The 144,179-nt window shown below is 38.2% G+C and overlaps 2 protein-coding genes across 3 annotated transcripts; both read left to right on the top strand.

Annotated features, from left to right (window-relative positions):
- The first annotated feature begins 47,698 nt into the window (after nt 1-47,698).
- On the top strand, nt 47,699-109,940 carry LOC127649351 (guanine nucleotide-binding protein G(q) subunit alpha-like). Its single transcript, XM_052134406.1, has 7 exons — nt 47,699-48,520; nt 90,541-90,725; nt 93,434-93,588; nt 96,458-96,586; nt 106,622-106,751; nt 107,217-107,370; nt 108,404-109,940. The coding sequence occupies exons 1-7, from the start codon at nt 48,385-48,387 to the stop codon at nt 108,592-108,594; spliced, it is 1,080 nt and encodes a 359-aa protein (XP_051990366.1). The 5' UTR covers nt 47,699-48,384; the 3' UTR covers nt 108,595-109,940.
- Nucleotides 109,941-116,821: 6,881 nt separating this feature from the next.
- On the top strand, nt 116,822-140,700 carry chico. Of its 2 annotated transcripts, none has more exons than XM_052134408.1 (9): nt 116,822-117,002; nt 117,119-117,338; nt 130,390-130,487; nt 131,953-132,016; nt 132,696-132,740; nt 133,879-133,941; nt 134,172-134,246; nt 137,794-138,056; nt 138,617-140,700. In XM_052134408.1, exons 2-8 carry the CDS (start codon nt 117,312-117,314, stop codon nt 138,016-138,018), a joined length of 597 nt encoding a protein of 198 aa, XP_051990368.1. In that variant the 5' UTR covers nt 116,822-117,002; nt 117,119-117,311; the 3' UTR covers nt 138,019-138,056; nt 138,617-140,700. The 2 variants fall into 2 exon arrangements, with proteins under 2 accessions (XP_051990368.1, XP_051990367.1); XM_052134407.1 differs by having other exon boundaries at nt 137,791-138,056.
- Nucleotides 140,701-144,179: the final 3,479 nt, after the last annotated feature.

Raw genomic sequence — 144,179 nt, 5'->3', positions numbered from 1 at the left:
AAAACAGAATTTAAGATTTTTAAGGTTTCAGAAGAACTTTATTTGTTGACTGGAGTCGTGTGGATTATTTTGATGCACCCTAAATATGCATTTTGGACCGTCAAAAAATGGAGTACATTCACTTGCATTGTTTAAAGGAGGAGGCCTGAAAAGAAATCCTAAAAATCTTAAATTCTGTTTTGATGAAGAACATCTTGGATGGCCTGAGGGTGAGTAATTATCAGAAAATTAGCATTTTTGGGTGAACTATTCCTTTAAGCTGTACATCTTGCATGCATCTTTGATTTCATGATTCATTGATGTCTCAGACAGGCAGCATGGGACTGAGAACTTTGGAAATTATGCAAAACTAATCCAGTCATAAAGGAGTTATATCGGGAAGACACGCAGGCTTGAGTGAAGTTTAAGATGCCATTTATTTGATAAATGTAAAACGGGAAGTAATGTCTCTCTCTCTTTGGCGTAGGCCCTGTCCGGCGGTCCGAGGGAGTTGTACCCGGAACCGTCATGTCCTGCCGGAGATAGGAGGCAGGGGCGAGGAGCCTACCCCCGTGTGGGACAGAGCTCAACTGGTGGTGGTGGGGTGGTGGAGTTTGCCGTGTTAGCACACTGAAACAGCAATGTGAATAGATTGTGAGCAGACTTATAAAGCAACGGCTTACATGCGATTGGCTAGGAATTACCCAGCTAATGATGTGATGATGTACAGCTGCTAGAATTCCCGCTAGAACTACGCTGCACATCCATTTCCCGAACGTTCTAATGCTTCTGATTTTAATATTTCAACATTAGGAAAATTAAGTTCCAGTTTGAACCAAAAAAGGAAATCTGATGTTAGAAAAACCTTTTTCAACAAACAAATGTTTTTGTTGTGTTTTGGGAGAACCCCAGAAGGGCTTTAGCTCCGATGTACCCTACAGGTTTGGAACAACACGATGGTGAGTAAATTATAACATGTTTTCCTTTTCAGGTGAAGTGCTCTTTAAAGTGAAGCCAGAATCTTTAAATTCCTGGTCTCCATCATCCCTCTTTAAAAGCAGTAGAAGAACGAGCTGTCCTCCAAATAAACCGTCATGTGGATTATGAATAATGAAGTGTTTATGTATGTGTGTGTTGTTTATGTACTTTAAAATCTTCTGCTCGAAGTGTTGACAGCATACCGCATGTAAAAATAACTGCTCTGTGACACTAACAGACGTGTCTTGCACAGACAAATAGATCTCATATGAAGTGACTTACTGTCTGTTATGTTTGCTGGGTTTGTTAGTGAGATAGAGAGAGGCTAATGAGAATGCGTTTACCTGTGGCACTGCGCCTAATGAGTCAAGCCGAGATGTGCCACCGCGAGGGAAATGTGAGCATTAGGATGCTGGCCAGTCAAGACGATTTTTCCTGCCTCGGCATAAATAGCTGAAACATTAAAATTACATTAGTGCTCTATAGTTGTGCAATCAACGTTATCGAATTGTTTTTGTTATCTAGTTTTTTTTTTTTTTTTATGCTTTTTTTGTTTAAAATATTTACTTTTTACTTTTTGGTGCATATTGCATGCAAAAAATAGTTAGAACTTGCCCAAATCTCAGGCTCCGGTCTGATTGGCTTGCTTAATGTAACTTCTTGGAGTCAGACTGCTCAGAAACATTGTACAAGAAAGTGCATCGTAAATATAGCAGTCATCTTGGTAAATCTGAGTACAGTTCGAGACATTATTGAGATTTCTTCTGAAATTCTACAAGAGACACATGTGATTTTACTGGGGTCTTTTTCTCAGGAGAAACGTCTGAGGAGCAGGACACCTCTTGCTCTAAGAAATTACCTCCATACAAAGATAAAGGATGGGAAAATTGCATGCCCTTTTTCCTCCCATGATTTTCTGCTCTGTTGTCAATAATGGAATCGTTTTACCAAATGGAGGACCATACATTTTCCAATTTACATTTGCAGATTGGCTTTCCACCGATCCTTTTCAAGAGTTTTGCTTTTGCAGTATTTGCCATTTCAATGGATCTAATGGCTATCTTGGGAAATATTTTCATTTGGTGACTGAGCTGAGAAGTTAAAAAATGAGTTAGTGATTTAGTTACCATCTGATGCAGCAGTGTTTCAAAGCAAGAGTGAATAACCTAAAGTGACCAGACATGTGCAAATGGAATAGTTCACCCAAAAATTATAATTCCCTCATGATTTACTCATGCTTATGCCGTCTCAAACTCGTATTACTTTCTTCCTTCTGCAGAACGTAAATGAAGATATTTGAAGGATATTGTGATGTCTGTTTGTCCATACAATGCAAGTCAATGGGGCCCAACACTTTTAAGCTCATTAAAAGAAACACAAAGGAAATCCGTATGACTCTAGTGGTTTAATCCAAGTCTTTTGAAGAGATATGGTCATTTTTTGTGGGGAAGAAACAGACCAAAATGTAAGTGCTTTTTCACTATAAATCTCGACATCTGCAGTGTCCTTGGCACAAACATGAGACAAGCTCGATTACACTTTCTCGCTCTTGACATATGCGCAGAGGTTGCTGAGGTTGTTTCTCACACAAAGCGATCGTATCGCTTCAGAAGACATGGATTAAACCACTATAGTTCTGTGGATTACCTTTATGCTGCCTTTATGTCTTTTATTGGACTTAAAAGAGTTGGACGATATTGACTTGCATTGTATGGACAAACAGATATCATAATATTTACATTTATTCATTTGGCAGACACTTTTGTCCAAGCAACTTACAAAAGAGGAATAATACAACATAAGTTGCATCTTAAAGAGACAGTAGTACGAAAGGGCTGCATCACAACGTTTCAATTGCATCAGAAAATTACTATCAAAGACAGATTAGAGTGCAACAAAAATAATATATGTATATATATATATATATATATATATATATATATATATATATATATATATATATATATATACTGTATATGCCAGCATCAGAGACTTGAACTTGATAAGTGGAGCAACCGGCAGCTTGTGAAGGGAGGTAAGGAGTGGTGTAACATGCGCTCTCTTGGGTTCATTGAAGACCAGATGTGCTGCTGGATTCTGGATCATTTGCAGGGGTCTAATTGCACATGCAGGGAGACTGGCAATGAGAGCATTACAGTAATCCAATTTAGATATGACAAGTGATTGAACAAGGAGTTGTTTGGCATGTTGAGGAAAAGGGTCTGATTTTCCTGATGTTATAGAGTTTAAATCTACATCTTCGTGCTGTTTTTGAGATGTGGTCTGTGAAATTGAGTGGGTTGTCAATGGTTACCACTAGATTTCTGACCATTTTGGAAGGTGTTATTGTAAATGAACCCAGCTGAATGGTGACGTTGTGCTCAACAGCAGGGTTGGCTGGAAAGACGAGGAGTTCTGTTTTCGCTAGGTTGAGTTGCAGGTGGTGTTCCTTCATGCAGGCCGAGACGTCTGCCAAATAGGCAGAGATTCGAGCCGTTACCTGGGAGTCGTTGGGCTGGAAAGACAAGTAGAGCTGTGTTTCATCGGCATAGCAGTGGTAAGAGAACCCATGTGCCAAAATGATATAGAGAAGAGAAGTGGTCCAAACACTGAGCCCTGCGGTACTAAGTAGCTGATGTGACTTGAACACCTCACCTCACCTCTCCAGGCTACCTTGAAAGACCTAACTGAGAGATAGGACTTAATCCCATTGACCTAAACTGTATAGGCAAAAATACCTCACATCTCCATTAAAATATCTTTGTATTCTACAGAAGAAAGAATGTCATACAAGTTTGAGATGGCATAAGGATGAGTTAAATGATAATACAATTATCATAATAAAGTATTCCTTTAACATTGAGCAACTGTGCTAAAAACATATTTTTTATAAACCAACTATTTAGTAACATTTTGAAACCCAAATACTGAAGTCTACAGTCAAATAACAAATAAATAAATAAATGAGGCTGTTCTCGCTTTATTGCGATTTTGACAGATAAGCTTGTACCTTGATTGGACTCCTGTTAAAAACTTTCCATTGTTATGGAAGATACCATTTGAACAGGACAACTCGAGAGAACTTAAACGCTGAGAGTAAATGCAGTTATCAATCCCAAACACAAACTCTGAATGTAGCCAGCGTGCATGTGGCCTAAAATGGCAGGTATGCCTCTTTGCTCCTACAGTAATTGAATTCAGAACAAGGAGAAGACTCTCAATTATGCTCAGTTTCAGCTTGACCAAGTTCAGCATGTCTTGGAAAAGAAGAAGAGACCATGAAACATCTGCTCATTAGACAAGAGGGCAGGTGGACGAAAAGATCTGAGGAGGACTGAGGGAATGATATGCAGATTGGAGTTTAAAACAAAAGAAAGGAAAATCGGAAGGCAAGCTTTTTGATTGTTTGGATGCAAGCTTTAATGTTTGTTCATTTGCGTGCAATTAAGAAACCTCAGCGATCCCTTACCAGCAAAATGGCGCACAAAGCAGTAAGTTCTTTCCAACTCAGAGAAATTCCCCAATTAGAGGTCTCAGCAGCAGGTCAACTCAACCATTAACGGAGTGTCACCATTGGCTCATATCACACACTGAGCTGGTGATTAATGTCAGAGGTCTAGAAGTAAGCAATACTCGCACCCTTCCGTTCACCTCTGTAGAGTAATTGGACCAAAAATTTGACTTATTATATTTTTTCTTGCTCACATTCCATAGCTAACTGTTATGAGTGGAAATGATGCTGTTATGGAACGCTGTGGCATCCTGATGTGGGCTGTTCATGATGTTTGTCATGACATTATTTGATACTGACACTCGTGCATAACTGATTTGGAATAATTATAGAATAAATGAAAACAGCTGGATTCATTTGAATACTTTAGCATTGATGCATCTTAAAGAAAGCACAAGTAATGCATCAAGAATTTGGTTTCTTAAAGAAACAGTTCATCCAAAAATGCTAATTCTGTCATCGTTTTTGTCTTGTTTCTTCTTTTATGGATGTTTAGATTTTCTTTTCTTTCTTTTTTTTTTTACTGGAAAGCAAGACAAAAGCACTCGTAAAGAAAAACACATTTTGCAGTGAAACCTGTAGGAAAACCATCATAAAATCTATTTATTTCAAATCATAGTAGCAAAGTATTTTTGTCTTGTTTACCAGGAAAAATATCAAAACATTCATAAAACAAGATGCATTTACTTGAGAGGCACATTGTGAAAACAAATGTAGTTTTCTTACCCAATTGAGAAAAAAAGTATTTTGTTTTAAGCATAAAACACAAACATTTTTGTTAGATTTCTCTTGTTTAACCCTTTCATGGTCTTAACTAACAAGTCCCACTTTTGATCTCACGGGGTCAAATTGACCCGGCTCGTTAAATTACAGTTCAGCAGTCACAATTAGCTAATTTTTTCCCCCCAACAACTGTTTTATCATTAATAACTAACCTTTCACTAATTTACAAATGTAAAATTTACAAATGTAATATACAGTAAATGCTCTAAATATACATTCGAAAATATGTATGTGTGCGTGTGTCTGTTTGTCTGTCTGTGCATGTGTGTTTTTGGATGGCTGTTGGTTTGTGTGAGTCAAATTTCACTTGAAACACACACACATACACACACACACACACACACACACGTGTTAGTGCGGCTATCTTAATGAGGACTCTGCATAGACATAATGATTTTTATACTGTACGAACTATCAATTCTGTCCCCTACCCCTGAGCCTAACCCTCACAAAAAACGTTCTGCATTTTTACATTTAAAAAAACATCATTTTGTATGTTTTTTAAGCAAATTAAATTATGGAGACACTAGAAATGTCCTCATAAAGCACATTTATAGCATAATATCTTTGTAATTACCAGTTTGTAACCTAACAACAATGTCCTCGTAAACCACCCAAACACACACACACGTGCACGCATGCGCTTGTGTGTGTGTGTGTGTGTGTGTGTGTCTGTGTGTGTGTGTATCTGTGTCTGTGTGTGTGTGTGTCTGTGTGTGTGTGTGTCTGTGTGTCTGTGTGTGTGTGTCTGTGTTTGTGTGTGTGTGTGTGTGTGTGTTTGTGTGTGTCTGTGTGTGTGTGTGTCTATGTGTGTGTGTGTGTGTGTCTGTGTCTGTGTGTGTGTGTGTCTGTGTGTGTGTGTCTGTGTGTGTGTGTGTCTCTGTGTGTGTGTGTGTGTGTGTGTGTGTGTGTGTGTGTGTGTGTGTGTTTGTGTGTGTGTGTGTGTGTGTCTGTGTGTGTGTTTGTCTGTGTGTGTGTGTGTCTGTGTCTGTGTGTGTGTGTGTGTCTGTGTGTGTGTGTGTCTGTGTGTGTGTCTGTGTGTGTGTGTGTGTGTCTGTGTCTGTGTTTGTGTGTGTCTGTCTGTGTGTGTGTGTGTGTGTGTGTGTGTGTGTCTGTGTGTCTGTGTGTGTGTGTGTGTGTGTGTGTGTGTGTGTGTCTGTGTGTGTGTGTGTGTGTCTGTGTGTGTGTGTGTGTGTGTGTGTGTGTGTGTGTGTGTGTGTGTGTGTGTGTGTGTGTGTGTGTGTGTGTGTGTGCTGGTTTGGGTGGTTTACGAGGACATTTTTTTTAGGTTACAAACTGGTAATTACAAGGGTGTTATCATTTCTAATAATTGTCCTCATTCCATTAATCCTAAAGTAGAAAACCTTTTCATATTTATTTGCTAAATTGAGTAAATTTCATGTAGTGCATGACTAAATGTATGTTTGTAAAGAGATGTAAAATGTGACATGTTCAGATAAGATGTTTATTTAAATTTGACTAAGTTTAAGTACCATGTATATCATAAATGTACGTAAAAGTGACCTAATTTACTAAAATGTTTAAGTTAAATTGACTCACTTTAATCAATATTATGTAATAAAGTGAATTAGATAAGTAGGTACAGTTTTGTACCATTAAAATGTTCTGTGTGTAAAAGTTTTTTTTCAGTGTGATAGACAGAAAGAAGGTTTGGAACAACCTGCGTAAATGACTCCTTCAATGCATACGAATGATTCTGAAAATGCCATTTCAATTCATACCATCTCATTCAGGATTAAACTGAATCCATGAGTTATCAGAAAACCACTGAAGCTTGAAAGTGTGAGTGGAATTTCTGAGTTTGGACCGCTGCCACACTCTGTCGCCACATGATTCTGGTTCACAAACACATGCCCAGAGATCTTGCTGTTTTTGCAGAAGAGAAGATGGCATGATCAGCGTGAAAAACAGTCCTATTATCAGCGTGATTAAGGAGCTACTCCACAAGTGACTGCCTACTGAGGTGGAGAAATTCAGAGATCATCTCATAATTCGCTGCTCTGGGAATTGTTCCTCTTGTCATCTTGGTGACAGCGTGAATGCTGTAAAGACCACATCAGCTTACCAGAGCATTTTGCTGTCTTCAAGATTTTCTGTTTTCACAGAAATGAGCGTAATAAATGGAAGCAACTGTGTGTCATTTGAAGTTGACCTCTGTAAGATCTATTACTCCAATACATACCATCAGCTGAGGATTATTTATCCACTTGAAGAGACACATTACCTGGGCTTCTCTGAATTCTCAAACATTTTCAAGCTGCATTCTGACATTACAAGTATCATCACCTATTATTATTGCTCAGACTTGGGGATGTTTCAAAAGTGTGCCCAACACCTGCACTCCTCGTGAAGGAGATCCTAGTTTGCTATGGTTTGGCAGTAGTATCTATGGTACTTTGGCAGAAACTGTGGTTACCATGGTAACTTTTGGTATCATAAAAGACCAAGTTTTACATTAAACAGAATGGAGAATGAGAGAATGAGTGAGAGAAACAGAAAGGGAGAAAGAACAACAACATGTAAAATCTGCTATATGTGTGGGTGAGCACGATTCATCATCCATAATGCCTACAAGATCTATTTTTTCACACTGATTACAGCAAATGTGTTTGGGAGGCGGGACTAAAAGACCCCATCTGTCTTTATCATAATAAGACAACAATGTATAAAACCGGTGATCAAAAACTTCATTCCATAAATTCCAATTAGAACAAAAAAGGATTCTAGAACCTGAAAAGAACCTTTTTAAATTCCACAAAGAACTTATTTCTTTAGAAAATCTTGTACTGATGCTTTAAAGAACCCTGAGAAATGATACGCTGATCTGAAGAACCTTGTCTGATACTTTCTTCTAAATTATTATCATCCCAACCAGGTTAAGGAACCCCAGAGATAACGTGGAGAGATTGTTTTTCTAATGACAGTTTAAAGGGATAGTTCACCAACAATGAAAATTCTCTCATCATTTGCTCACCCTCATGCCGTCCCAGATGTGTATGAAACTTTCTTCTGCTGATCACAAACAAATACAATGCAAGTGAATGGTGACCAGAATTTTGAAGGTCCAAAAAACACATAAAGACAGCATAAAAGTAACCCATACGACTCCAGTGTTTTAATTAATGTCTTATGACAAGTGTGCGTGAGAAATATTTACATTTTAATTTATGCATTTGGCAGACGCGTTTATCCAATGCGACTTACAGTGCACTTATTACAGGGACAATCCCCCCGGAGCAACCTGGAGTTAAGTGCCTTGCTCAAGGACACAATGGTGGTGGCTGTGGGGATTGAACCAGCAACCTTCTGATTAACAGTTCAGTGCTTTAGCCCACTACGCCACCACCACTCCCCGATCTGAGAAACAGATCAATATTTAAGTCCTTTTTACTATACATTTTCCTCACTGCCCAGTAGGTGGCGATATGCACAAAGAATGCCAGTCGTCAAAAACAAAAGAAGTGAAAGTGAAAGTGGAGATTTATAGTACAAAATTACTTAAATATTGATCTGTTTCTTACCCAAACCTATCACATTGCTTATGAACCACTGGAGTCATATGTATCTTCTTTGTGTTCAGCAGAAGAAAGAAAATCATACACTATCTGGGATGGCATGAGGTTGAGTAAATGATGAGAGATTTAAACATTTTTGGGAAAGCTTTCTCTTTTTTTAAAACGTATACGTTGTGAAAAAGTAATCAATGAGTTTAATCAACCATCTCAACACTTGACCTTAACATAAAGTCTCTCTTCCCAGCTGTGCAAGAAGGACAATCAAGTTTAATGAGATATGAAGGTGAGAAACTTTTTCATATTTCCCAAGGATAAAAATCTTAATAGACTTAATAGCTAGTTTCCTCTCAGCCATTCGAGTTTGAACAGAAATAAATAGTGTGTGAGAAATCTAAATGTGTAACTTGTGAACTGGTCAATTACCATTGGGCAAAACCTGTCGCCAGCCCTGCAATTAGTAAGATAAAGCAAAAAACAATTTGAATTAATATTATTATTTGGTCAAAAGATATGAAATATATAATATATGCAATAACATAGCAATTATCAATTAAAAAGAAAAGCTAATAGCTCTATACTAAATACTTTTGCTAGTTTGTGGGGGTTTACTTTTCTTTAAACACTATAAAACAATGGTGGTGTGTGTGTGTGTGTGTGTGTGTGTGTGTGTGTGTGTGTGTGTGTGTGTGTGTGTGTGTGTGTGTGTGTGTGTGTGTGTGCTTGTTTTAATTGCTCAGACAGGTGTGAAACAGACACCAATTTGTAATGTGGAGGTGAAACAGGGCGAGATGGTGGAGTGTAGGAATACGGAGCGCTATAACAGCAGTCAGACCCACCGAGACGATTACTCTCAACATCCACATGCTTCCCTCAATGAAATTAATGTTTTCTTAAGGCTAATTTGTGAAGTAATCATACAGTATAAAGAGACAAATACTGAGAGTAAGAAGTGGAATTATAAAATTGTTGATGCAAGTAATTAAAAAAGATAAAACTACCATTCTTTCAGTTATTTTCTTACTTTAAAATTCTTTGTCTGTCTCTTTTGGTACCAAAACATGGTAACCATAGTTTCTGCCAAAATACTATAGTTAGTAGAGTCATGGTTACTTCTACACTCACTTAGCACTTTATTAGGAGCACAATGGTTCTAATAAGGTGCCTGACATGGTCTTCTGATGTTGTAGCCTATCCTCCTCAATGTTCGATATGTTGTGCATTCTGAGATGCTATTGTGCAGAATGGTTATCTGAGTTATCGTAGCCTTTCTTTTGGCTCAAACCAAACCTTTCTCATCAACGAGGTGAATCTGTCCGCCAAACTGCCACTCACTGGATTGTTGGGGGCCTCATGTATTCAGATACAAGACAAAGGCAGGCCTAACACATTCGTAAAGCCCGACTGAGGCCTACAAAAACACAGTCATAAATTTTACTGTTAAAAACGTGCCAAAAAGGGAGTACAAAACAGACTACAAATCCCATGAAGCCTTGAACACTTTACACCTATGTGTGAAATTCCAAAGAATCGCGCTCTCAACTCCTATTGGATGATGCACTCAACAGAACGTCCCTCAACCATGATGTCATCAGAAGAAGCAATACCTCCGAGATCCTTCTGGGCATCGCTTCCAGCGACTTTGCTTGCCGTGCGTAGACGTAGCTCATCACTGCTCTCAGGTGTAGCCTCATTGTACAAGGAAGTAACGTATAAAGGTCACTCTGCGTTGGCCTTTACCCTCTTTAAAATTTTACAGTGTTTTTTGGGGGGTACTACACTGTTACAGGAAGTACCCCCCCATTTTAATTATTTCTGTTTCCCTCCCCTTATCCCCTCCCTCGTCCAGTTAGATGGGAATTACCTGCCAGCAGACGGGGCTTAGGGCATGCCCTCCCCCAGGGAAAGACGAGAGAATGTGGCAGGGCGGAGGGCGGGGCCGGGTCGTGATCCTACACACCCGGTCCCGTATTAGGCTAATTATGCCTATGTGAGGGATAAAGATCGACTGCAGAGGATCGTGCGGGAGAGAGCGATCGTTAACGTACATGTCCGTCATGTGTGTGTTTGTGTCTTTTAAGTTTTATATAAAAAATATTATTTATATTATCAAGCCGGTTCTCACCTCCTCCTTTCCATTGATCACGTTACAGTCACAAATAAGCACATTTCTGATTTTTAACATGTTATCTGCTTTGTACAAAAGGTCAGATTTTTCTTGCACAGTAATAATATAAATATTCATAATGCATTACAATATTGGGAACACTTTACAATAATAATCACATTTATTAATCTTGGTTACTGTTAATGAAAATACAATTGTTTCTTGTTAGTACATGTTAGTTTATGAATTTTTAATTATGTGTTAGTATATGTTGAAATTAATGTTAAACAATATTAATAAATGCTATAAATGAGTTTGTGTTAACCAATGTAGTTAACTAATGCTAGCAAGCACAACCTTATTGTAAAGTGTTAAAATGCAAAATATAAGCATTTTCACTAGTGACCTCAGACTTTTAGACACTGTTGTACATATTTCATTAGTTTAGAAAAGATATACATCATATAGTCTACTAAAATGCATTGATCATGGAAGCATTTTCAATTACAGATGGCTGAAATTCTCCATGCATTGCGCTAATGTAAAGGGCATGAGTCAGAGTCCTAGTTTAAATGGTTTCCCTAGTCTTTCTTATTCAGATGCATCATTAAACTTAAAGGAGTCGCAGTAAGTAAAGCTTATCCGTTGCTTTTAATACTCGCCTCTGCAGTTCAGATGTGTTGTTGCTACGTGTTCTTTTTGCTTTACTGCTGTCAGTGTGCGGTGTGAACGCTACATGCACACTAGGAGACTGTCCTCGGTGGGGTGCACGTCTCTCCAATCTGTACTCACTCTAATTGGCCACTATTTGCATGTAATATTTCTGCACACTAATATTGAAAACAGCTCTTAAATTAATTAAATAAAGTCAATAGCAAAGATGAAACAAATTATTCATGCTGTCAGAGAGAGATGCAATGTGCAATATTCCTGATAATTTAGAGAGAGAAAATACACAGACAACCCTGAACAGGGTTACTTAAGTAGAGAGAACATTCCTGTTTATTTTGTCATCCCAAAGGAAGATTTAATGGCTCAAATAGTTCTCAGTTGTTTTATTTAGATATTGATAGTTCACCCAATAATCACGATAATTCACATTTCAATTCTCTCATCATTTACTCACCCTCATGCCATACCAGATGTGTATGATTTTCTGTCTTCTGCTGAACACTAACTTTTATATTTTTAGAAGAATATCTCAGCTCTGTAGGTCCATACAATGCAAGTGAATGGTGGCCAGAACTTTAAAGGTCCAAAAAGCACATAAAGACAGCATAAATGTAACCCATAAGACTCCAGTGGCTAAATCCATGTCTTATGACAAGTGTGGGTGAGAAACAGATCAATTCTTAAGTCCTTTTTTACTACAAATCTCCACTTTCACATTATTTTTCTCTGTGCATATCGCCACCTACTGGGCAGGGAGGAGAATATATTAAACATATTAAAGGGCACCTATTATGCTAAATTAACTTTTGCATGGTGTTTCAACATTAATGTGTGTTGGCAGTGTGTGTACATAACCACCTTCTAATGATAAAAATCCACCCAGTCCTTTCTTTTAATCCCCATTAATCATAAGCACTGTCTCAGAACAAGCCGTTCGCAGATTCTGTACAAAGTGACATCACTTTGTACATGCCCCGCCCATGACTGTTGACGGACACTCCCGACGGACATGTTTGTTTGTGTGTGTTGTTTCGTTATAGCGCATAGCAAACGTTGTAACAGTATTTGTGTGTGTGTGTGTGTGTGTTTGTGTGTTGCTCATCCATCGTTGCAAAACTGCTGAAAAAACTCTACTAAAAATAAATTAATTTATCAAATAACCATTCGGAAACTTCCTGGTTCATTCTCAAAGTTGTTACTTCTGACGGAGTCTCTCCCTCATCAGTGTCTGAATCCGGTTCAAACATATCGGGCTGAACAACACTATTTTCGCTGTCAGTCATATTGCTTATGATGTCTATTTATCCCAAGCAGAGATGTCAGAACTCCACCCTATTCTGGATACGGGGTGGGGCGCAGCAGCTCATTTGCATTTGAAGACACACACACACACACACACACACACACACACACACACACACACACAAACAGCTCGTTTTTATTCCCACCACAAAATTGGCATTTTCAACATGGTTTAATAAATGATCCGTGGGGTATTTTAAGACTGAAACTTTGCAGACACATTCTGGGGACACCAAATATTTAAATGAGATCTTGTGAAAAGGTGCCCTTTCAAAAGGACTAAAATATTGATCTGTTTCTCACCTACAACTACCTATCATATTGCTTATGAAATCGTATGGACTACAACATGTACAATTAGTGTTTACCATTAAATATAGATATAAATGCGATTGGAAGTAAATTTGTATGACTTTATTTTCTTCATCGCATCAACTTTTTCTCTCGAAACTCTCCATGGCTCCTTTCTAACTAGCAAGAAATACTAAAAAGTACCACATTATTATAATTTTGTTTTGTTTTGAACATGGTACCATGATTATGCCATGGTCTTTTACAAAGGTATTCTTTGACGTACCTTGGAGTAACATGTGAAAAGCATTAGATGCAAGTGCAAATAGTGGCAGATACACTTACACCCCTGTTTAAATATGAAAATACAGTATAGTGGCATCACTTCTGCATTTTTATTGTGTTTATTTGGAGTCCGCAGACACCCTACACCAACCTCTACCCCTAACCCTACCTTACAAAAATGAACCATGGTTTTACTACAGTAACCATAGAATCACCATGGTATTTTTCTAGTAAAATCACCACAAAATTAAACATGGTTACTGTTAACTACTATTAACAACATGTTACTGTAATAACACAATGGTTTTTACATCAGAACTATATAGTAGTTATAAAACACATGGTTACTATAACATTACTACAGTAAAACCATGGTTAATTTTATCCAGATTAAATCCCTCTCTCAACTCCACGACCTTCACTGTGACCAAATCACTTCGAGGAATCCAATATTATTCTAATATGTATTTTTATTACCCATAAACATGAAGAGAGATCCACCAATCAGACAGCCATGACCAACAAAGCATGCGAAATAGCCCTGGAGCGACAAATATGCACTGTGAATGACTCTTCACCCATGAACTACTTATATTTTGCAATTAACATAAAATAACAAACTAAAATCAATAGATTTATACACTCACTGAGCACCTGTACACCTGCTTATTCATGCGATTATTTAATGAGCTAATTGTGTTGCAGCAGTGCTACGCATAAAATCATGCAGATACTGGTTAGGAGCATCAGTTAATGTTCATATCAACCATCAGAATGGGTAAAAAATGTGATCTCAGTGATTTGGACTGTGGCATGATTGTTGGTGCCAGATGGGCTGGTTTGAGTATTTCCGTAACTGCTGATCTCCTGGGATTTTCATGCGCTACAGTCTGTAGTGTTTACCAAAAAAGTGGATACCAAGAGGACCATTGTGTCCCTAATAAAGTTTTCAATGAGTGTATATTATTGTTTTTTTATATTCAATTCCATCATTCACAATGCTTCATTAGATTGCAGTTTGTGCCCTAGTAGTAGCCAGTCAGTAATGTCAGGATGTCATTTTCCTGTGGACATTTTGAAGTGATCATTTGGGCCAGCTGAGCAACCACCACTGAGATGAATGGGGATTGGAACAGATAACCTTCTCCAGATATTATAGACCTCCTTAGCTCAAACTGAATGGGCAACGTTTTCAAGGAAAATAAACCTAAGACTGGTTTACTTGTTGAGAAGATTCTGCACATTAATTGGGCTAGTAATTGTTTTTTTTTTTTAACAAAAAACATAGATACAACACCTTTAAAAAAAATTTTGCACCCTCTGCCTGCTTTTAAGTATTGGAGAAAACAAATAATCCTTCACACGGTTTCTGCATGACTTTTTGTGCCATCTGGTCCTCAGCACCCTTAATAAAGCCAAGAACTCTCTAACATGAATGTTTTAACAAGAGAATATTTGAAGGAGGTGTGAAAGGTCTTTAGAGCAAGTTAATTCAACGTCCAGTTGATTCAGACAGTCTCTCATTTCTTTTAAATCCACCTCTCTCTCTCTTTTCGCAATGAGAATTTCATGATCAAAGGATGCCTCACAGTTAAAGCCAAGCACATAAGACTGAAGTTTGTGTCCTTTGATGTTTTAAGTCTTTGACAGAAAGCCATAATTCATGACAGAATGCAGCCAGCTCACGTCAAGTGCATGTTGCCGATGCTTTTCTAGTGCGTCGGCAACATGCACTTGATACTGATACTGCAGATATTGTTGAATAAAATTGTTTATGTTCCTCGTTTGTAAGTCGCTTTGGATAAAAGTGTCTGATAAATGATGAAATGTAAAAGCAGAGAGAATATAAATCAGAAAAACTGTATGCTTGCTCTTGAGTCACGTTAATAATAATAATAATAATATAAATAAATCTTCTTAGTTTTACTTTAAATCTAGTGGAGGTCAGTGAGAAAGAGAAGCCGGTAGATACTGTTTCGGATGCGAGTAGTACAGAGAGCAACATACACACTTTGGTTCTGGCTGTAGAGCCCCTGCAGCAGGGCATTTGGGTGACGTCTCGGCGGCATACTCGCTCAGCAAAGAGACACCACTCTCCCATTTCTGTTAGGGTTTCCAATAGATTCTCCCGCTCAGTGATACACTTACTGAGAATCATGTTGAAAGAGCCCTTGTTATTGGCGATTCTATTGTAAGGAACATGGAAATAGAGACTCCAGCCACTATTGTGAATTGCATTTCGGGGGCCAGAGCATCTGACATCAAATCAAATTTACAAGTGCTGGCTAATGCTAAATGTAGATTTTCTAAAATTGTTATCCATGTCGGCACTAACAATGTCCGGCATCGCCAGTCGGAGATCACTAAAGATAATGTTAAAGAGGTGTGCGAATTTGCAAAAACTATGTCAGACACTGTAATACACTCTTGTCCCCTTCCTACTCATCGGGGTGACAAAGTTTATAGTAGATTAGTGTCACCGAATGGCTGGATGTCTGAGTGGTGTCTGAAGAATAAAATAGGATTTATAGACAATTGGAAGAGTTTTTGGGGTAGACCTGACCTGCTAAAGAGAGACAGACTCCATCCTTCCAGGGAACGTGCCGCTCTCCTCTCTAGTAATTTGGCTCATAGTCTTAATAATGATAGTATTTGACTAACTGGGGCCCAGGTCAGGAAGCAGACTGGTTAATCCAAACATCTGCTAGCTGCCTTGAGACGTCACACAGGTCACATAAACTGCAACACATAGAGATTGTATCACCTAGATATCTCATAGAGCCTGTGTCTGTTCCCCGAACTAGCAAACACAATACCATCACTAAATAATTTAGAAAAAATTTGATTAAGGTCAAACTAATTAAAAATACACATCATATAAAAATAGGGCTACTAAACATTAGATCTCTTGCTACCAAAGCACTAATTGTTAATTAAATTATTACAGATCATAGATTGGATGCGCTCTGTTTGACTGAAACCTGGCTTAAACCGGATGAATATATTAGTTTAAATGAATCTACTCCCCCAGACTATTGTTATAAACATGAGCCTTGTCTGAAGGGTCGTGGAGGAGGTGTTGCTACAATTTACAGTGAAGTTTTTGGTGTTACTCAGAAGATATAGTATATTTTTCAATATTCTAGTATGTTTCTTATATATCAAAATACTTATATGAGTTTCCTGGCCTTTGTGTGACCCAGGAGAGAGCATATGAGGTTACTAAAATTGTTGTTGCTGCAGAGGCCACAAAGAGCACCCAGCTGTAACAAAATAATGAGACTAAGGACCTTGAAGATAGACTAAAGCCAAGTTTCTACCAGTAAAAAGATATCAAAAGGCTCTGTGAGATAATGGTGGCAAATAGTATCCATTGGTTACAAAAATAACAAAGGGGCACAGAAATGAGGTAATGCCAGATAACAAACTGTATAGAAGAGGAGGTTTTGGACTAAGACAGTCAGAACGGACAGCTGGCCGGTCTCATGTTTGTTGGTGTTCAATAAACTACAATTTTGGCATCTGGAACTCAAGACTCCGAGAGTTTTCTTACAACTTAGAGAGATTCATCGCGATATTCCACGACATATCTTTGGCGCCCAACGTGGGGCTGGCATTGAGGTCAAGGGGGCAGAGGTCGCTGGTGGGACGGCTTGCACGAATCGTACAGAAACACCGGCACCAGAAACTGAGGTAAGCATCTTTGCTTAAGGTGATTTTGTGTGTGGTAGCGAGTCCCGGTAAGTGGCTTCCCTAAGACTTTTGCCAGTCCGGACATAGAATAATTTGAACTAATTGGCTAAAATAGAGGCGAGTTCCAGATTTCAAAAATAGGGGGTGGGATTGTTTAAAGAGAGTTTAAGAAAGTTTATTTGAAGAAGGTAGAAAAAGCCTGGGGTGAGTCGAGAAGTGACGCCGTGAAAATTCCGGTTAGGTGCATTTATTCAAGGTTTTGCCAGAAGAGTGGCTGAAAATCCTGTACAGGTGAAAATCCTAACACGGGTGGAGAAGTGAAAATTCGCGCAAAATTCCTCCAGGTGTTAGATTAAGTTATTTATTGCAGTGTTTGACGGAACCCGGACTGTTCAGAAAACGGGGAATTGTTGAACTATGTGTGCATGTTTGAGATAATGAATAATGTACATGACTAACTATGTTGTTGGTGCATGTGTGCTTTAATTGCGCTGTTCTTGTGTTTATTCAAATGCATGATTGCAATGTTGATGATGTATTGTGTGCAAAGGCAGAATAATACAGAGAATCAGGTGCACTAAGCAGGAAATACTAAATGAGAGTAAAAGTGGAAAACTAATTGAAACAGTGAATTGAATAAAACAATTGTTGAAAAAGTATAAAGACGCAAAATGGCACCTGCTTCTCTGATAACTCCCTGCCTTGCTCTCACTCACTGGTCAGCTGAACGGACAGCTCTGTGAGTGAGGGGAAGGGGAGATTCAGAAGAGAAAAAAGAAATAGAATAATTGGGAAAAAGATAACGAAAAGGCAAAATGTTTTCCATTACAGTGAACAAGACTAGAGAAAAATGCAGAGACAAGCAAGTTTTGTAAAGTTGGAGATCAATGCAGATCTGAAGAGTGGGAGAGAGAATTGGAGAATAAACTGATAGTGTCAAAGGGAAGCGATCATTTTTGGAAAGAATCAGAGTACATAGATTACGTAGGGCAGAAGAGAAAATTAACTGTAAAAAAGGAGTTAATGAGAACCTTAACTGAAGTGGTGAATTTAGGAGAAATAGAACAAGAATGGCCGTTTGTTGACTGGAAAGAAATTGCAGCAGGTAACATTTCTCTCTCATACAGTACGCTAGAGACTGAGTGCTGTGAAGAGCTGTAGGGGAGGGGCTGAGCAGAGACTGAGTGCTGTGAAGAGCTGTAGGGGAGGGGCTGAGCAGAGACTGAGTGCTGTGAAGAGCTGTAGGGGAGGGGCTGAGCAGAGACTGAGTGCTGTGAAGATCTGTAGGGGAGGGGCTGCTAGAGTGAGAATAGGGAGCTGTAAAGGGAGGGCTGTGAGCATGCACAGAAACAGAGAGACTTTTTTTTTCCTTGTCTCAGTTTTCCTCATGAAACAGAAATCATAATGTGGAAATAAGTTGTTACTGAATTTGAGAGGAGACTAACTGAGAGAAGAAAAGATACAGAATTAAAAAGATGAATAATAGAAACACAGGGAATGAGTGATCATTTCTGGAGTTATGAACAAATTAAACAAACAGTCAAGAATGTTAAGGTGATATTTAAAAGGGAGAGTAAAGGAGAATTAGCACCAGTGTAGAAATTGTCTTGAACAGAGACCCAAAATGGATGTGACAGCTGTGGGTGGAAGTACATGAGTTTTAATATAAAAATAATTAACAGATATAGCGATCAACCACTGTAAATAATGAGTGTTTTTTTATGGAAATAAAGGAGAGAGAGGGATAAAAAGAGGAGAGCAAAAGGAGGGGCAGAAGTAATAGGTTTGTTTTAGTATAGTATTGTTTGAGAGCTCTGTATGTATAAAGGCCTTGTGTTTGTAAAAAGTGTGAAAGTTTCTGTGTTTGTGAGAGTATCTGTGTTTGAAAGTATGGGAAGTATGACTGAAGTGTGATTGCGTATGGAAGTGTATGTTATATGAGCCCTATAAATATCCATCCAGATAGAGAGGTTGATCCTTTGCTGCATAACTAATGAGGAGTATGTATGAAATTTACATAAAAGAAAACCTATTTAGACTATTTTCATCAATATAAGAGGCAGAAGAGATCTGATGATTAAAAACAAAGAGGGCACTTAATAAATATTATGATTGTAGAATGAAAACCAATGATAAAAAATATATGTGTATGTCTGTGTAAGTGTGTGTGTGTGTGTGTGTGTGTGTGTGTGTGTGTGTGTGTGTGTGTGTGTGTGTGTGTATAAGGATAAATATAATACAGTATAATACAAACAAATAGCTTTAAAACAAAAATGTGCATGAAATCAAAAAGTTAACCCTTAGCGGACTGGACAATGTTTATTATTGGGCTGTTCTTTTCATGCCATGAATGAAGCCTGATATAAGATTAACTAAACTGAAAGGGAGCAGCTGTTGAATGGACATGTGTCAGATCATAACTCCTTTTATATCAAAGTGATGAGTAAGAATATTTAGATGATAAAAAAGTGATAACTTTAAAGTGATTGAATTGCATTTGGGAAATCACATTATCTGGACAAACCATAAAGCTTTGAGTGTAGTGTATTGCGTTAAACTAAAGTCAAATAAGTAATTGTATTTTAAACCAAGGTTGTATTTAAGATAAGTGTTGTTATATTAAAGCAAATGGCAAAAGAGGACCAAAGATATGATAAAATAAGAAAATTATATTTTGTATCTTATGCAGTTAAACCTTAAATGTGAAAACTTCACATTCATGTGTCCATTTTATGTTCTGTCTGGTCCAGTTTATGAGAGAATACTATTTTAACATTATTAAATTAAACACAAGAAAGTTGTTTTTGAATTTTCTATGATTTTAAAAATGTCTGGAGAACAATTTAAATGTGAGTGCAGCGTTGTCGGTGTAAACTTGATCAACCAACAAAAGATAGGCAGAGATTTGTTATTTTTGTTAGGGACTGTCTGATGAGGGCATTGAGGATGGCTTTGAGGGGAAACAGGCCTCTCTTGATGTCTTCAAACAGACAGAAAGGGGCCCCGACTTTAGAAAAAGATAGAAAGCAGATAGATAGCTATTTTATTTTTATTTTATTTATTTTTTGTTTGGTATACACAGAATAGGTCTTGGTTGATCGTGGATACACTGAGAAGCTGCATTTGAGACTAAAATTAAAGGAACATAAATTTAAGAATGATTTGGATCATTTAAAAATTAGTCTTGGGGGCGGGTGAAGCCCATGGAGAAAGGTTAAGATTAAATTGAACAGCATAACTTCCTCATATATGAATGTTAATAACTTCATATTTATGTGTCTATTCTGTGTTTCATTTGTTATTATTATGTGTGTTGTTTCACTAACTCATTCTGGAATTAGTTTCTCACCATTGCAGACGGCTGAGAAAGATGATTTTATAGAAGTTACTAATGCTGCAGGAGGAAATCAGGACACAAAGAAGACAGAAAATGATGTGACTGATCTGATATATCCTCCTGCGCTCATTGCTGCTGGTAATCATTATTGATTTGCCATTTATAATGTGGATTAAAATTTCTCTGGAAAAGTTTATTTCAGTCCTATACGATCACTTTATGATTTTCCAGAATGCCATCAATGGGGTTTAATGCCCGTGTCTAAATTGTTCTGAGGGTCTAAATTTAAATCCAGCAGCTAACCACTGATTTATTGATTTGAAGAGTAAATATTACAAACATGTGGCAAAGTTATAGAGTTACCTATTGGATTGGTTACTCCCCCAAATTTTCCAGAGAGTACCCTCATAATAAAGAAAAGAAAAAAAAAAGGAGCTTAGTGTGTGCTATAAAGTGCTGACTGAGTGTCTATTTTAGTTTGCCATAGTTAAAGTGTATTTTTAGAGGTATAATAGTGATAACTGTTAAAAGATGATGAAACATTTGGATAAAAAATAAATAAATAAATAAATAATGTAAGAGTCATGAGAAATTAAAAGTACGTAGTGTATCTTACTGAGCAATTATTTCAAAACACAAGAAAAGAGATATGTTTTTAGATATGTTTGTCTTTAAGACTTTATTATGTTTAATCTTTTACTTTTCTGTTAGTTTAAAAACTTGATTTATATTATTTTATTAGATAGAATGGAAGTTCCTTCACCTGAGAAAGTGTAAGAAATGGAGAAAGTAGTAATAACAAATTATTACTTAACAATAAAAAGGGATTATAATATATTAATAATAAGATAGGTGTTGTAAATGTAAAGCTCTGCATGAACAGAAGGCTAAACTTAAGTTGAATTGATTATATAGAGAATGTCAAAAAATACATTGTGTTCTGTTTTATTAAAGATTAGAAGGTTATTTGTATGTTGTTTGAATGGACAGAAGTAAGATGAGAGTAGTTTTTTGTTGGTGGGCAATGAGAAAGTTTGAAAGCAGTTACTATAATCAGTTATTATAAATATCACTTTGTACTGTTGAAGAATAAATTAAATATATTATTGTGAGATTGTAAAATGAAAAAATAAGAAATAACTGTAATGAGATTAGAAACAGTGTTAGGGAGAGGAATGTTAGATAGAGTGATATGAAGGAGTTCAAACAGCTCTCCTCATCAATGATTAAAGATTTTATATATTAAGAGGGCAATCTAAAGTTAAGGGTTTATACTAAAGAAAAGAGATTAAGTTGAAAATTCATCTAAAAGAATAAATGTAGGTTCAAAAACTATCTAGAGACTATTATTGAATTGAGGTGATGTTTTTAATTAAGCTTCCTAGAAGCTTGAGAGGCTTTGTTCTGATGTTAGTCCCCACATACTTTTTGTGTAACATTTGCTGAAGTAGCAGAAATAAAACCTGAATGGAAATTAATTATCTATAAATGAGTTCAATTTTAGCATATTTTACTTTTACTTTGGACAATTTTAATAGATTGATGAATTTTTAATAATGCTTTTTTGAATTTAACCATGTTTTGAATTGTCTCCATATTTAAGCATTTGTAGATGTTCCATTGGCTGTGTCGGTTCTCTGGTGATACTCCCTGAAAAAGAAAATATCTGTTTACTGATACCAAATTATTAAAGATTGAGGACTGAGCAGCATCAAGACCAGTGGCAAGAGGTGACGACCCAATGACCGGTAAGACTTGACAATGGCGTCACCGCCCAAGAAGATTTGAAAGGGTTTTAAGGAAGTGGATGAATGCTCTTAGATTAGAAGCATCAAAAAGGGAGGTCTAGAAGAGACCTGCCCAAAAAAAAAAATTGAAAGTTCCACTGAACCCGACTGCATTTTAAGCATTCTGTCACTGTGTTATCAGGGGATCATACCCTGTGTAGAGGATTATTTATAGATTGATTTTGGTGGTAAAGTTTTGAGAACCGTTGCAGACAAAGGAGTGCTTGACTTTTTATAGAAGTATTAAACAAACATGGGGAATGTTTGTATGATAATGAATTTAGACTGGAAGATGATTTATTACTTTTACTTATGCTTATGAACTCATATACATTGTAAAAGTAATGAAGAATGGAAAAGATACATGGTGGTGACTAAAGATTACGATTGCTTGTCTTGTTTGTTTGTAACAATATAAATGGAATTAATTAAGAAATAGGGTGCAGGGTTGGCTACAATTGGTATAATAATTGAAACAACAATTTGTGAGAGGGGAATAATATAATATTGTGTGTTACCATTGATTAAATAAAAAACCAGATGAAGTACTGATCAATGTAAATGGCCCAATGCAACAGAAAGACCAAACTGGGAGGAAATTGATTCCTCCAATAATATGTTATATATTTGATAATTCTTTTATTGATTTAATATTCTGAATTACTCTGATATAGTCTGAAACTATGAAAAACAGCTTAGCTTGCAGGGAAAATTAATTAATGTGATACAGACATTGAGAGTCCTTGGGAAACAGGAGGAAATGAAATGTATGTGATAAGTGAATGAGTAGGGAGTTTTAAGATAAGGAACACCTGTGGTAGTTTACCTCCTCTGTGGAGAATTATAGCCTTTTGTGAATGACCCTTTCTGTGAATGACCATGAAAAATGTTGTGTATAGATACTAAAGGGATGATCTAATGTTTTTAATTGGAACAAAGTCAGGCTATGCCTGGCTCCTGCCTGGAGGAGGCAGAGGACCCATGTGTTATTTAGTGCTAGAAATGAGATGCAACAAATGTGTGTGTAGCAAATGACTCTAATAAGGGAAATCATTTAATATATTAATCAAATGAATGCAGAAAGTAATGATTGTTAGTTAATATAAAACATGTAACCATATGAGGTGATTACAGTGTTCTTTATGCATATAAAATGAAACAGTCATGCTGTTGCCATCATTGAAGCAAGTTAGGACAGGATGACCCGCTGAAGGAGAGAAGGTGGAAAACAATTGCGGCCTACAATACCAATGAATAAGAAAGACATATTAATATGGATGTTATTACTGACATACTTGGGACAAGTGTTGCCCCCAATGACGGGGCCTACCAGAGAAACGTCCCAAGAAGGACCAGGATCCCCAGATGAACAATTCTATGAAAGCATACTGCAGAATGGGTTCCCTACAATCAGCCTTGGAGATCTTGGTTGGCCTTTCCAATGAAGCTGACCTGAAACTAAATAATCCAGAAAGTGAATTCAGAAAGTACAGAGCACTTGACGGACTGTATTGAAGAAACTATGAATATGGACTTCCCAACGATGAATACGAGGCAAGATTCAGACAAAGAAGAGCAGCAAGCACAAAAACAAGAACCCGAGGAAGAAGAAGATCAGCAGGAAACGGCTACAGAATCTGAAGAAAGTGCAGAGGAGATAGAACAACAACAAACGAACATAGGGGAAGAGCACACTGAGGAAGCGGCAGAAGGACTTGCCGCAGTAGAGCAGGAAAGCATAGAAAGTCAGACGGAAGGACATGTCACAGAGGAACGGAACCAAGAAGGTGAAGAAGGAGAAAGACAAGAAGAAAGTGATCATCCTGCTGAAACAGATACAGAAACAACTGAAGGACATGAAGCAGGCCAACAAGCGCAGTCATTCAATGAAGAGTTGTGGCACATGGAGAAAGAATGGAAGCTCAAGGAGGTATTAGTGTGGATGATGCTGTTACTAACATATTTGGGACAGGTATTGCCTCCTATATAGGGCCTACCGGACAGGCGTCAAGGAAGGCCCAGACTCTCCAGGTGAAGGACTGTCACAACGACTATGGTATGATGAATTTCCTACAATTGACATCTCAGACCTTCAATATTATTCCCCCGAATGAGCAGAGACTAGATAACATAGCACGAGAAATCAGAAAGTAGCGAACGCCTGGATCACTAAACAAAGGTGAACCCGAAAAGCAAAGAATCTAAGCAATTTGGCTAAGCAGAACAAACCGAAGTGTACGCAAACAAGTGTAGCAACCAGACAATATACCATTGGGCCAGGATTGGATGAACTTGATGAGATTTACTGAGAAGCAATCAAGAAAATAACAATGTAAGGGGAATTTTATTTCTGAACACTTTTCTCATGTTTTTGATAGTAAGGGAGATAGCATGACTATTGTACTTTCATTTTACATAACAAAATAGGTAGCATCTCAAGAAAGGAGTAAGAGGGTGTTTTGTTTGTTATTTTTGACTTATTTTATTCCCCTATTATCAATGTAACCAATTACTTATTACATGATTGGTGAAGTATATCTTTAGTACACTGTATCTAACCAAATAGAAGTAGTATTACTGATGATTATGATCAAGCATAATATACCTATGAAGTAATTGCCAAGAGAAGACATGTGAGGGAGACATTTGAAGAAAGGAGCGACGAGCACCTCAGTGCTTGGCTGCAAGAGCAAATAGACTCAACTGGTGGTTTAAAAACCCGCTGTCTGCTCCAACACACCACCAGATAGCGCTCCAGGCTACCGGAATTGTCTGTGTTCCTCTGGCAACGAAGGATAAATATTACTATGTTACTTTTAATAGTGTTTTGTTAAAGCATATATATATATATATATCTTCTACTCAATGGATAATCAATTGTACTCTACATCACGCAAGGCTTCACATTTGCATGCACATGCTTATTACAAATGAGTTGATTTTTGTCACCCACCCCCAGGAACAGTGCTAGCTAGAGGACTGGGATCTTTTACTCCTTCCTAGCCAAGTGTGGATGGAGAGGTTTGGTCCCAAGTTCTGCAGAGTGCAGCCCCATAAAAATGGCATTGGTTAGTGGACTGAGTGGCCTACTTTGGCTACATGATGGAATGGGACAGGCTGGCTTGTGTGACTGCACTCTGGTTTGAGGGAAATAGAGTGTGAGACTTTTTTAAGTCTCAGAGGTGGGAATATATAGTATATTTTTCAATATTCTAGTATGTTTCTTATATATCAAAATACTTATATGAGTTTCCTGGCCTTTGTGTGACCCAGGAGAGAGCATATGAGGTTACTAAAATTGTTGTTGCTGCAGAGGCCACAAAGAGCACCCAGCTGTAACAAAATAATGAGACTAAGGACCTTGAAGATAGACTAAAGCCAAGTTTCTACCAGTAAAAAGATATCAAAAGGCTCTGTGAGATAATGGTGGCAAATAGTATCCATTGGTTGCAAAAATAACAAAGGGGCACAGAAATGAGGTAATGCCAGATAACAAACTGTATAGAAGAGGAGGTTTTGGACTAAGACAGTCAGAACGGACAGCTGGCCGGTCTCATGTTTGTTGGTGTTCAATAAACTACAATTTTGGCATCTGGAACTCAAGACTCCGAGAGTTTTCTTACAACTTAGAGAGATTCATCGCGATATTCCACGACAAAGACAGGATATAACTGTAAGTCTTTTGAACTAATAACGCTTAATGTGACACCGTCAGATATAAATATAAAATCTCTGTCGTCTTTTGTCCTTGCTACAATGTATAGATCACCCGGGCCTTATTCTGATTTCTGATCTTGTAGTTACTGTAGATAGAGATTTAATCTTGGTGGTGTAGTGGTCTAGAGCACATAACTGGTAATCTGGTAATCAGAAAGTTGCTGGTTCAATCCCCACAGCCACCACCATTGTGTCCTTGAGCAATGCACTTAACTCCAGGTTGCTCCGGTGGGATTGTCCCTGTAATAAGTGCACTGTAAGTCACTTTGGATAAAAGCGTCTGCCGAATGCATGAATGTAAATGTAACAGGACCAACTCATTGCCATAATCATACGCTAGATTTAATTCTGTCATATGGAGTTCATATTGATAATTACGGATCATTACCTCGTCTCTTGTATGCTGCAATCAGCTAATGTTACTCAATCTACACCACGCTATCATACAGGTAGAACTATTCTTTTGACCACTAAAGATAGCTTCACCAATAATCTTCCAGATCTATCTCATACATTCAACACAATAAACAATCGTATTTTATCTAACTACACAATGATGATTCATCGACATAATATACATTATAGTTTTACCTTCTGTTAATGCCTGATCTTCTGTAAAGCTGCTTTGAAACGATGTGTGTTGTGAAAGGCGCTATACAAATAAAATTGTCTTGACTAGATAGATGGATGGATGGATGGATGGATGGATGGATGGATGGATGGATGGATGCATGCAGACTCAACTACAACGTATACAACAACTTCAAAAAAGACCCTTGAACTATAGAGAACAAAATGCTGTCGCTAGCATCCGAAGGCGGGAATGCAATGCTGTGGCTGCAAAGGAGAGTAATGTGTACGTATATCGCTACAAAGAGGTTTGCACATTCGTGAAGGAGGCTGTTGATTTTAGCATACGTAACGGAATCACTTACTAAAATTTCTTCATGCGTTCGGATGAAATTAATTGTTCTAGTTTAACTATCTGACCAACTTGTTGACAATTTATTTTTTTTTCTTCAGATTCAATGGTGTTACAGCGCAGAGTAATTGCGTCATCTCCATCAGAACGTTCTTACATCAGCGTGTCCTGACCTCGTATGAATCTTATGGCTCTATTCATACCATCAATATGAATATTTATAGGGAAAGATACAACAAGCCAGGGCAAAATTTACCAGTATTTTCAAAAGGGTTGTGTTCAAACATGACCTCTAACCTGAAAATTGAGGACATTATCTGGAAAAGGCTGTATGTGTGAAAGGGGCTATTGACTCCTATGTACAACACAGTTACCTGTGTTGTACATATATACCTGTACTTTACTGGTACCTGTACTTGAACTGCCCACGCATAAACATAAAACAAGATAACACAGGATTTAGTTTACCCAGGGTTAATGGTGACCCTGGGTTAAATATTTCAATTGGTTTATAGACTTACACTGTACATTCGTAAACCCCCAGGCTAACATTCTTTTTTGTGGTGTCAATAACAACAATTAAACAAATACTGCTTGCGACAGACAAGTAGCCTGTCAATGAAGATGCTCTTCTGTGTGGTGCTAACCCTATTCTGGAGCAGGGTTTCATAACCCTGGGTTAAAAGCGGTGCTAAACAATTGTGAAATGTTGCTTATTCCGGGGTTAAAATCAGTGTTTAAAAAGTCTATGACCGTGATTCAAATCCAAAAGCAATTCAGATTAGATTAATTTGAAAATGTAATCCAAGAGATTACGTTACTAAATTTTGTGACTAAAATTTGTGTCATGTAATTTATAATCAGTAGCTCATTACAATTCAGAAGTAAAGTATTCAGCACTGCATGTAACCAATTGTAAAAAGCTCTGAAAGACAACTTGATTTTTTGTAAATAAATTTGATAGTAAATTTGATGCATGTATATTTTACAGTTCATTACTGTTTATATTATTAAATTATATAAATTTGATACATTTTGGAACTACAAAAATCTTCTTTTCACTTTATAATGTATTGTTAATCACTGTAGTAAACCACTGTAGTAAACATATGCCATAAACCTTAACTTAACTACATCAAATATAACACGGAAAACCCCAAAGTGTCACGGTCCAGTCACCTTGTCAGGTTGGTGTTCTGCCTGATGGGACCGTGGCAATCTCAGCCTGCCTCAGTGTTTTGTGTGCCGCCTTGTGTGCGCTCTCCCGTGATGTCATGGTCATCATCGCCACTGTCTATCTTGTGTTTCGTGTATGTGTTTGGTGTCGTAAACAAGCTTAGACAAAAACAGACAGGAAATATTGATGCCACTGCCCTGATTGTTTCCATGGGAGCGCTGATCATGACAACCTTCAGCTGCGAGAGGCACCTTCACCTTGTTTGTTTAAATCCCCTCGTGTGTCATGTCCGTGGTCAGATCATTGTTGTTGTGATTGTCAATGTGAATGTATTGTTTACTGTCAAGTGTTAATCGTGCTCTCATTACTAGTTGGAGATTGCTTGTGTGTCTGTTGGTTGCCTGTTTCTAGAGGTGTGGCTACCTTCTAGTGCACCTTCGCCTTTGCCTTTGATCGTTGCCCAGTTCCCTTGGAGGAGGATTCCTAATTTCCAGCCACGTGTTGGGGGAAACCGCCACCTGGGCTTGACTTTGTTTTGGTTGAGAAGAACTTTTGTGTTGATTAATAAACTCATTGAATGTTTTCCTCTGCGTTTGGGTCCTGTCTCTCGTGCCCCCTGACACAAAGTACATAACTGATGTTAAAAATAAGAACAAACATAACTATTTACTAAAATATAATGAAATATAAAAAGTGCCACACTGTAAAAAGAATTGCCCTTAATTTTAATGATAGAAGACTGCAAAAATGCTACAGTAAAAAAACGTAATTTGGTTAACAGGTAGACCCTAAAATATACGATAAAAAACAAGACAATACATGTAATTTTACTGTAAAATGTTATTTAAAAAGTACAAGCGGCCGAAATGGGCTTCCTCAGAAGGGTGGCGGGCTTCTCCCTTAGAGATAGGGTGAGGAGCTCAGTCATCCGTGAGGAGCTCGGAGTAGAGCCGCTGCTCCTTTGCGTCGAAAGGTGTTGCATTGAGGTGGTTTGGGCATCTGGTAAGGATGCCCCCTGGCCGCCTCCCTAGGGAGATGTTTCAGGCACGTCCAACTGGGAGGAGGCCTCGGGGAAGACTCTGGATTAGGTGGAGAGATTACATCTCCACACTGGCCTTGGAACGCCTCGGGGTCCCCCAGTCAGAGTTGGTTAATGTGGCTCGGGATAGGGAAGTTTGGGGCCCCCTGCTGGAGCAGCTGCCCCCGCGACCCGACTTCAGATAAGCGGTTGAAGATGGATGGATGGATGTTATTTAAAAATGTTGATGTGAAAAGCAGAATTTCACCATAGAATTAAAAGTAAAAATGTATATTATGTTTAACAAGAGAGTATACATGTACTTTCTATGGTGAATTATTTCTAAAATTACGGTAAAAAGCAATAATCAGCGTTCCCAGAATTCCCTGCGTTGCCCAACACTAGACACAATTGAATTTTTTATATCTATAATTCAAATCCTACACGTGATTAAATGTCAAAAGTGATAGCAATACCGAACCAGCGGTGATGCCTGAACATGTGACGCTTGTGTACTGGCGCAGGAGTCTCTAGGTGGGTATCAAAGCATATGTTGCACATGATTAAAAACCTTTGCATTGGATTTCTCAAGCTCATGGGACTCTCTTTTGTAATACCATCTCAATAATGTGGTCCTTTCTTGAGCGGTAGACTTACGGAGAGATCAATCCTTCTAAATACCACCTCACAAAGGAAAAGCACTGGTTAAAACCAATGAACTTGGCTCTGTAAACTACAAGCATGTAATCAATATACCCTCTCCTTTGATAAGTTGTTTGGTCAATGCCGCATTGAAAATCTTAGACTGACCCCGGGTACCGGAGCCGGCAGGTGATGCCGCTCTCCAGCATTGAAGTCAATTATGGAAACAAAAGCTGCTTGGAAATACCACTTTGGCCACAAATGATTCATTCACACAGTGCAGCTCTTGAGTTCCATTTACAGACGTATAATAAAAAAAACTAGTCAACACCAGCAGTATGATCTTAAAATCCAACATTGTGGCAATTTTTAATATCTGTGCTCAGTGTGCGATCCTGAGCGACACAAGCGAAGGGGAAAATAACAAAAAATATCACATTTCACAAACTCACACCTCCCACTGCGGGCTGGGTACAATTTGCTCAGAGTAATTTGCAGTAATGATTATTTACGATGGTAGATGGCTGTAAAGTTTCTTTAGAGTCTCTCAAATCAGTGCAGAATGTTTTTGGGTTATTACAAACCATAATGTTCAAATGCTGCAAACATAATAGCTTGAGTTCCAGACGTTGGAGGTTTCATTGCGAGATGTTGAAATGAAAATATGGAGGAGGACAGAAAACAGCAAGGTATTTGAATGCACAGGGCACGAAAGGGCTTATTTCAAATCTCACATCACTTCAACATCTCATACAGTAGGAAAACATCTATCCAGTCAAAAGTACCTAAAAGAAAAATACATCTCTTTGAGATCTCTTTTATATCTCAGTATTCCCAAATACACTCACCTAAAGGATTATTAGGAACACCATACTAATACTGTGTTTGACCCCCTTTCGCCTTCAGAACTGCCTTAATTCTACGTGGCATTGATTTAACAAGGTGCTGAAAGCATTCTTTAGAAATGTTGGCCCATATTGGTAGGATAGCATCTTGCAGTTGATGGAGATTTGTGGGATGCACATCCAGGGCACGAAGCTCCCGTTCCACCACATCCCAAAGATGCTCTATTGGTTTGAGATCTGGTGACTGTGGGGGCCATTTTAGTACAGTGAACTCATTGTCATGTTCAAGAAACCAATTTGAAATGATTCGAGCTTTGTGACATGGTGCATTATCCTGCTGGAAGTAGCCATCAGAGGATGGGTACATGGTGGCCATAAAGGGATGGACATGATCAGAAACAATGCTCAGGTAGGCCGTGGCATTTAAACGATGCCCAATTGGCACTAAGGGGCCTAAAGTGTGCCAAGAAAACATCCCCCACACCATTACACCACCACCACCAGCCTGCACAGTGGTAACAAGGCATGATGGATCCATGTTCTCATTCTGTTTACGCCAAATTCTGACTCTACCATCTGAATGTCTCAACAGAAATCGAGACTCATCAGACCAGGCAACATTTTTCCAGTCTTCAACTGTCCAATTTTGGTGAGCTCTTGCAAATTGTAGCCTCTTTTTCCTATTTGTAGTGGAGATGAGTGGTACCCGGTGGGGTCTTCTGCTGTTGTAGCCCATCCGCCTCAAGGTTGTGCGTGTTGTGGCTTCACAAATGCTTTGCTGCATACCTCGGTTGTAGCGAGTGGTTATTTCAGGCAAAGTTGCTCTTCTATCAGCTTGAATCAGTCGGCCCATTCTCCTCTGACCTCTAGCATCAACAAGGCATTTTCGCCCACAGGACTGCCGCATACTGGATGTTTTTCTCTTTTCACACCATTCTTTGTAAACCCTAGAAATGGTTGTGCGTGAAAATCCCAGTAACTGAGCAGATTGTGAAATACTCAGACCGGCCCGTCTGGCACCAACAACCATGCCACGCTCAAAATTGCTTAAATCACCTTTCTTTCCCATTCTGACATTCAGTTTGGAGTTCATGAGATTGTCTTGACCAGGACCACACCCCTAAATGCATTGAAGCAACTGCCATGTGATTGGTTGATTAGATAATTGCATTAATGAGAAATTGAACAGGTGTTCCTAATAATCCTTTAGGTGAGTGTATCTCAAGTTGCTGCATCTAGATCCCGCTCTCGTGACTTCCCTCAATCATGACACCTGAATGGAGAATTTTGCACAATGTTTTTCCCCTAAGAAAGAGACCCCAGTAATCTCTCACGAGTCTCCTCAAGAGTTTCAGAAGAGATAAGTCTCGAACTGTTCTCAGACTTCCCTAGACACCACAGTCTGCATTCAAAAGTCATAGATCTCTAAATGAACTACGATATTTTTCACATCAAATACATCCAAGACCTATTTATTTGAGCTACTCTGTGCTATCCACAGGACTGTAGAGTTTATGCATACATGCACAACACTTGCACACATTGGATAAACCAGTAAGAACGGCTGTAAACATCTCTTTAGTATCGCAATTCTTTCTTGGAGACAGAAATGATATTACACAGAGATTAAACCTCTATCCTGAACTCCTTTGGCTTTGCTTTTCTCCAGAGAAAAAGACCCCATTTATTTCACGTGACTACTCTAGATTTTCAGAAGATAATTCAATAATGTGTTGATACCAAGATACCAAAGTCTGCAATCAAATGTAAGAAATTTCAATATGAACTCATTTGAAACTTTTCTCATTAAATTATTCCAAGACAAAATCATATGAGCTATGCTTTCTGAGACACCAACCTCTGAGCAAGAACATTTCCTCTAAGCAAAAAACAATTTAAAGTGTGGGGGAAGTACAGTAAAGGATAACATTTGAAAGGAGGGAGCGGTATTAGGCAGTTTTTTAGGTAACTATTTTTGTTCTCTTTCCTTTGAGTATCTGCAAGTTTCTCCCTCTGTTTCATTCATACATACTTTTATTCGTATTGTTCCTGTGGCTTTGCCTCAATTGCTGTGAAATTATGCTGTTTCTAATTGCAGGTATGACTTATCAATGTGGATAATCAGCTCCATGATGATGACAAACTTTGACACAGTTGAAGTAACATAACAGATTATGCTTGCACTGCATGATAAGTGGTACCTGCTAAGCCTATTCTTAGGGTTAAAGATTTGAACGAAGTATAAAACGTTGTCACATAACTGGTCCCACTCCATTTGTACAGCAGACATGAATGATACTTAAAATCATGTGGTTTGTTGAGGAGCAATGTACTATTACTTATCTAAGTGAACAGACTTATGATTTTCACCTGGCAAATGATAAAATATGTGACAAAAAAATCCCACAAGCATTGAAGGAGAAGCCCAAGCCAAATATAGGGACCAGAATAGCATAGCAACTGCTTAGCAATGGGCTAATACCCACTCAAAACCCCTCAGCAACCACATATTTAAACTACACCAACATTCAAATATTCTTCCAAAATGTTTCCTTTGTTTTACAATTTCACCACAATTTGGAATGCCCAATTCCCAATGTGCTCTAAGTCCTCGTGGTGGGGTAGTGACTCAATCCGGGCGGCAGAGGATGAATCTCAGTTTCTTCTGCATCTGAGACCGTCAATCCATGCATCTTATCACGTGGCTTGTTGAGTGAGTTACCACGGCGACCTAGCGCGTGTGGAGGCTTCACGCTATTCTCTGCGGCATCCACTCACAACTCACCGCGCACCCCACCGAGAGCAAGAACCACAGTATAGTGACTACGAGGAGTTTACCCCATGTGACTCTAATCTCCCTAGCAACAGGGCCAATTTGGTTGCTTAGGAGACCTGGCTGGAGTCACTCAGCACACCCTGGATTCGAACTCGTGACTTCAGGGGTTGTAGTCAGCGTCAATACTTGCTGAGCTCCACCCCCCTCAATTTCCAATTCTTAAAGGTGCACTAAATGTAGAATAAAACAGCTTTTATAAGGATATTGTGCTCATGACTTCTACATTTATTGCAAAATTACAATTCATGTCTTTTATGAGGAAAATTTTACTGAGTACACCTTTAAAAATCTTGTTTACATCAGACTTGAAATCATCTTATTCTCTGCTTTTGACTTCAAAACATAAACAGTCATGTGCACAACACTTGCACGCATTGGATAAACCGGTAAGAACAGTTGTAAAGTTGTTTACATGCAAAGCAAAATTGGGGTAAAGGGCAAAAATCTACCTGTGTTAATCAGTTTTTGCTTAACCCGTGTTTACATAACCATATACGTTGTTGGCTTACTAAGCATAACCAATGTAAGATCACGCATGTAAATGCGCTTAGCAAAGAGTTTAACAAGAGCGATTTGTTCTCTTAAAACACCCCAATTATAATAGTTTGTCTTTAAAGACAAGAAAAGAAACAAAAGTAGTCACATGCTTAAAGGGTAACTACACCCTAAACCAACTTTTTTTAGTTAATGATCTGTAAGCATGGGGCTTTATTAGTACTGGTCATTGATTCAAGTAATTTTTTTGACATTTGTGTATAAAGTGTTTTAATTCAACAATATATGGTGTAAAAACGTCTGAGTGCTGCCCTCTTCAGGTTGAACGGTGGCTACTGCAGTTGAATTTTCCTATTGGCTGTTGTGGTACTTCGTGACGTAAGCGGTGACAGCTGACGTAAGCAGGTTCCAGCTCACCACGCCAGATTCATGTACATGTCGTCTTGCGACCGTGTGAGGAATAATAATAACATAGAGTCTGACAGCAGCTGTCAATTAATCCGTCACTTCGAGTCTCAGGTGCACCCCCCTGCTCAGCTCCGCACTCGGTTGGTTCCCTCTATCCCCGCCGGGGTCTGCCCACTTTTCCAGCATTTTCAAATATTTCTAGTGGGTGGAGTCAGACTCTGAGCAGGTGTTTAGTTACCCTTTAAAACTAAATCTCATTGGCTTTGAAAGGGAGAGAACAAATTTGTTGGGTTCCTGCTACTTAAAGTATTTTAGTGCAGTTTACATGGTAATTCTATGGTAAGAAAACTAATTTCAATTATGTTTAACATTTTTATATAATACCAAATTTTTTATTTTATTTTTAAGTGAAAATTTTTGGGACGGCAACCTTTCATTGTTCTGTTGCTAGACAATTATTTCTGTGATTTCTCATCCTCACCAATGGGAGACATGTTTCTAGACTGACTCCTGTGTCTTTGAAGTCATTCTTATTTAAAATCCCTCCCTGCCAATTAATCACTCTTTTAATTTAATCTGTGCAATTTAATTGCAAAGGGTCTCTTGGCTAGTTTCAATCTGTGACTCTGATGTAGAAGGAAGGAGATCTTAATTAATAACTCAGGTTTGAAAAAGGCAAGACGGCAAAATATATCCTACTGTGTTCCTTCACCACAAGACCTCGGCTACCTGCTCTCTCTGCAGAAGATAACTGTGAATTTGTCAAAACATGCAGTCAGGGATTTTTCCGAAATTATATTTCATAAGATAGTGTTTATGACTGTTTTTCTGCAAAACAACAGGGTTGAAAAGTTAACTGGCTAGTGATGTAAGTTAAGAATGTTAAACGGTTGTTAGGTCTTTGTTGTGGTGTTGGATCTGTCTCAGTTATCCTGATATCAACAATACAAGACATTGAGCACTTTGGGTATTTTTGTGGCCATTTCATGCTGCAACATTTGGGAATATTGCTAATCCTGATGAATGTTATGACCAAGCAAAACATTGAGTTGCTATACTAGCCCAGCAAAAGCAGTTCACTATAACTACATAACTATAATAGCAACTATTTCAAGTCACATTTGCCTTTTATGACACTATTGGTTAGGTTTAGGTTTTAGGTTTAGAGTAGGTAGGTAGAATTTGTTGATTTAAAACTTGATAGTATATTAACCTTAAAATCTTCATCTGTTTGGAAGAAAATGTAGCTCACTTTTAGCACCACACAGTGGACATTTCACCTTGGAACTGCTGCGATTCATGTAAGGAACCACGTAATATCATTTTGCAAAAAATGTCGCCAAAGTCACATAATTTGACATAACATGACATACATTGAGACTTTGGGGGAGTATACTGTATTTGTTACATTTACATTTATGTATTTAGCAGACGCTTTTATCCAAAGCGACTTACAGAGAACTTATTACAGGGACAATCTCCCTGGAGTAACCTGGAGTTAAGTGTCTTGCTCAAGGACACAATGGTGGTGGATGTGGGGATTGAACCAGCACCCTTCTGATTACCAGTTTACCAGTTATGTGGTTTAGACCACTACACCACCGCCACTCCTTCTTGTTCCAGTAAGCAACCACATAAAACCACCCAGAACACCCTAGCAACCACATAGCATTGCCCAGGCAACCACCCACAACACAAAAGCATCATTCTTATTCTTTTATTGACTGCATAACAGCAGAGATCATTTAGCAGAGACGGGCCACTTTTATTAAAACGAATGGGAGAAATTGGAACGATCAACCAAGTAGCTCACGCCCAACGGTTAATGGATGTAGAAAGGAAGTCCTGCCTTACAGTTAAAAGAGCCAAGCACTATTTAGATACAGACATCACCTGTCAATCAACCAGCTATTCTGTTTTTTAGCGTAATATGAGGAGGAATCACAATTAATGAGTGCAGTATTGTCAGATTTTACTGCTGATTTTAAATATGCTCTTTGAGATTTTGGTCTTTTTCCATTCAAGTAGATGAGCTTCACTGGCATGACTGGAAATAGCCTCCCGAGAGCGTTCCAAAGATGGCCGACAGTGGACTGACTTGTTAGAAATACTTTGATAACAGTCAGTGTAAAGCCATTTAAACATTCCATGCTGTACTCTAATGCTTTCAGATATCTACAGATCCACAGTTATCTAAGGTGAAAGTTGTACTCTTCATTTAGCAGGTATATTTGAGTCAAATCCACTACAGTAAACTAATTGTAGAGGAAGCCCCTGTGGAGGACCTGGGGTTAAATGCTCTAATCAAGGTGTACAATGGTTATAAAGCAGGATTGACATCTTAATAATACTTCAGTTACCTGGGTCAGCCCTTCTTACAAATGATCTTGTGACCTTTGCAGCAGCAGAGCAAATCCTGAATCATTACTGTAAGTGGCCACTGGAGTGGAGTGATGTTTTCCAATTCGTGAGCGACCGGCAAGGGAATGTGGGATTGACAGCAGAGCTGAAAGTGTTAAAAAGATGGTAAATGCTGAACTTTATACAAATGAGAGGCAAAAAATGGCAGCAGCCAATCGCTGAGAGGAAGGAATTGTTTAGCCCTATTGGAATATTTCATCTTAAAATGAATATTCTGTAATTTTTTACTCAACCTCATGTCGTCCAAGAAACATAAAAGGAGACATTTTGAAGATGCTTTACGCAACTCATATGACTACATTTGTCAAGCTCCAAAAAAGAACAAAAAGTCACCCTAAAATCATACACGAACCAGGCGCTTTATTTACTGTTTACTGACTAGGCAGTGTATTTAATCTTTTATGTCTTCTGAAGCTATACGATAGCCGTATTCTTATTCAGGAATTTAAAAATGCGCGTTGACATTTCAAGCCAGATTTGATGTCATTGACGCCATACGACATTCGTTCTTGTGTGTGTCACAGCCCAGAGGTTTTCTAACGTTTTAATGCCGAGGACCCCCAAATATTATGATACTCTTGTGAAGGACACGCTTCTAGAAATATAAAGGCAGCTTTATAAAAAAAAATATTTCACATGTATTTCTAGTCTTTATAAACTCTGTATATTATATATTTTTATTTATTTTGTCTTAATTGCCTCTGGCACCATCATGCGGCCCCCTGGTGGTCCTCAAAGCTTAGTTTGAAAACCCCTTTCATATCCAAATGTGCAATCTCCGTTTGGAAAATAATATCACTGAATATCTTAAATTTTTGTCTTTTCCTGACACAAAACTATCAAATGGCTTCATAAGACTTGGAATATAACACACAAGTTGTATGGATGCTTTTATGGTGCTTTTTGAAGTTTTCGAGCTTGACAGCCGTGGTCACTTAGAACAGTCATTTTATGGACTACTTATATGGTACTTTTTGTCCATTTTAGAACAGCCATAGTCACCCATCCTCTTCCATTGTGTGGAAAGAGCTACCTGGACACCAGTGGCGGCTGCTGGTCTTTCAAAGAGGGGAAGCTAATTTTCGGCCTACATTATAAACTTATTTACCCTATTTTTTGCACTAAATCAATCTTAGGTGTTGATCTGCCCTGCTGTTTAATTCTAATTTTTTCCTCGTAAGGAAGACTTTCAAATGGCTTTGCCAAAATCAGGTCGACAATATTAGCACCGTCTGCCATCGTGCGCAGTTTCACCCGTACGACGCTAGCCTAGCCTACTGTATGAATGAATGAACGAACGAACTAACGCTCTAAAACACAATATATTAAACTTGGTAAAACTGAAACAAGGAATGTGGTGTATAATTGTGTGAAATGTATTATGCAAATTGACTAGCAATTTCGCCAAACAAATATAAAGAAATAGGTTGCAGCAGTTTGTCTTTCGACTACACTTGAGAAATCCGCAATGGGACTGAGCGCGAAATAGCTTCAGTGACTTCTTATAGTACAGATGCGCTGTCAATCAAAAGGAGATGCAGTCTTTCGACAGATCCTCCAATCATCACGCGGAAGCCCGGAGTCCGGGCCAGCCCACTCCTCATTCACCCCCAGAGACGCTGAGCGTCCGTGGGCGGGACATAATCGCAGCATTTATCCAATGACCGTCTATTTTTGGAGCACTGAAAAAAACTGTTCAGAGCAGCCCCATTGAAGTCAATGGACGCTCGGCTTCAACAGGGAAATGCACTGACGCTACGGGAATGTATGAGAAGTAAATCGAGTCAGCCGACCTGATATATGTAATGTAGCTGATTCTGAACGAACTCATCTTCGAGATGAACGTGTTCTGACGCATTTTTAGTCAATAAATTGTTTACACAATAGTACATATTTGACCATTATTTTTTTGACATTATAGGGGAAGCTGAGCTTCCCTTGCAGTCTTAAAGAAATCCCCACTGCTGGACACAACTCCTTTTGTGCTCCATGGAAAAATAGCAACATGTGGGAGCAACATGAGTAGATGATGACACATTTGTGTGTGTTTTTGTGGTTTAAGAGGACAATTTTTTAGGTTACAAACTGGTAATTACAAGGGTAAATGTGGTTTATGAGGAAATTTCTAGTATCCCCATAATTTAAATAGCTTAAAAATCATATTAAACAATATCTTATTGAAAAGGTAAAAATGCAGAATGTTTTTTGTGAGGGTTAGGTTTAGGGGGGTGTGTTAGGTTTAGGGGATAGTATCTATAGTTTGTACTGTATAAAAATCATTATGTCTATGGAAAGTCCTCATAATGATAGGTAGACCAATTCCACTTCTGGTCTAGTGGTAAGATTGCAAACTTCCCACTGCCAAATCAGATGCCGAGAGAAACTTCTGCTTTCCCCATGGAACTCTCTAGTCGCTGCACATATATGGTTGCTATTGGAAACAGAGGCTTGGCAGAGCTCTGGCGAGTATAAAGTGATCTCGCCCGCTCCCAGCTCAGATCCAGTTTAAAGCACAAAAATCAAGGGCGAGACCTTCACTATCAAACATCAAAACAAAAATCAATACTGCTTTCTATTCTGTAAGGCCCCTCCATTTTCAGTATATATATAGTAGAGAATATTTCTTGATTATACTGTAAATAAATAGGCACCAATCACTAAAGAATTAGTTAATGATAGATTGGCCAACAGTGAAAATTCTGTCTTTGTTGCGCACCTCATTTTGTTCCAAACTTGATTTACAACAACATGATTTTTTTTTTCATCTGTACCATCCCTTTAATTGAATAATTCCTCAAAGATTGTTGCAAAGCGAGATCTTTTTCCTATTAAAACAATTTAGTTAATGGGGAGTGTAACATTTCCAAGTCTCATTAAGTGAACTGCAGTGCTACCATCAAAGGAATTAGGATGAGGCCAACACTTTTTACCGAAGGCAGAAAAATGCTTCTGAGGTCTCGCCGTTGTAGAACAGTGCTGCATGGGGACAGTTTGGCCAGTTTGCTAATGAGCTGCCAATGACTGCAACAGTGAAGCCGCTTCTCTTGTCGTGCCTGTTTTTCACGGCTTGTCTTTGCATGTTCACAACTGTTAAGATGCCCATATTGCATATAGTCTGAAAGGAGAAGAAAACAGAAAATGCAACTTCAAGATTTCATTAGATTCAACTTGACTTTCAATGTGCATGGCTAATGAAACACAAAATTAATCCTATTTAGAGCTTGACAGTCATAGTCACCATGCACTTTTATAATACTGCATGAAAGCTGGTATATGAAGCCATTTTCGGTTCCGATTGCATTGAAAATAAAGTTTAGCTTTGGACGAAATATCTAGTGATGTGCATGCGCAAGAAATTACATTTTTGTCCAGATGTCTTCATTAGAAGCAAATGTTTAGATTCATAAATGGTTGTATAATGGAGACCACAAAGAGCATTTGTAGTCAAGCAGTGCCCTCGTTTGTATGAAGAAACAACTTGTGCACAAGAACAGATCTAAAACACTTTGACAAACATTTGGTGCCCTCTGCTGTCAGAAACCCAGGTTAATGGTATCATATTGTACCAGCGGTATACCCTTCAATACATATTTACTGCCCACGGCGAGACAAAAAGGCATCAGTAAAAGTCATGATTTGGTTGAAAAATACTTTTTGAGGCTGTTGTTAAAATCAACATTTTACCACTTGGCTATAGATGCTGTCTGGACCAGGCACTCTTCAGCTTGGAGACCAGATGCCCTTTGAGCTAAACCATCTGAACCGCAGCTTAGCCAGGTTGAGAGACTAGCTAGACCAGCTTAAACCAACTAAAACCAGCCAACCAATTTAGGCTGGTTTAGCTCTTTTTTTTTTATAGCAGGAACTACACTGGCTTTTACGGTCATTCTTTTGAGAATGTCAGAATTAAGACTGATTAAATGTAAGGGACAGTGTGCTATTTTCACTGATCTGGAAACTGCTCTAATCCAACATTAAGAGAAAAACATTCAAATGAAAATTCTCTCATTATTTACTCACACTCGTGCAATCCCAGATATGTATGACTTTCTTTCATCTCCTGAACACAAACAAGGATTTTAGAAGAATTCTCATATTTGTAGATCCTCACAATGCACCCAATATTGGGAATCAACATTTTGAAAGTCTAAAAAACACATAAAGGCAGCAGAACATGTATCCATACAACTCCAGTGGTTAAATCCATGTCTTCAGAAGTGATATGATAACTGCGGTTGAAAAACAGATCAATATTTAAGTCCCTTTTTCACATTCTTCTTTTGTTTTTGCCTTTTAAATATGGTTCTCTTTCTCACCCACACCTATCATACCACTTATGAAGACATGAATGTAACCATGGAGATGTATGGATTACTTTTATGCTGTCTTTATGTGCTTTTTGGAACTTTTACCCATTCACTTACAATGTATGGACTTACAAAGTTGAGATATTCTTCTAAAAATCTTTGTTTGGATTCAGTAAATAAACACAATACATAATAAAGTTATACACATCTGGGACAGCATGAGGGTGAGTACTTAAATGATGAGAGAATTGTAATTTTTGGGTGAACTATCCCTTCAAGGTTAAATTCAATATAAAATCAGTATTGACCCTCTTTACTTTCTTATTCCACATTCATAGTAATCACTGCACAATTATTCCAAGTCAAAAAAATGTCTTTGAAATCTTTTATCAAAAATATCTTTTACATTTAATTTGTAACATATTCCGTTAGATTACTCGATTACAGTAATGTACTCTAAATACTTTGGATTACTTCTTCAGCACTGGTAAATTTGTTCACTTGTTTTGACTATAAAATCTCTGCCAGTACAGTAAGACAAAATACACATGTTAAAAATACATTCTCTCAAAAACCGAAATATCTTATACAGTGTTGTTTCTAAAACAAGATAAATCTAATTCTCTAATAAAGATTTTTAGATGTTTTTACAGGAAAACAATACAAAAATGATTATCAAGAATACAATTTTTGCCCTAATATTAAAGGTCTTACTAGAAAAAATTAATTATAATCTAACGTGAATTTTCTTGATAAAAAATATGATCGTGTCTGGTAACATGTGCATGTATAATGGCTAGAAATAGCATTTTAGCTTAGCGTAAAGCTAACAATTTACACAAGGTTTATTTCTATTTCTTCTGCTCCAAACTTACTTCAAACTTACTTCTCTGTCTGCTCGTATGAATGTAACACATCATAAGAAAGTGTTTCACCGCTGTTCAAATGCACTTTGGATCACATCATTTATATGTATAAATGTTTTCCATCTGAAAATGACTAAATTTTAAATGAAACAAATGACAATAAAATGCAAAGTAAAACTTTTTTGCTGAACAATGATACCTAATAAAGACTCACTTGAATGTTACTGTATTCTAATTACCCTTGATTTAAACTGTCGCTGTAGTGGAATACAGTTACTTGTATTTTAAATACATAATCCTGTTACATGTATTCCGTTACTGAGCGCTAGATGGCGCTAGGAAGTGTAATCGAGCTTGAAAACACGATTGCCAAGCAGACTGCTGATGTCAAGATTTTTTGCGAAAAAGGAGTAATATTTTGGTCTGTTCTCACAAAACCAATTGGGTTGCTTCAGAAGACATCAATTAAACCACTGGGGTCATATGGATTACTTTTATGCTGCCTTTATGTTATTTCTGGAGCTTCAACATTTCCATTCACTTGCATTGTATGGGCCTACAGAGATATTCTTCTAAAAATCTTGTTTTGTGTGTTCTGCAGAAGAAGGAAAGTCGTACACATCTGGGATGGCATGACGTTGAGTAAATGATGTGAGAATTTTCATTATTGGGTGAATTATATCTAAGTAGTAAGGGTTAAAAGTAAGTGTGTCAGTGTTTTGAGCTGTTAGCTTTGATCTACAAATGTCATCGCTGTTGATTTTAGGTTCATTTCTGTTTGTTTATGTAATCTTTCTATTGTTTTATTAACAATTAAGCAGATATGTTTTTTTAATGTATTATTTCACGTGAAATACTGTAAAATAAAATAGAATTAGTTTGAAGGTAATCCAAAAGTAATCATATAAGATTACCCCAAAAATGTAATCTATGATATTACGTTACTTATTGCGGGGGGGGGGGGGTTGTCATGTAATTTGTAATCAGTACTTAATTACAATTAATAAGTAATCTGCCAAACACCGGTGGCATAATATTGATTACAACAACAACAAAAATTCAGAAATCGTGATTACAGTAAGACATTTACAATGGAAGTGAATAGGGCCAGTTTAAACATTAAAATATACATTGTTTCAAAAGTATATCCACAAGATGTTAACAGTATTTTACTGTGATGAAATTGTGTACTAAATACATGTATCTGTGTAAAGTTATATACTGTAGATATCTAGAACATGGCGTTGCAATACCGGTAAACCCTGTAAGTGATTTTAACACAGTAAAATTTATAGAATAGTGAATTTATCCCACTTAAATCATGCTAATATGATTAATGTTTACGTCTTGTATATTCTACTTTTGAAACAGTGAACTAGCCCCATTCACTTCTATTGTAAGTGCCAGACAATGACCAACATTTTTGCTTTTTTTGGCATTTTTTATTTTATTTTAATAAATGAGGGACGAGTAATCAACTTTATGCTACAAATGCGGCCGATTGAGCCTAATTTAACAGCCTTCCTTTAAGTTTTCAACATATAATACATAAAATGTCCACTTGGTGTCGGCAAAGTTTAAATTATAAAAGAAATTCCGAACATTCCATTTGATCAATGTAATCTGACATTCATGTACATTATAAATTAGTATTTGTAATAGCTTTGAAGCCATCATAATAAATGGTGCTATGCTATCCTTTTTTCTTTTTTATTGACAAATAAAGTTGACACAACGTTTTTCGTTTTTTATTTTTTTTTATTTTTATAATTATTCTCCACAGCTTCAGTAGCCTATAGGTAAAATCTATGAATGTATCTAGACGAAACTATTATATTTTACTTTTAATGACACTGTTCCATGACGGGAAATTTCCGTGAAAGTAAAAACAATTCCAGTCCAACACTATTCCCTCCGATTAAAGCGACACACCCCGTCAGTGAGCACTTTTTGAATGCTTGACTGACTTTTACCGTCAACCAAACATGACAGTTTCTGTTAACCGCCTCCAGAGCACAGCGCAGTTCCCGCCTCTTTTCACCCGCTCGAGAGTCTGTTATGATCGGAGGTCAGCTCCAAGTGGGCGGTCTTTTGCGACAAATGGGCGGTCTTTAGCTCCCTGTGGGCGGGCTTTGTGGCAATATGGGCGGACTTAGGCTCCAAGTGGGCTGTACAAACATCCAAATGCCTTTGATTGGTTCATTCCAATTCACATACTTTTTTTTTATTATTTTATTTTTTTAATTCACATAAATCCGCTGTGGGTTTCAGCGGCGAGTGGCGTCATGATGGAGTTAAACGGGGAAAGCTACATTTATTTTTTATTTTTATAATTTGCGCACAAAAATGTATTTCAAGCACTGATCTATAATATGAATAAGTACATTTTGCTAGGAAGTATTGCACGACGTTTGAAGTGATTAATAATCTTTATTAAGTAACATTGTTCAGCAATGAGAGAAAATGTCAAAGAGTTTATTGAGCTGTTAGCGTGTTCTCTGCAACATATCCATCCAGTACAAATGTCAATTTGTAGTAAATAAATAATCTGTAGCCTTGGAGTGACAAACAGTGAAACGTCCCAAAGCTGTCATAAATAAATAAATAAATAAATAAATATAATATCAGCCCTCTTGGAACACTCCTTGCCCTATCAGACTGGAATGCCAGAAAAATATCTTCTATACTGCTGTGTAAGCTATGTCATCTTTTATATTTTAATTCTTGCATTTTTTGTTGTTGCTTTTATTGCATGACTGTCAAATTGGTTCCCAACCCTGTTCCTGGAGGCCCCACAACACTGCACATTTTGGCATTAATCAAATACACCTGTTTTAACTCATCAGCTCATTAGTGGTGACTCCAAGACCTGAACTGGGTTTGTCCAAAGGAAGATATACAAAAAGTGCAGTGCTGGGGGGCCTCCAGGAACAGGGTTAGGAACCACTGATGGGAGAAAGAGAAAAAGAGCTGACGTGACCGGTATTGTCAGCTTTTTCTATATTTTGCAGTTCTATTTGTCAAATTAACACCACATTTAGACATTAATAGATCATTTTACCATTTCCCCCCCCTTTCTAATCCACTTACAGTAGAACACTGCCCTGCAATCCTATCTCAACCATCTGGCAAAAGTGAAGCATAGCTTAATGGATCTGAAAGTAATGAAACATTATATCTATAATTTTTTTAAATGTATAATATGGGCAGCCAGTTTTCAATATTAATACATTCGTATTTCAATTCAGCAGACTGGTCACTGGTCCCCCCCACCCACATGCCTGTCCTTAATATTTTGCTATCGTAACAATTATCAGGTGCATTGCTAAGAGACACATTGTTCCACGTCATTCTTGAAGGAGATGCAGCCTACATGCCACTGTCATTGGTTTGCATCAGATTCGAGTAAATATTTACATAATTGTTATCTGTCTGTCTGTCTGTCTCACTATCTTGCTTTATCTATATCCATCTCTTTCCATCACTCTCTCTCTCTCTCTCTCTCTCTCTCTCATCTCTCTCTCTCTCTCTCTCTCTCTCTCTTTATTTGTGCAGTGCCCACGGTTAGGGGATCTTTTTTCCCTTTTAAGCATTTGGTTTTCATCTTTGGGTGAGGTTTTTTCCTTTCAGTTGTTTGTTTATGGTCCTAGGTATTCCTTTCAAAGGAAAAGGACTTTGGTTTGAATTAACTTTTTGTCAGGCACTGCAAAATTAGTAATCTGGAAAACCAGGAAAAATAAACTTCTAGGGCAGGATGCAATAAGTGTGGTTCCTATGTTTTTGGGGCTTGTAGCAGCTAGATTAAAAGTAGAGTTTGCGTAATATAAATTGGTGGACTGTTTACCAAAGTTTGTAGAAATCTGGTGTGTTAATGAGGTATTGTGCACTTTATGTGAGAGAAATGACTTGGTGTTGAGTTTTTAAATATATGTGTGAATGTGTGTGTGTATATATATATATATATATTTAAAAATGGAATTATACATGTCAAAAATGGAAAAAATGTGTTTTGGATGAAGTATGAATAACTTAACCAAACTGTTATAATAAAGGTCTCTCTATCTCTCTCTCAGTCAATCAAGCAATGGCCATTAAAAGACAATTATTCAGTTAAATATGTAAACATACAGAGAATACAACAACACCAATGTCTCTGTTTTGAGCATATACATGCATGCACATTTGATATTGTAACTGTGTTATCTGTGGTTTATTTTAGTTCAGAGGCTGTGGTCTCTGAGCCCGAGGCAGGCTGCTACATATTTAGCAGCTGTTAAAGACTCGAGTTGACTATTTATTTTGATTTGTTGTTCTCAAATTTTTTATAAGACAAATCTTATATTTTTAAAGTGGACGTATGCACTTATATAACACCTTTTTAACCTTAACGGTATTCATGTGACTCATTCACCCATTCACACACACATTCATACACACAATGGCGGCAGTGCTGCTAAGCAAGGTGCTAGTCTGCCATTGGGAGCAACTTGGGGTTCAGTGTCTTGCACAAGGACACTTCAGCATGTGGAGTCATGTGGGCCAGGATTCGAACCACCAACCCTGCGATTAGCAGCTGACCCGCTCTACCAACTGAGCCACAGCCGCCCCCAGTTAGTGGAAAAATACATCTGGAAAATGTACTCCATCTCCACTTGTTTGGAGTGCCACTAAGAGTACAAAAGCTGCAGGTTCGTTTTCTGTAAAGTGATTAATCTATTCTTTTCACAGAAATGGTGGCATTACAGGATTACAGTGCCACCTTAATTATCTGGACTGTTTACATATTTACATTTGTTTCAGTTTCTATGAGCCATAGGTTTTGTACCTGTAGTAAAGATTTGGCAACTGTGGTGTCTTCCCTTTTTAAATATTCTTTGTAATACATGTATGAAATATTTTACAGTGGTGTTATAATTTTTTGTTAATAGATGGGTAATGGAAGATTTGAATGATGTAAAGATTTCATTTTACTTAAAGAAATTGCTCACTAAAAATTTAAAATGTAATTTACCCTCAGATTTCAAATGTATGACTTGCCTTCATTTTTTGTTAAATGTTAGGTAGGCTCTAAATATATCAGCATGCATTATAGGTGAATTTTGACTGAGATTACATTTCTTAACATCTAATTTTGTGTCCCCAAGAAGAGAGGACGAGGGTGAGCAATTGGTAATAGAATGCATATGTTTTATGGTAAACTATCCACTCGACTTTTTAAATGCATGGGACAAAACTGTGACATAGGTTAAAACATTTTTTTTTTTTTTTAAACACATCTCAGTAAATCGTTGGCTTGTATGTCCCTTTCCATCTTGATACTAATTATTAATATTTAATAATCTCCAGGTATAATATTTTGTTTTCAGTTGTGTGATAATTACATTACAACCTAATTGTTTTAATGAAATACCATCAACGTGTGCACGTATGGCAAAATATGCGACTTCAGTGTTCAAACTGATTTGCATCAAGTTTTCATCTGTTTTTCATAGGGATTGAGGCATAAACCCCTCCCATTATGAAGCAACCGCCTACTTGCTCTATAAGCCCCACCTACTCTGAGGGGAGCCCCTCCCACTTGGAGGTCTCCGGTCTGCAGCTATACATACTTGCGCTCAAGCCTTTTCTCCCTGTCAATCAACCCGGCCGTGAAAATATTGACATCACGCTTGTGTGCGCTCGTGCTGCTCTGCTGATGTAGGAGGAGACGCTGCTGTCATCTGAGGGGGAAAGTGGCATAATCAAAATTTTAAAGGTAACGGGCCTTTTTTTTTTTTTTCGCCAGGAATTTTTCTACATGATTTTATCTTCAGGAATTGTGACTTGAGGACTTTCATGATATAAGAACAACAAACGGAAATTTTCTTTGGCATGAACACCAAGTATTTGTGAAGCGATTCGGAATCATTTGATCTCCGCTTGAAAGGGGTGGACAAGGCTTGAAAGAGGGGGAAGTGGATGTCGCGACTGAGTACTCTGTCCCGTTATCACCGGGACCCGTGTTGGTGGTGAACCGCGCGGTGCCGTTGTGGGAGTGTCGCACGTACGCGAGGATAGTTTGCCCTGGATTTTTCAATCATTTGCGAGATAAGGCTCCAGGACCTCCTCCGCCTCCTCCTCTTCCTCTTCGACGCGGCCCTCCCTTCCTCATCCTCACCTTCCCGGGTTTTCCTTCCTCTCTTACCTCCGTGATTTGCTGTGTCCGCACACGGGGTAGAGGCTCGCGCTCACCGCGAGAGTACTGAAACCAGACCGCGAAGCGCCCCTGCCCCCTTCAGATCATCTCCTCACCTCCCTCTAATTTCCCCTCCTTCTTAATATTTTTTTCCTCGGAGTTGGAGGATTGGGGGGATTTATTTCATTGTTACCCCTCATTTTCAACGAACAACCGGACTGAGTGATATTTTTGGAGTATTTTCTCGTTTTTTGAAGCCCCCGAAGAGGCCGGGCTGTGGACAGAGAAGCAGTGGGGATGACTTTAGAGTCGATGATGGCCTGCTGCCTGAGCGAAGAGGCCAAGGAGTCGAAACGAATCAACGCCGAGATCGATAAGCAGCTGCGCCGGGACAAGCGCGACGCGAGGCGGGAGTTGAAGCTGCTCCTGCTCGGTACGAGTCCCGCCGCAGTTAAACTCACTCATACACACACACACACACACACACACATACATACATACATAAACAGCCAGTCGACAGGTCTAACCGTGGTTTAAACGTTGACATGAGGTGCACCGAACACGCTGCCAATGCGTTATCCATTTGTGGATTTGTGTTGTGTGCATTATTTTTTTGTGGTTAGTCAATTTTTTATCTAATCAAATATGTTTGCGTGCTATCAGCGTTAGCCATCATGCTAATGCGTTAGCATCGTGGACAGGGCCTTGCATGCAACGCCACACAAATCTCAGCATGCTCTTATGTGTTTATACGTTTACATGTGCGTATACATGTTAGTGTATGTCAGAGGCATGCTTATGTATCTGATGGTGTGGGAGAAATGATCCTACACACCATTAGTGACTAGTTTGTTTATAAGATAACATGCTTTCCATGTTGTTTTTCAGCTGTCAATTCTGTGTTTGTGTTCTCATTGAGTCAACCTATAAGATTTGCATGCCACTAGACACAAGTTGCATAGCAATCTGGTTGCCTGCAAATAGACATGGATGCAAATGTGCAATCAAAAGTTGCTTTGAAGGATGTACAGTACTTGGTGTTGAGTGTCTATATGTTTAATTAAAATCTATACGTTTATTTAGTCTATTAAGTTCAAATGAAATGATGATGTGGTTTGTGTAAAGGCAGTGTTGGGTGAGTTACTCTTTAACTAAAGTAATTAATTACTATCTACTAATTACTGTCTGAAAAGTAATTAATTACTTATGACTAATTACGTTCTAAAAACCCAACCTCGACCAGATGAAAAATAAAAGGATAGACATGAAATTGTTCTTTTAATTCTTTCAAATAGATCATATAAATTCAAATAAATGATTCATGAACTGGCCAAAGAATTTAAGGGGGCTTAATTTATTTAGAAAACATACATTTTAACATAAGACATTACATTTCGATTTTAAAATCACTATCGTTTTATATAGTATTGTTCTATAGTCTATACAGCAGCACAATTATATTAAAGTAATTAAATTACTGAAAAATGTATAGCAATCCCATACTTTATTTTTTCACTGTAAAATGTAATTAATTACTTAGTAATGCATTTCACCCAACACTGGGTAATGGCGAGGTAAAAGTATGTAAGCGTTTATCTTTGCGGACAAAGTATTGAAAGCGTAGGAAAATCAGATTGAGGGTTGGGAAATGGTCAGCTGAATGTTTAGCTATTGCTGTGAGTGATGAAAGTTTAGATGAAAAGATTTGTAGTTTTGCTTCTCACTTTTCTGTAGGCGCAGTTCATGTTTTTCCCTTGATGATCCTCAAATTAATGAGAAAAGAAATCAATTAGCACCCAAGCATCAGCCGTGAGTGTAAAACATCAATCAGCTTGCACGTCTTGGGAGCATTGCCACCTGTCAAATTTGGGTCACCATAGCACTTTTTACATTTATTACTGGGTTGAATTATCTCAAAATGGTGGACAGTTATTGCCTTATGAGGGCGTGAGTGCTCTGCACGCTGGACTCTTGTTACTCCCAAGCAAGGAGATTTGGGTGCTTTATCAAGCAAGATGTGTTCGTTCTATGACTCAGTTAGTTGGTAAGCAGTGATATCTGACACGGACAGCCTTCATTCATTTCCTATTAGTCAGGACTGCTTTTCCGCTTGGAAACCATAAAACTACTCATAATAAAATGGATCATAACATTGAAAGAAAAAGAGGGCTGATGAAAAAGACAGATAGGGAGAGACGTACAGAAGTGTGAGTTTTAGTCGTCTGTGAAATTCTTTACTGTAATGTGGTCCAGTTGCTTGAACACTTGTAATGGGAGTTGAATAATGGATTATAGTCTTTCAAATGAAGTAGATCCTATAGTGTACTTGCCAGGTTATTAGGTCCATAACCAAACTGTGCCTCTAATATTTTCATATGGTTTTAAAAGGATAGATACATTTGTACATCGTTTGGATGTTTACACATTCGTGTGGTAGTAAAACATTGGTGATCGTAGCTATATGAATGATTATTGTTCAGTACCCTTCATTTAAAGGAATATTCCGGGATCAGTACAGTCGACAGCATGTGGCATAATGTTGGTTACATAGACTGTAAAAAAAAGATGGACGACGTACCTTCGCTCTTTTCCATTGGTGAGAACTGAAGCCGCCAGTGTCCCGATATGGCGCTGACATCTTGGGACTTGAGTCTGCGCAGTTGTGATTTCGGGACCAGACCTGCGCAGTAGTGAGCAGGAAGTAAAGCTGCGAAATCAAGGCCCCGCCCTCACTCTCGCTGAATCAATCGCAAGGACACGCCCCTGCACTTTTGACTTTTGACTTATGACGGTGTGAAATAATGAATTATAGAAATTTTGATATTAAATTTAAAGCTCCAATCTCCTCAGTCCTCCGATGATCCCGAAAAAAAAGTCAGTTGGTGCTTCAGTGACTACTTCGCTCAGAGAACCTGTCAATCACAGCTGCCAATCATGATGTCACAGCACCGTTTTTATAGCATCAAATAACTAAAAGCAAACTTATTTTGAAAACAAACACTTGAAATTACATCAACGTGATAGTTTCTGTCATTTACTGTAGTTTCTATCTTTGGAAAAAAGATATGTGAAGTGTAATTTAATTGTTTAGTAGGTCTCACGTCCCGTTGAATAACATGGGGAGGCGGGGTTTATGACCTATACTAGGACCAGTCACCGGGGGCGATCGAGACGTTTTGGCTTCACTTTTGAGGGCTTGTGCGGCACACTTGGTTGGTTACCACACAAATGTATTTCGATATGTCCCTCCTATCTGTTTTACAGTATAGCACTTACAATGTAAGTGAATAGGGACAATTAAGTTTTAAGATGTAAACAATATGCGTGTCAACATGATTTAATTGTTATAAAATACAGACGCTTACAGATTTTTTGGGGGTAAAGCTACAGTTGAAGTCAGAAGTTTACATAAACCTTAGCCATATACATTTAAACTAAATTTTTCACAATTCCTGACATTTAATTGTTGAAAACTTCACCTGTCTTAGGTCAGTTAGGATCACTACTTTATTTTAAGAGTGTGAAATGTCAGAATAATAGTAGAGAGAATGATTTATCTCAGCTTTTATTTCTTTCATCGCATTCCCAGTGGGTCAGAAGTTTACATGGACTTTGTTAGTATTTGGTAGCATTACCTTTTTAAATTGTTTAACTTGGGTCTAACGTTTTGGGTAGCTTTTCACAAGCTTCTCCCAATAAGTTGCTGGAATTTTGGCCAATTCCTCCAGACAGAACTTGTCTAACCGAGTCAGGTTTGTAGGCCTCTTTGCTCGCACACGCTTTTTCAGTTCTGCCCACATATTTTCTATCAGATTGAGGTCAGGGCTTTGTGATGACCTCTCCAATACCGTGACTTTGTTGTCCTTAAGCCATTTTGCCACAACTTTGGAGGTATGCTTGGTGTCATTGTCCATTTGGAAGACCCTTTTGCGACCAAGCTTTAACTTCCTGGCTGATGTCTTGAGATGTTGCTTTAATATAGCGACATCATTTTCCTTTCTCATGATGCCATCTATTTTGTGAAGTGCACCAGTTCCTCCTTAAGCAAAGCACCCCCACAACATGATTCTGCCACCATGCTTCATGATTTGGATGGTGCTCTTCAGCTTGCAAGCCTCACCCTTTTTCCTTCAAACATAATGATGGTCATTATGGCCAAACAGTTACATTTGTAAGATAAGTAAAAAGTAAGATCTTTGTCCCAATGCAAACCGTAGTCTGGCTTTTTTATGGCGGTTTTGGAGCAGTGGCTTCTTCCTTGCCGAGTAGCCTTTCAGGTTATGATCGATATAGGACTTGTTTTTCTGTGGATATAGATACTTGTCTACCTGTTTCCTCCAGCATCATCACAAGGTCCTTTGCTGTTGTTCTGGCATTGATTTGCACTTTTCGCTCCTCCAAACTACATTAATCACTAGGAGATAAAATGCGTCTCCTTCCTGATCGGTATGATGGCTGCGTGGTCCCATGGTGTTTATACTTGCGTACTATTGTTTGTACAGATAAACGTGGTACCTTCAGACATTTGGAAATTGCTCCCAAGGATGAACCAGATTTGTGGAGGTATGCAATTTATTTTCTGAGGTCTTGGCTGATTTTTTTAGATTTTCCCATGATGTCAAGCAAAGGGGCACTGAGTTTGAAGGTTGGCCTTTAAATACATCCATAGGTACACCTCCAATTTACTTCACACCCTTTGGATTTTCCCTGCAAAAGCAACCCGCTCCCTTCGCATGAAAATCAGTCTTCAGGCTTTAATAGGCAACCTTGGAAGTCCAGGAAGGGCTAATTTTTTTAATTGCATTACAAGCCGTTCACACATAGTTACACGAAAATAGTTACATATTGCACCTTTAACATTTCTGCCTTTTTAAACCCTCCAAAAATTGGCTCCCATTCACTTCTATTATAAATGCCTCGATTTTTGTGGTGTTTATTTTTTAAGAAAAAAGGGATGTTGAAATTTGTTTTGTGGTAATTAACATAATACCACTAATGTTGTTGATTGACCTCAAGTTGTATTGATGGAATAATTAGGGTTGCACGATAATGGTTTAAATGATAATCAATAATATATTTCTGTACTAATTTAGCATGTAGGATTGCTATATGGGCTCAAGCCTTTATTTTGGCGAAAAATGGGGGGAGACTGTTTCTGTTGACAACAGCTTTATGTTCCTCCTTCCATACATGGTGAAATGCTTTTAGATTTGTTTAGAAACTTGTAATGACCAAACATATTTATAATTACATAACTGTGCAATTGAAGTAACTCTAGAGTCTGCACATGCTAGTGACACACATGAACCGAGCTCAGAACACCGCATTATGATGTCATGTATGATACAGATCAGAGTGGTGCACATACAAGACATATTCAACTCTTAAACTTCTGCAGCTCCATATTTCAGAGCGTGCAGCTCGAACGTGAAACAATGAATGATCAGTGGCAAACTCTGAAGAGAGCGTGATGGGTCAGTTGAAATAACTTGTGATTTGGTCTGTCATCCATAGACACAGTCTGTAAATTAAAAGAACAACAATTTGTAACTTTACCTGGCTGTAATTGCTAGCTCACTAATTTCGCAGACGGTTATGAAACCCTGAGGTTATTAAGCGTGAGAGGCAGAAACCATGATCGTGGTTAAAATACAATTAATTGTGCAGCCCTGCCCAGAATATTCCATTTTAAGTCATCATCTCCCAAGTTGTCACTGCTTTATATGAGAATGTTCATGAACTCTAGAAAAGCTCTGAGGAACTGGAGCCATTCTGTAACAGTGAATGATTCTCAGGGCACAGTAGCTCCTATGTGGCTCTATGACCTCTGTGAAACTACAAGGGCTTGACCTTTACTGCTATTAAAGAATTAATAAGTACAAAGTTATGTTCTTTCCCTGTCTCGTTCCCACTATCCCTGGGCAACCAAAGGAAGTATTAAAAAGCAGCTTGTTGGTGCTCAGTCATCCTATTAATGGCCAATCCTAAATAAGTTAAAACTGTCAGCCTAACGGTGGATAAGTCTTGGCTAGTCTAGTTTAGCTAAGTCCTTAATAGGCTTTGTGAACACCTATTTGCTTCCAATGCTGTTACCATCACTGCCTTATAGGTTAACCCAGTGGTTCTCAAATTGATTTGGTCATGCCCCCCTTTGAAACAACAAAAACATTCATGCCTTATATATCAATTCTTCTGAAGCCGTGTGTTTACAGTGTTTACAGAATTTAGGGAAGCTGCAATTTCTTATTCAATCACTGTTTTATTCGAATAGAGAGGGGACGAGGGGTCGTAAATGTTTGCATAATCTAACTTGTTCGGCAAGACTCTCCTCAAATTGCTGCGCCGCCATGACAGTTGTTGACTGAAAACAGAAAATCCGCTAAAGCGCCCCGCGGCAAAGCAACAAATGCAACAATGCGTGGAATCGAGCTTGCGTAGCAAGGTGCGTCTGGTACATTGGTTCTTGCGTGTATTGTCACTATTTTTGCTGAATGCGTGAAAGTGATTTGAGAAGGGGTCAGTCTTCTGCGCCCCCCCTTGAATTACCTTTGTGATAAATTAGATTTGGTTTGCCAATCAATTCAAACTGTTTCAATTATTTGATTACTATATTACTGTTTATTACTAAAGCAATTCTTTGAGATATTCCTTGTGTTTATTTAGCAAAAGTGAGTGATTATTTTTAACTACTGTATTGTACTTCTTGCAGTCCACATTGTGAATCTTAAGTATTTACAATCAATGGCTGTTTGTTTGAAAAGGTTCATCTGAATCATTTCAGAGCAAATACACAAATAAATAGTTTTATATTGAAAATCTTCAAATTGGCTAAGGTTATTGAGGTTTTGAGCAATATTGCCCAGCCCTAGATATTAGTTAATCATTTGCATATGAAGGATGAGCTCTTATGGTCCAGTATTTAATATTTTGTATATGAAATCCAGCTGTTAGATGTGGTTTTTCAGGTTTTGTTCAAACAAAAAAATATTCTCATGGAAACCAGCCTTTGATATAATTTTATCATCCAGGATTTTTTTTATCTTAGTCCAGATAAAAAAAAATGATTCTTTCTCTTGATGATATTTATGTGGCTGTTTTGGCAACCATGTATTCAGACTTCATTGTTGCAAATTTAATCACATTGTAATGATGGTGCCTGGGCTAGGATAACCATTCCATTTGTCATGAGTCTCTAATTGATGTCAGGAAAGTAGGTGGACACAGAATGCAATGGAATTAATGTTTCTCAATCTGATTTATATTTAGATCTTCTCTGTAGGTGGGCTTCCATCCAACAATTTTTAGGCGCATTTAGAAGTCGCACTAAGAAACATGAATGGAAATGCTTGATATGCGAATAAACTTTCTAAATTTGCTTACACTTTAATGAGCTAGGAGGAGGTGGATTTTCTAGAGTTTTCATTAGTTAAAATGCTCATTACAGTAATGGAAATGGTTTATTCGCAAAACGATGATGTGTTTTGACCATTCGTGCATGTGTTATGAGTGTGCGATAGCTTGATGTGACTAGCCCACCGAAAGGTCCGACCTTGGCCCACAATTCTTTGACCATAGCGCTTGTCATTCGGGATTGTTTAACCCACAGTTGGTCGATAAAGTGGGTCCTCGCAAGCCGCCAGAACAGTTTTGAGAGCGGGCGCTCCCAGGTATGTGGAGACTGGCGGTGTGTGGGCATTGCAGCTATTTCAGCCCACCTTAAATCAGATATTACACTTATTCTGCAGTGTCTTGTGGATACATTTAATAAAATGAGATACTTGCTCCAATCTTGGAGTGGTGGTGGTGTAGTGGTACACATAACTGGTAATCTGGTAATCAGAAGGTCGCTGGTTCGATCCCCACAGCCACCACCATTGTCTCCTTAAGCAAGGCACTTAACTCCAGCTTGCTCCAGGGGGATTGTCCCTGTAATAAGGGCTCTGTAAGTCGCTTTGGATAAAAGCGTCTGCCAAATGCATAAATGTAAAATGTAAATCTTGCAAATAAAACTGTCCCCAAAGCAGGGAGAGGTCATTCAGCTGCTCCATCATGATAATGCGCATTACGTAGTGGATGGAAACGTGCAACAGTTTGTATTAAGCCAAATGTTTAGAAATGCGCTTAAAAAATGCTAAACATTTTGGATGGAAACCAGCATGTGGCTTCATAGCATCATACAATTAGACCGACAGGCAGCTAATACACTCAACACATTGTCAAGAAAGAGCACATTCACTCTTGACTTATTGAAATTCTGAGAAATTTAGAATTTGTCCTAACGTGGGCTGCTTCTGCCATTTTTTTTAGAATGTGAAAAAGAAGTCTAACCTAGTGACTTGTGCTTGCTGCTGAACCATACTGGGACAGTGTCCTAGTTTCACTGCTCTGCATACTGGAAAAGCAAGCGTACTGATGCATTGTAGGATTTCTGAGGTGACTGCATTACAATAGTGCTTATTTATTTGAAAATAAATTTGATAAATTACCTGCTAAGTATATGCTGTCTGTGCATAGCACCAAAGTAATGTGGTCAGTGTTGTCGTCCTTCAAGAAATTGATGTCTGACAGTTGTCATGTAGGCGCAACCTCTTGAACTGAAATCTGAATGGTCAGTTGTGTTAAATGTTATGCCATTTATTATGTGATAGATGGACCAGTTAATGCACAGAGAATTTTGGACTGTAAACATAATATTTTTGATTGACTTGAAAACGTTAGGAGAATTAATGTCATGTTTTTGTGGGCTCTAAAGGGCCAGAAATATTACAGTAGTATGTACTCCTGATCTATCTGATTGCAAAGGTTTTACTAGTTTAAACTTTTATAAGGTGCATTATTTTTGTGGCTTAACCCTGTGCGCAAGGGGATATTTTGAGCGCACCAAAAGGTATTTCGCACACACGTTATTGTAAAAGCAATGTATTATTTTTCAAAGAACTCGTTTTGAGCAAACATTTTTATTTGCGCTCAAATAAAATTTAAGGCACAAAAATAATTCCATCATTTCTCTTTAGCTTGAGAAATTACTTTCGACACCACAACAAATATGGGCAACAGGATATGATGTCAATCTAGGGCTTTTTTAAATAAATAATAAGAACTAAATGTAAAAATGCTATTTTCTCTACTTCCCAGAAACCATGCTGATTTGAAGATTGTATTCTTTGTTTTGAGCTAAGAGGTTATTCTGTGATGTTTGTTTAGATCCTCAATTAGTCAAGGGTCTTTTCGCTATACAAATTAACCAAACTTGAACCTTGTTACGCTGAAAGAAACTTCTATGCGTCTGATCGTGTCCCGGTTCTCCCGGAGTATGTCTGCTGTGACCGCTGCATAACATTACCACAACTAAACCTCACTTGGTTTTGAGCCCCTCTGCAGTACTGTGGCCAATACACACTACTGTTTGCATGATTGCTTTTTTGAGAAACCATTAATCAAAAACCATTCTCAATCTGCTTTCACATTATGACATCTTCAGAAGTTTAAATTTCATGCATGCTTTCCAATTAAAGTGATGCTCTCCTAATGACATACTCATGTGCTTAATGTTAGCTCTTGTTTTATGAACCATAGAGATGCTTTTACCAGTACTAATTTTAAAACAATTGACACTTGTGTTGTAATTATGTAATGGGCAGTTCAAACTGAGTGCAGTGGCCATTCAAGTTATTTTCTTAGAATTGAGTAGGTCTTTCTAGACTGTCAAATTATTGTTGTATTTGTGAATATCTGAATATTTTGCAATCAAATCAAACTATATTTTTTCTATACTTATAATCGACTTCAAATCAATAAATACGATTATGGCATTCATAATGCTTCAAGTGATTGTATTTCATTCCCTTATGAAAGACTTTAAGAACACTGTCTTGCACCATTGTTTATTTTTACCGATTTTCAAATACTTTCAAATCAAAGTTTATAATGTTGTGATTAAACTCAGAGCTGGTTGGTTTGACTTTTGCTTAGAACTCTTTTATGAAGTTCTTCATGAAATCCCGAATAAATCAATGGGAAAAATACTTACGGAACCAAGATGGCTGAAAAAAGTGGTCTGGTACTGTTATACTGCTGTATTTAAGCTTGAAGTACAATTTTGTCTCCTGTAGATTCATGTTTGATCACGTTCCAGTTTACACAACTTCCATTCAAAAGCCAACAATGAATTTGTTGTGTTACTCAGTGCTTTTTAACACACTTTCGTGTTAGTCGATATCCGCTTCTTCAGTATACCCTTTTAACCTTTGCTCGCCAGCAACTCGATGGCTTAGTTTGGCAGAGCGGGCCTTGACACCCTGCCAGTGCCATTCATTCTGCTGCTCGCTTCACTGAGCTGGGCACCCCACCCCTTCTCTCAGTCTCAACAGTCTGCGTTGCCCCTGTTCTGTCCTGAAGCCCTTATCAGACTATGGATGGGCCAGGCTTGATGGGCCTTGTCGTTGTCTCAACTTTGTCAAAACAGATTCAAGGCAGAATTTTTTTCCTTCCAATTGAAATATCTTCTGTTGGAATAGATGTTGTTGTGGAACTGATTTAAACTATTTAGAATTTGTTTTTTAGCAACCTGATCAGAGGATACTGGTCTTTAACGGGTGCAGATATTTTGTGGTGGTCATCTTCCAGTAAATGAGTGAGGTGAGTTGTAGTAAAAGGGTCTCTGGTGACAGGCTAGCACTATTCTGGGTTCAACTTTGAACATTTTACAAGGTTGAGTTAAATGACCACTGCAGCAGTTTTAGCTGTAAACCGCAATTATAGCTTGTACATTCGTTTCGGGACTCTTTGAATTGTCAATTTAGTTGACCACAGGGTTGCATTATGTTGCAACTTTTAATTTCAACCTGGATGGGCAAGAATCAAAATTGTGTAGACTGCAACAAAAGGGATGGGATTTGTAAATAATTGAACGATTCCAGTTTTTAACAGTAACAATTATTTTAGTACTTTTGGAGGAAAACCGTAAATTGGAAATAAGTAATGCAATTCTCATTGGATTGGACCCAGTTAGGATCACTACTTTATTTTAAGAATGTGAAATTCCAGAATAATAGTAGAGTGTTCTTTTTTTTTAGCTTTTATTTATTTCATCACATTCCCAGTGGGTCAGAAGTTTACAAACACTTTGTTAGTATTTGGTAGCATTGCCTTTTAAATTGTTTAACTTGGTGCAAACTTTTTGGGTAGCCTTCCACAAGCTTCTCAATAAAGGTTGCTGGAATTTTGGCACAATCTTCCAGACAGAGGGTTTGTAGGCCTCCTTGCTCACATGCTTTTTTCAGTTCTGGCCACACATTTTCTATCTAGGTCAGGGCTTTGTGTTGGCCACTCCAATACCTTGACTTTGTTGTCCTTAAGCCATTTTGCCACAACTTTGAAGGTACGCTTGGTGTCATTGTCCATTTGGAAGACCCATTTGCGACCAAGCTTTTAATTTCCTGGCTGATGTCTTGAGATGTTGCTTCAATTTTTCCTGGAGGACCACTAACTCTACACTTTTTGGATGTCTCCCTTATTTGAAACACCAAATTCAGATCACAGAGCACTCTACTAATTAGATAATCAGTAAAATCAGGTGTGTTCGATACAGGAGGCTGTGTTAGTGGTCCACCAGGAATGGATTGAGAAACACTGTTCTAATAAATGGAACAGTTTCTGATTAAAAATCAGTTCTTGTTTCCCAACAACAAGCAAATTTAAGCTGTGTATTTGCACGGAAAAATGGATTGGGGGTGTTGTGTGTGTGCATTAGCATAGTTGAAAATGTGTCAGCATTGGCAGTAGTTATGTTGGAGCGCTTTGTTCTAGGCTGTCCTGGTAAAGATTAAACACTGGTTTTGGATGGCCACATAATATGTTACTGGAAGGGCCTTGGCTTCTACACACACTTTCACTTTCAATTGTAGTGGTCCCGAGATACAGCTTTCTTGTTTTTTCACAAACAGTCTTGGGAAGTAGCCCTTAAGACTATTCCAACTTAAAATCAACTTATTTTTTTGGTAGCAACACTACAATAATTCTCTGATCAGTCACAATGGCTTCTCCCTTCTGCTTCCCAAGCAAAGCTTTGCTGCCATTTTCAGGGGTAGCGCAAACAAGAGATTTTGGACTTTAGACTTCAACCTGGCAGGTGTTGAAACTCTTGGACAGTGTGTGCATCAGGTGTCCGCACACTAACATAGGGCTTTGTTTGATTGTGAGCCATTGCATAGAATAATAGATCTATATGTGATGCTAGCCTCCGACATCCGTCATGGTCAAATAAGGCAATGTAGTCTTAACTATGCCTCTTTGACAAACCACTTTGCCTGCCTTGTCTAACGCTGGAGTGAAGCTTCCTGTCACTCCTGTCCATGCTAGGAGAGCTGATAGACGGAGTTTATCACAGACCCATCCGCCTTCTGTGCTTGGAGAGAAGTGGATATCTGCTTGACAATACTGATTATTACTGAGATGATTTTTCACCTCATCACTATGAGGAACTAGGAAACTCAATGAAAATTCCAAAGAATCCACAAGATTTCCCTAAGATTCTGCAATAAAATGTGATGTGTTATGCTATTCTTATCAGCCTATTAAGTCATAATGTTGACTGTTTTATTTTCTCAATTGCACCCTCACTGTGTTTTCATTTGAAAGCTCTGTATTCAGTTTCCTGACGGCATCGCTTTCCAAAGCGTTTTCTAAATACTTTCCTTCCAGTGAAGGAAAACGACATTCTAGTTTTTATGAGTGGCATAAACGTAGCCAAATTAATGCATTTTTAAATGAAAACTTATTAGGTGTGTGTGTGTGTGTGTTTACATATTCATTTGTTACTTAACTTTTGATTTGTGGGATTTTTCTGGATATTTGATTGTCATCTATGGGAAAACCGTAAGGAAAAGACATGGCAACCGGAGTCAGATCAGTCTGTAGGACGGTGCCAAGTTTGGTGGATGTACCTTGAAAGCTCTAGGACAAGTTACAGTCAGAAATTTTGGTTTTGAGTTAGGGATTTTGAAAAAACCCTAATCAAAGTCTGTCGAATTAGAGGACTTTGACTTGAACATGCCAACATCCTGTCAATTTTGTCTTTTTTTTTTTTTTTCAATTGTTCTTAACATGTATGCTGTTATTTTGTTTTTTTTTACTGTGGAACACAATGGAAAATCTTTACGCAGCACTTTCCAAGAAATGACAGTTCTTGGTGACCACATCTGCCAAGCTTCAAACATACAAACTAAAAAAACGGCATACAATTAGTCTATATGGCTCAAGATGTGCACTGAAAAAAATGACTAGTAAGAGTAATTGTTTTTTGGTCTGCAAGTTTTTGCACACAGTAAGTCAATTTTAATTATATAAAATGTATTAAAATCAAAGTCTTTGTAGCAAGTCGGTCCACTCGCGACCTTTTGAACGCTCTCAGGCAGCTATTTTTCTTTGTAAACAAGCGGCATACAAGTTCAGCTTCTGTCTACTTGAATTGGGAAAGACCAAAATCTCCAAAACGGTTTGTTTTTAGATTTTACTGCTGATTTGAAATGTCGTTTGATTGTACTCGTGTGATCAAAGAACATATTGGAAAGACTTAATGATAATCAGAAATTACATTTTCGGGTGAACTATTCCTTTAATATTCATTCAGCTTCGAAACCGTTCCTTCAAGGCCAGTATCAGGATTTTGCATAACAGCAAGCCAGTGGAATCCTGAAGTATTCCTAATGGGAGGTGATCATCTCCTTAATGAGGCTGGATTTTAATTAGCCGTGAGTCCCTACTGCTCTTACGTAAGCAACCCCCATCTCAGCCAACCTGTAGAGAGCGCTGTTGTCCTCATTGCACATGCTGCCTCACACAGCGCTCCGAGCCAAACGGGGCCAGGTGGCCTCGGAGGAGAGCTTAGTGAGAACGGAAGCGATGCGTGCCATGATGCCATGTCCTCACGACACTCTGAGAAATGAGTGAATATTCATCCCTTTTGACTGAGATTTTGGAAGATGGTCCCGCTCAGATATTTCAGTCTCTTTTTCTCTAGACATGTTCTGTGTTAACCTTGATTCATTTCTTCAAGGTGCTTGACTGACCTGAGTTTGCCCGCAGCTTGTGGCAGTATATATAACGTGCCATTCTCCTGCATCATCGTGATAGATGTCATGCTGTCTTATCTTCCTTTTATCATTCCATGATTTTCGGTTCTCTTTTTTTCTATAGTCTTACTAAGCCAGACTATACAATGAATGCTAATTGGTGACCAAAAAAATCAGTCCGTATGGAAGCATGTAGCTAATTATATACTGCGCACCTTGAATAGCCTTTCCTGTCAGCCATGTTGCACACGTACATTTTTTCTTTTCTTATCCTTGACACATTTAACGGATAAATTTCCTCAGAAAGTAGGCCATAGAAACAGCAGCCCACTAAAGGGAATGATCAGATAAGATAGGAAGAGAGCTTTTAGTGAGAAGATACTGGAAGATAGTTGGAACCACAGTCTCTTTGCCATCTCATCCATAGCAAGCATTTTATTTCAAGTTCACACCTGCTCACAGCGCTCTTAACAGATGCTCGACGATACATGTTCACACCCCAATCGTTTTATAAAATTGTATAATGGAGAGATTTAACTTAACATGACTTAACATTCGTTAAGCTCCACCCCCCTTGGTTACCATTGCCAGAGACGGGCCACTTCTATAAAAATTAACGGGAGATATTGGAACGCCCAATGGTCAACAGATGCAGAAAGGATTATTTTTAATTGTTAAATAAATTGTTAAATGTTTTGTGGTTGAAAACTGTGGAGAGTGTGAATTAAGGCAAAGGGTTATCACAGTAACCTAAAAAGAGAAAAGTGAAATTTGTTGCAAATAACACACCTGATAACATTAGTGTAAGTTATTACTGCTCATAATATCTCATAACACATTACTATGATGCTGTGAACTCTTTATTTACTATCGTCTATACTGAGACCTGAATTGATAGATAAATTCATTAATGTGAATTTATTAGCTTTGGAATGAAAAGTGTCCTTGCTGATGTTATACGTGTTCATTTGGGAATGTTTAATTCACAGCATGTGCTTCTCTAGATTTATTTAAAGACTTATTTTAAAAAGAAAGCATAAACCTCATGTAGGTACCTCGTGTGTATAATTTCTATAAAATTTGGCATTGAACTACTCAAACACGCATTAATCCCGTAGACTCTCCTTGGGGAAATAAGCAAGCACTTGTCAGAAAAACGTCAGACAGCAACAGTTGCTAAAACAGGATTAGTCAGAAATGCTTTTAAGGCAGGGATTAGCAACGGGTCAATTGGCTCATTGTTGTAATTTGGTGATATTTGGTGACCATCTATAGGTTTGATTGCAAGGACTAGCAAATCTGGTCAATAGCGTATGTTGTGTTGTGGATGCTGATCCCCCCCAGAAGGGATGTTGGTTTGCTGGTGGTCACTGTGTGCTGTGTAATCCTTAGTGACCAAAGCATTGATATTGAAGATGATGATGCATTTTCTTTTTTCCTCAAAGGTGTTTTTAGGAAGCAACCGTTGATAAAAGTCTTGATTTTTAAGCATATTTTAAGCAAACTGTTACGTTCAATATTCTATTTTTTCCCCCACCAAAACGGTTTGTGATGCAATTAGAGGTCGACCGATTAATCGGCCGATTTTTTGCATTTTTTACATAATCGGCATCGGCCAATATCCACGCATATCAGGCCGATTATTAGGCAGGCGCATCTGTGGGCAGCCTAGTGTTGTTGTGGAACACGTGTTCGACGCACGCTGCCCCTAGAGTCATTTTCCAGCAGAGTGAGCAGACCTCATCCAGTGCCTAAGGAAGGAGCTAAATTCCTTGGAGAAAACAGTAAGGATTAAATTTGTATAACTTCTTTAGATTTAATTAAAAACTTTTGATATGTTACTGCCAACTTCAAGAAAAAACGTGACAAACGCGATAGTTGACATGACGTTCGGCTACTTTGGATATTGATAGCGTAGTTGAAGTTGCATTATCACAGCAGAAGGGTTGCTATCATGTCACAATAAGCAAGCAAGAATTTTGCAATTACAGCCAGTGAATCTGAGACTTTTACTTGTTCTGTTTGTGTGTCTTATATTTGAGAGGGTTGTCACTCAATGCAGATAAATAAGTAATAAAAAAAGATACCAACGCAGTATAGGCTATTGAAGGACTGGCTTTGGTAAGCTCGGACGTTATCGGTTCTGCTGTCGGTACTGGAGAAATTAAGAAAATACATTCTTTATTGCTATAAAGAGAAAGTTATTTTATCTCGCCAGCCATTTCTATGTATAATAATATGAAACCATTTGTCTGTGATGCAATTTAGCTATTCGCAGTCAGAGAGAGAGAGAGATCTCGCGCACAGCGAGCACAAAACGAGCCCAACACGAGCCCAGCTTAATGAGTGACAGAACTAAACATTCAAACATAGCCTGGTTTAGATCTGTGATTATTAGTCTGATTTTATTTTAGATTTCGCCTTCCAAAGATTATAAAAAGAATATTTATACATAAGCCGCATTCTGTCTAGCACAACTTCCTTCCCTTCACAGCGGTGCACTGACATTTCTCCCTAAAACTCAAAATTAACGTCAGAATCAGCACGATCGGTGATTGTTGTAAAATACAGTCTAGCTACTGTTGCTAAATTGCGGGACGCGTTTAATAATGAAAAGAGCGCAAGAGATACCGGTCCCAAGGCGGCGCGCGCTCCGAAACACACCGCAAAGAGACAAGCAAAGTATAGGCTACTTTGGGTTTCATGCGTCTAAACGATCAACTATACACAAAAATATGTCAAAACGACCGGCTTGGAGATTCACTTAAACACAGTTTATGTCTTAAATGGACGTAGTTATGGAAATAGTTGGGGAGAAAATATGCTGCATCAGGAGCCTATTAGATCTGAACTCGGTCTTAAAGGGGAAGCTGTCTATTAAACGTGACGATTGAGCCATTACTGCGAATCAAACAACAAAAGGCAAAGAGAAAATCACTTACAGCTCTTGAATGAATAACTTCTGCATTAATAAGCATTAATCTATCTATGATAAACTATGCAGTGTTATTTTACAATTGATTACTTTATTAGATTTCTTTTTAGACCACACCTTCTCTCTCTCTCTCTCTCTCTGACTGCGAATAGCTAAATTGCATCACAGACAAATGGTTTCATATTATTATACATAGAAATGGCTGGCGAGATAAAATAACTTTCTCTTTATAGCAATAAAGAATGTATTTTCTTAATTTCTCCAGTACCGACAGCAGAACCGATAACGTCCGAGCTTACCAAAGCCAGTCCTTCAATAGCCTATACTGCGTTGGTATCTTTTTTATTACTTATTTATCTGCATTGAGTGACAACCCTCTCAAATATAAGACACACAAACAGAACAAATAAAAGTCTCAGATTCACTATCTGTAATTGCAAAATTCTTGCTTGCTTATTGTGACATGATAGCAACCCTTCTGCTGAGATAATGCAACTTCAACTACGCTATCAATATCCAAAGTAGCCGAACGTCATGTCAACTATCGCGTTTGTCACGTTTTTTCTTGAAGTTGGCAGTAACATATCAAAAGTTTTTAATTAAATCTAAAGAAGTTATACAAATTTAATCCTTACTGTTTTCTCCAAGGAATTTAGCTCCTTCCTTAGGCACTGGATGAGGTCCGCTCACTCTGCTGGAAAATGACTCTAGGGGCAGTGTGCGTCGAACACGTGTTCCACAACAACACTAGGCTGCCCACAGATGCGCCTGCCTAATAATCGGCTTGATATGCGTGGATATTGGCCGATGCCGATTGTGTAAAAAATGCAAAAAATCGGCCGATTAATCGGTCGACCTCTACTTCCGACTTCTCGCTTGATCGTGCCATTGCGATTTTCGTCATGCAACAGCAACGATTCATCGACTGCTGGCAGGAAACTATTTTTTTAATATCAGTTTTTTTAATTAACATATTTAAGTTAATAAAGTTTTAATTGTTTTTTATTTTTTACACAAACCTATCGATTTACTTCTGAAGACATTAATTGATCGACTGGAGTCACTTTTATGCTGCCTAAATATGCCGTTTGGACAGTCAAAGGACAGCAAACTGATGTTATCCATTCACTTGCATTGTATGGACAAACAGAGCTGATTATAAAAATCGTCATTTCAGTTCTGCTAAAGTAGGAAATTCATACACATCTGGGATGGCTTACCGTACGTTCACACCAGAGGCGGCGAGAGCGTCAAATCGACCGGAAGTCATTCATTTTCAATGACAGCCAGCGTCTCCGGCGGGCGAGAAGCGGCGCGGCGAGTCTTGGGCGGCGTGGGCGTCAGATGGAAGTTCAAGTGCAGTCAACATTATGGTAATGAGCTGTGACGCGGTTCGGGGCAACCTATTGGAATATAGAAGTGCTCCGCTCTAGCGAAGTCTAGAGAACATAACCGTGTAAACTTTGGTTCCCACCAAACATTCGTTCCGAAGATAAAATGGAGGAGAAACGAATTATTGCCGTGACGGGTTGCCCTGTAATATATGACCAAGACCACAGTTATTATTACAAATGTATTTTATTTTTTATAACAAACAACTATAATTTTAATTACTTACTGCCATCTATCGATTTCTTATTTTCACATTTTAAAGAGTTCATGAGGATATATGCTACTTGTGATAGGTCGGCAAAAAGTAAATGGTCGACATGTCTGGATGTTTAAATTGCGTCCCCTTTAAATATAGTTCACAAAACAAAGCATTCTGAACAAACGTTGCCGCCTATTTCAACTACGTCAGAGCGTCCACGAGCGTCCTCGAGCGTTGAAGGCAGGGCAGCCAGAGTGAATTTTGACGCTCTCGCCGCTTCTGGTGTGAACGTACAGTTAAAGGTAAGAAAATCATGAGAGGATTTTCATTTTTGGGTGAACCTTTTAAGCAAGAGTTCCTTGCTCAACCACCTAGGTCTGGGTGTTTTTTCAGATTAATTTGCGTTTTACCACTTATTTTTTAGAATTTTCCCAAAAAATATTGCAAATGCTAAAGGCAGATATGTTGTAAATCAACCAAAGGCTGAATAAGGAAGAGATAAAATAATTAATGTCTTAATGCTGCTCCCTATCTGTGTGTGGCGTGCTCCAAATGAGCTTTACAGGTTAACAACACAGAGACGGATATAAAAGACTGTGGTAATATTGCCAGAATGATTGCACACAGTGTGATTGTAGCTCAGCTTCGTCCATCATGCAGGTATATAACCGCTTAAGACCATAAGTGGACTCAGCGTGTGCATGTTGATGAATGGTCTCCTTTTCTTTTTACCCATAAAAAAGCACTAGCTACGTGACATTATAGGCACTTCATTTCAAATCATGGAGAGGCTATATATGGGAGAATCAAACATCTGCTGCCTTTTTTACCATGATAATTCAGATATATTGTTAATTGGAGCCAGACCGATACCCATTTAAATAAAGAATGAATAAAAATACAATAAATAGCTAAATAAACATAAGTACTGTATGTTTAGTATCAAACCAGCACTACTTGGCATAAACCCGTCTGGACAATAGGGCTGCAACTAACGATTATTTTGATAAGCGATTAATCTAACGATTATTAGAACAATTATTTGAGTATTCAGCAATTACTGCAACGATTAATCATCAGCTCTTAACCGATTATTCAGCTTGTGTCTCGACTTAAAAGGTTGTATTAAACGTGCTTACTAACAATAAAGAGGACAAAATCATCTTTTAAAAATACCTCTAAATGACATTCACTGAATTAAAGGGGGAAAAATACTTTTTCTAAGTTTCATTCAGTAAAGAAATTCACTGCAAAAAATCCTGTTATCAAGTGTTTTTGTCTTGTTTTCCATTTAAAAATGTCTAAAAATCCTTAAAACAAAATGTACTTGATAAGCAACATATAAGATATTTACACTTGGTTTAAAAGAACATATCTTAAATACACAGTAAGTGTATTTTGTATATAAATGTATTTTTTACTTTGTTATAATTCTGCGAGTGCATTAAAGACAAAATGTACTTATTTTCAAGATCTATTCTCTAAAATTAAGTCTAAATATCTTATATGCTGCTTCTCATCTGAATGCTTTTTTGTTTTTTAAGGATTTTTAGATATTTTCAAATATTTGTATTTTTAATATTATATTCAAAATTCTCAGATAACAATTTTTTCTTCTCGAGTATAGCTGTTAAAGAAAATGTACATTTATTTTAAAACAGTTTTGCATATTTATATTGGAAAACAAGCCAAAACAAAAACAAATCAAAAACGTATTTTGTTGCCGTGTATGATGGGGTGAAAACTCTCTCTTATTGATAAAGCTGCGTATTGCCAATTTTCTTCACAATAAGAAATGCACAGTGACGTTTATTTTGAATCAAGTCGCAAGCCATCACTTTACAATCTAGCTTTAGGAAGTGTGGGCTCGAGGGACGAGCGTCCTCGTGACTGAGTGTGCATCAGCCGGGTGCAGTTTCAATCTCTCCCCCTCAGATCGGGACATTCATAGAAGAGGCGCTGACCGCACAGAAAAATGCCAGTTCTGGAGTGTGTAGTTATTTACATGATCTGTTTCCGTATTATATTAACTTTAATAAAGAGTTACACATTAAATATAACTGCATTTGAGATGTAACACTAGGGTGTTTCCTATTAAGACGCTCGACACGCAAGTTTTGCTTCAGCGGCAGCTCCACTTATTCCACAATGAGAGTTCTTCTGTATTTCCTTACTTTGTATTTTTCCATAAAAATTTAGAGTGCATCAGATCTGTGATCTGTGTAATTCATCCTCACCTTAGTTAGGCGCGATCTGGAGAGCTGCTCTCACACGTCATCATTACAGTTTAATGTGATCTCATGTTACGTTAACCTGTTGATACGCACCCCCTTTTTGAGCGCAAACCATGAAAATGACACACCTGAACTTAAATGGTTGTATTTACTGGAGCCTTTGGAGTATGGACACAGTTGTAGTATCTTTTGAAAGAAGACACTTTGGGCTTTATTTCCCAAGTTTCAGAATTAATATATGTTGTTATTTTTTAAAGTTAGAGAAGCTGAAGTTTATAGTAATGGAAATATTTGTGCTGAACATGTTTTTATAATCCATAAAAACAATAATAAAAGTGCCAAGAAAACCCAGAAATACAATGTTCTCATTGAAGTTACGTTTCAAATTTGAAGATGATCGAATAAAAAATGAGGTTCCTGCAGCTTTTTTCGCTGTAAAATTGCTGGAAGTTTACAGAGTAAAATTAAGTCGCCGCCTTTCAAGACAGCACAAAATCTGACGGCACTGCTTTGCTATTATGAATAAAACCACGCCCCATTTTTAAACAATAGACTTTGGAGATGGCTCGTTTTGTTTATGAGACTCTAATATATAAGATAATAAACAGTTTTACAACGTGAATGCTGCTCAGATTGCAGTTTGTTGAAGAACGATGACGAAGGGTAAATCTTTCAAGCGAGATCTCAGGTAAACAATGCAGAATATATCAATATTTCTCAGATTTATCACTTTTATGGACAAAAAGTGCAATTGGATGTTTTTCAATGAACGCTTGACATGGACAATTGACCCAAGTGTGGCGAACTGGATTCATCTGGCGATCGCGCTTTCATAACAAATGTATGAAGTCCTGTTTTGATATTGCATGTTTCAATTTGTTCTCCTGGCACAAATAACTAAATTGCTGTTTCTGGAGCATTGCTATCGTGAAACAGACATCGGATATCAATGTTGAACCCTTAGACCTTTGACAAGATGTATAATTTGTTAACATTAATCACATTTATAGACGGTAAATGATGTAAATGTAAGCAGTGACGTCACTACCGCCTGCGGGGAAATTGCGTATCAAGGGGTTAAATGAGATCAAACAACTATTCGACAACGAACATTTTTGTCGACAATTTTGCATTGTCGATAACAGCGACTAATCGTTTCAGCCCTACTGGACAAGCATGGACAATTATGACAGTGGTTCTCAACATTTTTGACTATATTCAAAGGCCCCCATGTGAGCTAAGTTACGGTATTTCTTCTGTAATTATGACAAAACTGCTTGTTTGTTGACAAACTAGGAATATCAATTGATAAAATAATTAATAATGATTCATTTTGTGATTACAGAGGTTTCAAGTCATTAATGGGAGTTATTGTATTAAAATAAGAAATATGTTTACTTGTTGAACACCTTGATTTTTAAAGGTTTTTTAGCAGTTCGAATATTATAATCTAGTATATTAACTGACTTGAGTCAGTTAATATACCCCTTTGGAAGTTTGCAGAGGCTTCACACAGTGGGCTCCGGCCCCCTGGTTGAGAACCTCTGTCTTACAATATGAAGTGTTGTTTCATTGCTGTTTTAAAAAAAAAAAGGAAAGGACCTCTTCAACAGTTATTGACTCTGTCCCAGCAGCATTTCCTGTTTTCCTGTAGCAGCGTTGAGGCATGTTGTGTCCCTGGTTTTCAGCATTTCCCTCCGTCACTCACAGAAACAACAGGAGGATAAGCTACCATTCTGCAAGTCACTATTCATTAACATTATATACCATCCAGGTGGCAGCTTTAACTTGGCAAACATGAGGCAACCAGTTTGATGAATTGCGTTCTTTTGAGAGATTACTTATTTAATGCCAATAAAATGGAGTCTTTAGTTCATTAATAACCTTTTAAAAAGCACGCAAGAAATTTTATGTTGACTCTATGTCCGCCTGACATAAGTGCAGCTGCGCTTGTATACATTAAAGGGTGGTTACATACATTTTTCAGAGTTTCACGAACACATTTTAGCCTCCAAAGTTCTTTGTTTTTAGAAGGCTTAGCAAATTCTATTGATTTATGTGACTGAAGGCAATGCATTGTAGAAATAAGACTGAGCACTGTTATGTTGTTAGGTGGGGAACAGCCAGTCTAATGTTCTCAGTATCACACTGATGTCTTCGGTTTCGTAATAAATTCACATCAGATGGCTATTGAATTGTGTAATTTGGTAGATAATTAGACTTTCTTTTTTGTTAAAATGGAGTCTCTCACACAAGTGCACAGCCTTTCACAGTATACTCTTGACCCTGAACCCATTGACACAATCAACCCCATCACACTACAGCTTCTTTTTGATAGTCTTTTAGTACAGTCAACGCCAGGGGCATGTGCAGATGACAAGCACAGGTGCGGACTGTTCATGTGTCTAGAAATATTTGGCTGCACATGGACCGTACTGTGCTAATGACGAAAATTGCATCACACTCCCTGTGTGCACTGAAATAGCAGCATGCGGAAAACTGAAGTATACTTTAGCCGTAAATATAATTTGTTTTGTGCCTTTTTAAAATAGACATTTTCAATTTATGAATCAAACTCGCTCAGAATGCTAACGGTTTCTGACACTGTTTTCCACACATCATAAGCTGGGATTCTTTCTAAATGTTTAACATTTTGTAAGCGCATTTCTAAAAATGACTAAAGAAAATTTTAATCGGTGCACGTTTCCATCCACTACGACGTCATGCACATTATCTTGAGGAAGCCTGCCTTGTCACGCCACCAATCTCAGTATACCTGCGAGCGCCTGTGCTCAACTGTTCTGATGGATAGTGTGGACCTTCTTTAACAACCAGCTGTGAGTTAAACACTTCAGAATGTCAAGAGCAATGTTTGAAGAATCGTGTACCAAGATTGGACCTTTCGTTGGGTCACATCAAGCTATCGCACACTCGTAACACGTGCACAGAGTCAATGTAAAACAGGGCTTTACATTTTTCTCCATGTACAATGGGTACATCCCATAGACTTGGATTGAAGGGACCCAAGCCATATTCTAAAGACCAGAATATCATAGTGGGTTTTGGGAATGGAATGGAATTTTTTTTGTTTGTTTTTATTTTTACTTAAGACAGTAAGTAGTTAGCAACCACATTGCAATGCCATGGCGTTGGCTTTTATATGGGCAAGCACCTCTCACATTTTTTCAGAAAATGTTTTTATTTTTTTGTTGGTTTAATTGTTGGATTTATCTTTAGTTACACCATAATTCTATTTAATTGTTTACATAGTGAATACAGTTTAGACAGTGTTCCCCAGCAGTCATCTGACTCTGTATGACATTTGTGCTCAATAGTTCTTGAGGATTATAGTTCAAGGTCAGGCTTGTTGCATTTCCTCTTTGCAGGAGCTAAATGGTGTTTCTACTGCCAGTAAAACAATAGAATTCTATTATTGTTCTCCTTAACAGAGTGATTTGTAATTGTTGCAACTAGCAGGACTTTAAAAGAATAGTTCATCCATATATTTGTGATCCACTCAAAAAGAAAGTCTTAGAAGTTAGAAAAGCATGAGGAGTAGCAAATGTGGCCAGTGGTGGCTCAGCGGTTAAGGCTCTGGATTACTGACCGAAAGGTTGGGATTTCAAGCCCCAGCACTGCCAGGATACCACTGTTGGGCCCTTGAGCAAGGCCCTTGACCCTATCTGCTCCAGGGGTGCTGTTTCATGGCTGACCCTGCGCTCTGACCCCAGCTTAGTTGGGATATGCGAAAACAACTGCATTTTTGACAATTGCACAATGACAATAAAGTTGAATCTTAATCTTAATTGATGACAGTTCACTCAAAAATACTATCTTTGTACCTATTTGTACTATTGCCTTAATTTTAAATGGCTTCAACTAAAACAAAGTTTTCCATAAAGTTCTTTGTTGGCTATGTTTTTAATCACAATGCTTTTGTAGGTGATGTCTGATGATGCTTTTCAAGTAATGTGCGAATCTGGTCACTCTTTTTAACAGCTTAAAATGGGTCACAATCCTCAGTGGAGCCTGGTTTGAAACTTCCAAGTCATGGAGATATTAAAATAATATCAGTAACTGATGAACACACATATGCACAAGGTAGTAGTGTGTATTTATAGCCTACTCTGTAAAATTGAGGGTGAAATGACTGCTTTAAGGCCCCGATATACTTCATATGAAATCGAAGAATGAATGGGTATGATGTCATTTCGGACAAAATATATTTTTGGACTGTTATTTCCTTTTAAAGCCGCATACAACCTGCAAAGTTTAAACCTCTTGTTTTACCAAAGTTGTTGATTGACAGGTGTGTAGGCGGTGCTTTGTTGCTGTTTGAACGCATTTGAACAGATCAGCATTTATACTATAGCACATACGTTTTCGACCAGGATTTCCGAATGTGGTTGAAGTGGGCAAATTGTTTAAACGAATTGCCCACTGCATCTTAAAGCAAGTTGTAAAAAGCACCTTTGCCTGTCCATTGTTGGCTTGGAAACCAGTGCTTTTTAACTTGGAGTTGGAAATTGTGCACATAGCATGCCATCAAAACATTTTGCCTTGTCTTAAGCGATTCCTCTTTTAAAATGTGCAAAAGGTAATGCCATGTAGCTGCCTTACCAATGTCCTTAATATTTAGTCTGTGTATTGTCTTGTTGCATTGTGGAAGCTGTTGGGTTGTATGTCTGACACTTCAATCAATGCCAAAACGAAAGTCAAATGGGTTTGTAATATGAGGGTGAGTTAATGATGAATGAATTTTATTTTTTGGCCTAACTATCCCTTTAAGACACATTGACCATTTAGAGTTCTTTCAGTCAATGAAAAAACTCCCTTTATAAAGAAGCGTGCCTGAGCTCTTCCAGTATAAGTCATGTAACCTCAACAGGTAATCTCTACAACTCATGTAAATACTGTGGTTGTGTGTAACTGATACGCTCAAACAGCTCACTGTGGTTAAAGCATGCTGCAAATTGCCTACTGGTTAGATTTGCATGCTTTCGAGAAGCAGCCATGTGACTTTTCCCTCACTGTGTAATCACACAATCTGCAGTGATTTAAATCCGCACTGTGGCTGCAGATCAGGGCCAGAAATGAAAGAAATAGTTCATGCAAAAATGAAAACGCTATCATCAGTTACTCACCCCCACGGCTTTTGAAAACTATGACTGACTGTTTTCTGTGGAACACAAAAGGAGATGTCAGGCCATTTACTTTCTTTGAATGGGGAAAAACTATGCAATGAAAGTAATTGTTCCTAACATCTCCTTTTGTCTTCCACTAAGAAAAGAAATCATACAGGTTTGAAATTAAACAAGGGTCAGTAAATTATGACAGAATTTTCCTTTTTGCTTTTCTGTTCCTTTTAAGAGGGATGTAGTTGTTAATAATCTATTTTCATGTTATTGCATAAATATACTGGTACCGTAAAACTTTCAGCCCCAACTGGACCCAAACCTGAAATCGCTCGTTCTCTATATAATTTTTTCTCAGAGCAAGTAATTGTTGCTGTAGGTTGTGTTTTATGTAACAATATAGTAACGGTAAACATACACAATTTTTACAAGGCACGGTGGCCCCTCGGAGCAGAAAGGGAAAAACATTGGTTTACATTTATCAATGCCAAAACTTTGCTTGGTGCAGAAAAATCTGGAGTCATGTGTAACAGTTTAAAAGTCACTTGAAGTTCAGAAAATAAAATCTTTGTGACACCTGCACTAAAAACAAGCTGCACAATGAATGAAACGGAACACATGTGTCTCGACGTGTTTTTAAAACTTGTTTTGTGTCCATCCAGAAAACAACGGAAAAACAGTCCAGAAACGCATCTCGTTCATTTGCGAGTCTGCGCAAAACAAGTTAATGAGGCCTATTTATTGTTAAATTAATTATACACCTGAATTCAAAGTCATACTTGGAAAAACTGACATGAAACCTTTTTTATTTTGTGTCCCGTTGGGCCCAAGTCAGCAGACCTCTAACACAGTCTTGTTCTGATTTTCATGTAATTTATTTGCTTCAAATCATAGTTTATCATTTTGTGATTCACCTCGATTTGGTTTTTATTTCATGGTTTAGAACTGTTTTTATGAAGGATTTTATGAAATCCCAATGGAAACATTTTTATGGGAGAAACAGGACTGAAAAAGTGGGTGGGGGATCACTGGTGCAGATCCCTGTGTGCTCCGATTGCTTCATTCTCTTGAAAACTGGAAATGCTTCATTAAAACGAAGCCAAATTTGTTGACCTTTGAGCGCACCATAGTGCTGCTTTTTTAAGTGTGTTTTTTTTATGGAAATTAGAGCTGCCCCCTAATAGTCGACCAAATGTAAGTCGATGAGAAGAGTCTTGGTCAAGCAAGTTTTGATTGGTCGGTTTGTCGCTGAAAAAAAAAACTCCACCAGAAACCGACGAACACCGGTATTACCGCCGGTTGGATACTAGGTGGTACTATGTGGTAATTTTCATTCAGCAGGGTTAGGGTTAAGTCACACAATAAAGCAAGACACCTTGATTTCAAACTTTAAACTTTTTATTTTAACCAAAAATTCAAATGAAACTAGAAAAACATTAAGTGCATCTTTTTGAAAGATGGCTTTATAACACTTGTGCAAAGAACCTACTTCTACCTACCATCTGTGCATTTTCTACTGGTGGGGTATTTCGTTGTCCAGGAAAATACATCATGTGAAATAAATGAGTTTTGTTCTCTCACTTCATGAGATAGATATATTATATATACCTATATCACACTATCCAATTACATCAGCAACCCCCCGGGCTGGGGGATCGGTGAATCTTTTTGCTTTAGTAATTTTGCATTGAAAAGTACATTTTAATTTATTCATAAAACTTAAATAAAATACATTTCTAAATTCAAATTGCACTCCAAAAGAAAGGAAAAAGCAATTCATATAATATTAGTGACAAAAGAATAATATATATATATATATATAATATACACACACACCTTTTCATTTAACATCAGGCAAGTATCCGTCTTAACATCATGACGGAATATTACTTGCATAAATTAAGAAATAAAAATGATTATAAATGTAAAAAAATATCATTATGTTGATTAGTAATCACTGAAATCGAAATCATGGTTCGAGGAGAACGTGTTTTTGTATTATATGTTTTAATTGCAGATGTATAGGCGATGAACTGCTCTGTGGAATTAAAGCGAACTGAACTCAAAGCACCTCCTGAGCTGAGATGTCTGAGGTCATTTGCAGCACTCATAGCTGATACTGTTTTTGCAGAGAAATTCAGAAGACCGAAACAAGAGTGAGAACTCTTTACATGTGTGTGTTACATGAGACTGCACGTCTCAAACAGCCTCAACAACAAACAGCGTGTCATACATGCGCATACACTGCTTTTCTGTCATCTGTTGTTAATAATATAATAAAGTGTTTCTTCAAGCGCGTGTCTGTGTGTATATGGGCAAATTATTTGTAATATTAATTTGATAATAATAATAATTGAATCCATTAATGGGAAAACGAGCCAAATATCGTCTTGACATCGTCAAAGGTTTCAGCTATTGGAGATCACTCTGACCATCATCGATCCCCGAGGTCATCGTCTGTGGGGGATATTATTTCTATCGAGAAATTAACAAACTATTCAGACAGTTTTCTTGCTGGTTTTTCTGACACTATCTGAATCATTGCCACTTTTTGCGTGAACTTGTAAAATTTATATTTTAACGGCTCTTTATTATGGTTTAGTATTTCTCTGTAATGTAGAACAGTGTTCGCAATTTTACTTATAACATTCTTTCTCAGCTCTGGAACTCAATTCATTTTCTGATGTCCCCCAAATATATATATATATATATATATATATATATATATAATTAACTTAATATCATAAATGTGTGACAACTAGTCGACTAATGGCATAAACTAATGCCAACTAGTCGACTAGAAAAATCTTTGGTTGGGGGTAGTAGCCCTTGTGTAAATCTATTTATTTCTGCCCTACTCTTCCAAGCATCATCTCTTTGCTTGACTGCAGTGAGGTGATAAGATACAAGTGCTCTTGTTTTATACATATGCTCTGGGATTGATGTGGTGGCTTTATGGGGGGGGTTAAGTTTGTCTCTATGGCAACAACACAGTTTCTCTGCTCCATCCGCCCACCTGGTGCTTGCCGTTCAGGTTGGTCTCTCAATGAGACTCATACAGGACTTGAGGGATGGTTGTAGCCTAGATTACAGTGACTTTTCTTGCTCACGCTCTCAACTGCTGCCAGGATCTCTGGAGTAACAGGCAACTCGTGCTGGGCTCTAGCCCGAGGTGCTGCCATATCCTACATCTCAAATTGCTCTCCTATTTCCAATGGTCTTGGAATAATTATTAGGCCTTAAAATTGGCTGGTGATTTCCATGAGTCTTGGGATGCTGTCAGCCCAGTTCCAGATTCCCCAGTTTATTGGCACTGAAATGGTGACCTTGGAATAGAATGAACATTTTCATGTTGGTGGGAGTGACGTGACTGGATGTTGGTCCAATTTTCAAATGGAACAATGCATTATAACCATAAGCGGTGTGCTTAAAGAAAAGTTCCAGGTTCAGTTCAAGTTAAGCTCAATTGATTATGGTGATTACCACAAAAAATTATTGCGACTCGCCCGAAAGCAAACTTTGGCATGGGGGCGTGGTCATGGGTCGGTCTGCAGGAGAGAGCGGTAAGGCTCATCACCTGGTTCATAATTATCACTAACACCTGTCTCTCATTCTATTGATGGCGGAGGGAGAATTAAGAGGTACGCCAGAGCATCAGTGAGGGAAGAGAGTAACCGTACGTTCACACCAGAAGCGGCGAGAGCGTCAAAATTCGCTCTGGCTGCCCTGCCTTCAACGCTCAAGTACACTCGTGGACGCTCTGACGTAGTTGAAATAGGCGGCAACGTTTGTTCAGAATGCTTTGTTTTGTGAACTATATTTAAAGGGGCCGCAATTTAAACATCCAGACATGTCGAACCATTTACTTTTTGCCGACTTATCACAAGTAGCGTATATCCTCATGAACTCTTTAAAATGTAAAAATAAGAAATCGATCGATGGCAGAAAGTAATTAAAATTATAGTTGTTTGTTATCAAAATAAAATACATTTGTAATAATAACTGTGGTCTTGGTCATATATTACTGGGAAACCCGCCACGGCAATAATTAGTTTCTCCATTTTATCTTCGGAACGAATGTTTGGTGGGAACCAAAGTTTACACGGTTGTGTTCTCTAGACTTCGCTAGAGCGGAGCACTTCTATATTCCAATAGGTTGCCCCGAACCGCGTCACAGCTCATTACCATAATGTTGACTGCACTTGAACTTCCATCTGACGCCCACACCGCCCAAGACTCGCCGCGCCGCTTCTCGCCGCCGAGAGACACTGGCTGTCATTGAAAATGAATGACTTCCGGTCGATGTGACGCTCTCGCCGCCTCTGGTGTGAACGCACGGTAACTTAAAGCACCACAGCCAGAGCGTCTGACAGGTGTTCGAGATATTTTAATGTTTATGGATTGGCCCCTATTCACATCCATTGTAGCCAAGTGCCGTAAGCACAATTACTGTCCGATTAATTATTTGTGGTAATAAACATTATGCCACAAATGCTGTTAATTGATCTAAAAATGTTTTGATCCTGGAATGCTCCTTTTAAAGGAATAGTTCACCCAGAATTGGTCCTGTTGATAAGTCACAAGTGTTTCTTTGCAGTTTTTTCACAACTATACTTTCCTTCCCTGCATGATAATGTTACAAGTTTTTCTACCTATTTCTCCTCTGCTAAAACTAGTTGATCAGTCGGCAGCTCCTGGGTTTTGTTTTGTAAAGGATCTGAAGCCGAACAGTGACGAAGGCCTTCACTCTACCAGGCTGGAGATATTTCTAGGCTGTTTAAAATAAATAGTATAGAGAAAGACTTGTGAATATCCCCAATACTGGACGAAGCAGAGGACTCGAGTGTTTGGAGCTAAACGAGTGATTTAAGAGGAGAGAAAGATGTGTTTTTCTCTTCCACAAAAACAGATCGAGAGTGAGTGGAGGACCGATAACAGCAGGCTGTTGGAAGGGAGGAGTGTATGTTGGGGAGGGGTGTTGTGATCTTGTGACAAGGTCATGAGAAATAAATCAGACATTTTAAATTATTCCATTCCTTTTACTCCGCTGGTCTGGGAAGGGTTTAGATGAGACTAAAGATGAGGGAGGGATGAATGAATGGAAAGATGACTGTGAGAGTTTCTTTAGCCATGCTTATACTCGTACAACTAATCTTTTCACTCCGTTTCATGAATGAGTGTGTTTAGACCGTAGATGCCATGTTTAATTTGACATGAATGAAAACAAAGCTGTGAGGGATGGAAGTACAGTCCACTCAATGTCATACTGTCTTACGGCTGGAACAAACATGTAAATGCTTCTAACTATGCAAGTTTGATTTCGCGCATTGTTGCTTTCCAAAATGGCAAATCCCAATTCATAACTCGACGCAAGTGCTCATTGTATTCTCAATGTTGCCACAAGGGGGTGCTATAATGGACATGTGTGAATTGTCAACTACTGTCATGTCTAAGCAACAGTTTAAAGAGAATATGGTGACCAAGTGAGTTAAAGTCAATATATTCATAGCAACTTACGAGGGATGTGCTTCAGTTAGTTGACTATCAACTAGTTGTCCAACAACTGACTAGTCGATTAGTTGGGTTGACTATTTAAAAAAAGATTTTTGCGGGGTGGTTTTAATGGGAGATGCATTTCTCAAATTAATTGAGAGAAGCAACTTGTTGGAGTGTGTTTTTGCATGACCACAGCTTCCTGTGCTTAAAAGTGAAGAACAGTCAGAACAGTAAAACCCTCTACAAGCAGTTTCGTCTCTTTAATGCTCTAAAGGCCTGGTCAGACATGCCTTCAGAATGGCAAAGATGGCATGGGCGGATGTTAAAGGAATGTTTCGGGTTCAATACAAGCTGAACTCAATCAACAGTATTTTTGGCATAATACTGATTACCACAAAAATGTATTTTGTTCATTATTTTCTTATTTTAATAAATATATATATATATATATATATATATATATATATATATTAGGTTCCAGTGAGGCACTTACAATAGAAGTGAATTGGGCCAATTTTTGAACATTAAAATACTCACTGTTTCAAAAGTGTAGGCACAAGACATAAAGGATATGGATGTAAATATTTGTTGTGATAAAATCACTTACTAACCTTGTCTCTGTAAATTTATAGCCAATTTTACAACTTCGTCACTATGATGTTGTAATGTCAACAAACCCTAAAACGACAGTAAAAATTAAAATGTAAACAACTCTTCAGCTCAAATAATACCCAAGTTTTAACAAGAATGAATGCAAATGTTTTTATAAAATTATAAGCTTCACATTTCCATTGTAAGTCCATCATGCAAAGTTCACAATCGCTTGTATTCCCATTGAGATGACTGTACTTCGGCCATGGGATTTCGTCATGCCAAGGTATGTGTGGCCGCACCTTAAGTTTTGTGCATTTATGCACCAATGCTGTTACAGCTATCAAAGCATTGCATCAACAACACTTTACAAGATGATCACTGTTGGATGTTAAATCCTCTGCTGTGAGTAATGTTCCCGTATTTGTGAGTGTATTTACTGATACTGTCTGACACTGCTTAAATAGTTGCAGTTAGAAAGGTTAAACTGCTCAAACCCTTTAGCGCCACCAAAAGTTCAAAGTTTCACTTACGTTTCGGTTTTTAACTTATGAACCACATGTCCTAAAAACTAAATTCTTCTTTCCTCCACATACTTTTTTCAGCTCTGCCCCCTCGCCATTTTGAATTTTCTGAAAAAAATACTTTCAAATTCCTCCTAGACCCTACGTCCTATTCACTCTATATTTTGCACGTAACTTCTAGAGAAACTCATGACAAAAAGTTCTGAGATTTATTATGATAGACCAAACTGCTGTCATATAATGCTTCAACAAATTAGATTGCGAACACACCAACATGGACGTGTGGCTCCATCTTCAACGCTTTATTGTATTTACAAGAACTTTAGTATATGTAATCACAAGCATGACCTGAGTACCTGTAGAATTTTGGCACAGTGCCACCTAGTGGTCAGGAGAGTTGCATTTTCTTTTTTATTATCATTTTTGCTTAGAACTATGGCTGGGCGATATGGCCAAAATTGTTATCACAATAATCTTTTTCATATTGTTCGATATCGATATTTATCATGATATAAATTTACACATTGCACTTTATTTATTTATTTATTTATTTATTTATTTATTTATTTTTTCAAAGTTGACGGAAGAAAAGAATAAAAAATGTATTCTAAACAGTCAAAATAGTCGCTACAAAACTGCACAGGGGGTCCAGAGATGGCCAAAGCAGTGGGGTCTGCGGGATCTTTTACCAATTTTACCGTCTTTTACCGTTTATCAATTGAAAATGAATGTTAAAAGATCATCTGTTTGTTCTAAAGCATAGTGACATCAGTCCAGTATTTGTTGGAATATTTTTACATTAAAATTAAATATTTTTTATATTTCTTTAGATTCAGATACCCAATTATGGGGCATAGAAGCCCTTGTGACTGTGGAATGATGCTGAATGTGGGTTCAGGGTGTCCCGAGAGAACATTTAGAAAACGTTTATGAAATATTTTCATTAAAGTGAGACTAGTCTACCAACTCATAATTTTAGTCTTTCCTTATCCATTCCAGACATCGAATTAATTTTCACAAAATTAGAATAGAAATAAATGGATTTGTTTATTATTAAAGGCTCGTAACATGCTGATTAATAAAGATACATTTAGAAGGGAAAATGTTATGGTCTAAAAGGTGCTTTGAAACCACGTTAACTCATGCAGCGCTTCATGTCTACACACATGCAGGGAAAAGAGGCGACGCGTGCGGAGCGGGACAGGGCAGAAATTATGCATGTTTGGTGCTAGAGAACAATATTCAAGATTACAGCGCAGAAAGATCAGAGCTGTTGTCCACATCACTGTTGTTCTGTCGCGCTCTTCACTAGAGACGATGAGAGGGTGCAACCGTTGTCATGAAGTCTTGTGGTGCGGATGGAATCAATCCGACGTCCGACTTAACCTAATTGTTAGCAAGGCAGCTAACATTAACAAGCATCCAGTCTGAACCTACGTTACCACTGGCGCGTTGTGAGCGAAGCTGAGAGCGTTTTCAATTAATTCCTATGAAAGCTGAGCGTCATGCTCGCAAGGTGGATCGTAGGATTGGCAGCGGTGCTGAGCAAGCTCTCTCCTAGCGCTGTGAGCGCCTTTGAGTGGATTTCGTCCGCCCCAGTGGAAACGCAGCCTGAGAAAGATGAACTGCTTGTTTTTTAGCGACACGTAGTAAATATCGAAAATTCCTCAAAAGCTTATCGTGGATTTTCTTTATCGTGATATATATCGATATTGTTTTATCGCCCAGCCCTACTTAGAACTTTTGAATAGTTTTGCCTAAAATCATGAGGCTGGTCTGTTTAGATTCTTTGGGCCATACCAAATAGAATGATACCCAATTTTCCTATGTTGGCCATATTAGGCATCAGCCATTTTGAATTTTGTGGTGAAATACTGTATTTTAAAAACATGATGTACCGTTATGAAACTTGGTGTTCATTTGCCAAACTCTAGTCTTTCAAACAACCGACTGACTAGACGATTGTGAAAATTGACACACATCCCTACAACTTACCTGAATAATAACACATCAGGGTTTTATAGCACAAACTTTTAAAGGTAACCATGAATTTTGATGGTTTAGCATCAGTAGACAATATTAAAACATATTGAACGAACTGTAACGAAAATGAGGCTGTGAAAGGTACGAGTAGTGTTAATGTCTATTGTGGCTAAGGTGACGTGCATTCCAGTTAATTTAAGTTTTCAGTTTCCTAACGTAAACCGTTTTCCAATGTATTCAGCACATTGGAGTGTTCAGTGGAGGAAAACACTGTTCCAGTGTGGATAAGAGATGCAAACGCAGCAATCGTTTCAAATCAATGCGTTTAAAAACAGATTAGTGTGGATGTGGCCTAAGATCTGTTCAAGCTAATATCAAAAGTTCACCCATTTTTTCTCCCCAATTTGGAATGGCCAATTCCCAATTCGCTCCAAGTCCTCGTGGTGGCGTAGGGAATCTCAGTTGCCTCCGTGTATGAGACCATCAATCCGCGCATCTTATCACGTGGCTTGTTGAGTGCATTACCGCGGAGACATAGTGCGTGTAGAGGCTTCACGCCATCCACTGCGGCATCCACGCACCACACGCCCCTCCGAGAGCGAACCACATTATAGTGACCACGAGGATGTTGCCCCATGTGACTACCCTCCCTAGCAACCGGGCCAAATTGGTTGCTTAGCAGACCCGGCGAGCAGTTTTTTTAGTTGCCTGGTGTAATATCTAAGATCCAAATGAAGAAATACACAGGTTTTCTGTCTTTGATGCTCTAGATTGACACGCATTTGTGCTGCTGTTGAAAACGAGCGATCGAAAAAACGCCAGAGAACCAACCCAGAAATGCTGACGTAGAACATTTTCAGGTGGTTGGATGATTGTTTGGCTAAAAGTGAGACTTAAGTTCACATTCTACTGCAGCATGTTGAAAGAGTTTTATCAGTCTCATTCATATCTTGCCATGAACGTTGCTAATGCATGCAGTATTTCCATGATGCAAACTAAATTCATATTTACTATGAAACAATTGTTTGTAAAACAAACAATTGGGAGGGGTATTGTAGCTACAGCAACCAAATTATTGTCCCTTTGAACCTTGAATGCTGATACCTTAGTCTAAGTACTGCAAATATTTGTTGTTAGACTTTTTCTCCTTCTCTGCACTTCATTGTCGGATAAGTTAATAGGTAAGGTATGGTAGCGTTTGTGTAACAATGCCGGATGTGCGATCTCATTAAAGGCATTGTGAACATGAATCTGCTTTAAAGTCTGTTTGGGTTAAAGGTGTGCCTGCAGAGTGAGAAATGGCCTTCATTTTTATCTTATGCCATCCCAAAGGAAATTTGTATTGCTCAGAGGATGCTTGCTTTTAACTGTGGTTACTTAATGGAGTTCTCCGTTTTGAAATGCAACTAAATGTGACGGTTGTTGATGTATAGAGCTAAAAAATGAAAGTAGGTTGCAGAACTCTTATCATTTGAACTTTGAGAAATGTTTAAGTTCATATTGAAATCTTTTGACTTTAGACTTTGGGATCTTGGCGAATTTGAACAGAGATTTGAGACATTTTTTAGGTCTTTTCTGAAATGCTACAGGAGACACATGTGAGATTACTGGGGTCTTAAGAGAAACATCTGATAAGCAGGAGGTCTAAGCAAAAGTCTTGACGTGTTCATTCATTTAAATTAACTTTTCAACTTTATTTAATCTTGTTGCTCTCTAGAAGAAACGATTGAGATATTAAAGAGATCTCATTTGTAGGGATGGGACGATACATAGAATCTTGATATATCATGAACCAAAAAATGATGTACCATATTGTGCCATTACTCGATATTTCGAAATTTGCAACATGTTTTCTGTCCATCTGATCATAAATGAAATGACCCGTCAAACATCATAATCTCTCTATTCCTTGATTTCACCCTCTTCTGGGCTTTTTTTTCACAAGGTCCTTGTAAGTAAGTACTGGAATACCTATAAAATTGCCTTGTTTTGATAAAAAGTGCTTGAGATTAAGTAATGTGTCCATCAAAGATGAGGCGACTCCACTTTCATTGAATAATGTGTCTTAATATCCTTTCTGTTGTTTACAGTCAGAAAAAAGTAAAAAGAAAAATGTATTTAATGCAGCATGATGCGCTAAAGAAACAGATTCTGTTCGCTGAACTGGAACTCTGTGAGGAGCTTGTTGAACTCTTAAAGTGACAGTAACCTTTTTAGTGTTTCTTATACAAATGAATGCAAACTCAGATTTATTACACATTATTTCAAACAGTGATAGCTCATATCATTATTATCTATAAAATTTCATTATATAATATTAAGTAATATAATGTAGAATTTCTATATTTATACAGTTACATTTTGATTTTACAAATTTGAATGTGCATTTTGCTCAAACATTTTTGTTTTCAGAAAATAAAAATATTTCTGTCATATTTTGTAATATAAGTGTTGTTATATCTATTCAAGATTACATTGAATCGTGAACCTCCATATTGTATATCGAACCGAGATAACCATATCGTCCCATTCCGACTCCTACTCAGAGTCAACACTCATCAGATATATTTTCGAGCTACAACAGAAGCTGTTCATCTGAAATTTCTACAAAGTTCATTGCTACCTGAAATGAATCATAGGACATGAGAGGTGAATCTCATTTATCTCATTCCTCATGGTTACCCAAACAGGCTTGGATTTTGTTTTGATGAAAATCCTATAATAAGCCAGGAGTCTCTTGGCATTAATGCATCCCCATATTTGGAAATTGTGTTTTTGTAGTCAGGAAAATCCCCTTTTCACATTCAGGACATTTGCTGTTTTCAAAATCATATTTACTGTTATTTAATTTTTTTTAGATGTGCTAGGAAGCAAAATAAATGTTGCTTAATGTATATTACATTGTCTACAGAAAATGTGGATGTTGTTTGCTAGATGGTTGCAAGGGTGCTCTATATTGTTTGCAAGGGTGTTGCTAGGGTGTTCTAGATGCTTTCAAAGCTGTTGCTAGGGTGTTCCAGATTGTTGTTGGGGTGTTATATATTGTTGCAAGGGCAACGCTAGGGTGTTATAGATGGTTTCAAGGGTGTTGCTTGTTTATTGTTGATAGAACACCATATCTAGATGTTTGCTAGGTGGATGCTAACTGGCCCAAGTCCAAATAGCCCTCCCTTAATTCTTTATGATATTCTGGACTATATATGCAGTATTTCTCTGGTCCCTCCAATGTGAGTTATGGGATTTTTAAACGTTTTATTACCCATTTTATATATATAAAAAAAAGATGTTTGTCAGATTGGCAGCCTCAGTCCATTAACATTCATTCTATGAAAGTAGTACAATTTGCATTCTCAATGTTACCACAAGGAGCACTATAGCAGACATTAGTGTGAACTGTCCGCTTCTACAGTCAGGTTTCTTTTGTCACCTACTGTCACAGTGGAGCATCAGTTTTAAGAGAATGTTGCTGAACAAGTAAATTAAAGGCAATATATTACATGTACTTGCATAAAGTGTGTTTATAGCCTTATCCAACATGTTCTAAAGGGTTAGTTCACCCAAAAATGAAAAGGATTGCATAATTTACTCACCTTCAAGACATCCTTGGTGTATATGGCTTTCTTCTTTCAGCCAAACACAATCGGAGTTATATTAAAATATATCTTGGCTCTTCCAAGCTTTATAATGGTTGTGAATGGTACCTTAGATTTTGAAGCCCAAGAAAGTCATCCATACGGCTCCAGGGGGTTAATAAAGGCATTCTGAAGCTCAGCGATGTGTTTTTGTAAGAAAAATATACATATTTATAAACTGTAATCACTAGCTTACGCTAATGGCCGTCCGCGCGTTCACAAGAGAGTCGAGTTCCGACGTATGGTGTAGGTGTAGCAAATGCTCCGGTGAGAAGTGATGAACACGAAAGTGCGCGTTGTTTACAGCAAAGGAAAACGGCGAAAATAAGTGAGTTGTTTTAGATGTACTGTAGATTTGTATCAGTTTTAAAATGGTGTATTTATGCATCTATCGTACATTCATGGCAGCAAACAATCTCCACCTCTTTTGGCATTACCTCGCATTTCCTTTATGAGCACCACCAAGTCTACCCTACTCTCAGTCTACCAGATTCTTTAGTTTGTGCCACTGCTGCAGCCTCCTCCATCTCCCGGAGTTCCTGATTGGTGTACTCGGTTCAAACAAATAGGGCTGGGCCAAAATCTCAATCTCCTCTTCTCTTGTATTGAAATCCTCCGACATTTTTCTTAAAAATTCCTCGTTGTTGTCTTCTAATTCGTGACCGGCGTTTTGTTTTGTTCTATCCACTGCGCTTCCGTGTTCGTCACTTCTCACCGGAGCTTGCGCTACGCCTACGTCATATGCCCGAACTCGACTCTTTTGTGAACGCGCGGACGGCTGTTACCGGAAGCCAGTGATTATAGTTTATAAAGTTATATTTTTCTTACAAAAACTCCTCACCACTTCAGAAGGCCTTTATTAACCCCCTGGAGCCATATGGATTACTTTTTGATGTATGGGTGCTTTTTTTTGGCTTCATAATCTAAGGTACCATTCACTCCCATTATAAAGCTTGGAAGAGCCAGGATATTTTTTATTTAACTCTGATTGTGTTTGTCTGAAAGAAGAAAGTCATATACAAGTAGGATGGCTTGAGGGTGAGTAAATTATGGGATAATTTTCATTTTTGGTTGAACTAACCCTTTAACGTGTTTGGTTGAACTAACCCTTTAATTGTAAATTGTCTTTTTTTTTTTAAGTTATTGTTCACTCCCAAAAAAGAAAAGAAAATCTGTCACTATTTACTCAACTTCATGTTGTTGCAAACCTGTGACTTTTTAAACGGTGTCATGCACTGGAAACAAAAGATGTAATGAAAGTGAATGGTGACTGAGGTAAACATTCTGCCTAAAATCGTCTATATATAATTTTTATAAACACAGTTCTTTCATTTAACTAGTCATCTTGATTATTAATGCATTTTGTAATGCATAGTTTTGCACATCCCCGTTTATAACACAAACACAAGTGCAGATATGCACGCGTCCCAGTTTTTGCTGATCAGTCCATTTCCTGTAGCCACAGGGGTGAAGAGCTCCTCTCATTCTGAAATATCGGCCTTCCTTTGGAATACTCTCACTCAGCTGCTCACACAGAAGACAAACAGGAGTGTTATGTAACTAGAGACCGAGAGAGAAAGAGCTTTTAATTGTGAGGAAGTGAGAGAGGACGTTTTGTTTGTGAGCAAGTTTGGCAGTTCGAGGGATGCAAGTTGTGAAGTGAGTGAGAGAGATAAAAGATTGTATCATTTGATGATGTCGATATCTGTAGATCAGTGCTAGGTTAGTGCTTCCTGTGTTGCTTGTTAAAATATGTCTGTGGTTTCCCCACTTAAACCCACGCAATGGTTTCAGCTCCTTTTGTTGTGGCTTCAGTATTATCACATTTTAGATTTATTCCAAATCAACGAATTTGTTATTTGTGGTGTTTGCTAAGGCAAGCGTCACTGTTACTTTTGCTTAAATACTGGTTAGTGATTTGAACAAACCCCTAATCCTAAGTATTAAACTTTGGTATGTAACACATCCTGTACCGTTTGTGATACAGACATGACCAGTACTTCAAATTGTGCAGCTTAGTGATTACAGGGCTGTGGTTTTACTCTTGTAAGCGATTTGGATGTAAGATTTTCACCTAGCAGACTATAATATGGGCATTGAAAGAGGGACCCGAGCCATATCTAATGACCTGAATATCATAGAAACTTGAGGGTGAGCTTTTTTGACTTTGCCCATTAAGCAATCACCTAGCAACATGTATAGCAATGCCCTGGCAACCATCCACAACACCCTCGTGTTTGGGAATGTTATTAAGAAAATGTAAAATAAAGTAAATCTATCCAGTGCAGATTCAGAATAACTTATATATTCCTTTTTAAGTTACACATAATTTGTTGACAAATCGCTTGGGCTGTCCCAAAGTCTATTTTCAGTCACAAATGTATTTATTTTTGTCTGAAATGGACCTTGAGCTTATTGTAAGGACCATGAACCATAATAAACATCACACAAACAGTGATTTGCTCTCTCTTGGCTTTTTTTTTCTCTGACCTGAATGATTCAGTGTCTTTGTGTTATTTAGTTACATAATTTCTAAGAATTGTTTTATTGATTTGCACGTTGTGACCAATCTGACTCATTTCTGAACGGATGAACTGAAAACTGGAGTGGTTCTAAAGTGGTTTTGCTGTTAGGTGGTTGCTTGCTAGGGTGTTGTGTGTGGTTGCTAGGTTGTTCTAGCCGGTTGCTATGTAGTTGCATGCTAGGGTGTTCTGGCTGGTTGTTAGTGGGTTGGTAGGGTGTTCTGGATAGTTGTTAGGTGTTGATGGGGGGTTCTGAATGGTTGTTAGTAGAGATTTACTGATAGTGGATTTTGCCAATACAGATAACCAAGATGGTGGAAAAGGCAAATTAATATATTAATCGGCTGATTTGTTTTTAAAATACATTTTTAGAATGTTAAATAAAGTCTTTGTCTTTCCTTACTGTGACGGGCACAGACACGGAGGCTCCAAGAGTCCAAAATGAATAAAATCCCACATGCAGTTTATTGTTCAACCAAAATCTGTTTGTGGATAATGCGGGACTTTTAACTGTATACAAGCCCAAAACACACAAGGGACTCTTATTTTAAAATAATGGAGACTTCGCTTCGTTACAATTAAAAATGTCAAAATATGCATTGAAGTGAAGATAAAAATATGTATGAATATTGTCAATGATTAAAGATAGCAAATCCCCACATGACATTTATTTCACCTCTAGAGGCCACTGTTAAACTGTATAATCAAACCATTCAAACTGTAGAAACCTCTAGCGTCAGCCACAGAGGAATAATAATAATAATAATAATAAAAATATTGGCAACTATCGGCACCGATCAATCTGTAAAACTGATATATCGGTCTACTACTAGTTGTTAGTTGGTTGCTAGCGTGTTCTGGATGGTGGTTTTGTAGTTGCTAGGATGTTCTGGGTGGTTGCTAGGGTGTTCTAGATTGTTGTTAGGTGGTTGCTAGGGTGTTCTGGATGGTTTTAAGGTGTTTGCCAAGATGTTCTGGATGATTGGTAGGTGGTTGCTAAGTTGTTCTGAATGGTGTTTCTGTTGTTGTTAGGGTGTGTTGGGTGGACGCAAAGGTTTTTAATGTTCTTAAAATAAAAAAAAAGCTTTTGTATTTATTAATGGTATGTAATTTTACCCTGAGAAGCTCAATGGGTTTGATTACTAAGCCTTTAAATGGCACCTTATTTTAGATGGTTTCATGCTCTCAGCAGCCAGTGATAATTCATCACACAAAACACATTGTGGTCAGTATATAGCATGTTTTTCCTTGTTCTTAATCTAGTTTGGGTTGCATTTTCTTTTACCTTGCGTAGATTTGTACGTGGTTTGCGAGGATGAAGGCATGTCATTAAACCTGTTTAAGTTGGCATCTGTCTAATCTAGCTAGCTTCTATTGAGTGACATGAATTTGCACCAAAAAACTTAGATTGGACTGGACACACAGCCTTTGATATATACTGCATAGGATATGGGAAACATTTTCTCGTTCCTTTTAAAAGTTGGTAAGTCTATAAGGCTACTTGAATTGTATTATTTGTATTTGGCATTAGGTTTTAGTTTTTTCAACTGTAGCCCATTTTTGGGTCACAACCCACCAGTGAGACTGAATTAGATGATCTTGCCTCTATTTCACCACATGTTATCATAACACATGAATGACATGGAACCAAGCATGCTTACGACATCAAGGAGTCAAGTACTTGTGGTCTTTCTCTTGATTTTGAATGTAGACCTGACCTTTGACCTTTCTTCCCTAGGTACGGGTGAAAGCGGCAAGAGTACATTTATCAAACAGATGCGTATCATTCACGGCACCGGTTACACGGATGAGGACAAGCGTGGCTTCACCAAGCTGGTTTACCAGAATATCTTCACGTCCATGCAGTCCATGATCCGTGCCACAGAGAACCTGAAGATTGGCTTCAAGTACGAGCAGAACAAGGTGAGAACGCTTGATTCTGAACACATGGGTGTTAGATGGTAACGGATGGATTTAAAGCACAACCGCTCTGGAAATATTACTGGCTTTTATATCAGTCTCCATGTTTTTAACCTGTTATGTTCATTTGGAGCGAGCACACAGGTGCTGCTGGTCAGATTGGAGGCGGCATCAAGCTTAATGCTATGAAAAAAATTATCTTTTTTATTCAGTCTTTGGTGGATTGACTTGGTATCTAACTATAGTGTTTGTTAATATTTTTATGCAAAACCTCAATTCCTCGATGTCGAGGAGCCTAATCATAAATTTGAAATAATCGAACATATGGCCCATCCCTAACGGCGATGCGGTGTGCATGCCCCATCTTGTTCGGTGTGCGACCCTCTTACAAAACTATTCTATTCTCTGTAAATCTGTAAATATTTGTGTTGTTAAAAGAGATGTACAAATTAATGTATATTTGGTTAATAGAGCACAACAGTCTGGTTCCGGAAGTAAAAATCCCATAAATTTTTTCCATTGACGATAACTCGTAAACCTTTATAGACAGACCTACCTAGAGCTTTGAGGTTGTTCATCTATGGTAAATGCTTCCGTTAAAGTCATCCGTCTGTGCTATTTCAACTGCATTGTTTAAAAATCATGTTTGATAGCTGAATTCATGGTAAACGACTATGTGTACCCATGGTCCAGCAGAGAAAGCTTCACCAATCCGAGAACTGTGGCCAACGGGCGACCCATGAAGCACTGTAAATGACGTAATCGAGTCAATATCTCAGTGTCTTAAACTACTTATCTATTTGTACATATCGGAATATTTGCAATAAACATAAAACATATTGGTTCTACACTCACCTAAAGGATTATTAGGAACACCATACTAATACTGTGTTTGACCCCCTTTCGCCTTCAGAACTGCCTTAATTCTACGTGGCATTGATTCAACAAGGTGCTGAAAGCATTCTTTAGAAATGTTGGCCCATATTGATAGGATAGCATCTTGCAGTTGATGGAGATTTGTGAGATGCACATCCAGGGCACGAAGCTCCCGTTCCACCACATCCCAAAGATGCTCTATTGGGTTGAGATCTGGTGACTGTGGGGGCCATTTTAGTACAGTGAACTCATTGTCATGTTCAAGAAACCAATTTGAAATGATTCGAGCTTTGTGACATGGTGCATTATCCTGCTGGAAGTAGCCATCAGAGGATGGGTACATGGTGGCCATAAAGGGATGGACATGGTCAGAAACAATGCTCAGGTAGGCCGTGGCATTTAAACGATGCCCAATTGGCACTAAGGGGCCTAAAGTGTGCCAAGAAAACATCCCCCACACCATTACACCACCACCACCACCAGCCTGCACAGTGGTAACAAGGCATGATGGATCCATGTTCTCATTCTGTTTACGCCAAATTCTGACTCTACCATCTGAATGTCTCAACAGAAATCGAGACTCATCAGACCAGGCAACATTTTTCCAGTCTTCAACTGTCCAATTTTGGTGAGCTCTTGCAAATTGTAGCCTCTTTTTCCTATTTGTAGTGGAGATGAGTGGTACCCGGTGGGGTCTTCTGCTGTTGTAGCCCATCCGCCTCAAGGTTGTGCGTGTTGTGGCTTCACAAATGCTTTGCTGCATACCTCGGTTGTAACGAGTGGTTATTTCAGGCAAAGTTGCTCTTCTATCAGCTTGAATCAGTCGGCCCATTCTCCTCTGACCTCTAGCATCAACAAGGCATTTTCTCCCACAGGACTGCCGCATACTGGATGTTTTTCTCTTTTCACACCATTCTTTGTAAACCCTAGAAATGGTTGTGCGTGAAAATCCCAGTAACTGAGCAGATTGTGAAATACTCAGACCGGCCCGTCTGGCACCAACAACCATGCCACGCTCAAAATTGCTTTCTTTCCCATTCTGACATTCAGTTTGGAGTTCAGGAGATTGTCTTGACCAGGACCACACCCCTATATGCATTGAAGCAACTGCCATGTGATTGGTTGATTAGATAATTGCATTAATGAGAAATTGAACAGGTGTTCCTAATAATCCTTTAGGTGAGTGTATATTTATAATCGTCAACCTAAAATCAATATTTTTAAATATACCCTTCATTTTTTTTATTTTATTCAATGACATAATTCGCAATGCGTCATGGAATTGTAGTCCGTGCCTTCGTGAAAGACACTTAAGTACACATTCTTGTACCTTTTTGTTTTTAACACAATTTTCAAATATTTTTTGCTTAAAATTAAAGTTTGTAATGTTGTAATTCACTTTGGGGCTGGTTGGTTTGGCTCTTGGTTTAGAACTCTTATGAAGGATTTTTTTGAAAAGTCAATGGTTAAAATGAATGGGAAAAATACTTCCGGAACCGACACAGCTGGAAAAGTGGGCGGGCACTGTTGTGCTGGATTATTTGTGAATCTATACTGGACTAATCAGCAGTCTTGGAGAGACTATTTGAGTTTTGACTAAATAGAATTTCTTACTCTTACAAAAGTATTATGACTGGCAACTTTAAAATATACAACACATTTTCCTGTAATGGTTGTTCTTTATTTAAATTCATAGCCATACAAGATATGAACTACTAAAGCCTTTTGCTGGGAAGACTGCCCCTTTTGAACTTCTATTGTATAATCCTAATGTAGAATATCAGTATTGTCCGTATTGAGTTAGTCTGAAACTATTAATCTTTTCTGGCCCACAGGCAAATGCCATGCTGGTGAAGGATGTGGATATTGAGAAGTTGTCATCATTTGACCACCCCTACATTAATGCCATAAAGATGCTGTGGTCAGATCCAGGCATTCGAGAGGCGTACGACAGACGCAGAGAGTACCAGCTGTCAGACTCCACAAAATAGTACGTGTTTCAACTGGCCGCATGTAGTGTATTTAAAGGGATAGTTCACCCAAAAAAATGACATTTTTTTCCATACAATGAAAGTGAATGGTGAGTGAGGCTGTCAGTCTAACATTCTGCCAAACGTCTCCTTTTGTGTCCACGGAAGAAAGAAAGTCATACGGGTTTGGAATGACATGAGGGTAAATGACACAATTTTCATTTTGGATGAACTAGCCCATTAAGATTAAAAATAGCGCAGCTATCATGGTCTTCCATTATTAACATTGTTAACATCTTGGAAAAATGTTTTCTGAATGGGTTTGTTTCCATTAGGCTTGTATCTCTAAAGCTAGATGATCGAATTGAAGAGTTGGCGACAGTGTTGTCCTATTTCTTTTACTGGCCCAATAAAATATTGAGGCAGCTTTGTGTGTATTTCACCACAAGAACACACTCAGATGTGTGAGGCCATCATGTGAATCACACCCCCTGGTGGTTTGTTGGAGTAATGCAGGTCACATCGGCACATTTATATACTTATCCTTGTAGACACATTAAAGGTGCTGCACGCATTTTTAATGCAATTCATAAAATGTCACTACAACCAGACAGATATCACTGAAATATGGGAACCTGTCTCTGTGACTCTTTAAAGAGCATAAAGAGGTGGGGAGCAGCCAGCTCTTTTTAGCCAGTTAGAAACATGCTCTATCTGTCAATCGTTTCGTTTTGTTGATATTGGTTTGGCTGACATGTCCTCAGAGGGCAGGGTTTCAGAGTTTCAGGAAGTTAGAAAGATGGCTAAAATCGCTTACACCACCTTCAAAGATGATCTGAAATATCATGCCATGCTCCGTCCGTGTATTGATATTACAGCTAAAAATGTGTCCAAGACATAGCACTGAAATAAACATCTTAAATTCATTCAATTTTGACCTAATTTACACCTGATATGTATAAAATTATCACATTAAATTTACAGCATTACTCAAAAAGTCTTTAATGTAAGTGCACACATACTTGTCTTGTTGAGAAACATGGTTATGTAATCAAAGTGAGTAGTCATTGTGACTCGACCGTGAGTGAGTGATGATATTTGATATGAAAAGGATGAGTTGAACACACTTTAAGATGGTCACCTCTGTTTCTCTTTCCACTAAATGAACATACAATGAGAGACACAATCTCAGATCCAGTGTCCAAACATACGGGCTGCTTATACCAGTACTTTCCTGCTGAGGTAGATGGAAAGGCTTAGATGTTTGGATCCAGCTTAGACTGGAGGAGGGAGAGATCATCTGATTAGTGTAAAGCTTAAAACATCTTTGTTTGTGTGTCTATAATATTAATCTTAAAATTTAAAAGAGAGTGAAAAGGCCAAAGCAGAGCGGCAGTGGTAGAGAAAGAGGAGAGAAAGATGAAGAAAAAAAAAAAAAAACTTGCCAGTTCTCGGATGGGTCGTAGCTTGGTCCTCGGCCACTCCTCCACCCTGTAACGGATGACAGCCGCACCTCCCCGGGCGGATCGGAGGCATTCCTCCAGCCCCTGGCGGACGGAACGCCCCGCTAAATTCTCAGGAAATAGAAGGGGTCTCCCCCGCCTCTGGCAGCGGTTCTCCTGCTCCAGGCAGCGAACCCCTCCCCTCTCACGGTCTCAGACCCCGCCACGCTTCAGCGGCTGGTAGGGGACTCCTCTGCCCCTGGCAGCGGCCTTGACTGCTCCAGGCGATTGGTTAGGAGCCCCTTCTCCCCTCGCGGCTGCTCCATTGGGGTGGATGATAGCAGCGAGAACTCCACTATGGCGTATCCCTCCTCCTTCCCGGGTCTTCTCACCATTGTTAAGGAGTTCAATGGAAAGGAGGCGGCGAGAACCGGCTTGACAAAATAAATCATATTTTAATGAAAAACGTAAACAAACACACATGACAGTCAGCTGACCGTAAACGATCTCTCTCTCTCTCCTCGCACCACCTTCTGCAGTCTGCCTTTATCCCTCTCGGAGGCTTAATTAGCCTGATAAGGGACCGGGTGTGTATAATCACGACCCGGCCCCGCCCTCCGCCTGGTCACAGTACATTATAACTGAAATATACCCATATGAATCGATATCGAATCGAGAAATATGTATCAATACCCAGTCCTACTGTTTTTCAAAAATAGTGCAGTGTATAATACTATACACTGCAAAAATTATTTTCTTTACTCTTGTATTTACAATAAAAATGTCTAAAAATCAATAAAGCATGATACATTTCCTTGAAGTAAAATGCCAAATGTGAGATTGATGTGAGGTTGGAAAAACAAGTTGTTGGTTTTTACTCGATTGACAAATAGAAATCAAATAGTAAGTGGCTTATTACCACCCCTGGATTCACGTGTTCGAATCCAGGGCGTGCTGAGTGACTCCAGCCAGGTCTCTTAAGCAACTAAATTGGTTCGGTTGCTAGGGAGGATAGAGTAACATGGGGTAACCTCCTCGTGGTCCCGATTAGTGGTTCTCGCTCTCAATGGGGCACTTGGTGAATTGTGCGTGGATCACAGATAATAGCATGAGCCTCCACATGCTGCGAGTCTCCACGGTTTCATACACAGCGAGCCATATGACAAGATGCGCAGATTGACGGTCTCGGAAACGGAGGCAACTTCACCGCCGTGAGGATCTAGTAAGCAGTGGGAATTGGGCATGCCACGTTGGGGAGAAAATGGGAAAAAAAAGAATGTTTGATATTTCTAACTGGAAAACAAGACATTTTGCAGCATGCAGTAAGCAGACGCTACTGATCCGTTCTGAACATAGACAGACTTCCCTAGAGGAAACCACCTGTTAGTGTTATAAAGGGGTTAATCATGTTTTATCTCTCTCTGTCTCTCTTCCTCTTGATCTGTAGCTATCTAACCGATCTGGATCGTATCGCCGAACCCTCCTACCTTCCCACCCAACAGGACGTGTTGAGGGTTCGAATCCCGACCACGGGGATTATTGAATACCCATTCGACCTTCAAAGCATCATTTTCAGGTAAAGGACACCAAGAAACCCAATAAATAGACTGAGAGAAAAAATATTACTCTAGTTTATGTAGGTTAGAATTGAGAATACAGCCTCACTGGAAAGATATTAATATTTACCATTGTGTGTGTGTGTGTGTGTGTGTGTGTGTGTGTGTGTGTGTGTGTGTGTGTGTGTGTGTGTGTGTGTGTGTGTGTGTGTGTGTGTGTGTGTGTGTGTGTGTGTGTGACCTACAAAGATCGAATCACACCCCACATCAGTCAGAGTTGTCTTTGTTGCATTTCTATTGATTTTTTTTTCCTCTACTGAGCCATCAAAACCAAAACAATTTTCATCTAGGCAAGTCTTTAGAGAAAAATACTATCTTAGGCTGAAGGTTTTTGGTGCACTTTAAGTTTGAAGGTTATATATAGATGCATAGATAGATAGAGAGCAACTTAAACTAGATTAAATGGTGCATTCATGTCATGACTGAATTACCGTAATTACGAGATTCCAACTTGTAAAAACCATTCGGGTCTTAGTAGAACTTATTACAAGTTGTAAACTCAGTATTTTATGAAAGCTCCAACTTGAATGTTGTGACTTCATGTGAAAAGATCCAATATCGCAGTGACCTCAACAGTTAAAGGTAGATTAATATAGCCTGGGGTTACATGGAGCACTTTTTGTTTTTAAACATATTGCAAGAACTTGCAGAGATGAATTAATGCAGTGATTAAATATTTTGATTTCCTAAAAAGCAAATCCACAGTTTTGCCGTTATCAGCGTTGCCATAGAAACTAATGATTTCTGAGTGTGAGGACGTGAACAGCTCCGAGTAGAATCTCAGAGTTGTCATCTTGAAATTCCAACGAGAGGTAAATGCAGCAAAAGACCTTAGGTGTGTTCTGAATGACTGTTAGGGTCCTCCGAAGTGGACTTCACAAGGTATTCAGCCATCTTAAGGGAGATTCCAATCCGAAGGAAGTGTACATGTTCAGTTGGAAGGGCACTCCAAACAGCACAGGGAATAAGTGTACATTGATACATCACTTCACAGGAAGTGGAGAGGTAAATTTACCCACCAGTCATTGTGAACCAGCAGAGTACTGGCATAGTGTGGCTAAAATAAACACTAAAATCAAACAAAAGGATTTTGAGATGCTGGCTCTGAATTAAGCCTTATTAGCCTCAGGTGTGCTCACAAGATGCGACCATTACATGCATTATCATGACAATTGGTCATATAAAAGTTAAGGAGACACACTTATTATAAATTAATCAGGTTAATAATTTTTTTTTTAATATTAAACATATAGCCATTTAGCTTATGGGTTACAAGTCTGGCCAAATATATTAATTTAAATATATAACAATACATTTTTATAAGTATATACGTGTATGTATTATAGAAATGTGTATATATATATCCAGTGATTGACAATAAGGACTGCCCGATGGCCGGGCCAGTGTGAGAGAGAGATTCGGGCCAGTTACTAGAACTGTCACTTGCCCTATCGGGCCAGTGCTGCATTTATAACATTAGTGCAATCAAAATACTTTCAAGAGAGCACAGAAATTACACAGAGCGAACAAAGTCTTCTAACCGACCAAGGAGCGTGCAAGAGTATGTTCGCGCAAATGCATAATATACTGGACGCACCGATGCACAGTGGTATGCAAGCACAAGATCGTGCAGACACGGAGCACAATCTCCTAGCACTGCCCTCGCTCTTTTCCAAGTGTCTTGGCAGCAGCTATTACCAATGTGTAGAAAATAGCAGGAAAAAAAACACTTAATGAATTTCGTAGTGGGATTTAACGTGTTTGCAACACAGTTGTTTTGTTCACAGTGCACAAAATCCCCAAATTTATTTTCGTTTTTTTTTTTTTTCATTTAGTTTATACATGTTGGTGAAAAGCAGTAATCCACACATTGGAACACAAGAAATCAACAGTTTCTTTCTATAGGACTGAAAATCCAAGTCTCTCATCATCTCTCTCAGTGCAGTGCAGACTGTTTGACGTGCATGTGCTCTCATAAAGGGACCGAGCGCTAGTTTTATTCCCACTGTAAAAAAAACAGGTTTTCTCTCATTCATTCGCCTTTAGAGATAAAGCGCCGAATGAGACCTAATAAACTTTGTTAAACCCCAGTTATACACATGTCTGGAAATCACGAGCTGCTCAATATCCAATATGTACGTATACATTTAATTAGGTAATGTTTCAAAACGGAATCATTAATTCGACATGATGATGGCGTTTGATATGAAAAGAAGCAAGATCACTATGGCTATTACTATCAGAGCTGTTCATCTGCAGGGTGAAGATGAATATTTGAAACTGTCTACTTCATATCTTCCTCATAAAATACCGATTACATGTCTCGTTTCTGGACCATACAGGTATTTTTGTTTTTGTTCTTTGTATATCAGTCTGACTTCATGTTATATACACATTGTTAATTCACAGATTAGGCCTAATATCTACCTACTGTATATTACATATCACAACCGATTTAGTAGAAAGTCTGTTCTCAGCAATAATCAAATCCTTAACTCAGTGACTAAATCTTTGTCCTAAATCCTTCTTGTGAAAACACTACACAAGGGCAAAAGTTGCATGACAGCACGACTAAACGGGTGACCGAAAACCCATCATCTCCTCCACAGAACTATTGCCTTAAAAGCACATGTGTAAATGGCAGGACGGCTGAGGTTAATACGAGGTATTTATGAATAAATATATGTAAAGCGCATATATGGGATTACATAAAGCATAAATCATATCTTGGGGTATTGTATTTTAAAAAATGTTCTCCCCAATTTGGAATTCCCAATGCGCTCTAATCCTCTCGGTGGTGTAGGGACACAAAGAAGTTGCCTCCTCATCTGAGACCATCAATCCGCGCATCTTATCACGTGGCTTGTTGAGCGCATTACTGTGAAGATGTAGCACGTGTGGAGGCTTCACGCTATTCTCCATAGCATCCACACACAACTCGCCACACGCCCCACCGAGAGTGAGAACAACATTATAGCGACCACGAGGCGGTTACCCCATGCGACTCTACCCTCCCTAGCAACCAGGCCAATTTAGACCTGGCTGGAGTCACTCAGCATGCCCTGGATTTGAACCCACGACTTCAAGGGTGGTAGTCAGCGTCTTTACTCACTTAGCTACCCAGGCCCCCTATATCAGGTGTTTTTAATAAAACAACAGGAACTCTTTGCAAGGACTTTTTTTGCCCTCAATGTGCTGCATTTTGACCAACGATTGAGCGCCAAAATATGAAATCGCTCTGTCACACACTTGCAATATAACAGCTTTGTTATTTATAAACTAGAGCGCTGGTGGCGTAGTGGGCTAAAGCACATAACTATTAATCAGAAGGTCGCTGGTTTGATCCCCACAGCCACCACCATTGTGTCCTTGGGCAAAGCACTTAACTCCAGGTTGCTCCGGGGGGATTGTCCCTGTAAAAATTGCACGAAGTCGCTTTGGATAAAAGTGTCTGCCAAATGCATAAATGTAAATAAACAGGAGTGGTATTTTTATCATGTCGCTTGCTAATGAAAACACAGTATTACACCATTTGGATGTCAAATTAACAGGTTTAGAAAGGTTTCTACATCTGTAGCATCTTCGTAAGTTCACCAACTATGGGACAAAGTGCTCCCTCACTGCGCACGCTCACTCTTAACTCAACGCGCTGCTGACAGCTGCATGAGGGAGAGAGCGATTTTACTTGCGCATAGTTTGATACAAAAACATGTTAATTGATTTGATTTGTTCATCTGTATCTGTTGGTTTGATAATGCACAGCTGAACTGTAAAGTGAATAAAAGTGTGTGGGAATTTCCAGTACGTGGAACTTGCGGGAATTATTAAAATTGTGCGCAATACCCGCAATCCTCTAAACGCATACCGGGGTCTGGATGTTGCAAACATTATACCATTGCTCAGCTGTTTCAAACTTTTTTTGGCTCCAAAGCGAAGAACTAAGAAGAACTTCACAGCGAGTATACCGAGCCTTTAGCCCCTTTAGGGATTTTTCAGATTTCTGATCGTCCGCTGTACATAAATAAATATTTCAGATCATTTAGAAAAGGCATGGTATGCTAAGTCGGTCGATGTTTGGTCAATGTAGCATGAAAGTTCTAGGGCAAGTTAGAGTACAAAATGTTTGCCTTTGGTTAGGGATTTAAAAAACGTAAACCAAATATATAGAAACCACCTTTTTACTGATCAAGGATCTATTCCACGATTTATAACTGAAGCCTATTTCCATTTTCTGGTCTGCAAATAGATGTATGTTTTTAGCTAATAATAAGTGATAAGTAAAAAAACATGTGGCTTCATAGTGCGGATACTTTGCGGAGTCACGATCACCGCCTTTTGACAGTGCCTCACTCGAGTATGTAGATGACGTGAAGCGATAAATGAATCATTTATTACTTTGAGTTACAACAGCCAGCAACTGCACATGATGAGCTTGAAATTTTTTTTACTCAAACAAGCACTTAAAACGCTTGTTGTTTTACTTTTGGATTGCTCTTGTTCAATTGTTTTTACATTGCTTCTTATGGATTCCGTAATTAGAAAACAGTCCAGTGGCAATCAGAATCATTGTGGCACCACCCAATGGTTGGTTGAAAAAACTGTGGATGACAGTATGTTGGCTTTGTCAAGCCAACATAATTACAAAATTTCCCCTAAAAGATTTATTTTGCTTGGCTCTCATAATAAAGGGAAATAAATCCACATATGGCTGTACAATACCTCACTAAGGAGGGGATTCTGACCAAGAAATGAGTGTGCATAGCCGCTTAATGGGTAGACGCTAGTACTCTTAACAGAGCATGCATGTAAATATGCATATTAGTGTTTGAAGGCTGCTGTGTTTCGGTTAGACAACATACGGCTACCGAAACGGTACTACCGAAACTGTAGAAAGACTGTCATCGTTACGTCTTTTAAATTTTAATATCGAATGAGCCCTTGACCCAATAATGCTAAACTGTCTAAAATCAATTCTTTCACTGCGATCGCTTACCTTTCTCTCTACTTGTACATCTCTGAGCAATTTGAAACTTTTTTTGCAGCACTTCTTATATTATTACCTCCTTAGGATGAAATGCTTTGCTGTATTCCTCATTTGTAAGTCGTAAGTCCTCATTTGTAAGCTTTGGATAAAAGCATCTGCTTAAGGTATAAATGTAAATGAATAAATTACTTTGTAGTGAAGTGCCACTACTTCGGATATAAGTGTATCCATGGCAACTAGATGTTTAAAATGGTGTCATACAGCTGAAGAGATTTATGTGTCCCCCTCCTACTTTTCGGATCATTCCTCTGGCCGTGATTATATGAAAACTCATCAAAACAGAAGAGATTACTTTTGCCCCTCTCTCCCATATTGACTCAATAAATGATTACCATCAGCTCTGTGGTTTTTAATCTCAGTAAAACCATCTTAAACCCACATGGATCTCGTGTGGAGCTCCCCGGAAGAGTAAAACCATTTTTGACCTCTCACGAACAAATGTTTTGCCCCTCTCTCTCTCACTCTTTTTACATGTCTCACACCCTCTGTCTCTCCTGCCAAAGTTTGCTGCTAAGTACGGAGTGAATGTAGAGACTCGTCCTACATTAAAGAGCGTATGTATGTTGAGAAATAGGTCACCGAGCCCCTGGCTGAAGGAAATGAGGACACTTCTATCTGAAGGAGCTTTATTTTGGGCAGCCAATCCTAAGAGGGCTTCATTTATCAAAGGGCCCTCTGTGAACTGCTGGCTCAGGACTGGAACTCTGACACCGCTAGAGGGCGCTGTGTGCCTTTAAAACAGTGCTGGATAAACATTGCACATTCTGGCCTCACACCCACCATGTTTCTGGAATCTAGGTCTATGTGTTCAGAGTAGAGTGCTACCATACTACTCCTATATCTGTAATGTGTATTGTGCACATAGTATGTACTCTGAATACCTACTACATTTGCCAAAATGTGAAATACAATTCTTAGTATATACAGTGAGGAAAATAAGTATTTGAACACCCTGCTATTTTGCAAGTTCTCCCACTTGGAAATCATGGAGGGGTCTGAAATTGTCATCGTAGGTGCATGTCCACTGTGAGAGACATAATCTAAAAAAAAAAATCCAGAAATCACAATATATGATTTTTTAACTATTTATTTGAATGATACAGCTGCAAATAAGTATTTGAACACCTGAGAAGATCAGTGTTAATATTTGGTACAGTAGCCTTTGTTTGCAATTACAGAGGTCAAACGTTTCCTGTAGTTTTTCACCAGGTTTGCACACACTGCAGGAGGGATTTTGGCCCACTCCTCCACACAGATCTTCTCTAGATCAGTCAGGTTTCTGGGCTGTCGCTGAGAAACACGGAGTTTGAGCTCCCTCCAAAGATTCTCTATTGGGTTTAGGTCTGGAGACTGGCTAGGCCACGCCAGAACCTTGATATGCTTCTTACAGAGCCACTCCTTGGTTATCCTGGCTGTGTGCTTCGGGTCATTGTCATGTTGGAAGACCCAGCCTCGACCCATCTACAATGCTCTAACTGAGGGAAGGAGGTTGTTCCCCAAAATCTCGCAATACATGGCCCCGGTCATCCTCTCCTTAATACAGTGCAGTCGCCCTGTCCCATGTGCAGAAAAACACCCCCAAAGCATGATGCTACCACCCCCATGCTTCACAGTAGGGATGGTGTTCTTGGGATGGTACTCATCATTCTTCTTCCTCCAAACACGGTTAGTGGAATTATGACCAAAAAGTTCTATTTTTGTCTCATCTGACCACATGACTTTCACCCATGACTCCTCTGGATCATCCAAATGGTCATTGGCAAACTTAAGACGGGCCTTGACATGTGCTGGTTTAAGCAGGGGAACCTTCCGTGCCATGCATGATTTCAAACCATGACGTCTTCGTGTATTACCAACAGTAACCTTGGAAACGGTGGTCCCAGCTCTTTTCAGGTCATTGACCAGCTCCTCCCGTGTAGTTCTGGGCTGATTTCTCACCTTTCTTAGGATCATTGAGACCCCACGAGGTGAGATCTTGCATGGAGCCCCAGTCCGAGGGAGATTGACAGTCATGTTTAGCTTCTTCCATTTTCTAATGATTGCTCCAACAGTGGACCTTTTTTCACCAAGCTGCTTGGCAATTTCCCTGTAGCCCTTTCCAGCCTTGTGGAGGTGTACAATTTTGTCTCTAGTGTCTTTGGACAGCTCTTTGGTCTTGGTCATGTCAGTAGTTGGATTCTTACTGATTGTATGGGGTGGACAGGTGTCTTTATGCAGCTAACGACCTCAAACAGGTGCATCTAATTTAGGATAATAAATGGAGTGGAGGTGGACATTTTAAAGGCAGACTAACAGGTCTTTGAGGGTCAGAATTCTAGCTGATAGACAGGTGTTCAAATACTTATTTGCAGCTGTATCATACAAATAAATAGTTAAAAAATCATATATTGTGATTTCTGGATTTTTTTTTTAGATTATTTCTCTCACAGTGGACATGCACCTACGATGACAATTTCAGACCCCTCCATGATTTCCAAGTGGGAGAACTTGCAAAATAGCAGGGTGTTCAAATACTTATTTTCCTCACTGTATGTAGTATGTGTATACTGTGCATAAGTATGCAGATGACCTACAGTACTACATTTGGTCAAATGTACAGTATACAACAGTACTATAGCATGCTACCTTACAATTTTTGTAGTATCGTTACTGTTCGCTGTATGCACATTTTTCTATGTATGGTATACTTGGATGACCTGCATTTGTCAGAATGTGTAGTATTGTAAACAGTACATGGAGCACACTGCAAAATACTATATTCCACAAGCCAATGTGCTTGACTTGACCGTTCATTTAGTTTAAAGAATAAAACAGATGTAATGCTGGCTGTGTTGCTAGAATGTGAGGTTCTTGCTCTCGGTGGGATGCATGGTGGGTTGTGCGTAGAATAGCGTGGGCCTCCACACGCTTTACGTATTCGCGGTAACGCGCTCAACAAGCCACACGATGAGATGCACGGATTGGCGGTCTCTGATGCGGAGGTGGCCTGTATTGAGTCACTACGCCACCACAAGGACTTGGAGTGCATTGGGAATTGGGCATTCCAAATTGGGGAGAAAAAGGACATGCTTGCTTTATATTGTGCTTTCAGGCCACATCCAAACTAATATTTTTTTTGTTTAAAAAGCATACATTTTTCTACGTTTTGGTCTCAACACACTCGGTTTTTGCCTTTGTCCAGCTAAAACAGAGCTTTTCGAAAACGCTTTCCCAAGTGGATACATTTGAAAACCATCTTCGTGTTGTAGTGTGGACAAGGAAAATGGAGATACTCTAAAACAATATATTTTATTTGTTGTCATGTAATAGTCATTTGACCGATTCAACCCAAAACAATCAAGATGGCGGCCCATGTTGTAGCAGCTTTGTTGTGCCTGCTATCCACTTTGTGCAAACTTCACATTGCATGCCTTCAAAGGCAACAGGAAGTTTACTCGGAATTGCTGTCATACAACATCAGACAGTCCAAACAGTATAAGTGCTAGAAGAAAGCTAAAATGTCCCTGGTTTAAAAAAAAAAAAAAAAGGTCCATGAGAGTGACAAAACAAACCACTATGAAACCACTGCTGCTCCGGCACGGATCACGGATGAACGTTGCACGTTGAACGTTGGTGGTGGTGTAGTGGGCTAAAGCACATATCTGTTAATCAGAAGGTCACTGGTTCAAGCCCCACGGCCACCACCATTGTGTCCTTGAGAAAGTCACTTAACTCCAGGTTGCTCCGGGGGGATTGTCCCTGTAATAAGGGCTCTGTAAGTCAATTTGGATAAAAGCGTCTGCCAAATGCATAAATGTAAATGTTTCTCTGCAGAATCGGTGGGCATTTTCAAATCAGGATGGGTGTTTTTCAACCGCTTAACACGATTAGCCTACATTGAGATTCCCTACTTTCATTGGATAGTGTTGAAAAACACCTATTGGGGAAACGCCCATTTTTGTTCCGTACATTTACGTTTACATTTATGCATTTGGCAGACGCTTTGGTCCAAAGCCACTTACAGTGCACTCATTACAGGGACAATCCCACCGGAGCAACCTGGAGTTAAGTGCCTTGCTCAAGGACACAATGGTGGTGACTGTGGGGATCGAACCAGCAATTATGTGCTTTTGCCCACTATGCCACCTCCACTCCAATATAGCTCTATTCAATTTATAATAGGCTACAGTTCCTTTGGGCAGTGAGGGAATATCATTCATTTTTTTTTTACAAATATAGCAGTTTATAAATGTTTATAGTGTTTAGGATACTGTTTCTTTACAAAAATGCCAATGTTTGTTTTATAAATATCATTTTACCATGTTAGTAACGATCCATGCTTGTTTTTACCTGAGGTTACCATGGTCTTGTTACAAATAAATACCACTCTTTAAACTATAAAAGCTATGGTACATTTTCATAAGGGCAAATGCAAAATTGAATAGAAGGCTTTAAAGCCCTAAAGAATTATGGACTATAAGCTAGTTTTCCTTCTGTGTAAAATCTGTTCTCTTTAAGTGCCAATAAATTAATATTGTATTGATTGTTTACAGTATAAAAATAAAATCCATGATTAAAGTAAAACCTTTTGTATTTTATTAGACAAGTTTAAATAAATCAACAAGGCAATCCCTTAAAGTAGTCAGTATTCAAAGATCTGGCCTTGAAAGACTTGAGACTTGATTTGGACTCTATCTCAGGGACTTGTGAACATGTCTGACTAGCATACTGCTTACAGTATATACTGCGCAGTATGTAGTAACTTGCCTACTACAATACTTAAAGTATATATCTGGGACAGTGGTCAATTATACAGTTTAGCAGTCATTATACAAAACTTTTTGACAGCAGAATGCACAATTGACCAATCAGAATCAAGCATTACAGACAGCCTTGTAATAACTAGAAATATTAACCAATAATGCAAAGAATGTGCATAATGAAAATTGCAAACTCTCTCTTTCTCTCTCAGGATGGTTGATGTAGGAGGTCAGAGGTCAGAGCGCAGGAAGTGGATCCACTGCTTTGAGAATGTGACGTCTATCATGTTCCTGGTGGCTCTGAGCGAGTACGATCAGGTTCTGGTTGAGTCGGACAACGAGGTGAGTAGTTCTCTGATCACCTGACCATATTAATGCTTTTAAAAGTAGAACTGGAAACCACGGAAGTCACAGTAATGAAAGCTTTTCCTGCTTAAAAGACTAGTAATTGACCGCTGTGGGTTTTTCATTTGCACAAGCCAATATCTAGAAAGCAGGGTGGTCCGTTTTATTATCTATTGTCTTTTTTTTTTTTTACTGACATCAGGGCGGGTAACACTTCTGTTTTTTGGCCAATGGCAAGTTATTTATCTCAGAGTGACAAAAATAGACCTTTACAATTAATAAATAAAGCTTGCGTCATGGCCAGGCAAATTTTAGCTCCTGGTGTGAATGGGCCCATAGAAATGCATTGTTTCAATTTAAAGTGTTTTTCACTGCGGGAATACATGTTTGATGTGTGTAGGCCTTTACTCAGACATAATGCTCCAGCAATAATGGTGCTCTTCTGTTTCTCTTTGTGTTCAGAATCGTATGGAGGAGAGCAAGGCTCTGTTTAGGACGATAATCACATATCCATGGTTCCAAAACTCCTCGGTCATCCTCTTCCTCAACAAGAAAGATCTGCTAGAGGAAAAAATCTCCTACTCGCACTTGGTCGACTACTTCCCAGAGTTTGATGGTAGGTCTGATTCTTGAGTTACAAAAAAAAGTGTGTGTTATCTAGACCAGATTAATGCAAGCTGTAACAATGTATGTATGCTTTTATTTAGCTGCTGATATTATTAGCGTGAATAGAGGGTTCTGATCTTCCTTGATATGTTTGAAGTGTCAGAGCTCAACAAGAGGCTCCAGTAGTCAAAGGAATGGTTCACCCCAAAATGATAATTCTCTGAAGTCAACTCAGACTCGTATGACTATTCTTCCATGGATCACAAACAAATATATTTTAATGGAGTAATGGTATTGGTCTGTCCATACAATACAAGTGAATGGGGTCACTTTCAAGAACCAAAAAGCACATAAAGGCAGCATCAGCAACAGACCAAATGTAATTCCTTTTTCACTGTACATCTTGCCATTGTAGTCTCAAGGCAAAATCATGATTTCAATTCCTAGAGCTTGAGGCATGCGCAAAGTGCTAGAAGTTGCTAGGATGTGTAATCGAGCTTGAAATTATCTTCGTTTAGGTTCCGCAGAAGAAAGAAAGTCAAACGAGTTTGAGACGACTTAAAGGAGCTGTAAACGATTTTAGCCCTTCTAGAATTTCCACAAGCTGAGCCGTTGGATTAGCCATGCCCCCTTTTTTCAAAACCCTGTACTCAAAAATACAAAATGAGCATTTTTGAGACCGTCGAGAGCAGAAACTGTTGTCAAAAACAACAGTAGCAAAATAGCACCCTCTACCGACAACTGTTATAACCAATATGGCATAAAAATGGCATTATGCCTCAATAATTCACTGCAGCTAAAATACTCTGAGCATCATTGGTGAACAGAAGCATAATTATTTGTATTTTTCAAAATAAACTTTTGAATAGTAGTATTTATGCAATTTCAGGGGTGAATTTATTAAATATTCTTATCCAGTTGTTGGAAGAAAAAAAAAAGCGTAATATTTTAAGAGTTTATGGCCCTATTTTGTGCTCTATTTTTGGAATGTGGCTAATATTGTATTTTCAAAATTTTAACTCCATGTAAACATTCTTTCAAAGGGCCCCAGAGGGATGCTCAGGCCGCACGGGAGTTCATCCTGAAGATGTTTGTTGATCTGAATCCTGACAGCGACAAGATCATCTACTCACATTTCACCTGCGCGACCGACACCGAGAACATCCGCTTTGTGTTTGCAGCGGTGAAAGACACCATCCTACAGCTGAACCTGAAGGAATACAACTTGGTGTGAGACATGTGACGGTCCGACACGATCACATGATCAGCACAGAACAGGCACCTACAGAGTGTGCGCACACCTACGTCCACACACAACAGTCATACAAACACACACACATATACAAACACATTTATGCATTCAGTAACACATGGCTCTTGAGATTTTCCTTTTTTCCCCCCAGCTTCCAGAGTTTCCACTTTCTGTCCAGCGGAATCGTAACGGACAGCTTATCGTTTTTTTTCTTCGCCAAAGTCTGTCCGCTCCTGCCCGGCAGCTTTCGTCAATGGCCTCTTTCCCTTTTATCAAATTTGAAGACACCAAAAATGTCTCGAATTTGGCATAGGGCGTTAGACTCTGACTTGCTGCTCCAACATTCCAAGAAAGTATTCCAATAAAATGTTGGATTGGCAAAGCTGTGATGAGCTTGTGGATGGAACAATCTGCGATCCGCTGGCCTGAAAACTGGAAGTGACGTTCCTTCCCGTTCGTGCACTATCACTCTCTCCAATCACGTCATCGGTTCTGAGGATGTCTCGTAATTCTGCCTGGAAGAATTGAAAATGTGTTTCCACAAAGAATAAAAATAATAAAAATAAAAAAAACACACAACATATTTACATAATTGTTCATGGACACAAGGACAAGTGCTGTGGTGCCAGAAAGTTCCGAATAGATCCATTGGATCTTTCTAGAATTCAGAGGATTCTGGCGGATTCTAGAATCCAGTGGGTTCCTGTGGGATCCACTGATGGTGTGGAGATCCTTTTTGTTTCCCGCAGAGATGATAATCTCGATGTGACTAGTCTTCAACTTGCATCGATGAATGTAAACTTAATGTATGAGCATCACAAATGCAAAAAAAGACAAAAAAATATAATGAACGAAAATAGTGTAAGAATGCCAGCGAAACGACACAAAGCACGAGAGAGATGAAACTAATTAAATAAATCTGTGTATATTGCTGAGATCATTTTAAAATATTTTTAATTATAAGTAACTAGCTACTTCTACTGCTATCGAATATAAAATATATTATAACAGCAGTCGAATAAATGATGGTTAAGAGACGTTACAGATTTTTAATGTGTGTGCGAAGGATTATATACAAGCGATAGGTATTTGTTCTGCAGATTTCCTCATTTAAAATGATTGCATTGCTTCCTTCCCCACCGTTTTTTATCTTTTGTAGTCTTTCCTTCCTCCCCGGTTAAGTTTTCATTTTACGACAGCAGCTGTCAGCCTAGTTTCAAACTAACGGTAGTTATGTGACTTGCAGTCGTAACGCTCAGAGTGCACGATTAGTTATTATTTAACTCATGCACAGATACTATATCAGTTGAGAATCTGGGTTGTAGATGACCCCCAGATGTACACAGTCCATTTATTGTTTACGCAATTTAAAAAGAAACTGTCATTGTAACGTTTCGGTCAAGAATGGCATTGCAGAAACGCATTTATGTGCAGTCAATTGCAAGTTAATTGACTGTGTATATTTATATTTGTAAATACGTATACACATTATTGCTTATGTACAAAACGTCTGTGGTACACTATCTTTGGCAAAATAAGAAAAACATTTTCGTAATTGTGTACGGTTTTCTTGGTTTTCTTATGAATTACATTATTATTGATACTGTGATTCTTGTTTTAATTTTAAATTGTTACTTTTATTGTCACAATGAATACTTCAAATGATATACACATAGCTGTACCTAACAGGAAAGTGTGGAGGACAAACATGATTACGAATATTACCCGTACAGTTATGAGCAATAGTCTGAGAAAACCTAAAGCAGACTTCCCAAAAAAAAACGTTTTGTACACATCTAAGTGGGATATTATTCCTCGACAATTTTATTAGGCGATCGGAAACCGCTGCCTCTATCTACAGTGTGAATATTATACGAGATAAAAAATATGATTTTTAAGCAAAAGATAAAGATGAATTAAATAGAGAACATTTTATTTATATAATTTATGAACCAGATCTGAAGTTGTTGATAATTTGAATGCTATTGTTTTCTCTTTCTATTCGAAGCACTCCCATGTTATGAGACCGAAATAGTAGACAAGTGTCTGTACTGCTGTATAAACTAAATTAATCAACTTTTTAAAAATCTTCTTTTTAATTTTTTTTTTTTATATATATATATTTTCCCCAAACATAATTGTTGCCATTTATATTTCCACACATTTAATTGTACTATAAATATATTTACTTTAACACACTTTTCACTTTCCTACCTTCTTTTCTTTTTAATCATTACATTTCCGAATTACGTTTAGGTGCAGTGCTTAAAAACAAACATAGGAAATGTACCATATGAAACTAGACTGCTTATTATCTGTGATTGAGGATCTATTTGGTCTACGCTTGCAAGTAGTGACTTTATTTTACATTTCTAATTTTATTTGGTTCTTCTAAAATTCATGGCTTGTTTCCTTCATTGTGTATGTGATGCACAGATAGAACATTTTCTAAGGTTATTTTACAGTCAATCTTTTATACAGGTGAGGTCTCGTTCGTTTTCATCAAGGGCTGCTAAAACACGTCGAAACCCACACGAAAAACTAAGACAAGGCACGAGTGAACAATTGGTCAGCTTAAAGATCAAAGTGCAATTCGGTACTTGGTCGAATGATCGGAGAAATTCGTTTTTTGTTGTACGTGATCAGTTTAACCAGTGATTAAATATTCAGAAGTACCATCAAATTCCCATTCCACCAAATTATATGAATAATTCACTATTTTATCAGCTTTAATGCCCGACTTACTGCCATGGTCATCAGAGTCTTTATTAGAGAATCATGCACCCAAACAAGGCATACGCTTTCCCAAATGCTATCTTAATGCTAGCTTAAAACCTCACATGTTATTTGTAAGCTGAACCCATGTAATTCTGTGTTTATTTGGGGTTTGGAAATGTCACATTTGTAAATACGGCAGTGTTTTCTGCTTTCTTAGTAGTTTGTATTTAGAAAAGTTTATAACTGATGATACAAAGCAAATTGTGGCCACTGAACAGTCATTAACTTAAGAGGTATTGGACCGACTTGAGACGTATTTAGACACCATAGTGCATCCTGTGGTTGTACATTATTCACTTGACGTATGTCTCTCTTTTAAAATGTTTGGCTCGTAAAGACCCTTTGCTCTTGTGTTCTGTCAGTAGTGCTGTGGAGAAAGTGTTAATGATTGCTTTGTTGTATCTGAGGTTTGGAAGCCATTGATTGTAAATGCATTGCTCCTACAATGGGACGTTGTTTAGTGCAGCTTGAGTTTTTTTTTTTTTTCGTGCCACAAGGTAAATTCCTGAAAACACTTGGAGACTGGTCTGAGCAAGCGACGCAACACTAACAGTTCAAGCTTCACATATCACTATCTTCAGAGTTGTGGGAAGGTTTTTACATCTTCATTGAGCCAGTTCCAGAGATCTCGTGTTGGCGTTCCTCAAAGAACCTCTAACTCTGTGAACCGTATGATGCTTTTGAGCATTGTCGGATTGGTAGTCACGTGACGCGCACACTTCTTAGTCTGTAGGGCACAGTCGATTGAGGTTTAGAAGCCAAACCTTGCAAGACGGGTGAAACGCTATTGGATCTTGCCAACAGTCGCAAAGTCTAACTCCTGCATGTATTTTTATTATTTATTTTTTTTCTCAACATTTGCCAACCAACACCTAAGTCTAATATTCTTTGTTGGCCAACTTCCTACATGTCCAGTGAGGGTTAAATGAGAAATAGCATCTGTCCTGCTGTTTATGAGAGAATTTTCGCAATGGACAGGTGAATAAACATATCATTTTTGAGGGCTTTGGCCATTCTTAAAGGCATGTAGTCAACCTTTTCAGATAGCGCAGTTGGTACGCAAGATAAGGGGGCTACTATATATACATTTAAGGGTGTCTACACGCTAACTTTTAGGCTAGAAATATACTTTATGCAAGTGCACAAACGTGGACACAAATGCTTACATTGCAATTACGCTGTCTCATTGAACATACTTAACACGAGTTCTTGCATTACTGTGGTGGTAACAAATCTCAGTATTTAAGGGGCCGATAGAGTTTCCCTCAAATGTTTTTGCCAATTAACCGGATGTTATTATTCAAGTAGCTAGCTAAGAACATGTCTGCTTAATAAAATGTACTCGGCAAGGTTCTCTTCAAACTGTTGCTTTAGAGTACTTAATTTGCAAGTATAAACTTGCCGTAGCAGAAAACAGCTTGCGATACGTTGTGCAAACAATGAGAATGCAGCATGTACTTGCTGTGCATTGTGAATTTCGGAAAGCAATGACCGACAATATCAAGCTTGCTTAGCTAAAAGCATTTGAAGTGATTTTATTGGGAATGGTACATCGGAAGAACGTTGAGGAACAACACAATGTGTGTTGTGAAAGTGACACTGTATCATGTGACCAAAAGTCGATAAAATCGTAGCTTTTGCTGCAACACACTCTGACGTACGCATCTGTTGACCAATGACTTTAGGGACTTTATGCAACAGCTGCAGACGGGATGGCTACAGTGACCTGATGTAAACTCGACATGGCCAAGACACTCAAATTCATTAAGCAATGAAAGGCGAAACGGAGCAATCGTTCATTCAATTTAAAACGTCAAGAGAAGGGTTGCTTTTAGTGTTAAAATAATAAAATACTGTCAGAAGAGATTTTATTCTTGTCTAAAAGCCTAGATATTATTATTATTGATTTGAAGTCTATTGTAACTAAACGTTTTAACATTTATTTCCCTAATCTGTCACGTAGCATTGACTACAGCAAAGTAGCGAATTGGCAAAGACACCGTATCCGTCCCATCCATTAAAGTTTTCAGAGAAACATGTCCATTGGGCTTTCCACACCCTCAAAACATACCTTATGAATTCTCATCCATCAAACTTTGACATCTAAGCGTTCTGTAGTTTGTAGAGGGCCTACACACTAGGAAAAGCTCCGACAGAGTGTTTGAAGCGTGGGAATGCCAAAGGTCCGTTTGGAAGGCGTGTACCACAGAGGGAAGAGGTGCTCACGGATGGCCATTTAATCTTTTATCTTTTTGACAATGTACCATTAAACATTGAAACTGTACTCCGGTGTCTCTCCCCACAATTACTATCTTTTTAGCCTGAGAGAGAAAGTTAATAGAGGACGGGAATGAATGAACTGCATGCATGGGTTTTTGTCCACCATGTTTATTTCACAGCGCAACTAATCCCGCCTCTGCGAGATTTCCATTGGTCAATGGATGCCTACATAAGAGTGCGTGAGAAGGATTTACAGTGGCTGCTGGTGGAGCTACAAAAAGGGGCGGGAGCTCCAAATTTCCAGCAAAGATATCAGGAGCCCCTAACATAACCCTTTCCCACACCGGGTTTGGAAGTGATGCCCCCTTTTGAAGTAAGCACCCCCCCCCTTTCTGGAAGAAGCCTGGCCTCTTTTGGAGATTCCGCCCCCATTTGTAGATCTCTGGCCTGCAGCTAAACCTACTTGGAGTGCGTTTCAGCTCAAGCTGAAATGTTCTCAACTTTTGGTCTCATGACAGAGCTTCACTATCGTAAATTCTTGGGTTTTTACCTTCCTTCCGACACATCACCCCCATTGAGATAAATCCATTCGCAGTGTTCTCTGACGCGGCGCAAACTCTAGTGTATAGGCGCCCTAACGTGTTTTTGAGTGCGGCCCGGGGGCATAAAAGACAAAGCCTCTTGTATTTGAATTTCCCTGAGCGATCTCTACCGTAGTACAGCTATCATAAAAAGACATATCTAGTATGGTTGCAATATGAGTCAGTCATTCATTGCGTTTGAGTGCATGTTTGATGTTTAGAGGGCCTCCTGTTGATGTTGAGTCAAATTTGTGAGAAGGATATAGCTGCAGGCTGAGCTCCAAAAAGGGGTGCAAGCTCTTAACCGCCAACCAAGATATACAGAGCCCCGAACGTAATCCTTTCCCTAATCGTGGGTGAAAATGTCATCCCCTTTTGGAGCTGGCCCAACCACCTCCTGGAGTAACCCCACCCCTTTCTGGAGTTACCCAACCCTCTTTTGGATATTCCATGGCCATTTGGAGATCTCCGGCCTGCAGCTATACCTACTTGAAATTTCTTGCCCAATTGCAGACAGTTACGTTATTTCCAAACAAGTATGTATACTGGTACAGAAAGATGCATTAGCGGGAAAGAGTTGAATTGAGGATCAGCCCCAGATGAAAGAGTCATTGAAATGTGATTGTCACTTTTCTTTGTTATAATACATTTCCTGAAAACTGCTATGTCTAGGACCACATAAATATATCTTTCTTTTTTACCTCATGATGAGGTACATTTTGTTTGGGGGTTTCTCTTCCATTCTTTGCTCTTTTTACCCTTTTTATTTTGTAATTATACCAAATGTAAATGTTTTATAATAGTGTGCGTGCCAACCCCCTTCTCTGAGACTGACTCATAACAAGTGCCAATTGTTGTCCAAATCACATGCGGACTGTGAAATTAGACACGGTCCCCTTTAAAAACATAAAATGAGTAAAACACTAAATAAAAGAGTAAACAGTTTTACTTTTGTATTTAATTTAGAAGATAAACTGCTGTTGTTGTCTTTGCTTCCTTTTTTTATTTTAAGGAATTGTAATTTTTAAAGCATGTGCTCTTTGTCCAGGTGGGCGTTTTGGGCTCTGATTAATACATTTAATGTCCTCGAGATGAGGAAACATAGTGGAAATTTATTTACAACATTCTCGCCATATTTTTTGTCATTTTTATTTGTATTTGTTTCATTTCAACCACTGTTGCCTGAACCTCATTCAAACATGGAAATGATTTTCATAACCGCCTTGTAAAAAAACAAAAATTATTAAAGTATCTGTTTTAAATTTAAATAAATTTGTTCCTATACTTGCTGATTGCCTTGTTAGTTGTTTTCTTTGCATTGCATGATAAATGTATTTAGAATATTATGCTGATCAGACATAAAAATGGCAATCAATATATTGTTTTGCTTGCATGGTAAATTTACATCAAAAATGTCTCTTATGTACTTTATTTGAAATGCTTTTTTTTTTCAGAAGTTTGGATAATACCCTTTCTCAACCACTGAAAATGTCCACCATTTCTCTTATATTTTAATAATACAAGTAATACACTCATATTATATTATAATATATCAAATATATTATTATGTGATGATTACGTTTGACCATATGTCCTCTACATTGGAGAAAATGTAATTGCTGGCTCCCAGGTTGAATTGATTTAAAGTTCTCTTGGTCCCATGGATGCAGTTACCAGTATTGCATGTTGGAGTCGCTGTCCAATGATCGGGAACAAAGAGGACTTCCTACACCTTCCACCGACAAACACGCACTTCCGCTGCTGTCATTTCATCCATCTGACATCTTAAAATGGGCCTCCTAAGCTCCACCCTCAATCTCGCATTCGAATGGATTATTCCTACTATGGTGAAGGTGTGGCTCATGAATATTAATGACGTCACGTGACACTAGTTTCAATAGTTTTAGGTTTAACCTTTTTTCCAACACATTATTGTATCATCATAATACAATATTGTCGTCCTCTAATTTGTATTTATTTATATAATGGTACATAAATCATTTTTAATGTGATATATATATATATGGAAAACTATGTGGATATTTTTTAATTGAGTTTTACTGATGAGCGATGTTAAGACCATGTTGAATGTGTACATTTATTTTGAGATTGTGTGGGTTTATTTTAGTATGGGGACACTGTATTATTTGTTCAGGTCTTGAAAAGTTTCTTGAAAAGTCTTAAATTTGATATTAAAAGCTCTGCAGCAACCCTGTTATTTCAAAACAATTAAAATGAAATAAAACATTTTACTATCTGCAACCTAGGATTTAATGTGACACACAATGCTTGAAATAAATAAAAAATAAATACCCACACACACACACAAAAAGCTCAGGAGTCACAGGACTAACTTTGTGGGGAATTTTGAGGATTAGTAAAATTATATATATATATATATACATACATACAGTGAATATATATTCGTAATAGCAAGTAAAGTGGCGTAGGAGTGACTCCTGAATATTAATAATTGATGACATCTGACGCACCCGGAAGGTTACCAAGCAACGTGATCATGACGTAATTAATATTAATGAGTGTCGCCTTTCCCGTAGTATAATTCGTAATTTAGCGTCCTGCATCATGAGTCTCTCTTTATGAGTCCAGAAGCGGCGGAAGAGGCATGATTTTCTTACCTAGTTTGTGCTTTCACTGTCAAATCTAGTTTTAATACGTCAAGATTTCGATTTAGACGTTTTTTGTCTCTCTCTTAATGCATCTTCCGCATTTATTTGCAATATAAACATTTCTGTTAGCTTTAGCTATGTAGCTTGTCTTTACTACTCTATCTAAACAAATTGACGTAAAGTGCGTGGATTAATCGTTACTATTGTCCTGTTTCAACAATATATATATATTTTTCCTAATATCTACCCGCTATTTCACATAATAAAGATAGTGTGTTGCTTTTGTTGTTCTAAAAGGCAAGAAGTTGGAAGTAAAATCTTGATGAACTGACCCAGGAAATCTGTTCAAGAGGCCAGACTGCATTTCTGTCGTCAAACTGATCAATCAGGACGGAATCTGTCCCCGCGACAAAGACCAAACAAAGAGGACATTCATCCGAATCTATCTCATTCCATTAACACAAGGAGAATACAGCACAAACAGGTTGACATGATGTTTCCACAAGCCAGGCATTCGGTAAGGGTCTTTTTTCTCTCTTTGTTACATTGTTGCAACAGTGACGGTTTCTCTTTCAGCATGTGTTTCCTGAGTGATGCATTGTAACATTGCATCTGTGTAATAGCCTGATGCATTGTATCTTTTGCATGTATCTGCGTATGGAGGTTATGATTGGACTGGAATGCATTTTCAGTATCACAATGGGAGCTTGCAACATTTATATCCACTCTAGTGTTCATGATTTTTGTACAAACAAATCTTAAGAAATAGTTCTAAAATGTACCATGGGATGACTGTGGTTTAGACATGTTACTTTTATAATAACAACAAAAACAAAATGGGGTGTTACAATGGTAAAAGCATGTTTTTAATAGTAATATCATGTTTTGGACATGGTGATTGACATATTGGCACCATGGTGCTTTCGTGGATATGTGTAATGGCAGTACCATGGGTTTAGGGCCTGCACAATGATAAAACCATGCTTCTTTGGACATGGTACAATGGAAATCCCTTTCATCATGTTATTGCCATGCTTTTTTGGACCTGTACAAGAATTGTAATATGTTTTCTTGGACATGGTACCATTTGTAATTCTTTGAATTGCCTTGATGCCCCATTTAAATGGATGGTAAATTATATTTAGTATACTATTACCATCACTGTGCCACAGTTCTGCCACAGTACTGTTTTGTGAAAAATTGATATTATTGCATCATTAATTGTCTCATAATTTTAAAAAAGCTCAATATTCTGTCTACACTGTAAAACCAAATACCTTGACCTTTTAAAACATTTTTTCTAAATAACCATTCTTCTTTATCTCAAGTAAACTTAACTCATCTGTGATTAAAGTATGCTTGTATTTATTTAGTTATCTAAATTAAGTTATTGCATGTCATGTACAATTTAAAGGTAATTTATGACCGGGATCTCTGTTAACCATATGGCACGTTACGTTTTCAGGATGTCAGTGCACATAAATCTGCACTTTTGTGAAGTGCAATTGAGTAAAGAAGAAGGGCTTAAATTTAACATGCTCCAACTTCACCATAGGGTAACACTAGTCACCCTGATGGTGACTTCACACAAATCACAACTATCAACCAGCTACAACAAAACAACAGTCATAAGAATTCAAACTATCTACATTTTTGTACATAAGTTCCCTTGGTTTGCCCAAACACACATCATTTATTCAAGCATAAGGGCTTATGGGTATTTCATACAGCCGCAATTTTGTACTTGTTCATTTTGAGTTAGTAGTACTCGAAGCCAAAGTTTAGAGACCATTATCCCAAAATGTGAAATTTCAATTATTGTTTAATTGGGACCACTTTAATGTTTAAGTAATGACAACTTTATGATTTAGAGAGTAGCGGCAACTTAATAAAAACTAGTAAGATTAAGAAAAATGTAAGCTTCCAACCCTGTCTACACCAAACGTGTGTGGCGTCTTGTGTCAAAAGCAATGTAACCCATTATAATCAATGTTGTTTTGTAGTGGTAAACCGATGTCCCGTTTCTTTATGTGCTGCACACGCTGGCGCTACTACTGCCAACAACACAAATAAACTGGTTAGAACGTTCGTGTCGCAGCGTCCCGTATAGACGGCATCAAAGGATGCCGTCACGTCAAAGGACATGCCCGGTGTAGACGGTGTAAGTTAAGTATTTAAAAAAAGGTTTTTTTTATTTGAGATTACTATTAATATTTACAGTGTATATTTGCATCACCTCAGAGACATTTTAGGAGAAAATACTGCTCATGCTTGCTCCAGTGTTCTCTAATCTCATGAAACACAGGTCAGGTTTCCAGGTGGCATGTTTAAATGAAAGGGTTTATGAATGTATTCTGGCTCAGGTATGGTCAGAGGCTTGTTTGCACACCAGTTGCCTGGTTCCTTCCCTGTTGTGGCTTAATTGTGTCGTTTCCATGAATTGTTCCTGTGCACACAGTGGGCAGCTTGTGTTAATGAGTCCCCAGGCATTAATTTGTTTGCACTCAAGCCTAATTGCCTTTTCCCCTGTTGCGCGCGCACACACAGACATACAGTATGTGGATGCACAAGGACACTAAACAAAAACCTCCTCATGAGAGTACAGATTTGGGGGGTTGCTTTAATTGAAGCATTTTTTTCAATTCCGAGGTAGAATTTTGGGCGACATTTCAACTGCTGTCTTAAGATTGTTGAGAAATGAATTGAATGCTTTGACAGCTATTGAAATGGGATCGAGCTCGTTCAGTCACTTTAGCCCTTTTCCACCAACATGGTTTGGTTCCTGGGCTAGTGCGAATTCTATATCAACAAAAACCTATAGGCCAATAACGATGCCAAAGGACCGGTCTAGGGCTGACATGATTATGACATTTTGCTCACGTTTAATTGTCAAACAAATAATTGCGATTATGATGATTTAATTGTCTGTTTTAGTGCTTTCACAATTAATTGTCATTTAAATTGTCATATTTCTTAAGGTGTGTTTAGGAGTTTGCAGGCCTCTGCTGACAGTGCGTGCATCACGCGCTCTTCAGGACAGGAGCTGGTTGACGTTTGCGATGCGGCTCAGTGACACTCGGACTTGTAGTTCAACTGAATGACATAAACATGCCGTTCCTGGAATGTATAGAGTATATTCGCTTAAAATTCCCTCGTTTGGGAATTCAAATGTGATTGGAATGAGAGTGTCCAATAATCGTGGTTGTTTCAAATAACCGTGGTTAGATCAAAAAACCACGATCTGATTTTGTTTTTTTTTTATAATCGCTATAGACCTAAACTGGATGATAATAGGATATTGATATTTATTGAAAAATATTTGATGATGAACTTTCAATATTTAGCTTATGTTCTACATCTAGACGATCGGATCATGTACGTATTGCTAAAAATGCAAGCAGTTCGGCTGAGTTATACACAACTAGCTAACTGAGTCATGAAATCAGCCGGTTAGGAAGTATTAGCTGGCTAGTGGCTACATAGCCACTAGCTAATTATTCAGCTAATATTATATCAAGACAGCACTAACAATGCAATTAGGGCTACCCCTGACCAAAGATTTTCCTAGTCGACTAGTAGTTGTTCGTTTAAGCCATTAGTTGACTAATCGTGCAAGTTGTCGCACGTTTATGACATTAATTGAATTACTTAAATATTTTTGGGGGGCATCAAAAAATTGTATGAGTTCCAGGACTGAGAATGAATGTTATAAGTAACATTGCTAACACTTCTACATTACAGAGAAATACTAAACCATAATAATGAGCCTTTAAAATATGAATTTTACAAGCACACGCATGAAGCGAGCCGCAGCGACACCAGCAAAAGCGGTAATGATTCTGAATGTGTCGGAAAATTGTGTTTATTTAAAGAGAGAAATGCACATTAAGTTAAACTACTAATTTAGCTTCCCCACGAACACATAAGACTATAGCGCATATTTATCTAGGTTATCTAACATTAGATTGAGCGGCCAATGCTGTGTGGCTAACAGTGGCAACGGTCGATGAATGATAGGCGATCGTTTGCCTGCAGAGTTTGTATGTCACCTTCTTGGGGGTCATCCTTTACCCTCTCTAAATTATCCCACACTTTGGATTTCCTGCCAGACATAATTACCGCATGGACCAGCTGTGTAAACGATCATGTCTGTCCGTCACTGACTGCTTGACTTCACCACTTCCTGTGGAGTCTTTCTTTTTTTCTGCGACCAATCAAAACTTGGTCGACCAAGACTCTTCTCATCGTCTAACGTTTGGTCCACTATTAGGGGGCAGCCCTAAATGCAATCCAGCTATCGATTGAACATAACCGCAACTCCGACATCAACACCATTGCTTTTTATTTATGTACTATTTAGTTAAGTGTTTTTCATGATCCGCAGCTATGGCGTATGAAATACGACACATGTGGTTAATGGTAATGCAATGATTGATTGATGGTAAATCATTGAATAATGGAATCAATTACTTAAACGTATAAGCATTCCCTCTGTTAATCATCAAAGAATGGTTATCAGTTATCCAAAGTATAAACATTACCCTCAAGTTTTTACCCTTTAGATAATCATTCACTCACATTTAACCAACAAGCCGTTGTCCCGTCTCTATTATCATCAACCATTGAATTATCACTCGTTGTATTATTACCTTGTGGCTATGCAAATTAGATGGGCGTACTTCTAATGAGTACAATTCCCTTTTTTAGAATGCAGTTTTTCCAGTAGGATGTTAGTTGATTCTTACTGAATTCCTGTTTGATCCCATTAGGATTTGTAGCATTTCTTTTTTAGCCTTTTCATCAAGGCTTTTCTGTCCACAGGACTGCCACTCACTGGATGTTTTTTGTTTTGGAAAAGTAAACTCTGGGTACTGTTGTGCGTGAAAATCAGCTGTATTTTCAGCAGTCACAGAAACAATCAAACCAGCCCGTCTGGCACCAACAATCATGCCACAGTCGAAGATCACATTTTCTCCCCATTCTGATGGTTTATGTGAATATTAACTGAAGCTCCTGACCAGTATCTGAATGATTTTATGCATTGCACTGCTGCCACGTGATCGGCTGATTAGATACTCGTATGAATATGTAGGTGTACAGGTGTTCCTAATAAAGTGCTCCGTGAGTGTGTCATCAGAGTGAGAACTGACTTTGTTAAAGACACTATTTTGACATGTCTTACTGCAGCAAATTAATTATTTAGTACACTGTCCAAAGTTTGGTCTTAAACCTCTGAAATGGGCATCAACTAGAGATTAACTGCAGGATCCCAAATCTTGGATTAGGAGTCACAGCCGAATCCTCAATTTAATTTTAGCCTTAAAGATTTACTGTTTTCTTAGGAATTTAGTTTTTTGTGATCAGTTTGACTTAGTTGCCTAAACCACTGATGTTGCTGCAATAAAACAGACTTTGTGCTGATTGTAGGGCTGGGCGATATATCGAGATAATTTAGCTGATGAACTAAAATTGAACAATATCGTGAATATCACAATGATTTGAATGTGCTGCCATTTAAGTTTCAGAAAGAGCACATCAGTAGACTCATTTCTTGGTACTTCAAGGCTGCACAATTAAACAAAATAACATAAAAATGGTGAGATGGTCATATGTGATTACTAATCCACAATATGCTGTGATTTGAAGACGGATAAACACGGTCTGTGTGTGATTCAGAACAAACCAGTGACCTGTATGCACGCATGAAGGCGCTCTCAGATCAGTTCATGTGCATTGTGACCTCAAAGTAAAGCAGATTCAAGCATTCGCACAATTCCAAACATTAGTAATCGCAACAAGATATTATACAAATCTACAAATGTGGCACAGAATAACAGAAAAGGAGATTACAGTGTTTCTGAACATTTGTAAACTGTCAAATACACACAACCTATTTCACAGACTGTGACACATTTCCGCCTTATTTAGCAGTACAGCTGCTGAGAGAGTGGCAGTAAATCACCACTGTCCCATTGCCTTTTCTGTGTCAAAATAAAAGCTCCTTGTAAAGTTGAGGTATGCACTGCAGCACTTTCGGTGTCAAAATAAAAGCCCCCAGGTGACGATGACAGAAATATTTTACTTTTGTATAACGTAAATGTAATAATCAGAATAATAATGATAATTCCGCATTATATTGTAATAGTCAACCTGACGTGTCCCACAGTAATATAGTATTTATTTTATTCATTTATCTGTCAGGGACCATTCACAAAAAACATTAATCTCACAAGAGAAGAGATGCTTTGCACCAGATTTAGCTACTAGCTAATTTCCATCTGCATAGTATTATGCAATGTTCAGCAGGGGTTTCAAAAATAAGTCAGGGAAGTTGCTTTGCACAGTAAAAACAATTAACACGGGTAATGCGTTTTATTAATGCTACTTTGTATCATTGTATGAAATATATATAAAATGCATATCAATGAAAATGTGTATATTTAATGAAATTATTCGATTTTTATTTAATGTCTTTTGAATGTTTAATTACTTGCACGGCTTTTCATCGGATATACGAGCTGAAATGTTTACAGTCACCATTGAGAATGAAAATGTTGAAGTGTTATTCACGTTGTATTCAAACATCTTTCGAATACACCCTCTGTGCCTTCCGTTGGTTTAGCAAACTGATAGTCCCACCCCCAAATCACGCCAATGATTGAGTCCGTGTTTGTGTGTTGTGCTGGCCTTGCCGCTTAAAACAAACAGTGAAATATCTATTGCTCCACAGAACAACGCGTGTCCCAAATGATTCCCTCTTCACTTACAATATATACTATGCACATAGCCTTGTAGTGTATGAATTTTCAAAGTGTAGAATCGTCCCAAATGGAACTTGATGGATTGTTGCTAGCTTTTGTGTTTACAGTTTTTGAGAAAATGTACCTAAGAATGACTTGCTTAAAGTTGTCCCTGCATATTAAGATGGGATAGGAGAAAGTATTTTAACACCAAAAAGTTACACACTTCAGCTTTAAGATTGAATGGAACACACTTAATTCAGAATAAGGTGTGCGTGAGTTCTCATGCTTTATTACACATGTTGTTAATCCAATTGTTGGGCCTGTTCCGCTTGTTTGAGGTAATAAGTGACGGCTGTTGGATTACGGATAAGGATTACTGCTTTAGTGATGTGTTTGGTCACCATAAGCAGCTCTTCATCAGACTGTTGACCATACTTTTCCTCTCTCCCGTTGAACTCTTGAACTCCGTGCCCGGTGGAGATAATGGACAGTAACCGATTCCATTTCTCTGAATTCAGCAGTTTTTCATGTGCCTAGATAACCCACTGATCTTTAACTTTTTGAGGTCTTGTATTTGGTGTCATTGTTTTAGTCTTTTTTTTTTTTTTTTTTTTGAGCATTAGAGAAGTATTTTAATTTTGCTTCTCTCTTTTACTCGTAAAAATATATGTTCCAGTTAGATTTTTACAGTTTCTGAAGATATGAATGGTGCTTGCCCCTATACAATTAAACATGGTTCTTTTGAATATGCTATATCTTTAGCACTCCACACCTCTTACCTTGTAATTTAGAGTTCGTGTGGGGATTCATGGGTAATTTCTAAGAAATACTGATTGTATGTCAGGCATGATCTTCTGGGAAGTTGGACACCTGTGATTCTGGTTCTTTTTAGCTCATTGTGATGTCATAACTGAGTCATTAGTGATCTGCTTGATGCTATATTGATTCTCTTTCACTCACTCTGACCTGTTATGTCAATTTAACCATGTAATAGACACGTTTTACTTTTGAATTCCATTAGAAACCCTCCAATCAGCTTGCGGATAACAAAACGTGTGAGCAATTGTACATTATTTCATTAAATGCTGTCAGGAGACACCGCAGAATTAGTTTAATATTTCGTATAATGAGGGTTGAAATGGCTGTTGTTCTGGCGTATTGTGAGGACCCACTTACATGACCAGCTGTGGGTTAAACACTTCCTAATGTCAAAAGCTATCTGCGAAGAATTGTTAAAATCAGACATTTCATTGGGACACATCAAGCTATTGCACACCCATAACACATGCACAAATGGTCAACTTGGGCTGTCAATCGATTAAAATGTCGTTATCAGCAACGGCAACAATAAAAAAGAATTGTCAACATTTTTGTTGTCCAATAGTAGTTTGAACTCCATTAACGTAATCGCGTGCAACTAATGATGGTGAGTGAGCACAGCACTGCAGCTCAAGTACATGATTGAGGAGAGGAAGAAAACTCCTCTCGCAGTCCAGATGCCCTCCAAACTTTCCAAACAGCTTAAGGTGAAGTAGATCACCAAGTATCAGGACATTATACAAAAATACAAATTAAGTAAATGCAGAAGCAGAGCTGCCGTTCCACCTAAGCAAAACTTGCATGTCGAGCGTCTTAATAGGAAAACCACTGGCATAATATCTTTAATGCATCCTTTATTAAAGTCCAAATAATAAGGAAGCAGGTCATTTAATTAAGTACAAACTCCGAAACTGGCATATCTGTGTGCTGTCACTGCCTCTTCCACGAGTCGCGTGACCTGATCTAAGGGGGAGAGATTGAAACTGCACCCGGCTGATGCGCTAGATTATAACGTGATGACAAAGTGAATCATCATACATATGTTGCGGTGTGTATCTTATCTTGAAGAAAATATGCAATGCGCAGCTCTATTAAGAAGAGAGTTTGTTTTTTTGTGAGTTCAAAATGGTGAGAGTCTTTATACATTTTTAAATTGTTGTTGTTTTGGCTTGTTTTCTGATCTAAAACTCTAAAACAACACATATTTACTTTAGGAGATATACTGCAGAATAAAAATATATATATATATGAGAATTTTGAATATAATATTAAATATTTTAAAATATCTAAAAATCCTCAAAGCAAGATACATTTACTTAAGAAGCTGAATATAAGTATATTTTTACTTTACTGCACTGGCAGAAGTATGAACGGGTGAAAAATACACTTTGTATTTTAAATATTCTCTGAAAGCTTGTCTAAATATCTTGCATGGTACTTCTCAAGTAAGTATCTTTTTTTTTTTTTTTTTTTTAAGTGGTTTTAGGTCTTTTTAAATGGAAAACAAGACAAAACACTTGATATACAATTATGCTGTTAATTTTTTACTGAATTAAACTAAATTTTTTTCCTTAAATTACAGAAATAACAGTGTTTGTTTGGCTGATTAACAGAAGTGTAAACTTTCCTTTGTGCCAGTCCTAGGGATGCGATCAGCCGATACAACATTTAACACATTTACCACATCTTGAAACTTGCATTATAACTGAGATGTCTAAGCACGGCAGAGACCGAGATGCTGACATCAATGATAATAAGGACTGTTTCACAGCTTGCGCTGTTTACTCTTTTCCTTGTCCTGTGTGAAATGCCTCATTAGCAGTACCATACACTAACTTTTCATATTCGCCATAACTCAAGTCTTAAGTTACAACATTATGCCAGTATTCCCCAAACTCTGTGATGCCATGAAAGTGCTAGTGATGTCTTAAAGGAGCCGCGCGTCTTTTGCGACATGAGTGATTGGGTTATGCGATTGGCCAAACTACTCCTCACCGATCGAGTTACAGGACGTAAATATCAGTTTCAAAATCTACCAATAGATTTCTCAATGGATAATCAACACTTTCTGATTTCAAGTTTTTTTTAATGCAAATTTGAGTTAAAACTGCATTAAATGATGCAATGTTTGTTTCACTTTAGAAATAATTTTTATACATCTTATTTGCTGATGATAAAATGTATATCTGCATTTATATCGGCCATCCTGCTCTCTAGATATCAGTATTGGCCATTGGAAAAATCCATATCGGTTGACCACTGACGGAAACCCAGCAATTGAGACTTGCAGGTAGGCACTTTTGACTTGTGTCGATAAAGGCCAAAGTATACTTTGCGCGTCCACTGATCAAACGCAAATTTCATCATCAGTGCAGCCGCATGGCTTGACCGCGCACCGCCTAGATTTTCTTTTTGTCTCCGCTTCTGCGCTGCTGGCCATTGACTGTACTAAAAGAGTGTCACAAAGCAGTTGTGGTGCGTATGCGTTGAACACGTTCATGATCGCTCGTGGTCAGAAAAGTATACTCACAAAGGCAACTTAGTTGGCCAGGCTCGATCCGTTCCGGAACGTGCAAAAACTAAGTATACCTGGGCCTTAAGCAACATCCTAGGATCTTGGCATCGAGACATTTTCTTCAGAATGGCAAGACTCTTTGTTTAGAAACGTTAGCACTCAAGCATCACACACACACACACACACACACACACACACACACACAGGTTTGGGTTCGTTATGTGTGTATTGTGTTGTAAGGGTGTTCAGGGGTCTTGAGGACATTATTAAGGACAACCAAATTAACAAGACCCCCTGTCAGTACAACACCCCCAACATAGAGGTTAATCCCCTCGAGACACACACTTATTCTCTGAAATCTTCACACACTCCTCAGATGTGCATGTATGTGCTAATGTGTTTGTGAACACATTCACTTCTGAGAGATCAGTACTCTTGGGGAAAGAACACAGATTTGAGCATGTGTGTAATTGCAAGAATGGTGTTTGTCTCCATCGCGCTCAACTCTCCTGAAACATCTCACTTCCTCTGCAACAATAACAACACACACACCAGCTGCAATTTTGGAGACAAAAAAGCGGATAAGACCCTGGAGGTGTGGGTGTGTGTGCGCAGCAGATGTCTGGGTCACTCAGGCCAAAGTCCCTTATTAGCATCATAAAGGGCAACAGTGGAGTGGTTTTACCTCGCTAGCAGACAGACAGAAAGGTGTTATGTATGTGTTTTATTATTATAGTTTTATATATCTTGACTCTATTGTTGTTTCTTTATTTTCTGTCACTGTGCTTTGTGTACTTTTACTGTGCACTGATGCTTTGACAAGACTATATTTTGTGATAGACTGACTTATCAACAAGACTGATTCATCTGCTAGTAAATGGCCCAAACTCCACTGCCAACATTATGTCCTATTGTTGGATAATTTTACTCATTGATTATTTCATGCAGCCTTTGAATGCGACCTTTCATGGAATTTGGAGGATTCAAGAGTTGTATCCAACATGGGCACTCACAGCCCAAAATTATTTGCTTCAAAAGAAATTAACATCATTTGTCTAAAAAAATGAAGCCAATTTGCTCGGAAAATATTATGGGAATTAACATTACTTGCATTTGAACAAGTTGAAGTACCTCTGTAGACGGGTGCAGAGTATGTCATATGTATAATTATATTCATATATAAAGTATTATAGAATAAAAGTACACCTGTAAAATCTATATTCTTTTCTCTCTGTATCATTATAACTCTCCTCAAATTGAACTTATACATTCCCTTCCAAAGGGACTTTGTTCCCTTGTCGCTCAAAGTGCTCACGCTTGTTAAAGTGTGGCGTGCTGTCGTAGCAAACGGGTTACTTTCCATTTCCGTTTGTCCTATAAAGGCCATCTTGTTTAAATGAGGCTTGTTTAAAGGAGGACGCTCGGTTTACTGCAGCTTTCAAAGGATGTGTCCTATCTAGCGTGCAGCATTGGAAACGAGAGGTGGTGTGTGAATACTACATTTCTACAGTGGAATCTTAAACTATTGATTTTAAATTATGCTGCATCCACACTTCTAGGTAAGTCCAAGATAATGCACAAGACAACAAAAAAAATTACTGCGAGCACCTTTAAATAATGTGCAATAAGAAAGGGAAAATGCACCAGTTATACAATTATAAAGTCGTTCTGTATCTGAACTTTCAAAAAAACATTTAAAAAGGATGCAGAGTCAAACTCCTAGCAAAACGATTGTGCCCATGAAGTTGAAAGTTTTACAATATCAGGAAAATCAGACCTTTCCTGTCAGAATATGCTCCTGGTCCAAGCTCTGGTCATTTCAAGACTGGCCTTCTGCAATGCTCTGTTGGCTGGCCTTCCAGCTAACACAATTAAGCCACTGCAGATGGTTCAGAATGCAACAGCGTATCTAGTCTTCAATCAGCAAAAAAGTGCTCATGCCACCCCACTCTTGATTACAATCCTCTGGTGTAGCTGCCTGCATCAAATTGAAGGCTTTGTCTCTGGCTTTCAGGACAGCCAATGGAACTGCACCATCTTACTTCAATTCACTTAAGGTCTATGCTCCAACTCTGCTCTCTGTGGTCTATGAACGAGCGTCGCCTGGTGGTCCCATCACAAACTGCCTCGATCTTTCACTTTCTCTGCTCCTTTGTGGTGGAATGAACTTCCAACCTCCACTTGATCTGCTGTTACCTTCTCAACATTCAAGAACCAGCTGAAAACACATTTGTTCCACGAGCACTTAACCTACCCACACTAATTGCACTTACTACTGCACTTAACCTGAACTTAATGTACAGAATTGTGCTAGCATCTTTACTACTACAACCACTGTGAGAACTTAGGAGTCCTATACTGCAGATGTTGTTAAACTTTGACACATTGCTTGCTATGTGTCTCATTTGTAAGTCTTTTTGTAAAAAGCATCTGCTAAATGACTAAATGTGTAAAAGACTAGAATTATCAGATAAACAAAGGTTAGCTGGCTAACTCCTTTTTAATGATCAATAAAATCTGGTCCACCATTGTCTTCTATTCTAGTGAAGAACTGCCCAATTAGACGGGTAAAGGGTATACCTGCCAACACTCCAGATTTTACCGGATTTCTCCCGTTTTTCTGCTCCTCCCGCTGTACTCCCGATTTACAATTTCTACCGATAAACTCACGATTTTCCGCATCCACACTTTGCTTATGAGAATGTATTAGAACTCCAGGTTGGGTTGGTTGCCACCCGTCCCTTAAAGTACGGGATCGACCCGTATTTATATATGAAATGATGAGTCCCGTATCAAATCAATACGAGGCACGATTTCTCCCGTAAGCTGGTCAGATGCTGTCCCTACAAAATTGTTCCAGATCATTAATTTAACATTGATGTACAGTAAGTTGGAAATTATTCATACAGTAAGGGGTTGTCTGAGAAGGCCACACATTGTGCTGAAACTAGCTAAAAGTGTGGTAAGGAACCGTCTGAAAAGTCTACACATTGTGCTAAAATGGTAGATATTTTTATTTAAATAAAGGTTAAATGTTCAATAAGATGTACAAAATAACACCGATCCAACAATATATGAATGCAATCACTGAGTCATAAAGACAAGTACAGGTAAAGGGAAAAAAAAATGCATATAAACCAACACTGATGTATACATAAGTCATTGGTCAGGAAAGTTCTCTGCTTAAAAGAAAGGATATATACTTTTTATTAATAATAAATCAAAGCATTTTTGCTAATACTGTCAAGGATGTGGTAAGGGACTATCTGAATACATTTCTTAGTAGCTAATGCAGCTCCCTTTATGTATATTACGCAGTCTGCGCAGTGCACCCATTCCCTACGGGGGCACCATCTTACTCTTGGGGGGCACCAGAAACTGTTCCCCGTTAGCATGTATGGTAAAGAGTGTCCGAGTAATGTGTAAAGTGACCAGCCACAGTTTATCATAAGTGTCAAATCTAATCTCTCATTTTAATGGTTGTTTTACAGGCATCGTCTCAGTCGACACAGCCACTCAAATTCACCACGTCTGACTCTTGTGATCGCATCAAGGATGAGTTTCAGTTCCTGCAGGCACAATATCACAGGTACACAACATGCATGCACGTAGAAACAAACAGACAGATAAGTGTTTCACAGGCACATACCCAGAACATTTCAAAAGACAAAATGTGTACCATTAGTAGACCGTTAAATAGTTCCTCCCAATTATGAAATTCTATGATCATTTACTCACCCTTGTGTTGTTCCAAACCTGTATTACTTTCTTTCTGTCGTGAAACACAAAAGGCAGAATTTTCATGCAGCTATAATAAAAGTGAATATGGGATAATGTCAACACAAAAAGCATCATAAAAGTAGTCCATATAATTCATGCAATATAGTAAGAGTCTTTTGAAGCCATACAACAGCTTTTTGTGAGGAACAGACCAAATGATTGTTTACTTAAAACATCTTGCCCTCCACTGGAGCTCTCAAATCTCATTTGTGTTCAAATATACTGTATATTCAAATATGCCAGTTCACTTTCATTGTAAATTTCCAAGAACATTCTGCTAAACTTGCTGGTCTCTGGAAGACACCAGTTTTTACCCATAGTGTGAGTAAACTATGACAGAACTTAACTTTTTAACGCACACACAACACTATTGTTCACCTGCCTGTGCTCCAGTTTTGAGAATCCCTTCAAAAGACTCCTCACTTTCACTCAATGCCACTAAAAATACAACACCGTGCCCATGTGAATTCCTCTCTGGGAGAGTGAGGATGGTGTGCAAACCTTTCCTCCTGGAAAAACTGCTTCCTGTCTGTCGTGATCTGTCAGCAGCAGAGATAAGAGTGATCTATGTCAATAGATGTCTCAGACACATCAAACGGGAAGGAAGATGGAAATGGAGAAGGATAAATGGACGGGTGTGTTTTCAGATCTACTGTGCTGTACACCAAGGCTATTATCGTAAACCAAAACAATGTAAAGGAAAAAAAATAACATTTGTATGCGGAAATAAAAATCAACATAATTGGAAAAACTGAAACGAAAGTAAAATAAATTTTCATGGCTCTGAAAAAAATTAAAAATATTTAGTTTTCGATATTTTTTTTTTTTTTTTAGATTGTTAAACCTTTAAATCCGCCATCACCTTCACACGAAGATGCCACTAGGCGGCGATATCACAAGCAGATCGCCTAATGCGCTCACTGCATCAGCAAAGACAGCGCGTGAGGGAATCACTACAGTACATTATGAAAAGAAGCAAAGCAGGTAGAAAACTAGTGTGACCCGTCATTTCTCTAAAAATATCGTGGTAAGGGACTGTCTTAAAACGTCAGCCTGCCATCACACAGGCCCCCGTGTTTAGGGCTGTGATCAACGCCTGAGATTAGGGTATTTCTTCTATGCCATTGGAAACCGAAAACCAAAAGAGTTTGCTTTTATGTGATGCTGCATCCACACTGATGGGTGTCAATATAAAATCCAAGATCACTGTCTTATCTGTCAGCGAAACATAAGCGGCACAAACTATTTTTTTTCTCTCTCTCTCTCTCTCTCAGTCTTAAGTTGGAATGTGATAAACTGGCCAGTGAAAAATCTGAAATGCAGCGGCATTATATTATGGTGAGTATAAAGTTGACAGTTACATTTTAAGAACTAAAACTGTGCCAGACATATACCTATGGTTATACATGATTAAAGTACCATATGTAGTGCAGTCTTTGTAATGTATACTTTCTATAACATAACTTGCTTGACCAGTGTGGTTTGACCAAAGAGTTTTTTTATGGTCGTTGAATGTAAATGACTTGTTTGGCCGTTATTTTTTGTTTCTTTCATTTTCGTTTTGTTTGCAGATTTGATTTGATTTGAATTTTTTTTTTTTTTTTTTTTGTTTGTTCATGTTTTCATACTTTAGTTCAATATGTGTATTGTGTGCATTTGTTTTTAAAAAAATTTTATTTCTCTTTCATCATTTCCGTCTCTTTTCTTTTCACCGGTTACCCTCAAGTGTCTGCAGTAATTTGCACACAAGCATTTTATTGATCAGTAGAATCATGGGTAATAAAACAGCACAAGCTTATTGATCTCTTGCTGTGGGGATCAATATGTATAAGTATTTGTAACAGCGGTGTCTGAGCCAGACTGCTGGGGTCTCGTATCTGAATGATAAGCTGGTTTAGCCCAGAGCGAAGCTCTTAGCCTGGAGCCTAAAACTGGTTTGTTATTCTGAAGTGAAGCTAATGTAAAACCTTCCCTGTGCTCTCACCTGTGTTACTGTTTCCTGTGCCTCTGATTGCAGTATTATGAGATGTCATACGGACTCAACATTGAAATGCACAAACAGGTAAGAATTGTAATGTTTTGTCCAATTATTGTCTCCTTTCTATGCAGAACTGTAAATACTGTAGGCCCTCACATAATCTGCATACTTTAATCAAATGTTCTGCAATTGTGTGGAAATCAAGAGAATTAAATGCAGCCGGGAAGTAATCAGAACCCCTTGTTGCATTATATGCCAATGGTTGCACCCAAAAATGGGGGATAAAACACCTTTGTGTGTGTGTGTGTGTGTGTGTGTGTGTGTTAGAATACCTATAACTCCAGAAGAACTAAAGTTATCTTAATATCCTTTCATATTGTGTTTTAGAGCAAACTTACCTTTTGGTATCTTAATTTTTAATGCCCTATGTGGTTAAACCCCAGAGAAATGGGGCTCCCAATGTGTCATAAATGTGTCAAAAAACAAATGTAGCTCAAATGGTATGAATCTAGTTTCGTATAATTTTCTTGTTTTGTTTATTTGTTTGTTTTGACTCCATTGAAACCATTGGCATATAATGCAAAAATGTATTTACCTCCAGTATCATTGTTGAAACCTTTTGACCCCCCTTCTACAAAATATTGGATTACTCTGTAAATATTGATCCATGGTATTTCATATTGTAGCTTTCATCATCACCGAAGAAAAAGAAAAAAAAAATCAGTCAGGAAGCTCTGTTTGAGGTGACACAGATGGCTCTTTGCTGATATCATTAATTGTAATATTAATGAAAATTACAACTTTTTAATGTGCAAAATGCAGAAAATAAACAATTTCAGTTGTGGTCTCCGAGTTTCGGACTCCACTGTATGTTAAACAGAGCTGAAAGTACTGTGCTCTTATTATCAGCTGAAAGCGTTGACAAATTAGACATTAATATTTAATAAATAAATGGGGTTGGTGACGTGTAGAACTTTGGGAATGGCTGATTTTCGAATTCTGCAGTCCTAGTTTTGTTGTTGTATTGTGCATATGCAGCATCATAGATTCAGTCGCTTCCATCAAACATTGTCAGCAATCAGCAAACGTTACAACAACTGTGCAAAATCAGCAAACTGCAAGAGCATTCCCAGCTGTCTTAATAATGCAGGTAAACAAGAGGTGTGTGTGTGTGTGTGTGTGTGTGTGTGTGTGTGTGTGTGTGTGTGTGTGTGGTCCGCAGGCGGAGATTGTGAAGCGATTGAATGGCATCTGTGCTCAGGTGTTGCCCTACCTTTCTCAAGAGGTCAGACTGTGTGATTTATTTATTTATAGATACATTACACACTATAATGACATCATAAATTTGATGCAATAAATGTTCCATTGGTTTGTGCTCTAAAGTGGGTTTTTGTTCGTTTTGTATGCAGTGTTTCCTACTGAGAGAGAGAACCTGTGTTGATGTTAAAATGTGTGTTTTGTTGTGAAACCTGTGTATAGATATTAATAAGAGTGTGTGTGTGTGTGTCTGTGTAGCACCAACAGCAGGTCCTGGGGGCGATAGATCGAGCCAAACAGGTCACTCCTCCTGAAATGAACTCCATCATTAGGGTAAGATATTTATTTTCATCTTAAAGGGATCATTCACCTAAAAAATTACAATTCTGTCATTTATTCACATTCATGTTGTTTCAAACCCAAAATGACATTCTTCTTTTGATGGAAATCAAAAGTTTAGCAGGATGTCTCAAGCCACTCTTTTCAATACAACAAACGCATATAGTGTCCAAAGGCTGTTGTCTGAAATGGACAAAAAAGTACCATAAAAACATTGTAAAATGAGTCCATTTGACCTGTGCTTCATATTCGGTTATTCCATATTAAATCAACCAAATATGTGTCAACTAGGAATTCACCTGACAAAAAAAAAAAAAAAAACTTTAAAATTAGTAGTCAACGATTAACATTTTTAATCTAATCAATTACTTGATGTACCAATTCATTAATAGAATAAATCGCATATCCAAATTTAATTGAGACAGGCCCCCTTGTTTTGTCATATATTTTGGTATAAAATAATTTTAAATGTATGTTATTTCCATATCATTAGACATGGCCTATTACTGGCCTAGATGTACTCTTTTGGAGTGTCTCCCTTTGGTTACATCGAAACCACGAGGCGTGTTGCCTGTAAAGCTGGAGCGCTTCCCCCTACTGCCACACATTCTTAAACATTTACATACCAGGTTGGGTGCATGATTTAATTTTGTTAACAGCCATAAATAAATTGTTCTGCAGACAAACATCAAGACAGTGATTATGGGCCAGACCCAAACATTTATTCAATCATTTATTAAGGATTAAATGACATTGAAAATGAAATACATTTTTTCACAATCATCTCTACATGATGAATACCAAATTTCATGCGATTCACGGCCTATGATGCTTTCGAAAAAGTTGCTTGTTCCAAGAAAGTCAAATTGGAAGAATATTTCGTGCAGAAATGGAAATCCATGTAAGCATTTTATTTTGGGGCTCTGAAGGAGTCAGAGAAAATAAGAAATTTTATTCTAGCCCAAGGGGTTCTAGCCACTACAGTTCGTGAAATTGAAAGACTAAATATAAGTATTAGACTCAAAGATCAAGATTTTGAAATTATTGTTTTTATGTGAATAAATAAATGCTTCAACATTATTTGTGCCCAAGACATTTTTGTTGGACAAAAAAAAAGAACTAGTTTATTCCCACATGTGATCCACATTTGGTTTGCACCCATTGGAAATGGGGAAACGTTTAGCAGTTCTAGCTCAACTGGTAGAGCACGGCGCTAGCAACGCCAAGATTATGGGTTTGATTCGAAGGGAGCACGTACAAACTAATGAAATGTATACCTTGAATGCTCTGTAAGTCACTTCGGATAAATATGTTTTCCAAATGCAGAAATGTAAGTGTATATAGGCCCATAAGAGGGAAGATTGAGTTATATAGTTAAAGGCACTCCAAACAACATGTAAAGTGTTTTGTTTTTGAACTCACTTTATTGGCATCTTTTTCAACACGGGCTGCTGAATTCAACTGATTTTAGTAATAGACATAACATTCTGTGTAAAAGTAAAGTGATGTCATAGACACCTTTTCTAAAGTATTCTTGATCAATAAACCATATGCATGGGGGCCTGGGTAGCTCAGCAAGTATTGATGCTGACTACTTACCCCTGGAGTTGTGAGTTTGAACCCAGGGTGTGCTGAGTGACTCCAGCCAGGTCTCCTAAGCAACCAAATTGGTCCGGTTGCTAGGAAGGGTAGAGTCACATGGGGTAACCTCTTTGTGGTTGTGATTTATGGGTTCTCGCTCAATGTGGCAAGTTGTTCATGGATCACGGAGAGTAGCATGAGCCTCCACATGCTGTGAATATCTGCCGAGTCATGCGCAATGAGCCACACGATAAGATGCACTGATTGACAGTCTCACAAGCGGTGGCAACTTGGCCTCTGCCACCCGGATTGGTGAGTAACCACGCCACCACGAGGACCTACTAAGTAGTGGGAATTGATTTGGTCTGCCACAGTAATATATTGTTGCGCTTCAGAAGACTTGTAAAATAGATTACGAGTTGTATGGACTAATTTATCGTACAGCCTCCATCCCCATTTACTTTCATTGTATGAAAAAGGGCAGCCAGGATATTCTGCTAAACTTCTTTGAACTCCACGGAGGAAAGAAAATGACAGGAAACTAAAGGCTCTGGTATACTTGCCTTTACATCTCGCTCATGGTCAGACACTCAACCTTTTTAAAGTATACTCTTTTGACCGTGAGCGCATGTGGACTCGTTCAACGCATGCATACTACGACTAGCTCTTGAGTACAGTCAACAGCAGGTGCTGTGCACTGACGACGACACAAAGACGCAGACTGTTCATGTGGCCAAAAAAACAAGCGTGCACGCTTGCAGTCTGCATGTACTGTGCTGATGACCAATTTTGCATCACGCGCACAGACAGAGACACTAGATGGCTAGCATCATGCAGCCCCTCAAATGCAGCATACTCAATCGTAAGAGAATGAACACGCCCCTCAGCATTATAAAACCAAAAAAACGCAGTTTACACATATCTAATACATTGCATCTAAATATATTAATCTGTTCATCTCAAGGACAACAGTTAACACTCAGCACTATACAATAAATATTCATGAATTAATCTATTTACTTGCGTTGAGCGGTGAAACTAGACGCACATACATACAAAATCATCCTACACTGAGGCACATCATTGAACATGTTTACATACACTGATGGGCCAAATCATTATGACCACTCACAGATGAAGCCAATAAAGTTGATTATCTCCTAACAAGGCCACATATTGCCTTTCAGAGTTGTAACTTGACAGCGCATCTTTTAAAAGAAGTGAGATACATGGCAGCGGTCAAAGAGTCTGTGTAGTTCATGTTAATATACAAAATAATACAAAAATTCCAGATTGGCCCCCTTAGGTGTTATGTTAGGAATAACAAGGCCTCTTCTCTTGAACTGCATATCAGTGGGCGGGGCCAAAGGTTGTGGGATGTGCAAATACAAATGAGCAATGTTTCATAACATCACGAACAGACAGATTTCAAAACGAAACGTTTGAAAGAAATTTGAATAAATGCTCTTTAGACTGGGGAGGAAGATTTGAGTTCTGAAATTTGCAGTATGTTTTTATTGTACCGTTGCCTCTTATATGTCTAAATATCAAGGAAAATTAGATTCTCCGTTTCATGACCCCTTTAAGGCTTGTGTATACTTTATTTTTCCACGTACCGATCCATCTAACTCACTCAAACACTGCACTTTTCAAAGTATACTCTTTTAAAATTGTGCGCCTGTATGGACGTGAAATTTGCGTCAAGCGCACTGTGCTCAAAACGTAGAATTATATGGACAACCGAAGTATATTTAAGCAAGTGACTGCCATAAGTTTTGACAAAAACAACATTTGCTGTTGGATGTTAAATTTAGTAAAAAAATATATTAACTCATTATCCCAATATGTGTGTGTGTGTGTGTGTGTGTGTGTGTGTGAGAGAGAGAGAGAGAGATCTGGTGTTTGTGTGTAACACATCCACACATGCTTGTTCACTTGTTTGTTTGTATTATCGCAGCAGCAGCTTCAGGTTCACCAGCTCTCTCAGCTCCAAGGTTTGGCGTTACCAATGACCCCTCTGCCCCTTGGCTTGACCCCGCCCACCATGCCCCCCGTCACCTCCAACTCCGGGCTCCTGTCACTGTCCAGCATCCTCGCGTCACACGCGCATCTCGCCAAGGAAGACAAGAGCTCTCGCGACGGGGCCGACGGCCACCGCGACGAAGATGGTGACAAATCTGACTAGCGTTCGTAGAGACTCTTTGATTCTGTGGTATGAGTTCTGTAAGTATAGAGTGCAGAACCACAGGAATCCAAACAATCTGCTCTCTTCTCATTTGTCTCCATGTTTAAAGCCAATCTTTCCTCCCAAATCTGCAAAGTTTCATTCAATTAGCATTTTCATTTGTGGTGCTTGCAAAGGCACTTTTACTTTAGCTCATACTTGGGGTGAGGGATTTGTACAAACCTCTAACCCGAAGTAACTCGTCCCGCACAGTTTGTTCTGCAGGCATGAATGATACCTCAAATCATGCTGGTTGAGGAGAAATGTGCTGTTACTTTTCTAAATGATCAGACTTGTAAATTTAAGAAAGTCCCTCTCCCATGCAGTGCACCGATTAAATAAGGATCCCAGGCTCATGTACTTTTTCTCATGAAAACTGTTTGTAAAGGGACTTTGATTTTTCTTTATGATCCTAGTTTGCAGTCTGGATATTGTCCCATGTGTGACCAGAAGGTGTCACTGTTTAGCCAATGAGAGCATGTTGAGTTATGGATGAATAAGTTGTATTTGCTTTTTTTTGGAATAGCATACTAACATACTTCTCTTACTCTTTCTGCAGTATGTATACTGTGAACCGTATGCACATAACCTGTATGCATAGAATACTTGGATGACGACTACTGTACATTTGCCAATGTGCAGTACACAACCAGAAGAACACAGTGCACCAAATTCTTCACCCTACAATGTAATGCGCTCGACTTTTTACTTAGTTTCCACTCTAATAAATGAACCAGAAGTACTATCAACTGTGATTTCACGATATATATTTCTTGATTATTTGATCAGACTGATTTATGTTAAGTACACTTTTACTCAAGATTGTATTAAAAATCTGTTACAGTGAGGCACTTGCAATGGAAGTCAATGGGGGTCGTTCTGTACACGTTAAAATACCGTTTCAAAAGTGTAGCCACAAGATGTAAAAGATATGCTTGTTAACTTGATTTTAGTGTGATTTAAATCGCTTTCCAATTTTACAAATTGTTGCCATGACGATGTACTGTCAACAAACCCTGAAACTACTATTTAAACAATAGAACCTGTTGACATGACGATGTACTGTCAACAAACCCTGAAAACAACAATATAAATGATAGAACATACAAGTTTTAACAAAAGAATTAATGCACATTCTTTTTATAAAATAATAAGCTTCACATTTATGCCTTTTTTAAACCCTCCAAAAATGGGCCCCATTCACTTCCATTGTAAGAGCCTTATTGCAACCATTTTTTATTTAATAAACGAGAGGCAAATCGAGGTTGTTTTTTGTGGTAATCAACATTATGCCACATGCTCTCGATTTGAGCTTGAATTGAACCCAGAGTTTTCCTTTAAACATGCAACACGATTTATTGTTGTATATTGCATACTTTTTCACATATTAATAAAAAAAAACAGCAGGCAGTTTACAGTACATACTGTGTAGTATGCTAGTATTCCGTTCTGAATGTAGCCAAGTTGTTAAAACAAGACTACGTATGGTTGTACATAAGCACTGGTGCATTGGGTATTTTCTAATTGTGCGTTTCTGGACATTCATGTCTTGTATGTGTCCAGGAAGTATTAGCGTGAGTCCCATAATTCCTTTTTATTTTAATTGTTTTTCAGCTCACCAGTGCTACTATATTCTAAGCAACGCTTGCTCGTATGGGTCATAGGCATACTAAGATCTGAACTGGATTGTATCCTATCATTATAATCTTGTGAATTTTCTTTTTCCACTCGGTTTTTTTTATATTTAGATACTTTTGTTTATTCACTTGAATCACAAAACCAATTTCCCAAAGAAGAAAAATAAAAACAAAAAAAGGTCGTAGAGTCGGATAACACCCAAACAAAACCGTACAGACAAACAAGTGTGTGTGTGTGTGTGTGTGTGTGTGTGTGTGATTGTATGTACAAATATGTGTGCTGTTGCAATGGGCCAGTTTATATACATATATAAATATATCAATATACATATAATTTTGTAAACATTTTTGTATGTATAAAGCTACATTTATGACGTATGTGTTCCAGAGGACATTCAGTGCAGTTCTAAATTGCGAATGCTGTGATGTACAGAAGTCTATAATCATTTACATTATTAATGATTACACTACTATTTTAATTAGATGCATATTCATTGGTTGCTCTCAACTAGTTATAGTTGCTAACGGATAAACCTTCAGTTCACTCATCTCAACGTCAGCGAAAAGGAACTTCTGACCCCAAAATTTTACTTAAACAATTATGTATGTAATATAACAATTTTTAGTCAAGCGCAACTTGTGCATTTGAGCATGACGTGAAGGTGGATCACAACGTATGCCCCACCCCTTTTTTGAAGGTCCACCTCTTTCTCTATATAGCCCCTCCTTTATGTGGTGACAGTGCTTTTAACACATTTGCAACATTTTTAAGCTTTGTAGTTATTTTTAAAGACTGTGCGTGCGTGTGTTGTATAACAATGATGTTCTTCATGGAAATGTATGGTGTTTGTGTTGATGAAAACAGCTTTTATTACTTCATTTAAAGAAAATTGTTGGAAGAAAAAGATAAGGTTAAAATGTGAAAACTTACTATACCTGAATGAGTGATTGAGCAGTAAGGAAGTATTTATGGTGCCTTACAAATAAAAGATTCATTCGACCTTTATCAATGCTGTTGTTTGTTATTTTGTTTTTTTTTTACAAAAATGTACCTCTGCATCAGTGCACAAATCACCATCTATTTTCATTGTATGTGAGAAAAAGAGCATCGTGAACATCTACTTATTCATAACATCTACTTTTGTTTTCTACGAAAGAAAGTCGCACAGGTTTGTACTGACATAAGGGTCGTTTTTCATTTTTAGGTGTACTGTTCCTTTAAGCAAGCTAAATTCATGAGGCATTTTTCTGTCCTGGTGGTGGCACGGTCGACTTGCATTATTGCACAATATGCGTTGTGGTGTTGTATAAATCATACATTTGAAATATAATCCTTTGTTTAATAATATAAGGCGGTGTATCAACATTAAACATGTCAGCAAGATTATTATATTAGGCATTTGATGTAGGCTACGTCTTCCATGAAGCAGAAATCGTTATTCATGTTTATGCAGCTTCATTTAATGATGGGCAAACTGTGAAACTGAAATTAGCGGGAGTTATAATTCATCAGTGTGTATCATTTTAATGCACACAGCTCGAGTCCTCAGACACGACAAATTGAGGGCTCATTGCTTTTAGAAACGCACCATTAACCTGCTGTTTCGTTAGCACAAGACATGGCTAATGGGCATAGAATACGTGGGGGATGCAGGGGATGTGTCCCCCTCCAATAAAACAAATGTGTTTGTGCAAGTTAAAATTCATTAACAATCATGTTATTACTTTAAGGTTTTTAATCTATTGACAACCCTAAAAATATATGTATGTCTCATACAGTATTTATGTTCAACTTGCGCCCCCCCTCATTTTTAAAGGATTGCTTCGCCCCTGCATGGCCTCTATTAGGGCATTCGATTATCAATCATTACACCACAGATCATAGATGTAATATACAAGATATCTTCTATATTATTTGTTTATGTGCAAATGTTTTCACTTACATTTTGAAAGTGTAATTTTAAGAATTTATATTTAGTTTATTTTAGTTAATTTTACACAGATCATTAATGGAATAAATTACAAATTTGTATATTACATGCTAATATATATATATATATATTTAATTTTATTTAACTTTCAACCTTGAAAATTGTCATTTTATTTATTTTAGTTTTCATTCATTTATTTTTCAACATGGGTCATATTACAGATTGTTTATAGGCTATGCACATTTTAAAAATTACCATTTAAAAGTTTCATTTTTATTTAATTATAGGTCATGTTATTAACCAGATATCCTGTGTATTGCATGCATTGTTTATGTGAAATTTCTTCTTTCACTTTACCTTTTCAGACTTTTTTGTCTCTCATTATTTTACACTATAGTTCATGTAATAAACCGGATATCTTGTACATTACATGCGTTAAATGCACTTATTACACGGCTGCCTGGAATATTCGATTCTGATTGGTCAATGGCGCCATCTAGAGGCCTGATATTTCTCTAACAACTGCACATCGACGTATCAGAACGCTCATCCGGGTATCTGTGCAATCTTTCCCGATCTCTGCAAGCTAATAAAATAATGTAAACTCAAACCAGTGTTTCATATGCATTTATTTGTTTATCTTGTAAATAGTCTTGTAATAAGATTTATCTAACCAGTAAGACGATCGTTAATTTAAAAACAAAACGAAATAAGACGCAAACCGGAAGTGGAATTTCAGCTCTTCAGCTATTTATTTCTTCTCACGTAATTTCACAATTGCAACGTAAATCAATGTTTCATGTCCATCTATTTGTTTATTTGGCAAGTTGTCTTGTAATGGGCTAAATGATGAGGAGTCCGGTCATTTTCACAAAAATAAATACTAACAGAACTCCGACGCAAACCGGAAGTGGATTTTACAGGTTCAGCCATTTCTTCTCACATTACATTTATACATGGAAATAAAATATTGTTTTGCATTATTTATTTGGTTAGTAGCTGTGTAATAAGCTGGATAATGTAAAGTCAGCAGAACTTTCAATTGTGGACGTTTGTTCCAAACAATGAAAATGAGTTTCTTTGATATGACATTAAAATGTAGGTTCTACTTAAATGCTTTGTGATGAAAACCTAAATGGAGTTAACCTAATTTCAAATGACTATATTGAACCGTACAGCTTTGTTGCTAGCTAGTAACAAACACATTATGATATAATATACTGTAAATACCTTTGTACTGTAAGACAAGTGTGTATAGTTCTGCTGAGAGTTTACAGATCACCAATCAGACATTATAATGTTGATCCATCAGTATGTACTTTGTGAGGTTCATATACACACAGTATTTTCAGTAATGATGTACCCACACTTCAAACATAACAGAACATTAAACACAAGTCTCTTGTTTCATTTAGCATAGAAATGCATTAAAATAGCAGTTTATTTCAAATTGTACTCTCCCAATCCAGTCCCATGAAAAGCATGCTGGGAACTGGAAATTCCCTGCAAGTTTCAGCAAACACATTATGCAACTAATATTGTTCACATAGTCCCAACACAATTGGATTAAGTGAGCATAGATGGATTGTATGCAATGAAATTAAGTTGAGCGCAAATGCTAAAGAATTGTGTTGCATCCGCTCATTTTAAACTGAGCATGCAGTAAAAATCATGTTGGGTCCAATCCTTTACATGTCTGAATCCATATAAACATTTATAGCAATGTGATCGTATCACTTTTTGGTAATGGTGTTGAATATCACTTGGACTTTCATTTCAAACGCAATATAAGTTCATTTCAAGTGTACTGTACTTTAGTATTTTAAACAGGGCTGCTTTTCCCTTTTTTTCATTGTATTTCAGTGATTTCTGACAGGTAATAAGGACATTTTCTGCATGTCGTTTAATTGGAAAAAATCACTTGCAGCACCTTTAAACATGGGCTGAAATATGTACAACATGGCAGCAGAAATTTGTTTTGCTGAATAACCTGCAGGCCTATTTTCTGTGGACTGTCACTAATAATAGCTTTGCGTGTGTTGTGTGTAGTATTCTGATTTCATAAGACCTGTTGAACAAACGTTTCTTTCTTTTAATTCTTTCTTTCTCCATCTGCCCTATTGCATTCAATCACAACCGTCTAAGCTCATATCTCTCTCTCTCTCTCTCTCTCTGTGTCTCGCTCTCTCTCGCTCTCTGTCTCTCTCTCTCTCTCTCTCGCTCTTGTACATTTCCTTCAGTTGATGGAGATGTGGCTGATGGCAGAGATATTTCATTAATCTCTTTCAGGCGGTGTGCTGTCACTGTCTCTCACTTTTCATTCCTCTGGCTATCGTCACCCTCCCATCCCGGTTTTCCACCACGCTGCACCTCTCCTCCTCCTCCTCCTCTTCTTCTCTCTCTCTCTGATATCTTCCTCGTCACATCCATGCTTCATTTTTTTTCTTCTGCCTTATATCAGCTGATAGAGCTGTATTTCTAAATGTTTAGCCTTGTGTGCTCACTATTGCAAGTAAATGCACCTTTCTAAATAGGTATGCAAGCAAATGTTGTT

This window comes from Xyrauchen texanus, chromosome 9, assembly GCF_025860055.1.
Source record: "Xyrauchen texanus isolate HMW12.3.18 chromosome 9, RBS_HiC_50CHRs, whole genome shotgun sequence".
Classification (NCBI taxonomy): domain Eukaryota; kingdom Metazoa; phylum Chordata; class Actinopteri; order Cypriniformes; family Catostomidae; genus Xyrauchen; species Xyrauchen texanus.
Note: the sequence above shows the minus strand (reverse complement) of the source record. Positions and strands in the feature narration are given on the sequence as shown.

Bases quoted from the DNA above. Each gene is read 5' to 3' on its own strand.
- LOC127649351 (XM_052134406.1), top strand. From the start codon at position 48,385: ATGACTTTAGAGTCGATGATGGCCTGCTGCCTGAGCGAAGAGGCCAAG. The intron at 48,521-90,540 runs GTACGAGTCCCG...TTTCTTCCCTAG, and splicing joins GTTGAAGCTGCTCCTGCTCG to GTACGGGTGAAAGCGGCAAG. The intron at 96,587-106,621 runs GTAAAGGACACC...TTTCTCTCTCAG, and splicing joins CTTCAAAGCATCATTTTCAG to GATGGTTGATGTAGGAGGTC.
- chico (XM_052134407.1), top strand. From the start codon at position 117,312: ATGATGTTTCCACAAGCCAGGCATTCG. The intron at 117,339-130,389 runs GTAAGGGTCTTT...GTTGTTTTACAG, and splicing joins TTCCACAAGCCAGGCATTCG to GCATCGTCTCAGTCGACACA. The intron at 134,247-137,790 runs GTAAGATATTTA...GTATTATCGCAG, and splicing joins AAATGAACTCCATCATTAGG to CAGCAGCTTCAGGTTCACCA.